Raw genomic sequence first — 116,249 nt, 5'->3', positions numbered from 1 at the left:
TAAATACATAATTCACCTACCAGCATTGACAATATCTGCCTAGGCACTATCAATTGTTGACCATAAGTCGTTTTGTGAACTTCTCGCTTACAACAGCCAGAACAAAACCAAAGACACAGATATTTCACATCAGACCAAAATCACTGACTGTGTTCTCGAATGTGCCGATGAAATTCGAAACGATCTTGCTAAGGAACTGCAGGAATCTCCTGGCCATGTTTCACTTACTTTTGATGGGTGGACATCAAAGATAATGACATCATATCTTGCTGTAACTAGTGATATGCATGGCCTGGCCTTAAGCCGAGGGCCAGGCCAAGCTGGGCCTATATAGGCCAGGCCAAGCCAGGCCAAAGTCATGGCCTGACCAAGGCTTTGGCCTGGCCCATGATTCTGGAAAGCCGCGAACTGGCAGCTCAGGCCACGGCTTTGAGGGTATTATTCTGGTCAAACATTTAAAAATAGAATGAGTTTTGATTTGAGCGAAATTGGTTCCTGATGCTCAAGCACAACGGTCGCTTTGAGAATCCACTTCGATGTCACCATACTGTTTGTCTAATATATGTATTCACTATTCACTGAGTTGCAGGTTCACTCCATGGACACCCGGCACTGTGTTCTCTGGCTTCGATCTTCATCCAACATGTGCAATCAACTTAACATTGTCTTGCTTTTATTGCAGCTCTTTGATCAGGTGTCAAAAACTCATCAGCATCTCGAATATATCAGTACCTGATTGCAGCAACATAGTCTGTTAACTCTCTCTCTGCAATATTAGGCATCTGAATATCCGAAAATCCAGAACATCTAGCTAAATAATGATCAACAATATTTGTATTTATATGGGGTGAAGTAAGCGGTTGAACTGATCATTATCCAAATGCTACCCACTATTCTCTCAGATGGCAAGGGAGAATCTCGTATCCCTATGCATCCAGTGTGCAAAACCAAGCCTACTGCCGCACTTCTTCATTCAGCAGAACCAGCAACTCTTTCCTTCCAGAAAAAGGCTGTCAATGACTTTTGTATTGCTGAGGCCACACAAAGCGCTGAACAGGCAGAGGGCACTGAGCTAATTCAAAGGCTAACCTCCTTACCCCTGGCAGGCCCTTCTCAAGAACTAACATCTATCACATCTGAGACTTCTGCACCATCAACTTTGCATGTCCCCAACAAGACAAAACATAGGGTGAGAAGGCTGATGACTTGGACAAAGCTGAAGACGAGGGTTGGGATGGTCTATTGCTTGATGATGATGGTGACTCAGATTCAGAATCCAATAGTACTGACATCGAAACTTAGTACTTATGTTCATTGTATATCTTGCACCCATATTTCACATTTCATGTACTTGGGCCATGGCTTGAGCCTGAGCCAGGCTGAAGCCAGCTGTTGTTCATGGCTTCGGCCTGGCCTGAAGATCCTGCAGGCCAGAGCCACGCAAAGCCAGGCCAAAGCCATGGCTTTCAGGCCAAGCCGGGCCAGAACATCACTAGCTGTAACAGGGCATTGGATGACAAGAGAATGGGAGCTGCATTCCGAATTGCTATCTTTTTCAGAGGTTTCAGGTAGTCATACTGGCGAGAATCTCGGTGAGGAATTATATGATGTTTTGGATAAGTTCGACATCTCGGATAAGGTTGATTTGATTTTTATACTGTGCTGTGTGTTGCTAATCTGTGTCATGGTGTATATCAGGTACAGAACATCACAGCTGACAATGTCTCTGTGAATGACAAAAGTCTGCATGTCTTGGGCAAGAAATTGAGGGACAAGTCACATGACTTTAATGTGACAGCCCAGCGTTCACAGTTCATACCATCAAAATCTTATAATTGTTTTACTGTAACTAAATGGTTGTGATAGCTGCTTCTCGCATGCTGTGGCCCTCACTGAGGGCACATTTTTGACCAAGCTATCTCCCAGCATCAAGAAAAAGAATTCAGCAGGAATGGATGAAGACATCCCTGTGATCCCACCTCCTTCAGACAACATGTCCATGGGTGAGATCGATGCCAGTGCTGACGATGAAGACACAGAAGATGGAATCGAGGCTCTTATCTGAGAGGCTGACACTGCATGTGCAAACCTACCTGCTGGTTCGGAACAGGTAAAAGTAGTTTCAGGACTTCTACTGAAGGTTTGAGGATTCATTGCAAAGGTAGTAGTACCTGGACAACTATTGAGGGCTGCTATTCATTAGTAAATTCAGGTTCGACGGTCCCCACAAGCCAAGAACTTGAAGTACTTCAAGAAGTGCTGTGAAGATGCACTCAATCAAGAGCTCAAGCTTCTGCCATACTGTAAGACTCAATGGGGCTCGTGGAATGGTGTTATAGCTCGAATGCTATTACTCAAGAAAGTAAGTCAGACTTATTTTTGTTCAGCTGTCTGTCATATACCGGATCTGAGCACCTCCAATACCACCTGTGAACATCCCCACCCCTGGTCCAACCCCCTGTTTCCCCGTCCGCTCCATTCCTCCTTCTCCAACAATGCACAAAGTGCATCTCAGCAGGATTAGCCCTGCTACCTCCGCCTGACCCTGTTCCGCTCTTCCGACACTACCCCTATGTCCCCCAACCCCATACCCCTTCCATCCGACCCTATCTGGGGTTCCGCTCCTCTGCCCTATCGGTCTGCCTGATCCTACTCCTACTCCCTCCGCTTTTCCAACCCACAGGGGTCCTTCAGTTCCGCTCGTATTCCCCCACCCAACTGTTAGTCCGTCCGACCGCCTCACCGGTCCACTCCTAGACTAGGAACCACTCAACTGGTCCTATCCCCGTTTAGTACCATAGTTCCGCTTTTTGGATCACCAGTAATCCCTATACCCTAGTGATTCTGATCTGTCATGTACATACTGTTCCCCGAGCCGTATTCTCGTATGTCTCAGTCATCCTATTGTAATCCTGTACACTCAGCACATAGCCTTCTGCTATGCTATGCTCATCACTTAGAGTATATAAACATATGTACATTTGTCTGTAGATACTCAGTCTGAATATTACCTTTTCTAAGCCCTGCTCTTCTGTTCTTTGACTTGGGCCTGATCCTAGTCAACTCCTGTTAAGCCGGCCTAGGGGATTGACTCCCTAGGTCGGCCAGCCTCCGATCCTCTGTTCCCCCGCTCCCCCATTCCCCTGTTCCCCCGTTCCCCCGTTCCCCTGTCCCTCCATCCCTCCGCTCATCCGACTTCCCATGCATCGGAACTATACCCTGCACTCTCGCATCCGTCCCCTCCATTCCACTCTGCTTCGGACTTCATCCAAGCAGTTCCTTCCACTCCGCTTCTGCTGTTGGTTCTGACCGCAGTAGTCTCCCGCTTCCCTCCTGTTGGGCGGAACAACCCCACCCGACTTTCCTGCACTCACCTAGTAGTCCATCAGTCCTCCTTCAGAGGACCCCCGTTCCGATGTCCTGTCAGAACCCATAGAATTCGTATCGGACTACATTCCGAAATTAGGGGCATGTACTTGGGTAAGGGGCGCAGTGTACGAGCTGAAGCCAAGCCCCTCAGACTCCGCTTTACCCCTGAGCACGGTCTTAACAGTTTGTCTTTGTTTCATCATGACCAGTGACATGTATGTTACCCATTATGCGCTCTTGTTATTCTCATTTTCTTTGTACTTACAAAAGCCATTGATCTCTTGGGCCAGTGCCATATTATCTCTTGTTATAGTCTCAGATACTGATTCACTCGCACAAGAGCATGTGAGCTATTTAGTTAGCTACAAATTCAGGCTATCACCTCAGATGTTTGCCTTTGTGCTGTCATATACCTGATCCGACCACTCCGATATTAATATCCACTCCACTTTCCAACCACCTCCGCTCCATCCATCCTCCGCTCTGTCCAATCACAATCTGCATCCACCCCTATGCTTCCGCTTGACCGCCCGACCGGTCACCTTCTAGAACATCTCCACTCAACTGGAACCTCTTTCCCCTTTTAGATATATACTTTCCCCTTCGGTACATAGACCCTTACTTCCAGATCACCGGTAATTCCTCTTACTGCTTGATCACTGATCCGACATGTACATATTGATATCTGCTCTGACTTATGTCTTTGCCTGTGTAAGTACTTACAAATTATATCCTTGGTACATAGCTTTACAACATAGTTATCCTGATCACTGCCTCATACTTAGAAGTATATAAACATATCCTGTACTTAGATATTTTCCTCAGTCTTAATATTACTTGTCTTCTTGCAGTTTCTACTTGTGAGAATTCTCAGTAGGACCTTGCCTCCTCTGGACACAAGTTTCATCTTGTTGTCACCTCTGACTCTCCGCTCCGACTTAGAGCTGTGCTCTAAGTCTTCTACTTACTTCTCCGCCCCTATCAAATATTCCCCCTGCTCCTATCCACCCTCCGCACCATCCTCCGCCTTCTCCGCTCCGCTCCTAGTTGGCCTGCCACTAGTAGCACTTACCTCCGACCCTCAAAGTGGACCTAAGCAGTCTACTCGTTCCTACCATCGGACAATGTCAGACCCACTCCAAATTTGGGGCACATACTCGGCTAAGGGTGCAGTGTAAGAGCTGAAGCTAAGCCCCAACCCCTCCGCTTCTTGAGCCGGCACAGTACCTAACACAACAGCTGCTTGGCATTTAGCATGCAGAAGCCATCAGGCCATGGGGGGTGATGCAAACTGCCATCAGAGATGTCATGCAGCATGTCAATGCCTTCATTGACAACATGCAACACTACCTCATCATTGAACTACCACATGTCCCTGATGCCTGATACCTTCCTTCCAAATAGTGCTGGCAGCTTGAAGAAAAAGAAAGCGAAGTCTGATGTGTCACAGCAGGTGGAGCAGGTCAAGGACAAGATCAAGAGCATGCACTCTAATGCAATGTCATGCCATGATAGCAAACACCTGCACTTCCTTGCAAAGCTTAAAGTTAAGAGTGAGCACAATCAGGATGCCAAGAAATACAAGTGGCTTTACACCACCCACAAGCACAAAGCCTCCCAAGCCACAGTCACCCATTAGTGCCTACCAGAGGCCAAAGATGCCAAGATTTGCCTTCATGAGACAGATATTTGAGTCAACTAAGCACATTCAGAAGTGCTTGACAAGGAAGTGGAGACTCTGCAACTCAGAATTCAGTACCACCAGATGATGCAGGCCAGTAAGGCAGCATTAGACAGAGGGGGTGGGTGAGTGTTAAGGTCGTGCTCAAGGGAGAGGTCACTCAAAGGGCTTCGGCTTCAGCTCATGCGCTGCGCCCCTTACCCGAGTATGTGCCCTTAATTTCCAGGGGACAGAGGGGAAGTCCGATGGAAGTCCGGGGAATTCCGGAGGACAGAAGTTAGTGGAGTTCGGCGGAACTCTGGAAGACTTATATGGGGACAGAGTAAGGCTACTATGGAAGTCCGGAGTAGAAACAGAACAGAGGTTAGACTACCCTAAGGTAGAGCCGGAGAAGTAGTCCTAAGGTTTAACCCCTAAGACTCGGAGGTGGACAAGAGGTGAGACTCAAGTCCAGAGATTGCAGGAATGAGCAGAACTGAGATGATATTCAAACTGAGGAGTTCCGGAGTTTTACAGGAGTTTATATACTGTAGGTATCATGTAAGTAAATCAGTCAGCACAGTAAAAGCTATGTCTGAAGCATATGGAGGGTCTATTAGTAAGTGTACAACAGATCAAGGAAATGAGGTCAGAAATGAAGTGCCAATGGACGGATCAGTAAGCAAAGCAGAAAGGTGTACAACTGGTAACCAGAGAGCAGTGTTCTAAAAAGGAGATAGGTGTAAGTCCGGAGATGAAAGCGGAGCACTGGGTGGAACAGGACAGAGAACCGGACTTTCATAGGGGAGAATCCGGAATTCCGGATCCAGAGGTATGGGATATAGTGTCGGAGAAAATAGGGGTAGTGTCGGAGGAGCGGAATAGAGTCGGGCAGAGGTAGCAGGGCTAGTCCTGCTGAAATGCACTTCGTGCATTGTCAGAGATGGAGGGATGGAGTGGATGGGGAAACAGGGGGTCGGACTAGTGGTAGGGATGTTCACAGGTGGTATTGGAGGTGCTCAGATCCGGTATGTGACAGTGAGTTGTCTCATCATCTTCATCTTGTTGTTGTCATTGTCTTGTCTCTGTTTGTTATTGCTCATATGTCTGTTATCACCATGCTTCCATTTGCCATTGTTACTGTCATTGTTATGTTTTTTCTAGATGCATATGTTTTTGTTTTATTGTGTTGGTACTTTGATTAATAGTTACATACATGTTATACAGATGTATTGGTAGTAGTATATGTCCAAGCAAGCACTACTGTTGTCAACCTTTCCTACTTTCCCCTATTAATATAGCACACTTTGAAAATCACAAGTGTTTGAATGTCTGCCATATAATACCAGCCTGACCTTGAATTCTAGGTCATTGGCTGAGGTTTCTCAGACATTTTAGCTGGGAGTTCAAAGTGTTTAAGCAAATTTTTCAAGAGTTTCAAAAGTTGTTTTGAGTACCACTAATACATATCATGTCTGAATGAGAGCCCAATGTCTGAATATATCTAAGGTAGAGAACTTGCAGATTTGACCAACATCACACAACAAAGTGTTACATTGAGACAAAACACACAGTGGAGGTTGACTGTTCAACCAGCAAATGAGAACAGAATCTGCAATATCAGAGTGTAGACAACACCTTCACACAGATATTGATATTTTCCAAATGAACAGAAGTGAAGATATGAGGTAGTTAACTATGTTTCTGTAAAATTGCCCTCCTAGTGGAGACTCAAAGCCTGTCAACCTCCAAACACAAGAGGTGCCATGATGCTGAGAGTGTCACCTGCAGAGCTCATGGTTGACCAGCCACATGCACAAAAGTGTTGTGGTGCAGGCCTTTGTCATATATCTGATCCAACCGCTCCGACAATATTGATATCTGCCCCACTTGACCCTACACCCCTCCCGCTTTCCTGTCACCTCCACTCCATCCACCCTCCGCTTGATCCAGTTAGCTTCCACATCCGCTCCTGCACTTTGGCTCGACTGCCTCATTGGTTACCTTCCATATTGTCTCCAGTCCACTGGAACCTCTTTCCCAATTTAGGTATATACTTTCCCCTTTGACACATAAAACTTACTTCCCGGATCACCAGTACTTCCTATAACCACTCGATTACTGATCCGACGCATACATATTGATATCTGCTCCGACTTATGTTTCCACCTGTGTTAATACTTACAAATTGTATACTCGGTACATAGCCTCATACCATGGACTACTGGTCACTGCCTCCTACTTAGAAGTATACAAGACATATCATGTACTTAGCTACTTTCCTCAGTCTTAATATTACTTGTCTTCCCACAGTCTCTACTAGTGAGAATTCTCTGTAGGACTCTGCTCTCTCTGGACACAAGTTTACCTTGTTGTCACCTCCAATCCTCCACTCCAACTTAGAGCAGCACTCTAAAGTATTCATTCTTACCTCTCCAACCTAACCAACCAATCCTCTTACTCCCCTCTGCCCCAATGCACCTTCCCCACTCCACTTCTAGTCGGACCGCCACTAGTAGCCTTTATCTCCCAACCTGCAAAGTGGACCAAAGCATTCTGCCTGTCCTATTGTCAGACATCATCAGTCCCACTCCAAATTCGGGGCACATACTCAGCTAAGGGCACAGCACAAGAGCTGAAGCCAAGCCCCGACCCATCTGCTTCTCCATCTGAGCATGGTATCTAACAGCCTTAAAGCATGGTAGGCATTCAAGCAACAAAAAATAAGCTCAGACACCTCAGAAAATGATGAAAATGTGAGTAACTCAACTTCCAATGCTACAAAAACTCACTTGGAGGTAGGTTCACATTGCAGATGATGTCTGTAGTGCATCAAATAAAGCACTTGATGGTGCAGTGAAAGACCATCACATTGACAGCAACACTAACAGACAGGTGATAATGTGGAAGAACATATGATTGACAAGACAGTAAGAAGATAAGATGTAGATAGGATAATGGCACTGTATATATGGGGATGAGTATTAAGCAGCCAAATACTAGCCAATAAAGTGTGGTGTCCAATCAGCAGTGAGTGACACGTCTGTCATGTGGTAAGCCCAGGCTTACACCCTTCCCCACTATCTTTAAGAACAATCTTTCTCCCAGACGTCCATTGCCTCACAGTCTTCGAGTTCCCATCGTGGAAGCCATTCATCATCTTCTTTGCCAAAGCTGACCCATCACATGAGATACTGCTCCCCTCAGCCAACCTTCCTCTCATTGATAATCTTGTCTATGAAGTTCTCCAACTGGCCATCTTCCATCACCACAGGACCTGGTCACAGATGTTTATACGCAGGGAAAAGTGTAGGGTTGTTCGCATAGTACAGGCATAATTGACTTGCATGAAATGTAGGGAAGATGTTTGGTGAGTTCAGTAAGTCAAGGGTGTAAGTGGATGTTTCGGGGCGGGCATCAATGATGATATACAGTCCGTCAAATGCAGCATGAACTTGGCAACCCTCTTATCTCCTGTCACATACCGGATCCGAGTACCCCCAGTACCACCTATAAGCATCCCCACCCCTGGTCCGACCCCCTGTTTCCCCATCCACTCCATTCCTCCTTCCCCAACAATGCACGAAGTGCATCTCAGCAGGATTAGCCCTGCTACCTCCGCCCGACCCCATTCTGCTTTTCCAACACTACCCCTATGTCCTCCGACCCCATACCCCTTCCATCCGACCCTATCTGGGGTTCCACTCCTCCGCCCTATCGGTCTGCCCGATCCTATTCCTACTCCCTCTGCTTTTCCGACCCATGGGGGTCCTTCAGTTCCGCTTGTATTCCCCCACCCGACTGTTAGTCCATCCGACCGTCTCACCAGTCCACTGGTCCACTCCTAGACTAGGAACCACTCAACTGGTCCTATCCTTGTTTAGTATCATATTTCCGCTTTTCGGATCACTGGTAATCCCTATAACCTAGCGATTCTGATCCATCGCGTACATACTGTTCCCCGAGCCGTATTCTCGTATGTCTCAGTCATCCTATTGTAATCCTGTACACTCAGCACATAGCCTTCTGCTATGCTATGCTCATCACTTAGAGTATATAAACATATGTACATTTGTCTGTAGATACTCAGTCTGAATATTACCTTTTCTAAGCCCTGCTCTTCTGTTCTTTGACTTGGGCCTGATCCTAGTCAACTCCTGTTAAGCCGGCCTAGGGGATTGACTCCCTAGGTCGACCAGCCTCCGATCCTCTGTTCCCCCGCTCCCCCATTCCCCTGTTCCCCCGTTCCCCCGTTCCCCCGTTCCCCTGTTCCCCCGTTCCCCCGTTCCCCTGTCCCTCCGTCCCTCCGCTCCTCCGACTCCCTGTACATTGGAACTAGACCCCGCAGTCTTGCATCCGTCCCCTCCATTCCGCCCTGCCTTGGACTTCATCCAAGCAAGTTCCTTCCGCTCCGCTTCTACTGTTGGTTCCGACCGCAGTAGTCTCCCGCCTCCCTCCTGTCGGGCGGAACAACCCCTACCCGACTTTCCCATGCTCACCTAGTAGTCCGTCGGTCCTCCTTCAGAGGACCCCTGTTCCGACATCCTGTCGGAACTCCTAGAACTCGTGTCAGACTGCACCCTGAAATTAGGGGCACATACTTGGGTAAGGGGCACAGTGTACGAGCTGAAGCCAAGCCCCTCAGACTCCACTTTACCCCTGAGCACGGTCTTAACATCTCCCTTTTGAATGTATTCCCAATGGCAATGTTTGGTGGCAAGCAAAATGCAGTCCCCAGTTTGTAGGACAAGTGTGGGGGCACAATTCTTGTTCATGTTGGTGGCCTGTGATGCTTTCACAGTGAGCAAGTTGTCTTGAGCCTCCATGACATCATGGGCAAGTTGGGAGAGTAAGGTGTGTGTATGTTGCTGGTCTGCATCATTGTTGGGAGGGATATGGGGAAGAATTGATGGTAACATCCATGGCGAATGACCCAAGTGTAACTGGAAGAGGGAGAAGCCAGTACTTCCATTGATGGTATTCATAATATGAAAATGTACATGGGGGAGGGCTTGCACCCATCCTTTGTGATTATGATCAACATAGTAACGTAGGCATTGATTAATGGTTTTATTTATTCATTCACTGGCACCATCTGTTTCTGGGTGATACACTGATGACATCTTAAGCTTAATTCCAGTCAGTTTGTGTAGAGCACACCAGAATTTAGAAAGAAAAAGCTTATCACAAGCTGAAATGATCTCCTTGGGGAGACCATTTTCACAGTACCAATGATCAAAGAATAAGGTTGTGAAGTGCTCCACAGTGATGTTATCTTTGCATGGGACAAGTTGTATGTCTGAGTTAAGACGATCCATCATGGAGATAAGCATGTTGAATCCACTGTTGTCCAGTAGGGGCCCAATGAAATCAATAGCAACCAAATCTCCTCATTGATCTGGGATTGGAAGGGGATGAAGCAGACCAGTGGTCGCTGTCGTCTTGGATTTATTGCACATACGCTCAGTACATGAAGGAATATACGACTCAATAAGGTCTCTTCTCATATTTGGCCAGTAATAGGATGCACAACAGGGCATAAGACTTATCTGCACCAAAGTGCCCTACTGCATCATGCACTGCATAAAACAGGTCCTCATGGAGGTTGTCGATGTGTGGGACTATGAGTTGGTTTGCAACATAAAACAATCCATGGTCATCCTGAGACAAGCCCAGCAAGGAACCTAGCAGATTTTTTAGTTTTTTACACCAAGGGTCGACTTTGTACACTTTCACAATGTGCTTTCACATTTTTTCATCAGTTTGAATGGTTAGGATTGCCACACATATTTGTGAGTCAGAGACAGTGTCCTTTTGTCACAAGAGGGCATCAGCCATGCCATTCAGTTCACCCTTCAAATAGTGAATATCAAGGTTGTACTGGGACATGTACTCTGCCCAACAAGCTTGGTGTCATGATAGATTGCATTGTGTGGGGAAGTTCTGCAATGTTCTATGGTCAGTGTAAACATTGATGTGTGCACCAAGCAACTCCAATCGCCATTTCTTAAACGCTTGCATGATGGTCAACAGTTCTTTTTCATACACAGGATAGTGGAGTTCTGCTCCCTGAACCTGTGTGGAATTGAAGGCCACAGGATGAGCGGACTCCTGAGTCTCACCCCATGACAATAGCACACCAGTAGCATAGTCTGAGGCATTGCAGGTGAGAAAAATCTTGTTTGAGCCAGGATTATCATGGTCAATTGTTATAAGACATTGTGGACTTGTTACAAGGGTTTTGATAGCAGAGCATGGCTTTCAGTGCTAGCCCAGCAAGGAACTTGCTTGTGTTTGGTCTGAGTAAGGGTTGAGGCCCTTACTTGCATAGAGTCAATTGGAGATCTCAAGGATATGATCCAAGAGAATGGAATTCAACTCAAGAGTATCATCTCAAGAGAAGATGGTTCTTTGCACTAAGGGAGTTCTCTTAGATAAGAGAAGTTCAGACCCAAAGACAAGTACAAGATGAGAACCGAGTAGATTCAAGTTAGAGAATCTAGCTACACAAAAGGTGCTGTATATATATAGGTAGTGTACCAAAGCATTGGTAAGGGTTCAGGGTAAGTATGAGTCAGAACCGGTTGAACGGTAAGGGTAAAGGGTGTAGTGAGTCGTGATACAAAAAGGGGTAAGAAGTACTGGTTGAATGGTAAGGGCAAGGGTAGGGCATAGGGTTAGATAGAAGCAGTGGCTTCTATGATCTAGGGGAAGAAGCGAGAGCTTCTCATGTTTCAAGACAACACAATCAAAAAGGAAAGAGATATAAATGGAAATGTAACCATAGTCCAGGTCTAGATGAGTCTGCACAGTTTAGCCACATGTCGGTGGTTGAAAAATGAAATAATGTATAATGCTCATGTTACTGTAACAGTTGGTACACTGCAGGTGCGTTTTGTACTCCCATAGGCATTACCGTCCATTTATACTTACTGAATGGTGTATGGACAGCCAGGTATTTCATGTCATTTGGGTGTACACCCGTCTGAAAAAACATGTTAGTCATATCAATCTTTCTGAAAAACTTTCCTTTCATGCAGTCTTTCAAGATTTCATCAATCCAAGGCAATGGGTGGTTGTCCAGTACCATATTAAGGTTCAATCTGTGAAAATCATTGACCCAGCACAGTAGGACTGTTGGGTCATGTTTTGGTATGATTGAAGGATGGGGATGACCATTCACTCTCAGAGTGTTGTAGTCTGCCACTATTGATGTGCAAATCGAGTAGGGTTTTCCAAGCGGCCCAATATTTCTTAGGACAGTCGTAAGAACATAATTGCACAATCTTGTTAGTTTCTTTCAGGTTGAGGCGAAATAAAACATCATCCAGCATCGTATCATTGTGCGAGATGTCCACAGGGAAGTGATCCTCAAATTCCTTCTTGAGGTGCTTGTCAGGCATCTTCAAGTGATCTTGATAGAGCAGGCTATCAATTTTCAACTGTACTTCCCCGATAATGTCAACTCCCTTCACCAGTTTGCACTCGTCATTAACAATGCTCTTCAGTTCCGGCAGGACATGTTTAAGTTCATTTACGATGTCTTGTTTCATCCAGAACAGCTTCAGGCCTGAAGGAGAGATACAAGATGGTTTCAGCTGAGGTGCAACTGCAGGGGATTGTAACAGATCATAGTTAGCATCTTTCACAATGCAAGTACGTAGCTCATGGTCAATAACAATCCAATTATGTGCAAGGAACGGTCCTCCAAGTAACAATGGTGTACAAAGGTTTGGTGCAATGATTGCATGTACAGTCCGAGACGTATATGCTTGATCAAGAGAAGTACAGGAAAGCTTGACATAGTGCGAGAGAAGAAGACATTCTTTGTTTTGTTAGACAGTGAGAGAAATAGGAAGCGGTTTTGAGAGTTGACAACAGCGTAGTCCAAGTTGGGTGACAAGATCTTCACCAATCAGAACTAGAGAAGAACCATGGTCAATAAGTGCATTTACGGTAATAGGAGATGAAACTGTGGGTTCGTCAACAAGACAGCGCCAGAGAAGATGGGATGTTTGTAGCGGGGCCACGCACTCTTTGCCAGAGTCAGTACCCTCTCCCAATACTGCTGATGGCATGACAACAGCAATAGTGTTACTTGTTTCTTCAACATCAACCAATGCAACCATACTTCTGTCCTTCTTCGACATAATGGCTGTAATCACAGCCGCTGTGAGCATCTTGTAAATTTCACCATCAGGGAAGCCCTTTGGGCAGTTGCTAGATGTGTGCCCAGCAAATGGCTCACAACATTTGAAGTATCCATTGTTGTCACGCAGGAGTTGTTTTTCAGTGTCTGAGAGCCACAGGAGGCAAGTGAATGTTTTGTCAGAGAAGGAGGTACTGTTGGATTGACCATTAGGTGCCTTCATGCTTGAGGGTGCATTCCTGGCAGGTTTCTTTTCTGTTCCGGAATGTGCATGTTCTGCTTGCAAGACTGCATCAACAGCATATTTCTGTCAGGCAAGGTAGTGCATCCTTTTCTTGTCAAGTAGGCACACCTTCTCAATCCATTTACACAGCACCTTTTCTTTGATGTCCTCGGCGTAGTAGTCTGCAGCAAGATTGGAATTCATGTGGGATTCAAGGTGGTACAGTAGATTGACATTGACAAGGTGAGAGGTCATTCCACACAGTAGTGTATTCTGACTCTGGACTTCAATAGCCCATTCATTGAACAGACATTGGCCTTGAGCCAACATGAGCATCTTTCATCAAACCATGTTAGACCAGTCTGTTGGAAGGAAACAGCTGCGGATTTCAGCAAGGTACTCCTTGAATGTGAGTTTATCCATGTGTTCCTGGTCATTGAGGTACCAGTCCTGTATGATAGGGTCCTGCATACCCCAAGCAACCTTCTTCACCCTTTCATCGTCCTTGACCTCCTTGTGCAAGAAGAATTGCATACAGCCCATTTCCCAAGTGCATAACACTTCTGGCGTGATCTGTCCCAGCATGAGGAAAGGTGGCTTGCTTGCTGATGCTTGATCAACATGTGCGAGTTTCGTAGTTGTCGCCATTGTGGTGGTGACAATGTCTGACTGTGAGGATTCTGAGCATGAGGATATATGTGTGTGTTTGTTGGCGACAGCGGGGATAAGGAGTGTAAGGAAGTTATTTTTGATGAGAATGCAGACAGATCTGTGTTCATCACTGCCATTGTAGTGTTGGCGGTTGTCACAATAATTCTACTATGGCTGTGGGTAGTGACAGTTGTGGGAGGAACAACACAAGGTCAGTGGAGAGGCAGTTTGATATTGGTGCGGTGGTGGGTTGACTTGAGTCAAACCCAACAGCTGATGTGACAGAGCAGTAAGATATGAGAACAGCAACAGAAGGATGTAACAGTAATGGATCTGCATTCTTTTCAACATTAAAAAAAAGTGAAAGGCCATCACATCAATGGCAACACTAACAGACAGGCAATAACATGGAAGAACATATGATTGACAAGATGGTAAGAAGATAAGATGTAGATAGGATAATGGCACTGTATATATGGGGATGAGCATCAAGCAGCCAAATACTAGACAATAAAGTGCGGTGTCCAATCAGCAGTGAGTGACGCGTCTGTCATGTGGTAAGCCCAGGCTTACATGCAGCTTCAAGTTTTGCTGTCAAGGCTTTCTTGCGAATCAACGAATTAATATTCTACTATTGTGATAACTCGTTATCATGCATACAATTTACTAATCAAAGTCGTTACAGTTCTACAGTTCTACTGAACTTACTGTACTTCGGCATAGGCTCCGGCATGGCTTATGGATGCAGTGTCACACCATGTCACATTCACGTGATGTTGGTCGAATCCGCAAGTTCTCTACCTTAAGCGGCTCTCAATATCTGGCTTTGTCTGAACTATGATGACGACGTTAACCTTGCTTCACGTCGTCACTAGCGTTCCTAAGGATTGCTAGACATAGCCGGGTTGTCGCTGACACTGTTGACACGCGTGATGGCCTAGCCATTGGCAGATATAACCATGTCTGAGTTGAGCAATTCTGGTGATGAAGGTGGCGGGATCTTCAAGTCAAGTTCAACGTAAGTCCGAATCATTCTCATTATTACTTAGATGTGAATTTCTGCAGTTTCTGGTCCCAGCTCTGATTCTGACGATGACGGTCTCGACACGCTACCAGCTAGTTTGAAGGGGTTGTCCATCTCACCCCGGACTCAGACGCGCTCCACGCCAGGGTTTCATGATGCCCTCGATAAGAACAAGAAATCTTCGTAAACCTTCAGAATCCTTCGTCCGCCACGCACATACCACTCGACCACTCTTCCGGCCTCTTGTTTCAGTTGAACTTATGATATGTTGCGGGGTCACCCGGATGTTAATGATTCATTATCGCCTCCATTCCACGACTCTTGAACTACTGACTACTTCATTGGTTCTAACATTTCGCTGTCATAATCACATCGCAGCTACGACGCTATGCCTTACTATGCCCTACATTTCCTTGGTACCTCTAGTTGAAGTTCATGATTTAACTTCTCGAGTCATCCGTCGAATCCTCCTTCCTTAGCTCTAACTTCTTGCTTTAATTCTCCTTATTTCGTTGAATCCTCCTTTTAAGCTTTTGTTCAATCGAAAATCAGCTTTGATATTGTCTTATTGAGTTTTTACTAAGACCTAGTCAGTGGGTATACGAAGGGTGACTGTGTGTCGTTTCTCAGTGTGTGTATGTCAGTCGGTGTGTGGTGCGTGCTTTATGTGTGTGCGGGTGTGTTGAATAGTTTGACAGATCCAGCGCCATAATGGACAACCTAAAGTCTTTCCCCTACATTCATTCCGACGCATGGCCTCGGGGCCATGACTGGCATGCTTCTGGCCACCACATTCCATCCAAGTAAGCCCTCGGGGCTTTCTTTTATCACAGGATGGCGGAAAAGAGCACGGTCCGGAATATCGCCCAGAGAATTGGAGCTCTTGGAATGCGCAGGCGTCAACTTATCATCCGCATCGCCAACGATCGTCTAGGGATATGATATCACCTCCATGTGGATATACGAGGCCTTCCCGAATTCGACTCGAGAACAATGCTCCTGCCTAGGGACATGCCTGAGACCCGTGCGACCTACTCAGGCGGGAATATGAAGGAGCGACTATCTTCCTTCGATTGGTCTGGCTAGGGGAGACTATCAGGCGGATATGTTCTTCCTACATCACCATGAAGGATAATATTCAGTACATAAAAGCAAGGCGTCTTCCTACTGTCCCCTTCAGATTCATTTGACTCCATATCACATCGTCACAAACAATGCGTCTCTACTTTGTCTTCGCCATTATCGCTGCTTTGACAGCATCGATATCTGCCAGTGACGAGCCCACTGGGAACTGCCCCATCAATTGCAAGAAACAGAGCGACTGCGCAGGCTGCCCGCGCGTTTTACAAAATTGCGTAAGTATGAGTAGTTTGTGTCCTGGATTTTACATGACTCACTGGCGTGGTAGGTCAAACATATCTGTTCTGGGTGAATGGCATGTCGCGACAGTGAACTACAGTGAGTCGCGTTTTTGTTTTCGCATCGGTGCAGTATGGTTGATGGCATGACGCGTAAGTTACTAGTAGTTTGTTGCTGAGTTGTTTAATGTGTCTGCTTCTGAACGAACTATACTGCCGCTCGAGCAGCGGAACATTGGAGATATTGGAATAGAGGAAAATGAATACATAAATTACCGTAATATGTCATGATCATGGCGCAAATTTCCTTACTTAGCTTTATTCTGTCACTCAGAATGCACAGTACAGTTGAAATGCTCATAATGCATACTGTCGGGACCGTCAAAAGTCTATGCATTATGAGAAATATGCAACGCCAAGAATTTCACACGTTTGTGACATGTGTGACCTCCGCCAAAAGTGTGACAGCAAATTATCCATAGTTCTACACAACTACATGTATTATAAGAATTGTTCTAAAGATGTTTGTCTAGCATTAAGTAGCTCTTCTCGTCATAGGTTAGCACGAAATATATGAAGTTGTGATGATAAGTTAAGTGAAAACTGAGGATCACTAGCACAAATCAAGGAGATCTGGATATGAGATTGATGCACCCGCTTCGTCGTCAGAATCAACATGTGTGTGGTAGTAGTACCGTCGTAATCACTCCTTCTATACATATTTGAAAGGAACAATGCCGCCAAAGCAGAACAATAGATTTATGGAGTACCACTACCTCATGCACATGTCCCATTCTATCAATTCGGTACCCCATAATGCATATTGGTCATGCAAAAGTTATGCATTATGCGTCTAATTGCATGGGAACAACGATGGGATCCTCAAAAGTCCATGCATTATGAACATTTCAACTGTACTAGTGATCGAGGAAACCAGGGACCTGGTAAACCGAGCGCTGTGGTACATGTCAGATCCTATTAGAAGAGTCGAGTAGACTCGGAGTGATTTGGCAGGTGAAGCGCCCGTTCACAATATAAATGTACAGCTGCTCTTTATGAACTTCTGTCGCGCATTGCACAGCTCATTGAGGGTGCTGAGGTTGGGGTGTTGCAGCATGATTCTACACCCTTCTTCCTTTCCCTTTCCCCACTGCACCCATTCTTCCGCACAACACAAACTCACCCCCCAACAGACCGTACACGCTACCAAACACACCTGGTACGGCCGTATCCGAGTCGTCCCTTCAGATCACGACGCCGAAAAACCATCACAAAAAACCAACTACCCGTCCTGTCATGCTCTACTCTCCAATTTATAATGGTCTCTCTGCCGCATTTACTTTTAGTCAGTCTTCCCTCTTCTCATTCTGTTCTAGTTTCCATCGTTACGAGTTCTGCGAGGCTCTCTGCAAGAACTCGAAGCTTGGTATTCATGAAGATGCTCAGAACCGCGGCAAACTCACTGGGTTCCTCCGCTTCTTCTCAACTAGGGTCTATCCTCGGCCTGGGAGTCAAATGATGACATGCTCAATGCTGCTCTCAATGAGTAGTAAGTTACGGCCGGTCTTGGTGCCCTCGGCAAATTGAAGCGGAATTGCAAAGCTACTTTCCATCACCTCACCACTGGTTAAATGCTTGCCGTCGCACCACGCCTGCGGGAACTTCCTAGCCAGACCTTTGTAGACGAAGGAAGATAGTCGTTAATACTAAAGGCGCTTCCTGGAGCTTGCAGCTTTCCTGGTCCCAGCTTTTACTACAACACCAAGTTGAGTCTGGTACTATTCATAGTACATACAAACATATTTTGATCTAATGCAATGAAGATAGCCGGTTTTCATGTGACAGTTTTCAACTTTTTCGTCCCGTGGGGAATCAGGACGAACAACGGTTGCAATGTGATGTGTCAGATCATTTACTAGGATCTTGCCATCCCGATTTGCACCGGTGCCACGGTGCCGTGGCGGCAGAGCGCCGAAGTGAGCACTAAGTGTCAAGTTCAGCGCCTCATATTTTCTGAGCTTCCGCCATGCGATCCATACTCCCGAAGGGCTTGTTTACATTCAAAAGCTCTGAAGGGTTTTGAGCTCGAAATTCTAGGTTCGTCTTCAATATTGTTCATGATGTAGATTTTCTTATTCTTGAGGAAGATCGCAATAGCTTAGAACGGTAGCCGTCGGTTCTCCCGGGTATAATTTTTGAAACCCTGTATCATTTCTGTTTCACTAACCGACGGGTATCTTATGATCAATCCCAGGCGTCGGCATTCAAACGCTAAGTACTTCTTCGTCGGATGTCTAGTACTAATAAATGCCATGCGAAGATTATTCGAATGATCGACATGGGAATTGTGGATATAGGAGCTGCTAGTCTCCTCTAGTCTCCTGCAGTCAGACCTTGAAAGAAGGAACGACTGTCTTGTGATAACAGGTAGACTTTCATGCAGAACGTACTGCACAGTTCGGTCGGTCATGGCTACCTAGGCCATATATGACGAATCACGACTGGACTAGCTTGGAACGTAGTTGTCGGTTCTCCCAGGTATAATCTTTGACATCCTATGGTGCTGTTACTGTTTCCTAGCCGACGGGTATTTTGTGATCGATCCCAGGCGTCGGTATTCAAACGCTAAGTACTTCTTCGTTGGATGTCCAGCTATGACCGGTACTAATAATAAGTGTCCTGTCAAGATTATTCGAATTATCGACATGCGAATTATGGATGTTGGAACTAAGTCTCCCGCAGTTAGACCTTGAAAGAAGAAACGACTGTCTATGACACTTGAGTCTTGCTATTTGTATCATCACGAGCATGACAGGTGAATCCAAAATTCCGAGAGGGCATCGTTTTATGAATGCCGGCTTTGGAATCATGGTACGCTTTCATGCAAACGTACTGTACAGTTCGATCGGTCATGGCCACTTTGGCTAAGTGATAGATGTAGGATGGACACGACAGTAGCGAGTTGGTAGCCTTTCCCTGACCGGTGTATTCGAGAAGGCATCATTTTATCTATGTCATCTTCTGAATCACGGTACACTTTCATGTAGAACATACCGCACAGTCACTTCGACCTAGGCCATACAGGATGAATCACGACAATAGCGAGCTGGTAGCCTTTCCCTGACAGGTGCATTCAAATTTTTGAAAAGACATCATTTTAACAATGCCACCTTCTGAACCATGGTACACTTTCATGCAGAACGTACTGCATAGTTCGGTCGGTCATAACCATTTCGGCCCAGACCGTGTAGAAGGATGAATCACGACAATACATTTAGTAGCTTTCCCTGACAGGCATTTACAAGATCAGAGAACAAACATACTTAGAAATACGAGTCCTGATGTTCTCACTGTCTGTCATTTTAAAGCAAAAAAAGATACTATCAAGTCTGTAAATTTCCTCGTTGGACGTTGCCGAACAGCAATACTGCTTGTGGCTACGGCGAGACCCAGGTCTCAATTCAATATACATAGTTACCCTTTGCGGTGAAATAAATGCAGCGTCAAAGCACAATGTGGTTGGTGTCAACAGTAATGAACGGATACTCCAGAATCGTATGTATTTAGGAGAGCACCGCAAAGTCAGAGGGAAGCGAATAACGATAAGATTCCTGTCAATCACAGGTGAGCCTTTGTGGCGAACATTAATTGCCTCGGAGGCATCCCGATCTGAAGAAGCAGAAGGATTATTAGATACGTCAGACTGCCCACATATGTAAATTAACGGAAGGGAAAAATACTCCGTCGTGTCTTCTTGTCCCTACTGAATTTATCCATACATGCTGCAGCAGTGAACTGGCAGAGCCCGTCTAATCATGCAAAATCATTAGGCGAGGAAGTTGTGTCAACAGTACGGTTCGTTGCAAACATTAGATGTGACGCTCACAAAATTATTATTATTCACACGCGATAGCCATTTCACGGGAAGTGGTGTGGTCATCGAGGCCCATTACTGAAAGTCTGTGCTGATCATTTTCAAGAAACGGTTAGATGGATGAGTAAATCAGGTTAGAGGAGCTTTTGTGCCGTACCGAACGACAGGGGTGACACACTGACACTCTAGGAATCAAAAGAAAACATCGTCGAACAAGGCGCACTTGGTGGGCCTTGCTGATTGTCGACACATTTGATGAGCATCTAACATTGCACCATTCCTCGATTAGAAGTGCACTACCGAGGAGCCGAAAGGATATCGCAAGGGTCACAATTGAGCAGTTGGTTATCAGCAAAGTGTGCTTATCTAGCTCAAGAGGACTCTGATTAGCTCAACAGAGCTGAAATAAACTTCGTGGACATCACCGTTCATAGTGTTACAAGGGATTGCCAAGCGGCTCGCAAGGTTGGCTTCGACACTAAACGGATGAAACTCTCGTTGGGCCCTATCTCAATCGCACCTGGAAATAACCGAAACGCTTACATACTTATTAATGACGATATACGGTGAGACGGTATGGATATGAAAGCCATGAGTTGAGCTCACTTTCAGAACATGTCGAGGCCCTGAAATGTGTGCCGAAATTGTTGACACAGCAAGAGTTATCGAGATATGGAAAAGTAGCCAGTTTCTGAGTCGTACGACCATGGAGTTGACAGAGCAAGCACTAGCAGACATAAGTACATCGACGGCTGTGTTGAACCTGAAAAGCATGTTTTAGAGTTCTGCGAGTGAAAGCTCAATCCGGTATTGAGCTGACACTCTATTTCACGTACATAGGAGCAGGGCCCACCCAAGAGACTATGAACGATTGTGTGAATCAGTGATCCCGGGGCAAATGTTATCCCGATCAAGATCGATAACTTACAATACCGACTCTAAGAGGAAGTACACGGAATAAGCAACACACCTACTAGTCTTAGTAAACCACGTACCTGCACATGCTTGACTTTATGTTACTACTGTTGGACTGGTTAGGAAAGACTAGGCTTGAGAGACTGCACACCACTCAGCAAACAACTGATGAGCCTGTTACATCAACCCGGAGATTTGCGATATTATGCAGTGCACGTGCCGGTAGGCATCCCCGCGGTCCCCGCCTGCGACCGTTAACGTTTTACGCCTACGGTCGATAAAGTTCTAGATGAATCTAATAGTCATTCTAGTACTAGTCTGTCCGCATCAACTCAGGCAGGACTCCGCCAGGACAAACATTTGATTAGACCCGACAGCCCATATTCCGACGGCTGAATCAAGACACAACAAATTGGTTCAACTTGGTTGTACATGCAATGCCTTTCGCGGACATCGTCACATCAGGCGAAACATGCAACGTTCGTGATTTCATTGTAATTTTTTTTCCCATTGAAGACTAAATCATCTTGGTGGGGTGATACTTGTACTTAGATGAAGCCGCTCGTTTTCGACTTCGCGTCAGATGCGTGAAGTTAACGCAGAGCAGTAAACGAAAAGTATCAGGCAAACGAGTTTACCAGGAAGTTTGCGAGATTTCACTTACACCCCCATGTTTGTCATTAGGACTTCGTGACGGTCTCAGTTCGCCACCATGTCGGTGCTTGAATGCGACGTGCGCACAAACCTTGTATGTACCGGAGGGAACCTAGTCTCCCAGCTAGGCAGACCAACCGAAGAAGACTATTGTTCCTTCTTTATTACCTGTCCACGGTATCTGCTGATCCTCGGCGTGGTTCCACTCAGCCTATTGAACTCCCTTGCTTAACAAAATAGCATGGTCAACACCAGATGAGAAGGTTCAAGATGGTTCACGTTTACTAGTCTCGGATTATCTGATTCAGCCCGAGTGGGAGCCTCGTATGATGACTTAGCGGGAGACCGCCCAGTTTACGGCAAGGTCGGCGTTGGCTTAGATGCGCTCCTTCTCTACGTGAGATGCAGGACGCTATTCGGACTGCCTCTTCCAATGGAGACCGACTCCGAGGAAAGTGTAATGGACCCGTCAGAATGGCGGCTGTCGCAACGTCGGAACCCTCAGTCGTATATCTGAGGGTTCTTAGTTCTCCGCGAGGCACTGTTTGGCGATCTGAGTTCTGAGGCCCAGTCTGCAATCAGGACCATCAGTGCCAACTCTGTCTTGAATTGGAGCGAATTTCAGCAATGGGCTTGCTTTTCGTGTACCAGAAGCCACAGAAAGGGATTTCCTGCGAGGACGGCGCCAATTTGGTGTCCTCAGACTGGCGAAGTTGAAACAAGGCAAGCTGATATCGGTGCCTCAGCTAACTTTTCTACGTGGGCGTCGTGATTAGTACTGTAATTCACTCAAGTGGTCTCGTGTACGAAGTACATAAGTACTAAGAGGGAGCTCTAGTAGGCTTGTGCCTCCGCTAAACATTAGATGCTGATTTGAAGTTCGTGATTACTTACATAGTACTTATTACGCTTCAAGCAGTCCCGCGAATATCGCATGAGCATTCAAGTACTACAAAGTGCTAATAAGCGAGAGCTCTAGCGTGGTCCAGACCCTGTTAATTCCAGGGTAAACGGCTTACACAAATGCATCTACCCGAACATAAGGCCCGCGGTATGTTCAACGGTATCGGGTGTATTTCGTCAAGACCGCAATAAATCCCGTGCGGGGGCGACGTCACCCCGAGATCGAAAAAAAGTATTGCTACTGAGTTGAGCATAGCTCTGCATAGCCCAATCAAGACATCTAAGTAGCAGGGTATCAACAACATCACGCGATTTCTTGCTAACGCGTCTAGCGTGTGAGCTCATGACTATGTATGTGGTGGAAGGACTGAATTGCAATCTCACAGTGCAATCTCAGGCAATCCGTCCTACCGAACATATGGATGGCTGATAGAGCAGAACTGCATTTCGGAATGTTAATAATCCCCAACCAAGCTTGAACATTTTCATTCCAAGAGTCCGAAATGGGTGTTATGGTAACGTCGAGCACCCTGCCGCAGTTATACCCAATTCTGTCTCAACCAGGGACCAGTGAATGATTAACGCTTCAGTAAAGTTCAGCTCAAAAGACTACGATAAAGGGCTGCCCTGATATCTGCCAGCCTTACCAGCTGTCCAAGTGTCCAAGCTATGATAACACTGGATGTGCCATAAGATTCGCCTCCCTGCCGAGTTTCGGAGCCTGCTTGATCGCCAGAGCTCAGAGCTGTGCTCTCCACAATGTTACTTCATGTCCTGGCAAATTGTTGTAAAAGCACCGTAGAGCACCACATGGTTCCTACCAATGAAAACCTTGTCAGGGTAGATGATGATTGCGTTGTAGACATGCTTACTTTGACCGCCATGGCAGACGGGAATGAAAGATGGCGACCTGATCAACGATAAGAAACTTATCATAAGTTACGCTCGAGAGCAGTGCTGAGTGACTATTTCATGGCAATGATGGCACACTTCACAGTCTGAAGTATTTGTCAAAGTGGACGTTTTGCGAGTTCCAGCCGACCTTATGAAAATGTCAATTTGGGGTCTGTGATGGGCGCTTACGCCTACGGCAGCAATCTTATTCTGCTACTCCAGTAAAGCCTTCTGCATTCCACAACAGACTCTTGTTCATTATATTGCCTTTGCCAAGGAACGTACGATACTCACCGAGGACTTTTACTGGGACCGAGAGCAGGGGGTCCCCAGGGTTATCAACGAACACGACCACACAGGAGAGGTGAGATGAAGTTTTCACAGAGGACACGGTTTGTGGCGAACGCGTCAATTTAATTCGAAACACGTTCAAGCGCGACACGGCGATCATGAGATGTATTTCGCTGGTAGCACTTGTGGTGGCACCGCGGGGACTAGGGAGATAATCAATTAATGTTATAACGTATTTATTTATGTTTTCCGCTAGCACACATTCGCGGACCCGGCCGGGCATTAGACTAAGAGTCTAACAGCACTTAGAAGGCTGCTGCTGGCTTTACGCTCCTTACGTAGCTTTACACCTGAGGCCTGAGCTTTCCCTAGCTGTCATTGATGGAGAGGTACTTAATGTTTCAAGGAACAGCCAAGTCTGTGTATTGGACCCCCGCAATTGCTTGTGGGGACTGCAATTTGGGGCTCGAGCTTAAAAACTTTCGAGGTGCAAATAAGTATATCATGATGGAGACACGGTGACATGGAAGTCACCGCTGTTTGTGAGGCCGAAACCATAGCTAGTCAGGGCAGGTCAGGATAGGTCAGGGCGGTATTGATTTGCCCACTGCAGCTCGAACCAATGTGACCGCGTGTCTGATAGAAGTCAAAGAAGGTACGAAGACTTGAAGAAAGAGACTTGAGAAAGGCACAAGACCTGAATGCTGATTAGCAGGAGTGATTGTGCGCAGTTGATATCACTGATGGACTCAGTCTGATCACTCTGATGATATTGCAGTGAAACTCCGAGTGCACGCAGCAAAATAATTTCTACCGTGTAAATTGTGGTGTACACTGTTGCCACTTGACGTTGTCTACATCAATTAAATTTGTTGCTTATCGCACCCGACAGCCATACAAGCGCTTGTCGCAAGCGTGACGTTGAGATTGAATCTGGCATGTCCTCGGCAAATGAGATTCTGTCTTAGTTTGTTTTTCATGGCAGGTTCTGTCGACGGTGACATGCCCTCGACGAGGAAAGAAGTTGGATGGTCAGAGGAATGCGACACGTTGCCAATGCGTCGTGTGGGTTCCAAGTTCCTTCTAGGGCTGGTGCAGGGGCGCCTGTGGATGATCCCATGTCGCCAGACAATTGACCGGAGACAGAAATTGAATATAAATTTGGGGGGTATGCTTATGTGAGCTCCGGAACCCACGAACGGTAACGAAGACCAGTCGGAAGCTGGGATCCAGAAATGGAAGGTATAGAAAGAGACAGCAGCCGTGAAAGAATCGAAGGCCGATCTTAGCTAACTCACGTTTTTTTGGAACGAAACTTTATGTGATTTTCTTAACGAAAAGTTTGCCCTGCAATTAGCCGCACCTGGAATAAAATGGCCCGACCCGTCGTTGACTTTTTCATTTTCGTCCCCAGTCATGGCTGTCAGCATGTCTGAAGACGACGTTGCTTACACTGCCCTCCTCCGACAACTCTTGTCAGATACCTCTAGCACACGCAATGCTCGTGTGCACTCTTGGATAGAGCACCAGTATGATTTTGCTCTCTCAGAGGCAGACACCACCGTCAACAAAGATCGTGACGATGTCTCTCTCGGCTGCTCCAGGGCTCCTTCGCCTTCACCGTCTTCCTCGTTGGGAGCTCACCGTACGTTTTATTCTGACAGACCCGACTCACCCCTCCTACCGCGGTCATCGGCCGAATGTTCCTCACAAGGACCAGAGTCTTGTCCATCTTACGATGCGCTATTTTTCCCAGTTTCATCTTCTCCTCAGACTCATGCTGAGGATGAGGTGAGGGATGAGCGCGAACGTGAGCGCGCACTTCGTTTCCTCGTGCAGGAAATGTCCCACTGGAAAATGCAGTCCAGTCCTACCACTCCCCGCAAGAACGTGGATAAGGTATTGCCTTTTATGAACCGCTATTCATCGAGCTAAAATTCGATCACTTAGCCTTTACCGTGTCCTCCGCCACCTTCTCCGGCGACATCTACCACACAGTCCACTTCCTCACGTGTCATGCGTTCACGTTCATCATCGACGCGCATTTCACGGCTGCCTTCGTTCACAAGTACGTTGGAATCTGATCAGAGCCAACCACAAGATATATTCACACCGCCATTGCCCGTCTCTGTCATTGTCCACGGAGAAGCTCAACACGAACTTATTCCTGACCTAAGGTCTTCCGATTCATTCTTCCTCCGACGCATGGATTCTTTCAAGATGAACGAGCAGGATGAACAAGAGCTTTCTCTCCTTTCGCCAATCCATGATGATCGCGACTCAGGATACCCGTCACCTACGCTCTCCAACTTCTCGTACGCACCGTCTCGCGAAACTGCGCTTACCAGCCCCTACGCCAGTTTGCCTACATCACCCGCAAGCGCGACCTTTGCTCCTTGTCTACCGGAAAATATCGCACTGCCAGCATCCCCTGATGCTAATGCTGAGCGCTTCCCGGAGGAGTCTCTTTCCTCCGAGGATCGCGGTGGGGATTCATCTCCGAAATCTCCATCCGACACGGCATTTCCCGTATCGGCATCGACAACTGTCTTTCCATTGTCTTCTTCATCTACCGTATTCCCCGTATCGCCGAGTACCACTATATTTCCCGCTTCTGCGCCTGACTTTACATTATCTACGTCACCTTCTCTCACCGTTGATCCCGCCACCCCTTCATCGTCGCACTTCCCTCTTGAGTCCAAGGATTGTGTAAATGATTTTACCGCACAATCTCAGCGGTTACGTGCTTCCACTAACAGCTCGGGGGACCTCCAAAGTCGATGGTCAGTTGCAACCACAGCATCACTAACTCCGTCTCCTTCCGATCCAGCGCCATCGGGGACATTCTTGAGATCCAGGACTCCTTCGCGGGGGAAAAAGGACAAGGAGGTGTCAAAGGAGGTGAAAACTCCGAGAAAGCGTACCCGCCTCATCAGCTTCATCTCGAAGCTTTCCCCGGGTCGTTCAGAAAGTAATGCTACTTCTACCACTGGGTCGCCCTCGGCCGATTATGACTTTGCCAATGAGTCGGATACGGATGAGAGAGTCTACAAACCTTCAAAGACGCTTGGCAAGAAGTCCTCCCTAGCTAGTTTGCGAGCATCATTCTCTTTGTCTCGTGCCTCTTTCGCATCTCAGCGTCCACCAGTGTCGTCCGTGGCGGAGATACCTCCGTTGCCAATGTCACCTACGCGTACGTCATTCGGCGCGTCACGCATGTCGTTCGCAACCGATGGTGTGATGGGTAGCGGGGAGCCAGTGCCACCGGTACCGACCATCTCCTTATCGAGGATTCCTTCCCGCGCCACCCTGCTCGACGATACCTTGCCGCCCATTCCCCAGTCTGCTTCAACTGTTACATCCTTCCGAAGTGTGTCTCAGGCTTCTCTGCAAACTCATACCCCTCCTTCGGCTTCAGCATCACAGCTCTCGTTGCTTCCGTCGCCGAGTGCAAGTCACAGCGCATCAAGGTTGTCTCTTCTGTTGGCGTCCAGTTCTTCCAGGAACTCGCTGGTGTCGTCTGCCGCATTGGAACCACCCATCTCTATCCATCCCATGCCGAGTTCAACACCAAGTAGGGCCAAGTCGATCTTCAAACTGTCTTCACGACCGAAAACACCCAAGGTTCGAGCCGTTGCAACTCCTTCAAAACTTCCTCTTCCCCGGATGGGAGCTGTCTCATCTTCCAGTATCCCTAATGGGGCAAGTCTAACTGCGTCGAAGATTCCACCACCACCAACAAAGTTCACGCCCCCTTCAAAATTAGCATCAATGCTTGCTTCGCAGGCTTCATCGCGGCTTCCTCATCCGATATCTCCTAACTCACCACCAACATCCAAACTTCCACCCCCGCCATCGAAGATGATCACTCCACCCCCAAAAATCATCGTGCCGACTCGGATGCAAATTCTCCCACAAGCGAGCCCTTCGGTTATAGAACCGAAGTCGCCTATGTCAATCGACGAACCGATTGCACTGGTTTCGAAACTTCCATTGCCTTCGATCTCGTCGAAGGCGTCCCGCACTAGTACCGTGAGGGGCTTTTGGCGTAGGGCGCAATAGGCTCTCGAAACTGCCATTGAGGTATGCGAATGTAGCTCAATCATCATCTTCGATCCTAACATAGTTTCCACAGTTGGACATAGGGAACCATAGACATAGGGACTCGGAATGGATCACTTCTTTCTGCTGAATGCGCTGGCGCGCGTCTTCGCCAATCTCATACTATTATCTATTGATTATTCTGAATCTACCACACTCGTTATTGAACTGTACACTTCTCGTCATTACTCAACCGTCACGCTCGCTCACTGCTTTCCTTGCTTTTACATCGCCGATTCTCGTATGGTTCCTCTGGAATTTCGCTCGTTCGCTGGTGGATCTCATCAGTCTACGTCATCCATCTGCATTATCTGTTGTGGGATTATACATGTACACACACTCCTTACCTTTCCTGTCGCATTCAACCCGCCCTCGTGCCACTGGTCTCGCCAGTTCTCTCTCGTACGCCACCGCCCTAATACCCTCGTGCTGCATCTTGTTTATACGTCATTATTCTCGTGATTTCTTATTCTTGTTCATGCTTCAATTCCGCTCAACCCCAACATCCCAAACTTTTTTCTCGCATAAATATCAATTGTACTCAGGGCACACCGCATCTTCATAAACGTACATTTACATTTACTTGCATATTGCTTACTCAACGCTGCATTTGTAGACCGGGGACGGAAGGAAGAAGATGAAATATAACCAAATTTCTAGTTCATTTGAGTTCGAGGGATACGTGAATTGGATACTAAGTCGGGAGAGTCACGGCTTGGCAGTGTGGTCCATATGCGGGGGGAATGCTTGGGGTACTCTTGCGGCCTTCCTCCAGGGGGAAGACCGCTACAACTCCGGACAATAAGGTATGTATTTCAACATGGCTCAAATTTGAAGTTGCGTGACTGATCTCATCAACCATGAACCATAAGTAAGTTTTAATTTTCATGGCTTACCGTCCGGGCCACTAGTGGTCACTAGTATATTATCGACCAGTGACTAACAAGATGTGATGCATGCATCAACGCCAGGACTAGTCTGTCCATGATTCAAGACGCGATCGTGATTGGTCTACCGTAACTATGTATCAGGTACGAAGAATATGTTCCAGTCTGGCTTTGTGAAAGGCACGAAATTTCAATTAGCAGATTCATTTCACAACAACTCGGAACTTGGTGATATGCGGCTTATTGTCACATGATTTTTTTTCGGAGCCTAACGACTACACCTCTCGACATAGCCTGGCAAGAATGGTGAGCAACCCCTACCATCTATGACCCAAGCCTACATCCAGTTGTAGATGTGCGACGGGGACAAGCGGCGTCTGTACATGCCGGGTTCATGACGAGAGATTCTTGCTATCTTATGAATTTCCTTCCACGACCGATTCCATATCACTACTGATCAACGTCGGATCAGACTACTGGCACTTTTTTTCTATGGAGCCAGAGTAGGACAGAGAAGGACCTGATAGGATCCTCTTCGGAACAGGTATTTCATTTCTCAACCACCTCGATGGCGTCCTCCAGACTTCGCGGGTAGGCGCTTAGAGGTGCTTGATCCCTTGATAGTAAGGTGGTTTGGTTCTGGAGCTTGTAATGACCGCGGACTGCAGCATTCGAGTTGTTATCATGATCCTTGTGACCATTTTTGCGGACTCACGAGAATACCAGAACCACTTCTGATGCTCCTGCCCAAGACTTTCTTCTCCAATCACACCAAAGTTTGGGAGCCGTCTCCTTATCGCCCTCAATCCCTGCTTCAATATTTTACCTACACGCGACTAATTCCCGCCTTCGGTTTCTCGTGCCGATGCTTGCACACATACCACTGCCAATCTGGGCCAATCTGGGCTGCTCTTTTGAACCAATGAAGGAAGTGTTATACTCGATAGCCTAGGTTATCGATTATTGATGCCACTGGTGTTCAGCTACCTCGATCATGCGGGCTCGCGAACAATAGGTCATTCTTCTTATCGGTTGCCCGAGGACCGACCTCGCTGTACAACTTCAAATTCATAGGTGAATTCTACTTGCAGAATTTATTTCCGCTAGCATGATCAAGTCCTCACCCGGCTTGAGAACCTTATATTGTTGGGATCTTACAGCACCTTGCTCTGTTCTGACAAAATGGCTTTGCCAATATCCGGCATGACGTCGGTACCTCTCTTGGCTTACGGCTTGAACCACTCCAAACGGCAACGTCTCCCTCAGAAATTGCTTTCAGACGCTTTAGTTGCACGCTAGGATAACCCGAATACCATCTTTCGTCGTGATACATTCCGCAATGACGTCTGTCATCTTCTTTACACCGACGGAAGTGCGTGGGATGAGACAGCTATGCCATGTTCATCCCACTTTTATCATCGTATCGTGCCTACCTTCCCTCATTTCCGCTCAGGCTGTGAATGAAGGAGCTCACTTCCCTATCGAACCTTCTGGTCGAACTCCCGGCTTTAGAATCGAACACAGGATAAGTAGCTTCGGTCAGAAAGGTTAAGACAAAGTAACAATAACTGCGGATTGAGTTTGGCAGCGGAGTTATCAAGTTGCTCAGCTTTGAATTGGCACTCGCATCACGATGGTCCAGGGTGTGATGGATATATGTCGACCCTTTCTTCTTTGTTCTTCTGCCGGGTTGATCTGCCATCCAGGAGCTGCCGATGTATTGATCGACCTCTTGATCTCCGCAAGCCGCACTAACTACTGAGAACAAGTCCTGCCTCTTCGATGCCATCGAGTGTTTTCTTTCACAGGTTGAAAAATCTGCTCCCCATGTGTCATGCGTCTGTCTATACGCGGATTAACATGAACTTATAGCTGAAAATATCATCTGCCATACCAAATGAACACTGACACTCGTCCTTTCTCCAACGGGACTGAGGGGTTAGGCCTGATCAAGTTCTTCATTTATGAAGGACTAAATTGCTCTTCATCGTAAGTCTTGCAATGTACTCATATTTCAGTCATATTTCAGTGTCTTATCAAGCTTAGATCTAGCGGATATTACAACGCAGTGTCCATCAATATCCGTCACAGGCTTGTGAGCTAAGGAGGTCGGCATCGATGCCAGCACCGACACGATTGTCTAGCAATTGATGTAGTTAACGTTTTTAAGCTTAAGATAGAGCGACCTGTTTGTTCGATCCAGTTCTTCCATTATGAAGGACTAAATTGCTTTTCATCGCAAGTCTTGCAATCATCAATGTCAGTCATATTTCAGGGTCTTATCAAGCTTAGATCTAGCGGATATTACAACGCCCTGTCTATCAATATCCGTCACAGGCTTGTGAGCTAAGGAGGTCGGCATCGATGCTAGAACTGACACGATCTTCATTTATGAAGGACTAAATTGCTCTTCATTGTAAGTCTTGCAATGTGCTCATATTTCAGTCATATTTCAGCGTCTTATTAAGCTTAGATCTAGCGGATATTACAACACCCTGTTCATCAATATCCGTCACAGGCTTGTGAGCTAAGGAGGTCGGCATCGATGCCAGCACCGACATGATTGTCTAGCAATTGATGTAGTTAACGTTCTTAAGCTTAAGATAGAGCGACCTGTTGGCTCGATCAAGTTCTTCCATTACGAAGGACTAAATTGCTTTTCATCGTAAGTCTTGCAATCATCAATGTCGGTCATATTTCAGTATCTTATCAAGCTTAGATCTAGCGGATATTACAACACCCTGTCCATCAATATCCGTCACAGGCTTGTGAGCTAGGAGGTCGGCATCGATGCCAGCACCGACATGATTGTCTAGCAATTGATGTAGTCAACGTTCTTAAGCTTAAGATAGAGCGACCTGTTGGTTCGGGCATAGTTCTGCCAACAATAAATGAACCAAGGTACATCGCTATTTATGGATAGCCTTGTGTGCCAAAAGTCATTGTGTTCTGACTGATTGGTCTCGCTGTCTCGCGAGAGCGCAGACCGTGAGGTTTAGTTAAACCAACAGAAAGATCCTCCAGGCGTGAGTGCTGGAGGATCGGGTGAAATTCAGGGCGAGGTGACAAAAAATACCCGAAACGAGCCGAACGAAAGAGAAACCGAGACCGTATGTATCATGCATTGTACATTATGAGCATTTCTACTATATCTAACCTGTGAACTAAAGAAACAGGATAGAACCGACTCAAGTGTCCAGCAATGCGGTTCTTGGATCAGCTCCGTAAGAAGCACGAAGATTCACGACACCGCCAGCGACCGAACTGTGCGCATGAGCATAGAAGTACGCTGCACGGGCTAGCGTTGCCTGCTCGACCAGACTGAGGACGTCGGTAAGCATGAGAGGCCATCCAAAGTTTCGACGATCGTCTATCGTTAGGAGGTCCGTGATCAAAATGGCACCTTGATCACGCAGGTATGCGAGGTTTGTGGGATCGCGTTCGTCAGTGGCGATGTAGAATCTGAAGGATTATATGAATTCTTATCAAAAAGCAAGCCAGATATCTCACTTGTCATGAACTGCGGGAGGTTCTAGAAGTAGAGGCGAGCGATCAGCTTGACCAAAAGGAACCTTGTAGGCGAGGAGAGGCCCGCGATGCACAGAATGTAGGATATCACGTCCGTCGCGTAGATGGCTCTTGACCCGCGCAAGATGAGCTTCGAAGCTTTGTTCCATGACCCAATTCAACCTTGCAACTAGATTACCTGCTGTGAGCGTCACGATAGTCGAGCAAGGATATGGACTGACAATCCCCCCGTCGCATATGAGCTGCCATCCACATTCGTCCACCGGCCTTCTCGACCATGCGATTAAACAGCTGATCCGCCAGTTCGACCACATTGTCTGTGAGGCGAAAATCATACAGGACTGTCTGGGTGTATCTTTCTCGACTTTCAATAGTGGTGAACCTGAGGGCCCCCTACTCAAATGTTATTAAAGCGTCTATTGTGTAGAGGAAGAGAAAAGAAATTACCGGTTTCCGGAACAAATGAACTTCACCATTTAGGAGAAGTACATCCTGCTCTATGAACCCAAAGTCTTCGTATAATCCACGCAGTAAGCTTCGTGGGACTGCTTGTCGGATTGGAACCGTGACATCTTTCGTTGCGCCTGAGCCACAGCTGGGGAAAGGGGGTTATTCTCGGAGCCAGCCAAACAAAAGAATGGACGTACGCGCCGCCATAAGTATAAAGTACTTCCCAGCCATTTTCTGCCAAAATCCTTGCGATACCGCCACCCGACGACGACTCAACCTCGTTATCATCTCCCACAACTCTGAGGGTGGTTTCCCAATCGAGAACCGATGTTCCGGATGTCATCGCGTCATGCAACGCCAGTGATAGAGGGGTTTCTTCCGTGATAGCCGATCCAACTTGTTCATGAGTGATGTTCCATCCCCCTCTCTCCCGCATACTATGTGGCAGTTGATCAACCCGAACAACATTTCCGGCGTCATACCACTCATTCTTAATGGCGTAAAGGCTGGGTTCCACTGGACTATCGGAGAAGATGTCAACGCCGCGATGATATAAATCGGTGTCCCATTGTCCGTTGGTTGTTTCCACATCAACCGATATGTTGTGCAAGCGGAGATAGTCTGACACTGTGATGACTGCATGTCTCTCACGTAGATGGGTCAAGTTGAACATGAGAGACACAGGTATTCTCCAGGCCATTTGCTGTTCTATGGGGAGTTGACGCCACTCATTTGAGCCGGTTGCGTCACCCCTATTAACCATGGTAGCATACGCAGCGCATACGGAGCTGTGAAAGTGAAAGTCTGAAAAATAATGGGACTGATAGAAGAATAACAACGTACACGTCAAATTCACAGGCACGAGCGTACACGTATGTTGGTATAATTGTAGTACGGTTCAGAATACGTCCATGGAGGACGGCTGCCTCGATAATATATCGCATCTATTAGAAGTAAGCCATGACCCGTATAGTTGGGAAAAAAATCTGGGACGAACATTATTCCAGCCTAACCAGAGGCTATAGTCGCGTGCATAAAATCCTTTTGTTCGAGACACCATGCGGTGGAGAGCGTCGAGCTCGGGATCGACCTGTGGACCCTGTTTCGAGGTGGTATTAACGGGAGACTGCGAGTCGTCTAATGTGGGGTGCGCAAATTGAACCGGATATGAGGTAATCCTCAGCGTCTTCAGTGCCAGGCCTGCCAGGATGCTGAAAACAATTAGTGCGCCTACGAACGCCGGAACGGAAATACATGGACGGCTGCGTCGCATCATTGTACGGTGGGCTGTAGGTTTCGCGTGAATTAAGTTAATGGGAAAATATATTAGGCTGTGATGGATAGGCTGTTTAAACAAGTAAAGTTAGAGAAACAACATGGGGCGCGCCATCAAGGAGATCAAACATAGGGGGGATGTTCAAATTGCGTCACTCGCCTTGAGACGAATTTCCTTTCTAGTCATTGATATTCAGTCACGTCAACGGTACGTAGCCTCATGCTATGGCTCATCTTGAGCTTGAATCCCAAATTTGACATATCGCGTAGCCTGATGTAGCATTGACCCTGTGCATTGAGGTTTACGTCTTGTCCTTCGTTCTCACTAACTCCGTCCTGGGATCCTTTAGCGCGCCTTGTTCAGGTACGAATGTCGCAGCTCTTGATCCACAACAACCAGTGAGTGTTGCAAGTTGCACAGACTGAAGGTGAGCGATGTGTCCACAGGAACAGGAACTATGGGTTTCATGATGAAGTTCCATGGCCACTAGCCACTACTATAGCTAGTACATCCCACTGGCAGATGGCATCGGATGGCAGATTCGTGATCCAGATCCAGTGAAGGCTTTAAACCCCATTGGTGATGATGCATAGTGGTGTCAGTTTGTGCATGGACGTAGTTTGAAGTCAAGTAGAAGTTATTGCTGCCTGCCACTATCTAAAATCCGCCCGAAGCTTAATCATATGTGACAGATTACTATTTATGGCTATCTACGCTCACGTGGTTTTGTTTGGCAAGAGCTTCTGATCCTAACACCTGTAACTGCCAATGGTCCGCCATCCTTCTTGAACACACTCCACAGAAAATGATCGCCAAAGACAGAAAAGCTCTGTTCAAGTCTCCACCAACTGTATTCACAGACAAGCTTATCTCCCAGGAGACGCGTCGATCCAAGGTGAGCAAAGTGCTTGCTCTCTTCTCTGACAATCCTTGACTAAGAACGCATGCTGCAAGGCTTTGGAAGAACAGAAACGCGTGTGTGTGATGGATAGTTGCGCATGTGTTTTTGAAGATTTAACTTCTTCTGACAGAGACGAGCACAAAAGTTCGATTCCTCCAGGCAACTAGATTCTTTCGCCGATCTCAATCTTGGGAACTCTGATGATGATGGTGACCTCGAGCACGAGCCAGAGATAATACGTGAAGGTGTCTCCGGCTTTGTGCAGATGGTGTCACAACCTGTGGAGAACCCGTCCGTGTCCTCCGATGCGCACAATGGTCATGAGACAATACAGTCGGGAAGGCGACAAAGGAAAAACAAGCGTAAACGCGTCAAAGCCAAACCGTCCAAATGGGCTGACAAATGCATGTATGCTGAGCTCCTGGAGATGAATGAAGAGGCTCATTTGTGGGACAACCAATCCGGTGATGTCATCGATGGCCTTCCACGCGATCTAGAGGCAGGTTGGGTAGCAGTGGCACCAGTTCCTGCTGGGAAACGATGCCTGGCTATCACTCATCAGTCGGCCGGAGTAGTTGGAATATGTATGCAGGAGCTTCTTTGACGTGCCTTTCAACTGATTATATTCTGATAGCGCCAAATACGACTCTTAGATCTCGAGTATTGGGCAAGATGCTTCTTCCCCGATTTCCGTCCTCCCTCCCGCCTCTTACAGTGCTCGATTGTATACTCGATGTCAACTGGAGAGACAGCGGCATCATTCATGTCCTGGACGTGCTTAAATGGAAGGGTCAAGATGTCGGCGACTGCGAGACCCCTTTCAGGTGGGTATGCATTACATGCAAACGACCTATTCACCAACATTCTATACGTAGGTTTTGGTGGAGAGATACCCGCTTAGCGGAACTTTCAAAGCCACCGCTACCATCTGGAACTTTTTCATTTACACCACCTTCCGTGACAGCAGACACTTCGTCTCAAAACGCCGGATCATCGAATATGTCCACTTCTGAGCACTATCGTTTTCCATATCCAACGTCTTTTGTACCAATACCATATCACACCGACACGACATTGACTTCCCTGTCTTCGTTTGTCATCCCTATGGCGCGCCTAACGCGAGAAATCAGTGTGGATATCCCTGTGCACGTCTCACCACCAGAATTTACTTCTCATGATATGGCCATCGATGGCACTCAGGATTCTGTCCTTTCACGATCCACCACACCAGTTGTTGTGCGCGTGGACTCTGATGGGTTATTGTTGTATGTGTCTCATGCAAGCTATGAGGAGGGAACCAGTCCCCTGAGCTGTTGGATACCCAACAAGGCGATTACAGAGCGTCCGGAACATCCCAGTGGTTTAAAAGGAGACGACAGCCCCCTGGATCTGTTCCAGCGGTGCGTGATGTGTTCCTCCTTAAGGTTCTTGAATGCTGACCGTATATCAGCCTGGTCCAGCGCCGCACTGTGAGAAATATTCACGCAGGTCTCAGTGTACAAGACTCTATGGACATATAGACACATGTCCCACCACAAACTATCTGATTCACCGTCCCGTCATCCATCCGTCATTCATTACACATTTCCACTCTACTGCGAAGGTCGTCGCTATTTTATCAATTATGTTCATAAATCACACTCTTTCGAAAACGCAAATATTTCTTACTATCCTTACTATCCCTGCTGTGGAGACGCAGGTCATATGATTTTCATGGCAGAGACGGTGACGACAGTAAGTCCGACCAACAACGTCGCATGGATGTTCTGATTTCTTCCTAAACAAGGTTGACCTGCCAACAAGGTCTCATCGCAAGTTCGGCCCAACGTGTCTCTGGGAAGGCAAAATTTGCAGCACTGGATGCGTATGTGTTTGGGATAGTCACAAGGGTATCAAATGTGCAAGCTATCAATGACTATGTGGTATGGAACCCTGTAACTAATATTTGATTGAAGCCGAAGTTCAAACCAGAGAGACAGCTGTCACTACAACTCGCGGAACGATCAGCGGGATAACAGACGAAGGCCAAACAATAGTATTGAATGCATGATGATCGATATTTTGACTTCCCTGCCGAACTTGACAAACGGACGATGACCAGATGCCTAGCTATCGCGCACTTCAGCCTGTCGACAATCAAGAATGGTAGCGCTATGTACCTCTACATACCGTACACTACGTGTGCTACAAAGTGGGGGATGACGACAGAGCTACAGAAGGTATATTTGCTACAGAGTACTATACTCTCATCCGGATTTTCCCTGATGCTTGATAGAATGCAGATTTACTTATTTCTGATTCATTCCCAGCCTGTGACATCCTCGAAAATCAGCTTTTCAGCTGATGTCGTCCAACCTAGCATTGAGGGGAGTATAGTCATGTCGAATGACCTGCTAACGGCGCAACAGATACGCAGGTTTTGTTCCAAACAAACTTTAGCCTTAGTATGTGGACGTGGGGCGCGCCTTGAAGACGAGGGACGATGGACTGTCATGGACAAGGCAGCGAGAAGTAAGAGATTATGTCTGCAGAGAACTTGCTATTATCGCCCTAAGAGCAGCTATCTGGTAGCTTTCGATTTCGGACGCACCTCAGTAACTTGATTGACCTGCTGTCGAAAACTTCTGTAAGATAGATCCGCACAAATTTTGCCTTGTCGTTGCACATGAAATTTGGATAAGTATTTTACCCATCAGACGCCGATTATACTTGTCTTGTAAGTCGACTTTAAGTATGATAATTCTTGATGGGTATCAGGAGCGTGATTCTTCAGTTCCTACAACGTCGTCTGTGTTCTTGGTCTCAACAGCCAGCCTGTCCAAAACTTTCCTGACCTCTTTCTTCCAGTCGGCTGTAATACACAGATAAATGCCCCAGGCAGAGCAATAAATGAGAGCAACCGTGATTCCCACCCACAGGCCCACTAGACCCATGTCCTTCTTGAACGTCAGCCAAATACCAAAAGGAATACCAATGACGTAGTAACCACTGCAAAAAAAGTTATTGAAGTAATCATGGCTGGCACGTGTAGACCTTACCTGAGGTTGAGAAGCGCGCCAATGACCTGCAAGAAGACTAAATTAAGAGTGCGATAAAACAACCAACCTAGCAACTTACTTGTTTTCCTTGTGCTCGTAAGATACCACCAGAGACAGCGGTGATTCCATCGAAGATCTGGAATATAGCAACAAGTGGTAGAATGGATGCCACTAATGTTGCGACCTCTGAGACTAAGTAAGTATCGAAATGCACATGATAAAAATTATCCTACCGGGGTCATCATTGACGATATGCGCCCACGACCGCCTGAACGATATAAACATAGTGCTAAAAATTTCGCATGTCAGCACTGTTTGACCTGAAACGCGCGCAATATGTACCTCCATACTAGCGCAATGGCAACTGCAAGAACGATCGCGGCGTATGCGGAGACACCGGCGCGCCTCGCCTGCCTTTTACCTAGAAGATTCCCAATCCTATTGGAAATTTAGCTGAGATATCAGCTAGATTGAACGTGACATACCGTACAGACGCTGCCAAGGACAGGGCAAATGGAGCTTGGAATGTACAGGAGGCTGAGATAAGTAGAACGGATTGGGCAGCTAGGGGAGCGGTACCGAGCCTATGGATGAATGTCAGCAAGATTGGCTACCTATGCGGTTAGTGCCATACAAACTAGCGGCCACTGTCAAAACGCAGATCAGCATTTAGATCCTTAAGTTGCATACTAATACACGCACAGTTATTAAGCTCCCATGACCACCATTCAGACGCGATCTGGCCAATGCCAGCGATTCCCAGCCGCACAAGACAACCCAAGCCAGTAAAGCTCTGCCTTGAGATAGGATGCCAGGCGGTCTTCTCGACATAAAAAATGCCATATACTGCTGATGAGATCGAAATAAGATTGAGGGATACAGCAGTGGCGATTGGAGCTCCACTGAAACCAATCCTGACGGGCTCGGGACCCCACACTGGAAGAGTGTATAAGCTTCCAATTGAAAAGGAAGGATAAACAACATTATCACCCAAAATGTAATTCAAGAGGGCATTTATCGGTGCTACAACCAGAATAATCCTAGTCGGCACAGAGAAGAGTCCTGAAAAAGCAATCGACGATCAAGATGCAATCCTCCCAGTGATGTGATTCATTACCTTGAGATTGAAAGTAGCGCCTGTAATCCTCAGAAAGTCAGCATTAAATATACTTATACTGTGGACTATCGCACCGCGAAATGCAGTTGAAAGAATATGCTGGGAGCCCCAAAGAAGCCCATTTTAAGTAGACAGCAGCTAGGTGCGCAACTTCAGGATCCTGTCTGAGCAGAAGTAAAATTGATTCAGCGTTGAACCAAATCATGAAAATTGGCTGGAAGTATGTCAATAAGAGAACAGCAGGAACGGTGGCATGCATACGATAAGGGTTGCAGCTGTCACAACAACTGCAAAAAATGATTAGATGTAGGAGTTCACGAGGGAGAGAAATGGGGGTGCCCGAGTGCGCAGACATGGGGAAACTCAGCGGGATTCCGTTTCAACGAAACTGCTGCCACTTTAAAAACGCAAATGTTATTTCCTAGTCTTGCCTAGTCAGATCACACGACCAAATTGAAGTAATAGACGCCTACTTACTTGTACGAACTCAGTATGGTGTGTGCTTGTAAGCCGCTATCGGATGCGAGTACTGTCTGCAATTTGTTCTTGTCAGACCACACGATCGGACGCGAGTACTGTCTGCAATGCATTTTGCGGGCGGATCCGCTACACGGCTCCACTGACGTAGTAGTCTTCATTGTGTTGTAACGCGTCCTGCGGAAGTTCTGGAACCATTGCTCGGCGAAGGCAGTCTCGTAAGCAGTAGGCTGGACCCGAATCGCAGGCAGTACTTGTTCGAGTACGACAACCTCGCCATGATACCAGCACTCGGCAAGATACTTCTTTCTGTGGTACTTAGGACGCGTTGATAATAATGCGGGTGGGGTCTGATGCCTGATTATCTGCCAGACCCTAGGGTTGAGTTATGGAATGGAGGTTTTTCCTCTACTTAGGGGCCGGTTGCCGTTGAGGGATCGGAGTTGAAATGGAAATCGATTGTAAAAATAATTTAGAAATAATTGTCTTTCTCAAATGACGGAGGGATTGCGTCCTCCGCTGCAGCGCACTGCACACGCTCATGAGCCCAACGAAGATGATCTCGAAAAACTCAAGAAATGGCAAGAAGCTCGTCTCGAAAGAAAACTCCGTGGAGAGTATGAGTCTGCTGTGTTCAACCTTGCAGAGCTCGTGAGTCACGCCGAATTCATCCGCTAACCTCCTAACGGATCAACAACAGATCAACAAAAATCTTGAGACACCACTAACGGTCACCTCAGTCCGCGTAGATGGTGCCACAAATACGAGGGGGTCTTTCTTGGGCTGGTTGATCCAGCCATGGCTTGCGCGGCATACAGACGACCGGGCCAGCAAATCGAACAACTTGCAAGGAGCGCTGTATACCGCAAGGGGCATAAGCCACATTCTGCAAGAGACAGACCTCTTCCACTCTGTGCATGCGGAAATTCAGAGGAGTCGAGACCACCTTGCCAAAGACGGGGACGTCGACATCGTTATCAACACTCGTGAAAAAGGCCGGTTCTACTTAAAATCTGCAACAGAATTCGGTAATAATGAGGGTAGCGTTGTGAGCATCGCTTTCTTACGAGTAACGATGTGACGCCTTCATCTTGCATCACCAGAGTCTCACGGGCAGAGTGCGCAACGTGTTCGGTGGAGCTGAGTTACTCGAAGGACACTACTCGGCAGGAACAAAAACGCGTCGTTCTTTCCACGGGCTTCTCTCCCTTCCTCTTTCGCCGTCTCTGCGCACAACGGGGCAAATTTCGTTGTTCAGTCTTGAGCGTGATCTCTCTACTTTTGCAAGTTGTTCAGAGATTTCCCACGGCTTAAAGGCTGCAATAAATGTAAGTTTGATGACTTCTCCTGGAAAACGTAACATACTGAATCTGTGCTCGTGAAGAGCGACTGGGGAGCTCACGGTGTCCATGAAGTCGCATATCAGGCCGTTTTGAGGCATATCAACAATTTAGCGCCAAGTGCATCAGTAAGGTCAGTGATGAACACGTCATATAATCGCGACTGCGCTTAAGGACTATGCAGCATTCGCGAACATGCTGGTCAAACTATCAAGTCATCGATTTCTCACACATGGACAAAAGACACCAGAGATGATAAGCTCGCAGCGTCGCGTGGCTACTATGGCAAGCTTTTCCAAGAACTAGCTGGACTGTCAGGAGACGTGTCGTTTTACAAGGCCGAGATTGAAAGTCAAATTTCCCGGCGCCTTGTTCCGGGCATGGTGAGACTCGTGCTGGTATTGTCTCGGTATGGCAAAGATTCATGTTGAATACGCAGAGTCTCTCATTGGCTGTACGGTCCGGCATCCTGAAAGCTCTTTCCGGTCACAGCCATTTTTCTGATAGGTTCCAGCTTGGCGGACCGCTCAGTTTAAGGTCATTCAGGGCAAACAGTCTGGGCCCTCGGGATGGAGGTATTTCCAAAATGTTCACGTGGAAAGGGCCTTTTTTGAACTGACTGCCGCTAGTCGATTCACTTGGTGGTGACATTTACTGGTCAACAGGTGCTTCTTTGGTGTCCGATATCCCGCGGAAACCGCATTGGCCCATTAAGTCGCATATCTTCGTGAACGCCGGGAGGTTAGATGCGGTCGACGGAAGTGCGTAAACGGTTGATCATTGCCGCTCTCGAAAGATACTGATGGTACTTTTGTTCTTTGCCTATGATAGCAAAAGGATTAGGTGAGAATATAATGGGGTGCCTAAGAAGACCCTCGATTTCCGCGGGAGTTGGCCTTATATACCGCTTTGATCCCGTGAGAGTGGAAGTGAACTTTGGGGTGCCACTTTTTGCAAGCAAGAGCGATGGTGTGCGGAGGGGCTTCCAGGTTGGCATTGGCATGGAGTTTCTGTAAATTCTTCGTGTTCGGGCGTGCATGTTAGAGTCTAGATCACAATTTAAGCCTTCCTTTCGGACTTCGGAAGCCGTAAATTGACCCCCATGGATGTTACCTAATCCTCTACTTCTCGGTTTGAGTTGTTTCACTGCTTGCCAATCCCCGCTCATCCAAGGTCTAAGTGTCTCGTACGTTCAATTGCATCACACCTGTGTTCTACTGACATATTTTACGTAGTTACAATGCCTCTACCATACGACCTATGCGCTCGCGTACAAAATGCTTTTCGAGCACGACACCACAAAATAGCAGTGGACCACACAACGCAAAACCTCGGGATCCTAAGCATCCTCCTACGAACCGGCTTCATTTCCAACGTCACGCGTGGAACCATCGAGTCACCCTCTCCCACTGACTTTCTCCGCGTTGGTGAAGCCCAGCGCCGTATATGGGCTGAGCTCAAATACCGCGACGACCGGCCTGTGCTTTCGGACATGGAACTCATTAGTAGACCCAGTAGACGCATCTTTATGGACATCGGGGAGTTGCGACGGATTTGCTCCGGACGCAGGGCGCAGACAATCAAACCGCTGGGCATGGGTGAAATTGCGGTGGTGCGGACAAAAAGCAAGGAGCATGAATGGTTGGAGGCGCGAGAGGCTTTGCAGCTAAATTTGGATGGAGAGGTAATTTGTCGAGCTCGTTGATCCCATTAAAGGCCTGTTATTGGTGCGCATAGGAATTATACATCATTCCTTCATTGAAGCTCAATTTACTCTCTAGTTCTGCATATATCATAATAAACCTTTCCACCTGTCGAAATCATCTGAGGCGTGTGCATAATTTTGATACTCAATATCTTCATAATGCCGGGAAGTTGATGCCAATAGCTCTGGTGATCACGCTGTTGACAAAGGTGCGCCACGCACTTGTGTAGGCACTAGGCGCAACTGTGGTCACAATATCACGAGTCTCGGAGAGGTGTATGTTGACGCTCTTTTTGATCATAATGAAAATGAGACAGTAATAGTTCCATTGGTAAACAGGAAGGTATCATGGTACTTGTACTGATGAGTTTACAACAAGGAGCGTGGTGACACGAGAATAATGTTCATCAAATAATGGTATACTGTCCCACATAGACCAGAGCACCTCCATCTCCATCCCTGCACCAGCATCCGTTGTTCAAGCATTGACACCGATTGGAGTACAGCCAAGGCTGATGACGCCATTCTGGGGAGGGCACGTTGGTTGAATCTTAAACTCATGGATAATTTGGCACTCACGTATTTATTATCCTCGCAGCAAAGAGGCTGCTGGGTTCCCGTGCAGCCAGAAGAAGTACCGACACCGGTAATGCCAGAGCACTCGAGACCTACAACAGCGTCTACCACTGCAGCGACATCAACCAGGCCGAGCTCGTAAAAGATGGATTGTGCTCCCGAGTACTACAAATTTGCAATTAGAATATCATTGCATGCTGTTCATGATTGAGCTCACAGAGGTACTGCTCTGACAGCACTGGATGGTACCAGTATCGCACTGACTGCTCTGAGCAGCAGCAAAGAGGGCAAACGGAAGGAGAGCGAAGATGCTGGCGATCATTTTTAGAGGTGGAAGCTGATTATACCCGGTGAGTAGAGTTGGGATTATTGTTGTCTTTCTGCCTTGCTTTTATGCATTCTCGGTTTACGGAATCTTACTGGAGGTGAGAATTTCCATTGTCATATCAAAAAATTTATAGTAAACACGACAGGTCCATCAACGAGCACCCCTTCATGCGAAGTTCATTAAGCTTCGAGTACCATTCAATCTCCACATCAAAAACAAAGACTTCGACTGAAGACTCTTCTAGATTCTGATGGTGTGCATATTTCTTCCGTACAGATCTTGATGATCCGTCATTTCGAATGCTGATTGGACACTCGTTCTCGTCAGTGTCATTTTCGTCGGTTGATTTCTGTTGTCAATTTTTTATTCTGATTGTTAGATCAGCGTTTGCAGTGCTGTGGAGTCTAGGCCCCGAATAAAATTTGCTGATGACCTTACCGACGACCGCACACACCTCTCCTCGAACTTGGGATTTCTGCCGATTCGGATAGAACTACAATACTCTACACATGCCGTTCCCAAAAAAACTCCACGCCGCCGTCGTATTGTCCCTGCTTGGTCCTCGGAGTCTGCAAATGGGCTACCGGTTAGCGGTACTAATCCCGAGGAAGTGCAGCAACGCTAATGCCAGAGCACGGAGACCGACCAAAGGCATAGGCCGTGGCGTTTACAATTCCCTCTTGGTCCAAGTAGGAGGCAGATCGGTCCGCTCGCTCGGAGTCACCGCTGCTTAAAACATCAGGTTAGTGCGTCTATCAAGGGGAAAATCTGAAACTCGCAAGGGGGTTGCTGTTTCAGCAGATGAATGATCAAGAGTTGCTGCAAGGCTGCTACTTGCGCAACGGAATATTCATGTGTTCTCCAGGCTGCGGGCCTTTTGAACCTCCCATTTTTGGACACGACAATCGGTTGTGGAACTTAGAAGCATTCGGCAATGACTTGCTTTCCTGTCCAGCACCGTGACACCCGCGGCCTGACGCGACTATCACGTGACCGCGATTGTCGTATTCACTACCGAGCTTATGCCCGAGATCCTCGAGATACTATAGCCTTGTATGCCTAAATATTCAATCTTTCATCCAACTTTCATTCTAATACTTTAGGCAAGCAATGTAAAGATTACATAACTGCCCGCCTTTTGCGCCTAATTAACATCCACATCATGATTCAGATTACGTCGGTGTCACGGAACACTTGTGTTGCCTCGTTTGTCTGGGAAGCTTCTTCGCTTATAGACAAGTGACAAATTAAGTATTTTCTTGGTGAACACTGAGGATCTGTATGACATCCAATACACTCCAATGTTCAATATATTTCCATGCTTGGGCTCGAATCTGTCCATGCTGCAAACAATACTGTAGTGCGCTCTTTAATACAGCTGCGGTGTCCACCCTTTCACCCGCACTGATATACGAGATCGTTGCTTTCCAAGCCTCGCGGTGATCATACATTGACGTTAATAGGTACACAACCAAGAGAGCCCACGCCATCCTGAAAGAAGGTCAATTTGGGTACTTTGACAAGAACCACTGACTCACAGAGGTGTTCTTTTCGCAGCATACGGGCTCTTGGTTCCCACTGCAGCCTGTGGAGGTGCCCACAACGATAGCCCCCGAGCACTCGTCCTCTGCCCAGAATTTAACGATTCCCCTCTGCGCAACATATTCTGCCGCCTTGGAGGACTGTTGTGGAAAGGAAGTGAGAAATCATGTCGCCAGGCGACATTTGGTAAAATACCGTGGAATTCGGGGTACAGCACTTAATCTCTCCGGTGTTGCACTGCGAGTCGCCGGCAATGACAAATAGTGTCAAGGATAAGAGAGCTACGATATGTTTCAACATCTTGGGGGTTGACCGTTAATGTCGGTATGTACAGAGGTGGAGTTGAAGCTAACCTCCATACAGCCTGATCCTTTATACATCCCCATTGTTCGACGGTGTGTCCTGTAGCGTGTAGAAGTCCGTTGGTTCTTTGCGAATTTCAACGTTCAAATCAACTCCCGCGGACCAGCATCGTTGTAATTGCAGACAACCGACCTAGCACCGACGTGGCCACGACTAAAATGGTAGAGGTATCGCTGCATGTCCTGGATTCATGTGTTGTAAGTGTTGCTCACTTCGACTACTGCATCGTACGATTTACTGTTTCGAAGGGTAGTGCCTGTCCATGCAGAAACAGCCCGTTAACTTCCTCAAGCACCTGGTAGAATTTTCGTCAAGTGGAGCTTGAGTGCGCATTCGTAAGACCGTTGCTTCATCACCACGAAATATGGCCATGTCCGTTTATCTCGCCCGACATTCGTCCATTGTTGTGGCTCTTTTACTGGAGAATAAAGTATGCGGATTGCCTATCATTGTCGAACTGCTGAGAGTCTTTGCGGCGTCTTTTGTTAACGTTATTTCCATGTGCAGTGGAATAAATATTGTACGTGCGTACTATATGCACGCTATTACTTACAAGTTGCATGCAAATCCTCATCAACGCACGTGTCGCGGTCAGAACGCCCGTCTTCGTTATTTTCCGATCGAGACATCTTGGTGAAGTTATGCAATGGGGGTATGCACAGCGAGTTGGCGACCCAGTTGTTAGACTCCGAACGACCCGAGATAGCTGAGAGGAGAGTGACAGGTCCGAGCCCAAGCCACAATGGACATTGACGTATTGACGTCGGCTCGTGTCCTGCAATATGGTACTTTTTCGATTGATATATTTTTCGTTTCTACGCAACTTACTATAAGATCGCCAGCAGTAGCACGAGCGCATCTCAGCTTCTTTCAAGAGACTGAGATCTAAGTTAATAGTGTCGTCGTATCAGCTAGAAGAAACCGACTGAGTTCGTAGTATACTTTGTTTATTAGGTACATGGTTCGTTAGCAGAGCTTCTTTCAAGAGACTGAGATTATACTTTGTTTATTAGATCAGTCCCCGAAGGCCCGCGACTCACTATTCACCATACCAGTGCCTCGAAAGCTAGATCATTTTTGTCCGACAAAATGCAGTCGAGGCAAGAGATCGTAGACTGGCGACAGGCTTGTCTGGACTATGAGACAAGCCGTCGAAGGAGATCGAGTTGCAGACCTTCAGAATCGTGTAAGTTAGCGGAAGGGGACAATACGAGTAAGTGTGATGATCCCCGATTGGTTTACATAAAGACGACAGTTACCACCATTGTGCTTCTCAAAACCCTCAAGAAGTACGACTTGCAGTTAGGGGCACAAAGCCTTAAGTAACATTTTGTGATGGCGTCGCTTGGTGCTTGTCGCACATACTTGGTCACACCTGCGGTACATAGAATTACCTCGTGCGTAGAGTCCCCGCTTAGCGCTCAACATCAACAGCCTGCCAGTTACCCACTGACAACGTTCGCGCTCCGGTTCGAGAAATGCTGGGAAAGTTACCCCCCCGATGGACCTGAGCCAAATTGAGCAGCAGCAGCTGTCAATGCTATCTCGCACCGTGATCAACAGATCGTGGCTTCTGCGCAGGAAAAAGCAGGATAGAGACGCAAAATGTTGAATTGTCACCCTGTTCCACTCATTGCCTTGATTCTCTGCCTTCTTCGTAGTCCTCGCTTACACTGTCGCTATGATAACATGGCAGGTGATGTGGAGCACTGTCGGGTGGCCTTGCATGAGTGTCCCCCTGACCATTTTCGTAGGTCCACGTCTCTCAAGAACTTTGCGATCAGCCTTCGAGAAAGTTTGAGTAGCGGGTACCGACTTAGAGGAGGTCGTTTAAACTCGGACAGAGAGGAGGAATTCGCTGTTGAGTTAGTTCGTCACTCAGTGTGCCAATACTAAGTAGTCTTCCATAGGCAGACCATAAACAAAGGAGCAGTCGTTCCTTCTGCATTACAATGACGATAAAACAGCGATACAAAACGAGAATTATTTATACCACTTGTCTGCTGCGGCGCGAGCGGTTGACAGTGCTGGAACGCTCCAAGTGGGATTTCAGCATCCGTATGGTCTGCACAATCTCACCTGTCACCAACATCAGCTCGGTAAGATGACGACAAATACCTCGACTTACCTGCAAGCTTCGGCGTATCCGCCTCGAAGTCGTAGCGCTTGCTCCCGCTGTCCCGTTGCACGATGATCTTGAATAGCGTTGACGATTTCGCGGACTGTTGGCATTGGATGATGCTCTTGATATGAAATGACACCGTCTTTCCACTATCAAAGACCGCTTTGGCCCTGTTTGTGGATGGCATGATCTGGAGGAAGATTGTCATTAGGAAGCTTTTATGGTGACGGAGGAGCTTACATGGATATAAACACCATCGATAGCCAAAGTGCGTTCCTGACGAGCTAGCATAGGCATTTTGCGGTAAATGGTATATTTCTTTTATCAAGAATCAAAACCGAGAGGAACACAGTCAGGAAAGGGTTGCAAACCTTGTATGCCGTTGCGTAGTCAGCTGCAGCGCTTAACTGCATCTCTGGGACATCTGACATCCGTTTCGAAATAGAAGCTGGAGAAAGAAAAAACACTTAGCAGCTGTACTGAGCGTAAGATGTTCACTGGTACCATTCGGGTCCGTGGTGCGTGCTGATCTGCTTTCGGGCTCAATCCCCAGTTGAGGCAGCGTGGATCTCTTGACCAGCGTCAGCTCGCGCCTACCGCCGAGACTAGCAACTGTGCGGTCGAGGTACGCCAGCATGTTGAGTTCGTTGACGATCAGAGCGTAGTCCTTGAGGTTTGCCAGTTTGCGCTTCCGGCAAACTAATTCAAGTACCTCCTGCATATACATACCGGCTGACCTGTACTCAGTGGTGAGGGGGGAAGAGGGCAACATCGGCAAATCCAACTTACACGGGAATGGTGGTCGATATGTGGACTGCATCAGCGGTGTCTGCAACACGAATACGCAAGAATAGCTGAGGCCCATGGCTTGACGAAGGACCCAGAGAAGATGATAAAATTGGAGTTGTACCGAACATGGTACTTGCAGCGCCGGAGACGGATGGCAACGTCAACCCGCCTGGTGGTCCTGAATCCTGTTTCTTTGGTGCTGCCATAACTCTCGAAGGACGTCGCTGTATCTTGCTCTCCAGTTGTTCATTTTGTTGTACTGAGCAGGATAATTAGCTTCGGCAAACAAAGAAAAGGTGCCGTACTTTGAAGTGGAGTAGCAGCTAGCATAGCGAACGCTTCAAATCCGAACTTTGAGATTTTGCCTGTGCGGTCGGGTGCTGTACAAATAAGTATGAATTTTCTTTTATGCCAAGCAAAGAACTGGGACATACGCGGGAAATCCTCATCGACCTCACCATCATCCTCCGCAATGCGCATGATCCAACCTATCGCAGAGAGCTTCGGGTCATCGTCCTTCACACCGTCATTCAGCTCAGGCATCCATCGCTCTTCCCAGTACGTCCATAACGCGAAACCAATGACTTCCTCGATGGTTGCGTCTTTTCGCACGTGCAGAGTCATATGATCACCACGAGGTTCTTTTGCATGCGGAAAGAAAACCTTGACGTCCATCGAGGCCGTCTCTCCCCGTCCAGATATGGCACCATAGAGTTCACTGAATGGGTTAGCGGGACCGCCGGACGAAGCAAGGATAGCGGTCAGAGCAGATGCATGCGGGCGCGCTGGTACGACAAGCTTGCGTGTGAATGTCATGTCGGACGGAGTGTCGATAACAGGTAGTGAGATTGAGACGCCTCTTCTTCGCGTCTCTTGCTTGGGTGGTAGCGGATCAGATCGCTGAACAGGTTTTGGCGCTGGGCTAATCATCTCGAAATAAGTCTCGATAGGCTTGGAATGAAGGGTTGGAGGAGACCCCTCGTGAGCTTCATCCACAGCACGATGTTCAGATACGGGGCTGAGTCGTGAGCGTGCCCGAGGGTGGGTAACAACAAACGGCGACGTTTCTAGCGTGGAAAGATTGGACCCAGACAGCGCTGAGGCAGTCCCTGAGAGAATGGAGGCCTCATCAGATGCGCTGTCCGAGTTGATGCCTCGGGTCGCAGCAAAAACTCTATATATAAGGCAGTGAGCTTTCCATTCATGCGGCAGATACAGCGCCGTACGGATCAAATTCGTCAGCTTCATCCATATTGTCATCTCCTGGAGCGACCAAATCAAAGTCGTCATCGTTATCATCCTCCAACATGCCATCCTCGTCGTCGGATGAAGAGAGGTCGGGATTGAGGCTACGTGTCGTCACAGAGGGTGCCTTTGGCATGGAAGCTGGGACACCGCGGCGCGCCATCATTCGCAATCTTCGCCTTGCTTCCATTTCGGCCGCACCTTTGAATTTCGGCACAAATGGAACGTCCTTCGGAGGCAGCTCAGGAGGGACATCATCTTTCCTTAGTGCGGGTTGATGTTGTACAGGTATAGGTTGCGTAATATCACCATGCTCTGAAGTGATTGGACGCGTATCAGCATCACTAGCAGCAATGAAGTTGACGCGTGGCGGAGCGGCAAGTGCGGTCGCATCTGCTCCCTCGTTACGCATATTAGCTCTATTTGCGATGAGAGAGGCTCTCTTCGACGTAGAAGCGCGTCGACCGGACACTCTCAAACCAAACGCTCCCGATCTGTTGCCCATGATAGTTTGGTGGTGTTTAAGACCAGTTGCTCCAGGGAAACCAGAGGAGGGCTTATCAGGAGCCTCCGATTCATCATCTGATATAGGTGGACTAGAGGGATATTCGAGTTCTGGCCAACGATGAACATCGGCAAGTGAGGCTGCGAGAATATAAGGGTTTGAGGTGTAGGATGGGCTCAGGGAGATTATACGTCCGCCATATGGATCATCGACATTACGCAGGTAGGACAATCTTAGACTGTGGACTAAGTATCTGTAAATCAAAGGCATGAGTGCACTATTGGAGTCATCCAGACCTTACCAGGCGTACCCTGGGTCACTAATGAGAGACATGGCATCCACCAGCTCGGTCGTGCCCTGACCTTGCCAGCAGGACAAAAACTGACAACTTCAACCTTCAGGTATTTCAGAGCAGTGAAGATAATAGAGCCTGAGCTAAGCCTGGGCCTGAGTAGACAAAGCTCGTTATTTGGAAATTCGAGGTGTTGGTTAGACAACTGACATACAGAGTTAGTGATAGACAGGCACGCCGTTACCAATCCAACTTGTTGACCGGGTAAATACAAAGTATGCATATAACCGGTAACCGGTAAGTGTACAGCAACCTCGCATACCAGACAAAGAGCAGCGAAATAAACTATTGATTAAATTATTACCAGTGGTGTCGGTACTTAATGTAACAAAACAAAAATCGAGGAGGAGAAGACATCGTCACGATTTCACAACATCGGTTGTTATGAACTGTTTCTTCACTCTCGAGTCTCTGCGAGACATACTACATATTGTTTCGTGGTCTTGAAATCCTGCATTGATAGGTTTCATGTGATCCCTCTTGGCATTGAGGGGCACTCTGTGGCAGTAGGCCTCGTCTAGCAAGTCGTTGTAGTGCATCTTGTCTGTAAAAACCATCCACTGCATCTCACGTTCTCTAGCTCTTTCTTGGTAGGAATGGGTTATGGAGACAATACGAGTCCATCTCGACAACTTACGCCTATCCGCATCAGCGCATCAACAGCTTCGCGACATGGATAAATTCACTTGTTATATACGGAGCTTTCAAAGGAAGGAGGAGGTTCGGCCCATCTCCGACTTTGGCACTGACAGCCAACTCAATTAATCTGCGCTTTGGAAGCCACACCCTCTGATATATATGGGACGCGTACAGAGTTACAATTAGCCAGCGACCATTTCTGCTGCGCGTTCGGAAACAATCAAACAATCAAATCGTAGAGTTTGGGCGCTGTCATGGTCGACGATAATGATACAACATACTTAGCTTTCTTTTTTTTCTGACTGCTGTGATTGTAAGCACCCAAGTTTGCATTTTACTGTCTTTTGCGAGGCATACTAACAAGTTGTTTGCCTCCTGTCGAAGTCACGCTGCACAGCCACACATTTAGATTCAGATTGTGGTCTGGAATGTATACTACTCCTTCACAAATGCAAATTAGAAGAAGTACTACGGAACGGTACATAATATGACCTGCGACATTTTTCAATATGTCAGCCTCAATCTTGGATCAATTTAGTAAGGGCTCGTGCCAGCCTGGCGTATACTATACTACGGACAAGTCGAGTGGCATAGCCATCAACCTCAAAGACGTAGTCCAGACTGGTTACGAGTCTAAGTTCACAATGACATTGATATCGATGACGCAGTTTAAAACTTCGCTGTTCTTGAGAGGTTTCCTTTTCTCCATCTCATTAACTAATCTCTGACCACCCCGCCACGAGTTTCGTCATTGTCAACAGGCCTCTACATTTCTCAGCCTTTCTCTTCTGAACACTGCAGTTCTTCGCCATCCTACTCCGATGGACCGTCAAGATATAATATACAGCTCCAGTGCGATTTCAATGTATGTCATCAGTTTAGTTACTAGTATCTGCATGCACGATACACTGACCTTGTGTGTAGCACTGGTCTTTGGGGTCACGCCCGCTCAGTTCGAATCCCAAATTCTCATAGATCCCAACAAAATGACAAGCAGTGGAGGAATTCAGCCTTGTTGGCCTGATTGCTGATGGCTGCCGCCTGATATCCGTTGTACTCATCACACAGCCACCAGTCTCTTCCGTGGCCAATTGGCTGAAGCCAGTACCACACGACGTCCTCTTTTGCGCCGTGGTTCGGGCACTTGTCAATCTCTTATTTGTGCTGAATATCTATTTCAGCCTGTTGGACATCCAGGCTGCTGGGATACGGGCAAGTACTACAGCTTTCCACATCGCTAAATCTGACAGAACCCATCTTTCAGAATCTATCCTACAGGCCCTACCTGTTCTTCGTCGCCTATGTTTACTTCTCCTTACCAATGTTTCTTTCGGAAATGACTGGGGTGACGAGCATGGTAGCATTGGTAAGTGCAGTCTGAGTGGGGGACAATGTTACAGCTGAATGCTGCACAGCAGTCACGTGGTGGGACTCATCACTCATTATGATACATAGGATTCACGGACAGTTTTTGTGGGTCGCTCGGAGATATCTTCAACATTGTCCTTAGCGCTAGTGGATGCATTTGACAACCACTGTCACTCCTTCGCAAGACTGGCCCCCTCGTTACTTCTCTCAGTCTCTATGATATCCGTGGCGCACCCGGTGTTGCAGCACATGTAAACCATGTTGGCACTCACAATGGGGGACGGCGTTACTCGCTACATAGTATGTTAACCATTCGTTTGTTCAATCAGGTTTCAAGGTCGATGGTTACCCTGCTGACAAACTCGATGAGGCCCTTGATGGTGTCGAAGGCATCATTATCCCTGCTGGTGTCCCAAGAAAGGTGTGTTTCTGCTCCATATCCTAACACTTTCTTGCACAATAGTGACTGCCTTTCAGCCCAGTGTAAGTCATACAACTCATTAGTTCATCTGCTCTAATACCTTCGGTAGATGACGTGTGACGATCTATTCAATGTAAGTGGAACAAGCGCTCCATAGTTGCCTCCACCCTCAAGAAGGCTGGCGTTTATGACCTTGTATGCTTGTTCGGTAACAAACCTTGATGTTGTCCCTGCCACTCGCTTTGCCAGTGGTATTGCAGGCATTGAGTCCTTGACACACCCATAAAAGCTATCGCAGACGACCTTTACAAGGCTCATTCCACCGCATCCAGTTCGGTGGTGATGAGGGCGTGAAGGCTAAAGATGGTGTGGTAGCGCCACCCTCTCGATGGCATATGTTGGTGTCAAACTCACTGTTACGGCTGTGCTTATCTTGCTTCTTTTTCCCTTGATACACGCTTACTACGCATGTCTCTTATCATGTTATATTTAGTTCGGTATTACTCAGACGCCTCATTGCTTACGCATGTGCTTACTGATACATACCTATTATTACGTCATACCCTGTACCCAGTATACTATATAAACCCTGGCTAGGTGATGCTGATTCTTCAGCTTAACCTACACTGGTTTTCCTCTGAACATCTGACTTGATTCTAAGTTACCTCTTCGGTACTTAGCCTAGACTTGACTTTGGACGTTCTCAAGACTGTTGTCTTGAACGTATCAACAGACCTTTGGTCTTATTGATTATTGTTTGCCTGCGTTATACTTCGGCATAACAAAAGGTTAAGCTCTATCACAAGATGACGCTACCCTAGTAGTCGTCACGATACATTGTGGCTTATCGCGACCAACGACAGTACTCCTCGGAGTCTGAACACGACGAAGAAGAACATTTCTCTGAACCAGGTTCTCCTATCCAACAGGATAACAACGAATACATAGAAGGATACGGACCTGATCAACCAGGACCATCGAACCCACCACCACCACCTAGATCCCCGACTCCGCCTCCCCCATCCGTACCTAGATCACCATCTAAGAAAATGGGTGAACTCAACTTGAACAGACCACCAAACTTTGACGGATCACAGAAACAGGCCAAGGCCTGGTGGGCAACTGTTTCCACATATATCACCGTGAACAAGACTGTCTACGACAATCATGAAAAATGCATTGCATTCGCAACGTCATTCATGACTAAAGGACACGCTCAGCAATGGGCCACAGGATGTATTAATAGGAAACATGATACCGCGACCCCTATGGGGAAGTGGGACGAATTCATCGACGAATTCCAAGCGGTGTTCTATCCTAAGAATGACACACTCACTGCCGTCAATATAATGATGAGAGCAAAACAGACTTCCACTATCTCGGCATACATTGCCTACTTTAAACAAATCTCAGCAGAAGCATGATGCATAGATGCAGACGTCGAAACAACGTGTTTCAGACAAGGACTCAGGAAAGAAGTCCAAGAAGCCATCCTCATGAGAGAAAAGATGCCCGCCACTATCAAAGAATGGATCGAAGCCGCTAGAGAATATGAATCTAGAAGGCTACTCATGAGCTCTGGAGGAGGCTTCTCAAAGAAGAACGACCCGTATGCAATGGATATAGACAAGGTCGACATCGACAAAGAAGAAGAAACAACTACAGTTCGCAATGCGCGACTTTCTCGTTCTGAACAAGACAGACGTCGCAAATTAGGACTCTGCTTCAAGTGTGGAAAGAAAGGGCTTATGAAGGACTGCCCCAACCACAGAGAATCTGCCCCTGGTTGGCAGATACCAGCCAGACGACCGGTCCGTGAAACCAAGATCGAACAAGACGATCAAGACGCAGAATATCAGGAATTCCTCGCTTGGAAAGCTTGGAAAGCGTTGAAAGTACCTTCTTCTTCTAAGAAGGATTTCTAAATGGGGAGACCGGACCGGCATCGGAAACCCCTAGTACATCTATCGGACTCATTGTATCTTCTGTAGGCGATTCGAATTCTACGCGCATTCCTATTTCGATCGAATCCTGCAAGTCTGATAAAACCGCTGAAGCAGCCGCCTTAATTGACTCGGGCGCCACTGGAACATTCATTGACTGGAAATACGTACGAAAGAACAATTTCTCAACTCACAATCTCTCTTCACAAATCAAAGTCTGGAATGTGGATGGAACGAAGAACAAAGCAGGGACCATTAGTAAAGCCTGCAATCTATTCTTCTCAGCAGGTGGCCGAACCATGTTCGCTACCTTCCTCATTACCTCTCTAGGAGGCGAAGACATCATCCTCGGACTTCCCTGGCTCAAAAACGAAAATCCAACAATAGACTGGGCCAAAAGCGAAATCTCGCTAGAAGAAGACCCAATCATGATTCAAACCCTCGTCTCAGATAGAAACAAACATGCTTCTATGCAACCAAAAATAGAAGAAGTCGAAGACAAAGAAGCATACATATCCTCGGAAGAAAACCCCGAGAATCAACCAGAACTTCTACCCGAAGAAGAAGAAGAAGACCATGAAGAGATAATAGAAGAACTGCAAGATGACGAAGTTCTTATCGCTGATGTTAAAGGAGAAGCATTTGTGGGAATGTATGAGAAAATCAATTTCGACTCACCACTCACACAAGAACACATCCCCACGACCTTCTCTTTCCTGTCCCGAACAAACAGAATCTCTAAAGTTCCTAACTCCGCTCGATTCATGTTCTCTCCTCTCCCCGTATGAAAGGCTGCAAATGTTGCTCAACAACTGGCACAAGAAGCATATGCAAAGGAAAAGCCAAAGACGTTCAAAGAACTTGTGCCCGAAGTTTTCCACATGTACAAGGACATCTTCGACAAAGCAGCCATGGACACTCTACCACCGTCTCGACCTTTCGACCACAAGATAAAACTGAAACCCGATTTCGAACCACGCTCTTGCAAAATCTATCCATTGTCTGCACCAGAAGAAAAGGCGATGAATGAATTCGTAGATGAACATCTGGCAAAAGGAACCATTGTACCATCTCAATCTCCACAAGCATCTCCTTTCTTCTTTGTAGGAAAGAAAGACGGATCCCTTCGCCCATGCCAAGACTATAGAAGACTCAACGATGCAACCGTAAAGGACGCATATCCACTTCCTCGCATTCCCAACCTTATCGACAAGTTAAAGGGCGCAACCATCTTCACTAAAATGGACGTTCATGCTGGATATAACAATGTCAGAATTCATGGTCCAGATAGATGGAAAGCAGCATTCAAGACATCGAGAGGTCTCTTTGAACCAACGGTCATGTTCTTCGGTCTGTGCAATGCCCCTGCAACATTCCAGGCAATGATGAACGACATCTTCTCCGACATGATAGACGAAGGTTGGATGGTCATCTATATGGACGATATCTTAATCTTTTCCAAAGACCTCGAATCCCATCATCAACGAACAATGAGAGTATTACAACAACTTCGTGATCACCAGCTCTCCCTCAAACCCGAAAAATGTGTCTTTGACACCACTGAAGTTGAATACCTTGGTCTCCTCATCCGTCCCGGACAAATTTGCATGGACAAAGTCAAACTAGACGGAGTAGTCAAATGGGAACAACCCACGACTGTCAAACATGTACGATCATTTTTGGGATTCGCCAACTTCTATCGCCGATTCATTGCCGACTATTCCACTATCGCGTGACCACTCATTGATCTTACGAAGAAAGATGCTATCTTTGATTGGTCATCAGCTTGCGATAAGGTGTTTACCGACTTGAAGAACCGATTCCTCTCTGCTCCTGTACTTTCCATCCCTGACAAAGACGCACCGTTCGCAATCGCCATTGATGCATCCCTCTATGCTATCGGTGGCGTTCTTCTTCAAAAAGACTCTAATGGTGACTGGCACCCTTGCTCTTACCTCTCGCAAACCTTCTCACCGGCAGAACGGAACTATCAAATCTTTGACCGGGAACTGTTAGCTATCATATGAGCATTGGAAGCTTGGCGTCACTACCTGGAAGGATCCCCTTTCCCAGTCCTTGTCATGACCGACCACAAAAATTTGACTTACTTCCGCCAAGCCCAACAACTTAATTGTCGACAAGCTCGTTGGCTCCTATTCCTCTCTCGATTTGACCTTCAACTTCAGCACGTACCCGGCAAAGACCTTTCTGTCCCAGATTCCCTATCCCGCAGACCTGATCATATCCCCATTGACGCTAAGGACAATTCCGATGTCACTGTCCTCCCCAATGGACTGTTCATTAACCTCATCAATAGCTCCATGCAGGAGAAACTTCGCATTTCTTCCTCAGTAGATCCTGTAGTTCAGCAAACCATTGATGCCCTCTCTAATCCCTCCCTACCCCTCCCTATGAAATCGGCACTCTCTGATTGGACCTTTTCCGATGCTATTCTTACCTTCAAGGGTCGTAACTACGTCCCTCCAGGTCCTCTACGGAAAGAACTGATCTCTTTGCATCACGATTCCCCTACTGCCAGTCACCCTGGTCGTTTTAAGACTCAAGAAATCCTCTCTCGTAACTACTGGTGGCCAGGCCTTCCCACCTTCATTCGCAAATATGTTGAAGGTTGTGCTGTTTGCCAACAGAATAAGGTCAACACTCACCCTACGGCGCCGCCACTTTGTCCTATTCCCGCCCCCCACTTCATCCCGCCCCTTTGCTCAATGCTCCGTTGACCTCATCGTGGACCTTCCTCCATCAAATGGTTACGATTCTATCATGGTCGTGGTAGACCATGGGCTTATGAAGGGGGTGGTGCTCACGCCTTGCAACAAGACAATTGATGCAGAAGGAGTCGCCGACGTATTCTTCAACCGCGTCTATACACACTTCGGACTCTATGACAAGATCATCTCCGACAGAGGACCTCAGTTTGCAGCTAAGTTTGCGCAAGAGTTAGGACGACTTCTCGGATATAAAATAGCACTCTCTACCGCCTTCCACCCACAAACAGATGGAGAAACCGAACGAGTAAACCAAGAATTAGAAGTGTACCTTCGTGTTATGACCAACGTCCCTTAACCTAACTAGTAGGTGTCTGGAGTTTGGATCACACCACAGGACTCGTCTGAAGAGGATAAAGCAAGGATGGATTTTGAGAGGGAACATCTAGGCCTACGATAACGTAAGAACGAAGAGGTTAAGTCTAAGGAGTACTACTGACTACGACCTAAACTATATACTACTATTGGGGCGGAGCTATCTGAGTATGAAAGGTTGTGATATATCTATATACGGTCATAACATTGCACCTAGGGTATAGGGCGTCTTATCAACCAATCAACTACAAGAAGGGGAAAAGGGTTCATAGGGGTATCGGTGATTAAGCAGGGTTCTCAGGGACTGCTTCTATTCAGGGTAAGCGGATATTAAGAAGGGTGTGAGAGAGTTCTGTGACAAGAAGTCTCGAGCGGTGATTAAGGATCTCGATAAGAGATGGGATCTGGAGATGTATCGGGTGCGATCAGATCTAAGGGTTTCTCCAGGGTCTTCGGTAATGAGCATGCTTCTCTATGAGTGGCGCTTCTGTGATAGGGGTTCAGGGTTTAGCTGTGACTGTGCAACAGGTTCTTATGTAAGGGATTCGGTGAATGACAGAGGTAACTCTTAACATGTCATGTGTGGGAAGTGAAGGTGTGCGATGTGAAGGGATGATGACTCTTCGAGAGTTGGCTCGTAAAGGACTCTCGGTTATGGTTCGATCATAGAGGCGTGTAGATGCTTATGATGTAACCCGTTGCCTAATCGTAGGACTTCTAAAGAGATGATGATCTAGGGTTACGGATATAGATGAATGACGTCAATGTAGTATAGATGTGAATTCAAGATAGTGATCGTTAATCGGTTATCCATCTTATCTTATCAGGGATCTATCTAATCTAATCTTATCGGATAAGGTGACTTAGGGTTTGATAATCGAAATTTAGATGCAGTTGGTAACATTCATGACACTTCGCATCTTCTGTGCGAATGATCAGACCTCATGGTCAGAGAAACTTCCCATGGCAGAGTTCATACATAACTCCCGACATCACTCCGCACGAAACGCTTCTCCCTTCTATCTCATGATGGGATATCACCCTCAAGCATTACCATTGGCTACCGAGAAATCAGATCTCCCAGCCGTCGAAGCAAGAATATCAGAACTCCAGAAGGCTCGAGAAGAAGCCTTATCTTCACATGAACTCGCTAGACAAACCATGAGGCAAAGAATCACCCGATCATTCACACCCTTTAAGAAAGGCGACAAGGTTTGGCTAGAAGCAAAGAACCTTCATCTCAATTACCCCAATAGGAAATTAGCACCCAAAAGAGAAGGACCCTTCCTTATCTCGGAAGTCCTCGGACCAGTCACATACCGTTTAAAACTCCCGAGCCAATGGCGTGTTCATCCAGTATTCCACGCAGCACTTCCTACCCCTTATCGTGAGAATGAAGAACACGGTCCTAATTTCCCGTCGCCACCTCCTGACCTAATTGACGGAGAAGAAGAACATGAGGTAGAAGCCATCCTCGGACATAAAGGAACTCTCTCACGACAACGCTTCCTTGTCAAATGGAAAGGTTATCCATCGGCCGATAATGAATGGTTGTCAGAGTCTGATTTAACCAACTCCACTGAAATCTTGAACAGATATAAGCAGGCACATCGACTCATTCCCCTCTCAACTCGAACCATCATCACTCAACCATTCAGACCATGCCCTCTACCAGTGGACGCAACTACATCTCTTCCAGCGACGAAGACATAAATCTCGTCATCACACACAATAGTGCCCCGAATGTCCCCATTCCCAACCTCAGATTTCCTGTCTTCTCCCCACGTCCTCACTATATGACTATCAGTCAAAGGAACTCTCCTGAACCCCCTCGTCCGACTTCTCCCTTACCACCATCGGGACAATCGTCCCCATATCAAATATTTAACGAACCAGTTATTCCCACGTTTATCGATACCCCTGCTAACCCCATCACTATCCATAACCGTGAGCGCATTGCAGCTCGTCGACGAGCAGCTCCTTGGAGAGTAGTGACTGACCCCTACTTGTCCGATCTTGAAGATCATAGACTTCGCCGTAGGATTATGTTGTCGTCCAAACTCTTCAAAAACCCCATCAAATATGCTATTGACACTGACCCCGCTCTTAATGCCCTCTACGACCTCTATCGACTAGGAGATCGTCTCAAGAACACCTTGGAAAGGCACAATGCCGAGTACAGAGAAGACAAGCTCTTCTCTCTTGACTATAGCATCCGAGACATCAAAGAGAAGCTTCAACAATTGACGTTGATTCTCATGGAGGAAAGAGGTTTCTTCGAAGCCCTAGATGGACTTGGAGGAACTGAGGACGATCGGCGTCATGGTCTTGAGTGAAAGTCTGGGACTTTCCACATAAGAAGGGGGTGATGTTACGGCTGTGCTTATCTTGCTTCTTTTTCCCTTGATACACGCTTACTACACATGTGCTTACTGATACATACCTATTATTACGTCATACCCTGTACCCAGTATACTATATAAACCCTGGCTAGGTGACTCTGATTCTTCAGCTTAACCTACGCTGGTTTTCCTCTGAACATCTGACTTGATTCTAAGTTACCTCTTCGGTACTTAGCCTAGACTTGACTTTGGACGTTCTTAAGACTGTTGTCTTGAACGTATCAACAGACCTTTGGTCTTATTGATTATTGTTTGCCTGCGTTATACTTCGGCGTAACACTCACCAACTCTCTGTTACGGGGCTTGAACAGCGAGAAAGGTGTCATCATGCCTACCTTTGTCGAGAGCCCTCTGTACAAGGACCAGGGCATTGACTTCTTCTGGTCTAATGTGGAGCTTGGCATAAGTGAAGGAAGCAAGACGTCCAGTTGATTCATAGTCAAGTATTCTATAGTCCAGTGCTGTCGAGAAAATTACCCACTTGGGTCTCTCCGCTGAGGAAGAGAAACTAATGAAGGCCTGCTTGCCTGAACTAAAGAAAACATCGAGAAAGACAAGGTGTTTGTTGAGAGCTCGTATATTGGTTAGTTTTAGATTTGCCATCACTCAAAGTACTTTTGCATTATGCACGACTAGTTTACAGCTCGCGCATAAACGAACGTGTCTTGGCAGGTTCAAACCTTGCCTGTCAGCTATCGAGGGTGTCTTGCAAGTTGCGGCAAATTGCAGGCACAGGCCACTTAGCGTTTACTCCAAGGATGTGAAATATTGGGTATTAAAAGGAGACGTGAGCTGACAGCCCTGAGTACAAGGGTCAGCGGTGTGTACTTTTGATACCCGGTGCGTTCTATCGTGATGCAAAAAACCCTTGCTTGGCTGGCACGCCGCACATGTGATCCTCAATCTGACGAGTCGTGGCAAAAGAGCTCTAACGTGATGCCCCTGGTTGGAATCGCTGGTTCGTATATATCCAACCTAACTATGATATACCGGCTCTCCCTTCAAGTATGAATTTACAAACCTCCACCGACCTCCAGTTCCAGTTCCGGGATGTGAGTAATTAACATTTGTTAACATTTGCGTATCACTAACCTATAAGTATTACACTGACAGTACGGTTTCGGTGCTATCATTTCGCTCATGGTATTCTGTCACATAGCTAATAAGGCTCTTGCTAGTATCACTGATGTCTTTTTGGGTGCGTAGTCATCCCCTTTTTTCGGCCGCCATAAATAATTGGTCACAGGTCTACGACTGTTTCCTGACCTTGGCCCAGGAGGTGATTTCATCTTCACAAGATGTAGCCTGTCAATCGACAAGCTAATTGGCGTGTTAGGTATCTCTGATTCACGGGCCACCGTGGTACAAAGGAAGCGTTCTTTATGTCATGGCAAGATACTTCCCAGCCTTCTTGCTCTGTGTATGCATATACAGTGAGTCCAAATAGCATGCTTTACCATCAAATCCCAGCTAATCATATGGAAGTGAATTATCTCCAGAATGAACTTTTTGTGGTAAGAACTTATTGCAAATAGACGTTGCCCGCAACTCTGAGGATTCGCTGATGTAGACTTGTAACTCTCTACATTCGGTGTGGTATGGTAAGTATTGTGGTGCAATTAGTCCCGCTCTAAGTTCGTCCTTCAGGTGCCGCTGCGCTCTGCATCTCTAGTGCGGAAGGTATTACGAATTTTCCAGTGTATCCACGCAGATTACTCATGAGATCTCCACTGGCAGGTATCTTCGTCCTTCGTACTTATGCATTATGGGGAAACAAAAAATCCATTATGGGCCTGATGTTGTCAACGGTACTCGTGCGCATACAGTTACTTTCTCGTATTCCGAACTTTGACACATCTTCCTATTTAACCCCCAGTGCCTGGCAATCTTGGATGTGGTAATTATGACGCAAATATCGAGTCAGTTGGATCGTGAGTATGTCCAAGAAGAGCCACATTCAAATCACTCATCGTGGTCGACAACAGTCCAACTATGGGTAGCGGGTTGGGGTTGTTACTCACCGTCACAAAGCAAGATAACTGCAGCTCCTTGGTCACTTCTGATAGCATTCGAGCTTGGTGAGATCCCTAAACATAAATAGTCGAATGCTTATTTTTTGCCTCAGAGATCATAGTACTCACCATGATTCGTGTATATTGGGCATACCGTGAAAGAAGGTGTCGGCTGCTTGATTTCTTCTGCAACACAACATTTTTTACTTCGGAACTGGGTTAAGCAAGTATTACACTCATGGCTGTCAAAAACAAATTAACCATTGCATCTCAGCACTATCGGTGCTCAATATTCTAGCCCTGCCGGTGCGCGCACAGATATGAATGCACGACATGGACCGAGTTGTACTGATATTTTTTTCGCAGTACAACTCCACAGATGTGTTTGCAACGTTTCAAATCATCATGCACTCAATTGTCGTTACTCGTATGCACCTACAACTTTGCGGCACCACTCAGGTTGGCGGTCTGTCTGAGCCTGGGATAATACCACACTCTCAGTGGACACACGTTGAACTTGAGACGTGTTCGCACTCGAATGCATGATATTGTCAGTGGACCATTTCACATACTAGATTTTTCCCGTCATCTGGCAAATATTTGTGAAGGCCAATGAGGCGAGAAAATTTACCCACTCGGGCCTCTCTCCGCTAAAGAAGAAAAGCTAATGGAGGCCTTCTTGCCTAAACTCAAGAAGAACATCGAGAAAGGCAAGGTGTTTGTGGAGAGCTCATAGATCGGTTAGTGTTAGATTTGCTGTCACTCAAGATATTTTTGCATTATGCCTGACTAGTTTAGAGCTAAATGAACGTGTTTTAGCAGGTTCAAACCCTTCCTGTCGTTAGGGTGTCATGTTATTGCGGTAAATTGCAGGCACAGGCTGCTCAGCGGGTATTTAAAGGAGACGTGCTGACAGCCTTGAGTCGTAAAGGGTCAGTGGCGTGTATGCTACCCGGTGCGTTCTGTCGTGATACAAAAGTGAGGCGCCTTGAACCAGCCTTGATAAGTTACATATTGCTTAGCTTGATGACACATAGGATCCTGATAGAGACCAACATAATGGGTCCGCTTTACGCGATGGGCCCCTGGTTGGAAACTTGGAATTGCTGGTTGCCTTATATCCCACCTAACCATGCCCGGCGACACTAGCACCTCATCCATACTGACTCACTCATAAGAATATGAATTTACAAACCTCCAACGACCTAACCCTCCAGTTCCGGGATGTGAGTAATTAATATTTGGCGACATTTGCGTATCACTGACATATAAGTGCTATGGTACTGGCAGTATGTTTTCGGTGCTACCATTTTCACCGTGATATTCTGTGACATAGTTGACGGGGCTCTTGCTAGTATCACTAGCAGTTTTTTGGGTGCGCACTCTTGCCATCTGTCCAGCCTTCACAAAATAATTGGTTACTACAGGTCTACGATTGTTTCCTGACCTTGGACCAGGAGGTGATTTCATCTTCGTGAGATGTACTGGCCTGTCGATCCACAGACTGACTGGCGTGTATAGATATATTTGATTTATGGGCTACCGTGGAAGAAAGGGAACATTCTTTATGTCACGACAAGATATTTCCCAGGCTTGTTGCTCTGTTTATCCATAGGCAGTGAGTCCAAATAACATACTCTATCGTCAACTCCCAGCTAAGCAGGATATGGAAGTGAATCATCTCCAGAATGAACATTTTGTGGTAAGCACTTGAAGAAAATAGATGTTGCCCGCCACCCTGAGAATTCGCTGATGTAGACTTGTAAATCTCTACATTCAGTGTGGTATGGTAAGTGTTGTAATGCGATTGGTTCCGCTCTAAGTTCGTCCTTCAGGTGCTGCTTCGCTCTCCATGGCTTGTGCAGAAGGTATTACGAATTTTCTAGTGTATAGATGTCGATTGCTCACGGGATTTCCAGGTATCTTCACCCTTCGCACCTATGTATTATGGGGACGGAAGAAATTCATTATGGGCCTTATATTGTCGACGATACTTGTGCGCATACAATTGCTTTCCAGTACTTATTCCGAACATTCCTGTTTGGACCTCCAGTGCCTGGTGATGTTGGATGTGGTAATGACCACAGCAATCTCGAATCGGTTGGAACGTGAGTGTGTCCGAGAAGAGCCACGTTCAAATCACTCATTAGACGTCGACAACAGTCCTACTATGGGGCGCGGGTTGGGGTTGCTACTCACCGTCACGCAACAAAATGGCTGCAGCTCCTTGGTCACTTCTGGTAGCATTCGAGCTGGGTGAGATCCCGTAACTACAGATGTCGTCGAGTGTTTATTTTTTCCGCAGAGATCATAATACTCACCATGATTCGTGTATATTCAGCGTACCGTGAAAGAGGATGTCTGCTGCTTGATATCCTTCTGCAACACAACATTTTTTACTTCGGAACTGGGTTAAGCAAGTATTACGTTCATGGCTGTCAAAACAAAACTAACCATTCCATCCCAGCACTATCGGTGCTCAATATTCTAACCATCGTATACCTACCGGTATGCACTGATCTAAATGCACTGAGTATCCTGATCTTTTTTTGTCGCAGTATATTTCAGATCTTTTTGGGACGTTTCAAATCATCATGCATTCAATCGTCGTTACTCGTATGCACCTACAGTTTTGCGGCACTACTCAGCTTGATGGTCTGTCTGAGCCTGGGATAATACTACACTCTCAGTGGACACACGTTGAACTTGAGACGTGTTCGCACTCGAATGCATGATATTGTCAGTGGACCATTTCACATACTAGATTTTTCCCGTCATCTTACAAATATTTGTGAAGGTTAATGCGGCAAGGACTGCCCTACGGGGTTCACTTCCCCGAGTGGAAGCTATTATTGTGAAACAGTCGTAATATAGAAAGCAAGACATTCGCACTTTCATATGATGAATCGAATTTGCATGTTCAAGTTGCGCTCAGGTTTTCACCGGACTGAGATTAACTTATTGCACAACCCATAAAGTGATCCTACAGAGGTGACCAGAACTCAATCATAGTGCTTCTATAATCTGCCGGACTTCTCTTGCCCTCCCTGCGAATAATGAGATTTGCCTCTTCCCGTCCTGCATGAGTTGCTCATAACTAATTTCGATCTCCCGTCTTATCCATTGCTCGACCGTGAGGCTTCGCTCTTCAGTAGTCAGCGTTTCTGGCTGGAGAGTAGGAATGGCTGCGAGTTCTGGAGATTGTGTCGGTGGAGGTGGCGATGGAGGGTAGGGTGGACTGGAAACGGGAGGACTGCATACTTTTGACGTCTCATCAACCATAGGTACGTCATCGTCATCTGGTGTTTCGGGTCGCGGGGGAGGACGAGGTGTGTCTTTAGGGTCGTCCACGCCTACATTGCTGGGCTGTTGGGTGCTATGAAGGTCGTCCTGAATGCGTACTCGTCTCACAGGAGTGTTGTCCAATCCTGCAGGCATATCGACGATTGCTTCTGACGTAACACTTTCCGTTTCCGATACGATCGTGTCGGTCTCAGCTTCTGAGGCTACCAACTCAGCCTCGGACAGTGTTGCCAGTGCCGAATTAGACGATCTCACTGGGGGCTTCTTGCTAGTCTTCGTAGTCGATCTAGGCTTGGCCGGTGGCTTAGACGTGGAGACAGCGCGTCCCTTTCGTCTTGTCTTGGGTGCTTGCACCTCCTCGACAACTTCTGCCTGCGCAAGTTCATCACCGGAGTCGGAATGTTCAGGCTTGGGATCGGGCGGAATATCAACAGCGCCTTTCTTCAGCCGTGTTCGTGAAACAGTGCGAGTTTTGCTGCCTGATGCACTGAAGAATGGGCACTTGGTACCGGATTTGGTGTCGCGTTTCTGGTGTTCGCGTCTGTCGTAGATGAGCCATCTTATGTCTCAAGGGCAGAATTCATGAACGTACATTGGATCGTCGTCCGTGTCCCAGCCGCCCAGTGAAAGATTACAATACAAGCAAGTCACGGTATCATCGCCCTTTGTTTGAGGGGTGTATACAAACCCTCCGTGAGCCATCTAAATGACGAATGTGACTTAAATTACGCGCAAATAAGCGTGAGACGCACCTTCTTGGAGCTAGCGCCATGGTCATCTTGCGTGTCATGAGGCCACAAGTTTTCGCCAAATGTCTGAAGACGCGCCTTCTCCATCGCCTTACTCGTTGGCAAGCGCTTCTTGTTCAAGAATGAAAAGCTAGTGTTCTTGTGAACGTGTCATATGCTCATAAGACGCATGAACGCACCTTCCATCTTCTGCAATATCCTCGCTGAGTCCGCACCGAACTATTGCCCATGCACAAGTACTGCCACACTTCTTCCAATGGATCTGGAACGGATCATCCTCCTCATCCCAGTCGCTCAGCTCTTTGTGACAGAGAAAGCAAGCGACGCTGTCCCTGTCCTCCCAGCTTGGTACCCAGAAGAAGCCTGCTTCGGCGAGGGTATTCGGGTTGGCGTTGAAAGAGGTGGGATGGGGCCATTTGACAGTGGTTGAAGTGGAGTTTGACTTTGAATTCTTTTTGACGCGCTTGGATTTGAGGAAGGAGTCGATGCGTGCTTGAAGGCTTTCCATTGAGAGGTGGTCTTGGAAAGAGATCAAGGTTTGAGAGGGTCACGTGCATGCGCGCGCCGACATACCCGGCCGAATTCCGACAGCTATCAGACACAAGACCCCTACATCTGAGAATGACTTACATGCACATTCGAATGTTTTGTAGAATTATATAAATTACACGTTCGACCATTCGTATATAGGAGATTTGTGTGAGCACACATACACATACATCAATGCATCACTCTGTGGTAGACACCTGTTTTAATTCATATTAAGTACCTCGTCACCATCGATTGCGACACGGAGCGTGGTCCCGTTTCCCGTCGACGCTGACGGGATTCCAACTTGACACACGATTTTATCTCCACCCTTGCATGGAGGGTGCCATCGCAGTCCACATATTTGGTATTGCTAAAGCAACAGTGAGTGCGAGTCGTCAAAGAAGAGCCACAAAATATGTTTGTGACCGCTCTAAACATCCTGTAACTTGAATCGAGATGAGAAGACCTACTCATCCATCACCTAATCGTCCAACTCTACGACAAATCTAGATATATTAACATCAGGTTCCTGATTTTCGTTTGTTCCTTTAGCTCTGCATAGCCAATGATGGAGCAGACAAGGGTTGCTTAAATCATCTTGGCTTCGAGTTAATTCAAACATACTCAGACCAGGCCCTCAGATCTTGACGTAGGGTTGCACATCTAGATTTCCTTTCGTGAGTTTCCACCACAAAATCAAAGTGTAGTTGTGCCGGAGAGCTTTACTGCGAAAGACCGAGCACGAGATGCCACCTTCTTTGATGCCCCATACGAGTGCGGAACCACCATATACGTCCTGCAGGGATTTCCGTCATCATATCAGCGTGATGAACACGAGAGATTGAACCATATACCCCACGCGACAGATTCTACACCCACATTCTGTGTAATACGCAGGCGTTTCTGAAACTCTCTGATGTGAATGCAAGCAACAGACTTGGTGTTGTACCGTTCATATCGTTCATGCACCCAAATCTCATCTGGCAGACAACCCAAAGAGCGTCTCAAAATCTCGTCCTTGGGTGCTGAGGGCGTAATAACTTAATCAGTGCGCTCAGGTAGGCATTACAAACACTTACAATTGATACTATTTCCCAAATTCAACCGCATGAACAATGTCTGGCGTTCATCGCCATGCACGCGAAACGCAAGTCAGAAGTGCAAACAGACGAAAATTGGGAAATGAATCCAGCAAGAGCCGACAAGGCGTCTGGCCGTCTATTCACAATTGCCCAATACAGCGCTGTGTGACCCTCAATATTGCGTGTTTGCAAGAGGTTGGAGAACTCTGCAGCTGCGAGAGCAGCAGCGCAGAAGTTCACATCCTGTGCAACACAGGAAGAGCGGAAACCGGGAGTGAAGACAATATCGTGGATGCGAGATAGAACATCTTTCCGTTTCTGCCGGAAGGAAAATACAGATGGTGGTCTGCATTGGATGGAATCTGCTGATGGCGCAGACTTAGAAATTGTGTCGTACGAGGAAGGTACGATAGTTATGGAATTGCTATCAGCCATCATTAAGGAAAAAGAGACGAGCAAAATAGGGGCCTGTCGGCAATGACACAGCACTGAGCATTGTACAAAACGGGATGGCTCACATCATTGTGTTGAGTGTCATTCCGAGTTCATTCCACAGGACTGAGTCGTTGGTGCTTGTATGACGAGTGTCTGACGAACTGGGAGCGTTGACCACAGTGGGGTTCTGTTACACAAAAACAAAGTAGGGAATCGAACCAAGAACGAAAAACCGAACAACAACAACCATATCGTGTGTTTCTCCAACCTAGGGTACCTCTAACCCTACAACTTAAGGAGCCTCAACTTCATCCAGTGGGCTTTCTCCGTTGTCGTTTGGCCAGTCAGCACTAGCGAGCCTCGCACGACACATAGATGTCCCACCATTTGTTACGACATTTTCGCCATGCATTATATAGATGCATGACGCGATGCATTAGCTAGTTAGTCACCCCTTGACAGACCAAACAAAACGATGACAGCGTTCCTTCTTTAGTATGCTAGTGTCTGAATGGTCCTAGGGTGTCCTGTCTGGCATCAAGGATGCGTTATTCTATCGCACAATGCAAGATTTAAAATCTCATGAAGCTGTTGTCTGTTATTAGTTTTCTGTGTACAGTACGAACTAGAATGTCATGAGGAATGCGAGCTCTGGAAAGTACGGTGTACAGTTGGCTATCGGCGAAGGGTCCTTTAATAAGAGTACTAGTGATGGTGGCGTATGCGGGTCGCAAATAGCTTGTTGTCACAGTTGTGCGGTGATGATCGCGATCAAGGTTTGAGATGGTCACGTGCATAGGCGCGCCGACACACCCGGCCGAATTCCGACAAGAGCAGCTCGCTGTCTACTACGATCCCCAACCACATTTTAACGACGACGACAACGATGAAAAGGACCTACGGACGCAAGAACTCACGGCGTGCGCGACCTGACATACAAGACGTGGAGGTTGTTTCACCGCCGCGGAAACGACCAAGAATCGAGGTTGAGATCGTGCCGCCGCCATTCTCAGTCCCCAATGCACATTTATTACCACTCAAAGCAACTAGTCCTATCCGAAGAAGTATAACTCTGCCTGACGTGGGCTCAATTTCGAGCACGCCGTCGAACATACGCACGCCGACCAAACCAGCACGGGATCTGAGCACGCTGTTCTCTACTTCATCGCATCTGACGCCGAACTCACCGGGAACGTCACTCGGAGTGGTGAAGCGGATGCTGTCACGCTCACGCACAGAGTCGTCCATTGATCGAAATGTCGGACACAATCTCTGCTCGTTCACCCGTGCGTCCCAGTCAGCCTACTAATTGTAGTAACGCCAACACATCTTCTAGCATCATCTAACACACTTCCTGTACATCCTTCTCCACCGAAGATAACCCCCTCGCGTTCACCCACCCCGACACCGAACAAACCCATACCGATAAAGCACACACGGACGTACGCTGGCGCATCACGCTCGTACCTTATTGCGCTTCCCGCAGCTGATCTCGCAGAACCAGACGACACGCGCGAATCTTACGCTGACCTCCGGTCTCGGTGGGGTGTCGACAACTCCGAGGACGATCCACGTCCTTTCGACGATGATACTCGAACACTCAAGAGGACCTCCAGCGTGGCTTCGCGGCCGCTTGCGAATGGGATGATGAATGATCTCAAGAGCATTACGGAATTGCGGAGCAAGGGCGAGAGCAGGCGCTTTCTTGATGAGGTAGGATATTTGTTTGAAGGCATAGAGACTGGTTGCGCCATTGCGCTCCGCAGAGCCAGGTGCGTACCAGTACCGAAGCAACTCACAAGCTCACTTTACCATGGTCAGCGTCTTGGAAATTGTCACCAAACTATGCGACTCCGACTTCAACCGTCGTGCGAAAACGTCTGATTTTTATGCTCGCACTTGGGATGTATTCGTCAAAGCCCGTGAAGAGGGTTCGGACAAGGTGCGCTCTTCCGACACTTCTTTTATCTCGTCCCTACACGTGCCCGCCAATATTTACCCATCGACCCTTCTTCGCTTCTTCGTACCCCTTCCTACAACCCGAACTCAACCATCCACAGATCATTGATGCCACCCTCTCCTTCTTTGCTTTGCTTTCCACCCGCGACCCGCAAACCCTTTCCGAACTTGCTCATAAACCTGACCTCGTCCCCACTCTCCTCGAAATCCTGCGCTCCCTCACTCCCACTTCCAACATGAAGAACGATGGGCTGAATCAAGGTATGTCCTTTGCACTAACTTCATGAACCTCTCCGAAAGAACCCGACGATCCCATAACGTGACCACCCACTGACATCTACCCAGGTCTAAAAAAAGACATCCTCGCCCTCGCCCTGTGGGGGGTAGATGCAGCGGGGCTCAGATCATTAGGCATCATCCGCACAGACGTGACGCCGGTGAGTAAGTTTCGCGGCGGCTATTGGGGATAGTGTGATAATTGGTCTTGTTCATTCACTTTGACATCATATGTATATTCATGTTGTATGCGTGTCACGATGACATCGGCGGCAGCTCAAAGCCCTTGCGGACGTCATTGCAAAATCAGGGGTAGTGAAGGATGTACGTGGGGTACGTCACGCTCTTGTTTCTTTCATGTTTTCTGATGTCCTCGTTAATTGCTCTTCATTGCGTGCATACCCGACCCTTCATGTGTCTCTGTTGCTACGGACGTTCTATCTCTCTTCTGAACTGGTCGTGATCACATAGCTCTGCACCCGCACTCTGCTCAGCATCACACTCTCGTCCGTTCCCCCTTGCCTCCTTCCGCCTGCACTTCAGACCCTTCCGTCGATCCTCAACTCTCTGCGTGCAGAGCTCCTGCTCGTGCCCCCACGCATAACTGCTTGGGAGAGGGGGCTGGAGCTGTTCCCTGGTTTTACAGGCTCAGATGTAGGACTGGGGGAAAATGGGAATGCAGCGAGAAAAGGAAAAGGAAAAGAAACACGTAAACCATCAGATCCCCCGATAGACATCGCTACTCCCTCTCTTGCTCACATCCATGCTTGTCTTCGCCTCTTAGACACTTATCCTCTTGGAAGAGTGGACGGGTCACTTTCCGTCCCGCTCTGGTGGCACCCATGGGTCCAGAGAAGAAGAATCAGACATCCAGCATGCGCTGGCGGACCCGGCGTTTATAGACACACTCGTGGAGTTGTGCGTGGCTTCTGAGATTCTTGTGCGCGACTGTGCACAGGATTTGGGTGCAATGAAGAAAGAAGGGGATGATGGTGTAGACCAGGTTGCGGTGGAAGGTCAGAGTGAGCTTGGTATGTGTTTACTTCTCTTCTTTATTTCCCCGCGTCATTCCTGAAATTTCCCCAAATCATCATACCAAATATTGCCCCATAAAAATCTCAACTCAGACGAACAGGAAACTAACGCTCCTTTCCAAACAGCACGCAAAACCCTCTTCTCGACCCTCCGTGTCCTTACGCTTCTCCCGGCTTCCACATCCTCTAAATCCCGTCCTTCATCCTCGTACTCCCACCCTTCACCAACATATTCTCATACCCTGCATCCTTCCTGGACACCAAGCGACACAGCCCTATCACTGGTCACACGGGTTGTGTTACGTGCACAAGCTGGATGGGTTGGGAGTCTTGGCGGTGATGGGGTCAAAGGGGAACAAGATGATGACGAACCGATGCAGGGGAACGAAGAGCATGAGAGGAAATCGGAACATCTAACGGACGCAGATACGTCCTCCTCACCCGCGCCCTCCCAACGTGAATCTACACGTTCGCCTCGAAAACGGGCGCCGTTTCCTGTTCCTTCACCGTCCAAATCTGTGCATAAACCGTTGTCTTCGAGCAGGATGAATACATCGAGTAACACCCGTAGACAAAGTACGTTGAATGGAAGCGGTACTCCAAGTAAAGGTACCAGCACACCGAGCCAAGTAATTGGCATGGGTAAAGGGAAAAGCAAGGCCACATTAGTCCCGACGTATTCCCTCACGCGTGTTGAATCCTTCGACTTGCTTTGTCTCGCGCTTGGGTTGCTTCTGAACTGGGCCTCTGGGGGTATTGAAGGAGAAGAAGTCAGTGAGGGGATGGGACGCATTCGTGAGTGTCTATTTGTTATTTCTCTCTCTTCCTGCTGCGTTTTTACCCCCTGTCCATCGATGACGCTCATTACTAGCATTTTCCACAGTTCTCAATCCCGCCTGCTCTGCCACTCGCGGCTGCGCACACATCTGTTCATGCCCTACTTCCTCCCAGGTACCGCTCCTTTCGTGTTTGGTATCTGTGTACCAGGCATGCCGCGGCTCTCTATTCGCACCTGACTGATTCCTCGTTGTGGAAAGGAAATAATTTACCTGACCATGAACGTAAACTCCCCTCGGATGTCGATCAAAAGTCATCGTCTACGAGTCAGAAGCAAAAGTCTTCCTCTGGGAGTCGTAGCTGCCCCCCTACCTCTCCTAGGTGCAAACTCCCTTTCTCCCAGCCCAAATTGAACACATTTAGCATGCATCAATTACAATCTCCCGAACTCATCTTCCTGGCAGGGTATACTGCTGTCCTGCTCGGCCTCCTCTGCACATCCGCACCCCCGCGAGGAATCCGAGTGCTACCCACTAATCGATCACTCATATTTGGCGACGTTCCCCTAGAGTCACTCATTGGAGACGTGCAAGACTTTTTGGCGTTGTATGACGATCTCGAGGGAGAGTTCAATAGCGAGGGTGATATTGTGGATGTAGATGTGAATATGGGTTCAGATGGGGACAGGCTGTGTAGTATGGGACGGGGACAAGGTGGAGGAAGGGGGCGGGGCAAAGCACTGGAGAAGAGGAGCGAAGATATAGCGCGTGGGGTGTTGAGGTCGTTAGAGGCACTGCGAGGCGATGGAATATGAGATAGTCGATCCTTGCTTCCGATTGAAAGGTCTGAAGATGCTTTGCTAATGATAAACTCATTCGCATCCTGATCACGGAAGGTTAATTAGTCGTCGGTGTCAGAGACGAACAGTGAAGCGATAAAGCGCATGGTTTGACATTGAGATAATGTCACACTGTTAGGGTTGGGGAACCACCTACGTTACTTTAGGCGCGGAATTCACGTTGATTTGTGACCGAAGTTGAAAGACTCGTATCATAACTGCCAAGGATGACCCCAATGGACAATAAATTTGATTATTTCTTTTTTTAAAAAAAAAAGAAGAAAAAAACTGCCAAGGACCTGAGGCCTGAGGTCAAACGTTGCCTGAGTAGCTACGCGAATCCCTGCTGGGTAAACTGCGTTAGCTATTACTGTTTAATCATGATCTAGCTCAAAATCAGTTCCAACTTGAGGGCTACTGACAACCATTGTACTATCATAGTCAGTAAGTAAAAACGCAAGCAGAGTCCTAGACTGACCCGTTGATTATAATTAGTGGGTGAACTTGCGTCCGAGCCGCTCCGAGCTCGGCATCTCGCGGGGTTTCCGCATAAATTTGAACCCGTTAATCCTGTTTGCTGAAAAAGTGATTTTACTGCTCGACGACCACGACATCCATCATGCTCGCCCGCTCTGCAGTCCGTGTTCTTGCCACCAACTCCCGTACCTTCTCTTCGTCTGCTGCAAGGCTGACGAAAGTTGCCGTCCTCGGCGCTGGCGGAGGCATTGGACAACCACTATCACTCCTTCTTAAGACTGACCCCCTCGTCACTTCTCTCAGTCTCTATGATATCCGTGGCGCACCCGGTGTCGCAGCAGATGTAAGCCATGTTGACGCTCATAGCGAGGTACGTCATTACTCGCTACATATGTCAACCACGAGTTTGTTCAATCAAGTGGCAAGGTCAAAGGTTACCCTGCTGACAAGCTCGACGAGGCCCTTGATGGCGTCCAAGTCGTTGTTATCCCTGCTGGTGTTCCAAGAAAGGTGCGTTTCTGCTTCATATCCTATCGCTTTCTCGCACAATCCTGACCCTGCCTTTCAGCCTGGTGTAAGTCCTACAACTCATTAGTTCCTCCGCTCTAATACCTTCCCTAGATGACCCGTGACGATCTATTTAATGTAAGTTATACATACCCTCCATGAAATTATCTTATGCTAATCATATCCTGAAAGACCAACGCTTCCATTGTCCGCGACCTCGCAGCGGCGATTGGCCGTGTCGCCCCTACTGCCCACATTCTCGTCATTTCCAATCCGGTCAACTCCACTGTCCCGATCGTTGCCTCCACTCTCAAGAAGGCTGGCGTTTACAACCCTGCACGCTTGTTCGGTGTAACGACCCTTGATGTCGTCCGTGCTGCTCGCTTCACCGCTGGTATTGCAGGCGTTAAGCCCGCGGACACACCCATAACTGTTGTCGGTGGCCACAGTGGCGCGACGATCGTGCCTCTACTCTCGCAGAACGCACACGGAAAGGCTATTGCAGGCGACATTTACAAGGCTCTTGTCCACCGCATCCAGTTCGGTGGTGACGAGGTCGTGAAAGCTAAAGATGGAGCTGGTAGCGCCACCCTCTCGATGGCATATGCTGGTGCCAAATTCACCAACTCTCTGTTACGGGGCTTGAACGGTGAGAAAGGTGTCATCACGCCTACCTTTGTCGAGAGCCCTCTGTACAAGGACCAGGGTATCGACTTCTTCTCGTCCAATGTGGAGCTTGGCGTAAGTGAAGCAAGCAAGTCATCCAGTTGATTTGTACTCAAGTACCTTATAGGTCAATGGTGTCGAGAAAATTTACCCACTCGGGCCTCTCTCCACTGAAGAAGAGAAGCTAATGGAGGCCTGCTTGCCTGAACTCAAGAAGAACATTGAGAAAGGCAAGGCATTTGTTGAGAGCCCGTAGATTGGTTGGTTTTAGATTTACCGTCACTCAATACTTTTGCATTATGCATGACTAATTTAGAGCTCGCGCATAAACGAACGTGTTGTACAATGCCTCCCTGTCAGCTACTTACCGAGGGTGTCATTAGTGTGCACAAGTTGCGGCAAACTGCAGGCACATTGCTGACAGCCCTGAGTATAAGGGTCAGTGGCGTGTATATAATAGCCGCTGCGTTCTGTCGTGATGCAAAAGTGAGGCGCCTTGAATCAATGTTGGATCAACAGTTAAAGGTCTTTGACCCTTGCTTGGCTTGATGGCACGTTTGATCCTGATAGTGACCGACTTGATGAATTGTGTCAACAGCGCTTTACGTGATGGGGCCCCTGGTTGGAACTGCTGGTTCCTACTTATATATCCAACCTAATTATGCTCGGCGACACTAGCGCCTCCTACATACTGGCTCTCTCTCAAGAATATGGATTTACAAACCTCCAACAACTTCTCAACCCTCCAGCTCCGGGATGTGAGTGATTAATATTCGGTGACATTTTGCGCATCACTGACTGTGGTACTGGCAGTATGTTTTCGGTGCTATCATTTCCACCATGATATTCTGTCTCACAGCTAACGGGGCTCTTGCTAGTATCACTAGCGGTTTTTTGGGTACGCGCTCTTGCCATTTGTCTAGCCTTCAAAAAACAACTGGTTACAGGTCTACGATTGTTTCCTGACCTTGGACCAGGAGGTGATTCCATGTTTGCGAGATGTAGCCTGTTGATTGACGGACTAACTGGCGTGTATAGATATATTTGATTCATGGGCTACCGTGGAAGAAAGGGAGCATTCTTTATGTCATGACAAGATACTCCCCAGCCTTCTTGCTCTGTGTGCATTTATACAGTGAGTCCAAATAACATGCTCCATCGTCAACTCGCAGCTAACCAGGATATGGAAGTGAATCATGTCCAGAATGAACATTTTATGGTAAGCACTTGTTGGAAATAGATGTTGCCCACCACACTGAGCATTTGCCGATGTAGACGTGTACATCCCTACATTCGGTGTGGTATGGTAAGTGTTGTAATACAATTAGTTCCGCTCTAAGTTCATCCTTCAGGTACTGCTGCCCTCTGCATCGCTTGTGCAGAAGGTATTACGAGTTTTCTAGTATATACACGCAGATCACTCACGGGATCTCTAGGTATCTTCGTCCTTCGCACCTATGTATTATGGGGACGGAAGAAATCCATTATGGGCCTTATATTGGCAACGTTACTCGTGCGCATACAATCACTTTCCCGCATTCCAAACCTTGACGCACCTTCCTGTTTGGACCCCAGTGCCTGGTGATCTTGGACGTAGTAATGACCACAACAATCTCGAATCAGTTAGAACGTGAGTGTGTCCAAGGAGAGCCACGTTCAAATCACTCATCATGGATCGACAACAGTCCAACCATCAGACATGGGCTGGGGTTGTTATTCACCGACAGACACCAAAATGACTGCAGCTCCTTGGACACTTCTGGTAGCATTCGAGCTTGGTGAGATCCCGGAATTATAAATGTAGTTCAATGCTCATTTTTTGCCTCAGAGATCATAGCACTCACCATGATTCGTGTATATCGGGCATACCGCGAAAGAGGATGTCTGCTGCTTGATGTCCTTCTGCAACACAGCATTTTTTATTTCGGAACTGGGTTAAGCAAGTATTACTTCCATTGCTGTCAAAACAACATTAATATTTTCATCCTAGCACTATCGGTGGTTAATATTCTATCCATCGTATGCCTGCCGGTGCGCGCAGATCCAAATACGTGATATTCGCTGAGTGTCCTGATATTTTTTACGCAGTACGACTCCTCAAATATAGTTGCAACGTTTCAAATCATCATGCATTCAATCGTTGTTACTCGTATGCACCTACAGTTTTGTGGCACCCCTCAGGTTGGCGGTTCGTCTGAGTCTGGGATAACACCACACTCTCAGTTGACACACATTGAACTTGAAACGTCTTTGCACTCGAATGCATGATGTATCCAGCGCCTTTCATTTAGATATACTAGATTTTTCCCGTCATCTTGCAAAGATTGTCGGAGTCAGGAATCAGACACTCTGGTGATCAGAGGTACGAGCGGACGCGGAAAGAAGACAATCTATATCTCAGTCGTGGTAACAGACTCAAAACCGAGTAATCTACCTAGAAGGCAATATATCTGCGAACATGTTAGACAACTCTTAAGCGGAGAGGAGAAGATAGTGTTCACATTTCAGTGACCCCAGTAATATCCCACTATGAAACTGGAAAGAGGTTCGAAGCACCAGTTTGAGTGGTGAATTGTACACAACACCCACAGAACTGATGGCGAGCAGGCCGGGTGAAGTGGTGAATTTGAATCACCAATGCACTCGGTGTTTAGTAGTATGTATAGTTGAAATGCTCATAATGCATACTGTCAGGACCGTCAAAAGTCTGCGTTGTGAGAAATATGCAACGCCAAAAATTTTACACCTGACCTTCCCAATAAGCTTAGTAAGCCTTTGCGACGTTAGTCGAAGTTTTAAGGACTTGATGTAACGGCACAGGAAGCAAACACTAGAGTCTTTCACGCAATGTTAACCAGATACCAGTCCGGGTCGATTGGAAAAGAACTAAGGGGACTTTGCTACAACGAGAGGTTTTAAATACTCGGTGAGTTAAGTGCCCGTGAAAAAATAAAGAATTGAACGTGATAAAAGAAATCAAATACTTCTACATCAGGAAAAAGGGAAAAATTCTTAGCTATCTTACCTCACTTACACAGACTTAATTCGACGCTAAGTTCACCAAGTTGTCAAAGCAAATCATTTCGACTTAATTTCTGCTTGGAGGATTGTTCACAAAGGAAACACAATAATATTAAGTAAAAAATGGCCAAAATTCAGCACAGAGGCTGCAGAAAAGCATGTTCAAGTAAGAATGTTATTTATAAGTAACCAACACCATGCTGCGATGTAACTAAGTTAATAGGCACTATGCAAAGTACTTCCTAAGCTGACCAAGTATATAATATACAGTCCTAATGGTAGCATTATCCAGCCAATAAGAATAAGTTAGTATCAAGTCACCAGGCAATCTCAAATGCCTGATGGTCAATATATTTATTTACATAGTAAGTGTGGAAAGCATCAAGGGTCTGTGTGTAAGAGAGATAAGTAGGTACAAATTCATGCCCAAATACAGGCATAAGGTGTGCCGCACGAAAAATGCAGTCAAGGTGAATGACAGAGGCAAATCGTGTCCCATCCTCGAGGACTTCAGGCTCTACTACCCACATTCCTGTGTTCTCATCTCGTGAGTCGTGCACATGTTTGAACCAATGCACAAGTGCACAAGGGTAATGTACACCATTGTGTTTAAATGAAAAGAAAAGCCTTACTTGAGCGATATCGAAGCCACACATGCCCTCGACAGTGGGATCAGTACTAATGAAAACACAGTCATATCAACCAGGGCCGCTCCTCCAGGTATCCACGGCACAAATTTGCTCGTAGCACATACCACCAATGCCTGAGACATCACTTGGAGCAAAGAAGGTGGCAATGGCAGATGTATACAGAGTCATTTTTTTATATAGTTCGGGAAGGGCACTGGATGAGCCAGTGGACTCGGAGGCTTCTGAGTTGGAGTCAGAACGATGGAGCTGGTCACGTAAAAATTTCTGAATATGAGTTGTGAGTTCCGGTTCACCAATTTGATCTGTGAGGAGGTCTGGGTAGATCCGTTTTGCTACATTAAAGTTTGTTGTAAGCGAAAGCACACCAGGTGAATGTACTACTCCACTCACCAAATTTCTTTGCCAAGTCTACATGAGCTATCACTGTCGGTCCAGCAACAGTGTCGCCCTCAAGCTCAGTGTCTTGGTCTGCATCAGTCTCCGAGTCGGCATTCACGTGATTGTTGTATCCGAGATGGGGAATGACAATAGGCTTGTCCTCGAGTTGGACTTGAATGTCTTCCGCGTTGTACACTGGAGTGTTTAGCCCTGTGGATTATGAGTGTGTGATTTGTGTTAGTAATAGTAATGGACAAATATTAGTAGACGTACCAAGTTTGTCAAGGATATATGATAGACATGTTCCTCTTAGCATCCCACGGTTAGCAAAGTCGATATGAGATGCCGCTAACTTATCTAGACGTTGATTTGTCAGTAACATCTGATTGAGGGCTTCGAACCGACTGGACTGTCGCCATGGCTCCTTGACAGCCTTGATATGTTTAGATTCCGTGATGGAAGAACAGAGTCTGTTTGGTGTGCCAAATGATCGGATCATTTTGTGGTAATGGATAAGCGAGTGTTGTTGAGGGAGGTTGAATCCATTAGGGTGAACACCAGATGTTTCAAATATTTTGCGGTGCCTGTGGAAACGCTCGAGTGCATCGTCCAACACATTGAGGCTGTTGGAGTCAATGATATTGTGCCGCGCAATGTATATAAAATCAATTAAGGCTTGCAAAGTCAGCACCATCTCCAGAGGTACGTGGCCTTTGATCGCAGGTATATACACCTATAGTAGTAAGAATACACGTTAGTCAACACTACTCATGATGATAGAACACCCGTTCATTGATGTACCTTCATGAGTGCTTTGGAATCGTCTCCCATCCATTGTTTGAAGCCCCTTCCCTCTGGGAATCGTCGAAGGCCCGCAAATGAGGGAGCAAGAGCAATACTAGTTGTAGAGTGCATCAATACCAGTCATTGTAACCCAGCATGTTCAAAATTAGACTCACCGGTGATCAATATCATCTAATATCATATTCACCTCATTTTCCGAGTATTGAGCCTTAATGTATTGGTGTACCCAGGTGACAATATGGTCCTTGAACGCACCCTTTATCAACTGATGTAAAATGTCAGGGGAGAGGAGTTCGTGTATGTCAGCTCGCGGAAAATAGTTGGTGAATGGCTGTAGAACACGTATATTGTAAGTTGTCAGCTTACACGATGACTACAATAATCAAGGTACAAACCATGATGTCTCCTACAAGTCCATATTCATCCCATAGCACACCTAACTCGAATTCCTCCACTAAGACTTCAGTATGGTCGCGGGAATGCTGACCATAGGTACCATTGTCGAGACTGTCTGCCGGAGCGGTACATCTGGATGGATGTGTAGTAAGTAGACACTCCTAGCATAACATGAAGGACAAAAAAAATACATACTTTGGGCACCAGTTTTGAACAATGCAAGTGAGCAATGCTTGCTCGGGATAATCGGTGATATACGGTCCAAGACCATACACCACACGTCGAAAATGACCATCGGGGGAATGTACAACCTCGGGTGTTGTCATACCTGGTTTAAGGGATTCCAGCATCTTCACCAGTGATGAGTGGAGAAGCTGACGGTGGAATTTTCGAAAGTGTGCATCTTTGGCGGACTCCTTGTCAGCTAAATATATGCGTCTAATTAGTGCCAGCAACAGACAACATCAGATTGAAACACATACTTGTCGGGATGGCTAGGAAGCCCAGCAATACAACGCCGTTGCGGTGTGCACGTTGCACATTGTTGCCGATGTTGCCGATCGACATATAAACTGGCCAGTATTGGTGGTGTCCAGTAGCGATGGAGACTGTAGTCTTATCACTGCCGAGGATTATTGGAATGAACATAGATCCAATTGTATCGGGATCCTCGGCAATCAAATCCTGTGAATTGTGAGAGATGAGAAAATTGGAAAAAAAGAATGAAAAACGGCTTACAGCCTGCTTCCAACACCAATCACCGGACATAAAGTCCTGAAAGCGATGTGCTCCATTGCTGGTATCATACTCCTGTAGCGGAGTGTAGTCAAATTCGCCTTTGAAGTCTGGGTTGGAGAGAATGTTGTGCACGAGGATCCGAGGATCTCAGAACCACACATCATACTCCGATGTCATCCACGGCAGAACATCACCTTCAGGTAGAGTGCCATTATATTCTGAAGTAAAACTCTGCCAGGCGACATCACCTAGAGGCGTCGAATCAATGACATTGTACATTTCAACGTGGTTTGTGAAGGGCGGTGTTTCACCATGAGCTGCTAATGAGGCGGCCCACAGATTGAATATAAAGTCGATATCGCCCCCTGACATCTGGTTGCGACGGTAGAGGAAGTCTGCGACTTCGAAATCAACTCAATTAGCATATGGTGTCCAGTTGTCTGGTCCACGATTTGATGGACATGGAGGTGGCGGAGTATTTGGGGGTATGTCATCTCTGTGTTCGTCACAAATTCTCCCTTCATGGAGAAGAGTATATGAGCACAAGTTTGGATGAGCGTCAAGTGAAATTAACACGCACCATTAATATTAGGATGATATGTTCTGGTAATGCCAGGAACTTGAAGAGGAACACTACCATCTCGACTCGCCTGGCCAATGGAACTAGTGCCACTTGAAGGACATTGATCTGAGCCAGTCATATCTGCCTCATTGGCAGCATCATCATGAAAGCCATACCCACGTCCGTCCGACTCTGGCAAGTCAAACTCCATTTCATCGTCACGACTCCCAGGTGCTTCAAGTTGTTCGTAGCCTGTGCTAGTCTGAGTTGGGCGGCATGAATGCACATGTGCTGAGCTTGTTGCAGCATGTCCGGTGCCAGTCGGGATGACTGTGAATGCTGTGAACTCGAGGAGGAATGGTGTGATGGTGGGACTTCGGATTCTTCAGATGGATGCTGGGATTGCATATGAGTGGTGCGCCCCGACCTGTTGTAAAAACAGCGGATACAGCCCGTCACTAGGCATGGTAGTGTAGGTTGAGGGCGGCCAATATTGTGCACACAAAGGTTGCCATTGGCCCGCATCATAAGATAGTGCCGATGGTATTGTAGACTTGAATGGGGCCCATGAGTCTGGCTTTGGAGGTGTAAATTAGAGTTGACTTTATACAAGGCCTGGTAAAGGCGCAGGAGCACATCATGCATGCAAGTACATACAAGTAGCCAATGGTAACATGATCTGCCCAGGGTTGATGCGAGGTGCGCCCATGAATAACTTCCAGCCACATAACATGATGCGTTCAGGGTTGATGCGAGGTGCACCCATGAATAACTTCCAGCCACATAACATGATGTGTTCAGGGTTGATGCAAGGTGTGCCCATGAATAACTTCCAGCCACATGGTGTTCCAACAAACACGGAAATACAATTTAGATAAAGACTTACTATACTAACCAGACATAAACCGGAAACCTCACCATTCAAGTTGAACATATCACGATCGCCTATCTTAATGAGAGGAAGGCCAAGAGCATGACAGAATGCATTTGACATGCGAAGTCGCATTCAGGGACACGTCGCAGAAGTGATACTTGCTCCTGACTTTGGCCGAGGGCAATTCATGTCGATCGAGGACTATCTGAGCCTTTTCGCAGTGGGCAATGTGCTTGATATTCAACTAAAATGAGTGTTAGATTTTGATACTAGTAGGCTACTAGTGGACACACTGCACAATGATCAATAAGGGTCATCTCCTTCAAGCCCTGGCAAGTTTGGAAAGAATTTGATATTGATAAGTTGAAATATGTAGTCGAAGGCTTGGAGATATGATGGAACAGAACCTGGGCGCTCAGCCCAAAGAGCGTGCTGTTGAGGCGTGGCAAATTAGCAAGTCAAATTTCATTGAAGTCCTGATTCAAACATCTCACTTGTAAACACGTCTACACTTGCAATTTCTTGATAAAGACTTTGTGCCCTCTAAGCTCGCCTCCTTCTACTCACTGCTATGTCTACCCGACGTGTCACCCGTGCAAAAAATGCAACTCAGCATCCGGGTATCCCAGACATAACCCCGAAGAAGAAACACCGTACTGCAGCAGAGGTAGCTGCTGAGCGTCAGTCTCAGTTAGATGCTAAAGAAGAAAAAGAACGCACCAAGAGAGCTAGCATCAAACACATTGCTAAATATGAGAAGAAGCAGGCAGACCAGGATGTGGTGACCGATGCTACACCACAGGCTGTGCCGTCGAAGCCAAAGCCAAAGCCAATCCCAAGCAAGAGGAAGGCTGTTGTGGCGCCTCCTGCTGTCGAAGACATGTCTCCTTCAGATGCCGAGATGAGGGATGGATGAGTTGCACCTTCGGTACCAAGGCCAAGGCCAATTCCTCGCAAGAAGAAGGTCATCGTACATACTTCCGCTGTGGAGGACAACGGGTTTCTGTTGGATGCTGAGATGGATGATGTGGTTGCTGATAGTAGCACCTTCAACCCAGATCCAACCCAACCTTCAGACACGATGGCCTCGGACTTAGACACAGATGGGTCTGACAGTGCAATGCCATCATCACCGCCCAGGAAAAAGATGAAAGTTAGTGGGAAGAAGGCAGGGAAGGTGACGAAGTCTTCTGTACGTGATGCTATCAAAGCAGTCCAGCAGACTCATATGTCAGAGAAGAGTAAGGCTGCAGATAGGAAGAAAACTGCACCTCACAGCACAATCAGCCTCCATACCAATGACTCAAATGACCCGGACGACTCAGACGTCCTTGTTGTCGACCCAATGCCGAAGAAAGCTTCCAGCCAGCAGCCATTCAGCCGGATGATGATGCTATGGTCGTTGATCAACCTTCAATGAAGGCATCTAAGAAGGCCACCAGTAAAAAATCAGCACGGTCAGTTCCGGCTGCTCGCTTGAACAATGATCCAGATGAACCTATCACCAATCCCCCTCTGGAAAGGCAGCCATCTCAGTGGGCCATGCCTGTTTTGAGTGACGATGAATGCAATGCTACTCCTATGGCCAGGGCTCCAGGACTTGACGAAGAAAGAGGGGAAAAGAAGAGAAGGAGAAGGCAATGTAAGGAAAGATAAGAGAAGGAGAAGGAGAAGAGAAGGAAGAGAAGGAGAAGGAGAAGAAAGGAGGGAGAAGGAAGGAGAAGGAGAAAGAGGAGAAGGAGAAAGGAGAAGGAGAAGGAGAAGAGAGAAGGAAAGAGAAGGAGAAGGAGAAGGAGAAAGAGGAGGAAGGAGAAGGGAAGAAGGAGAAGGAAGGTAGCAAGTAGATCTGGCAGATGCAGATAAGAAGATCAGCCCATGAGGCGCGTTCTGATCAGAAACAGATTCCGACCAGAGTTCAAAAAGGTAAGTACTTTTTCTAATCTTAACTGATTAAGACCGTGCTCAGGGTAGGATGGCAGTCTGAGGGGGCTTGGCCTTCAGCTCCATACACTGTTGCCCCATTACCCGAGTATGTTGCCCCTAATTTCGGATTGAGTCCGACTCGATGTTCTATGAGCTCTGACAGTCCGTGTGGAGCGGAGTCCTCTGAGGGGGACCGACGGACTACTAGATAAGCCGGGAATGTTGGGCGGAGATGGTCCGCCCTACAGGGGAGAGTTCGGAGGGCCACTGCAGTCAGGAGCTAACAGTAGGAGCAGAGTGGAGGAGACTTGCTCGGACAAAGTCTGAAGCAGAATGGGAACACAGAGGACAGAGGTACAAGAGTACTATTCACAAGTCCGACGCACGGGAAAGGCGGCGGAGGCGTGGGAAGTTGGATGAGCAGAGGAAGCGGCCGACCTAGGGAGTCAGTCCCCTAGGCCAGCAAACAGGAGTTGTTAAGGGATTTGCCCAAGAACAAGGACAAGAGAGCAGGGCTTAGAAAAGGTAATATTCAGACTAAGTATCTACAGACAATTGTACATATGTTTATATACTCTAAGTGGGTAGCATAGCATAGCAAAAGGCTATGTGCTGAGTGTACAGAATTATTAGAAAGATGACTGAGACATACGAGAAAAGGGGCTCGGAGAATAGTATGTACACGACGGATCAATAATCACTCAGGTATAGAGATTACCGGTGATCCGAAAGGAGGACTATGATACTAAAAGGAGATAGGACCAGTTGAATGGTTCCTAGTCTAGGGGTGGACCGGTGAGGTGGTCGGGCGGACCAATCGTCGGATGGAACAACACGAGAGGAACTGAAGGAACTGAGTGGATCGGAAAAGCGGAGATGGTGGAGGGAGTAGGATTGGTCGGACCAATGGAGTGGAGCTCCAGATAGGGTCGGAGGTTAGGGATATGGTGTCGGAGGAAATAGGGGTAGTGTCGGAGAAGCGGAGCGGAGTTGGGCGGAGGCAGCTGGGCTAGTCCTGCTGAGATGCACTTTGTGCATTGTCGGAGAAGGAGGGATGGAGCGGACAGGGAAACAGGGGGTCGGACCAATGGTAGGGATGTCTATGAATGGTGTTGGAAGTGGCTGAATCGGGTATATGACACTTACCCTTTATCATGCTTGAGCTCACTCTCGACAAAACAATTTTATATTACTTTTTCCTTAGTGACTTGACTCCCAATGGCAAGGACTTTTCCACTGGCATTAACGATTGGGCAGCAAGCATCCCAAAAAATGCAAAGCCCAGCACTAAGGCCACCACCAGCCAGCCCAGCATATTCAAAAATAGCACAAGTTCACGCCGCCTTCCCCCCCTGACCAATGCCAGCACTTGCTCATCCACTAATTCGGTTCTGACAGAAAACATGTTGATTTCTCACACTGTCCCCATCATGTGGGAACCGAAAGAGGGAGATACTCTCCAACTCCTCAATGGAGGACTCTCAGATGAAGATGAGACACAAGGTCTTGAACGAGAGGCCGCAGTTGCTAGCCCTCCCAAAGGGAAAAAATGAGTTTCAAGTTCAGTAAGTGTCGTCTTATTTTTTTAACATTCAAGTCAGTTATTGACCTAATACTAATACAACCACATTATATCATGCAGGCTCTCATCAAGGATTTGCCTGGCAAGCCCCCAGCTCATCAAGCCGAGCGCACGAAGAAACCTGGCAACAATGATCTCCCAGATGGTGTTGAACACAGGCTGTGGCGCCGTGTCTTTGTTTCTACTTAGATGCAATATGTTGCAACTCTGGCTAATCCCTGGGAGGTTCCCCCGAAGTTAGCCTGCCAGAAATTGCAGGTGATCTGGGACGCAATTTTTCCCAGTATCTCGTGCACAGTCACAAGCACAAGTACTGTGTATATCATAGTAAGTGTGTTCATATGTGTCAACGGCAATACTAACTTCAACCTGGTACTATAGGCTGTCCAGCGTGTTTCTGACTCCTATCGAAGCTTCATTGGCTCAGCAGCTATTGCAATCATCATCACATACCTCAAGTCCCAGGACACACTCAAGGACTCGGACGATAATCATGTCAAATTCGCTACTTACGTGCTGGACAAGCTTCGGTTCTTGTACAAGAAGGCAAACAGTGACAATAAATCTGTACGTGCTTCTCACTATCTCTATTCATTGCCTCTATTATTGTCGCTGTGCCACTAGTACTAACATGTGATGCAGAAGTTCCATGGCCTTTATCAAGGTGCCTTCATAGTGCAAACATTTGGCGCCCACTTCACTGCTATCAACAGCGCTCGCAAGATACATAGACTAGACAAGCTGGGAGACAACTTGAATCCTGCTGGGGGTCTAGTGCTGTCATGTGCTGCAGTAATATATTTTTATTTTATTTTCTAATCACACCTCGCTGATCACTCATTGCTACTAGGTTGAACGAGCATTGACACTTATTGCTACTCGTACTATAACCATCAAAATGGTTCTCGCTGCCAAGGGCAAATCTATACCCTTGCTGAAAACACTCAATCACTCAACCGGCAAAGTCTCCAATCGCCAAATGGGCTTCAATGACGTCATCTGGGGTTCTTCCACACACTCATATGTGAAGTTGATAGTGAAAAGCTTCTGAGACGAGAAGTTCCAAACCATCATCGCTTCTGCCAAGGAATTTTCCAAGAAGAGCCATCATTCTGGCAACAATAGAGCCATCAATGATGCTGTGGTTGATGATGAAGATCTGGACGAACACGCTCAACTCATGGACATATCGGAGTCCGAGTCTGGGTCTGAAGATCATAGTAATGGCTCTGACATGGACTTAGAGATGGAATGATGCATGGGACTCAGAGCCTGAGGACAGTGAGTGTTTAATTATCATTTTATCTGATCACTGATGTTCAACTTGAATCTGCCACCATCTTGACCAGTGTTCAAGTTGTCCCACTTCCCTCGCCGTCGCCTGCTAATGCTAGTGGTAGTGACTCATCTCGTACTACAGCTGTCACTGCTACTACTAGCTGCTGTAATAGTAATATTCGTTCTTGTCATCTTCTGCCAGTGGTTTGCTTGCCAGCACTGTGTTCACACTTACTGACCTGATTCAACTCTGGCAGTTCTTATGATCACACTTATTTCCTTTGCTTGACCGTCTTAATTTGCATTTTGTCTTAGTCACCACTTGAATTGATGCTTTCCCTGACCACTTTGTCTTGATCATGATCTTAATGGTATACATCCGACTTGAACGGTTTTAGGAGTGCTTGAATTATTCACTTACCTATCAACTGTGTGGAACTTGGGAGCCTTAAAGATATGCTTGGATGTCTTGGTGGCATGGTATGAATATACATGATTCTCACTGCTTTATTGTCTGAATTCTACACTTACTATTGACTTTGTAACCTTGGGAGCCTTAAAGACACAATATATACTTGGACCTGTGTGGCTCCTTAGAGCTGAATCCCTCTACTACTGGTCTGCTTATTTTGACTTAGCTTACAATGCGTCTTGAGAGAATCTGACATGACGAGTCATACTTGAAGTCACTGCTTAACTGTGTACTTATGTCAAGTCGCTGATAAGTGTAACAATAAGTCAAATTCATCGGAAGACCCTACTTTTTTCAAGCAACGGCATACTTAGCAGAATTCTACTGAATCTTACTTAGAATCACCTTCAAGTCACCATAAGTGTTGTTAAGAAAATTTCCTTTTTTCCTGATGTAAGAGATAACTCAGACAGTGGTCTAGACTCAGTTCTAGCCTGCGGCCAGTTGTTATCCTCATCGATCACAACAACCGCCACATACTCCCCTCCAAGGGTCGTCCACACCCTTCACTTCTTCTTGGGAACTCTCTTCGAGGCAGATTCGTCCTCCTGCTCTCCAACCTTGGAACTTCCAATGTCCTTTGCACGGGGCCTGTCTTCATCGTCAACCTCCATGCATGCAGGTGCATTAGCTGAGGGAGAGGCAGTACCAGCACCAGTGCTAGTTCCTTTGCCCTGATCCCCTTGGTGCGTATTGCGTCTTGTTCCATGGATGCTTGTGTCTCCCTTGGCCTTTTTTGCAGCCTTCTGTTCTGTGATGGACCAATCACGCCACTCGCGCTTCTTTTTGGTGGTTTCTAGGTTCATCCACAACACCTCCTCAAGTAGCTCTGCCCACTGAGGATTAAGGTAACGACCTCCATCAGGAATGCGCACCTGATTGGACAGGGTAGGCACAGCTGCCTCCTCTCCGATGAGGTCAACAAGGGTGGGGGCTGGGCCAGTGATCTGAGGCTCGTCGGGGCCTCCTTGCACCATTTGGTTTGAGCACCCAGCCTCCGTCTCCATAAGGTTAAACGCCAACATGAAGTCACCGTACCCGCTCTGAGATAAGTGTCGTATTCTAGGTAAGCACAAAGGATGTTGGTTGTGATGAGCATCTCTCTGTCTTCTCCTAGCGCGTTTGGTAGAGTGAAGCGATGAGCGCTGATGTGGTTGAGCCAGGTTATAGTGTCAGATTTAAGCATAAAAGTGTCTAATTAGACACACCTTTATGCTTAAAATGTCTAGTTGCCTGATGTCTGTATCTTGATGCTTAAAGGCTTCTTGGTTTATGCTTCTTGTTTCTCGTGTCTAGGATGATGCTTAATGCTTCTCATGACACATAAAATCCTTTTTTGGTAGGCTAAAACAGTCTTTCCCCCTTTCCCCCTTTCCCCCTTTCCCCCTTTCCCCCTTTCCCCCTTTCCCCTTTCCAGCTTCTTCCTTCCCTTCGCAGCTTCTTCCTTCCCTTCACAGCTTCTTCCTGCTCTTTCACAGCTTCTTCCTTCTCTTTCACAGCTTCTTCCTTCTCTTTCACAGCTTCTCTCCCCTGGTGTATTGCAATGATGGCTTTATTGGTGTAATACTTGTACCCTAGGACTAAAACAAATTCGTTTTTTTGCTCCTTTAGCAGGGGAGCGATTCTGATGATATGTAGCATATGTTAGAGCATCAATGAATATGTTTCACCACTTGTTTGACCCTCTAGAGCGCCCTACATCAGTAAATAGCTTGCATACCACTGAAAACATAAAACAGTTCGCATTTTTTTCGCATTTTGACATATAGCCTTGTAAATATGCTCAAAACAACGGTTATTTATGTATGTACAACATACTAAAAGCTCAGGACCTCAGGGTGAGCACTTGTTATGTTACAGCCTTGTCTTTCTCTATATTATGTACCATATGAATTTTTTTTATTGCAATCCTGCCATCAGGGCAGCATAGGTACATGTAGCTATGATAATTCTAAGCTTATTTTACACCTACATGAAATGGAGGCATGTAATTACTGGTAAGCTACTGTCTTGTTGTTAGTGTATGTATTGACTTGAGCCATCATACTAGTAGTACCCTATCTTACTATACACAGTAGTAGTAAGCAAAGTTCAGCAACACTTTGGGACAAATAACATATTTTGCATGCTGCATTCACATTTCCCAATGAATCCTTCTATAATTTAAGTACTAGTCTAAGGAGTATCATAGCTGTATTGTACATACCCTGCCCTGACAGTATTACTGCAATGAAAATTTTCATATGGTATATAATGTGAAGAAAGACAAGGCTGTAGCATCACAAGCACTCACCCTTAGTGATGCATTGGGCCTGGCCTGGCCTGAAAGCCAGGGCTTGGGCCTGGCTTTAGAGGGCTTGGGCCTGGCTCGGGCCTGGGCCAGGGCTTACAAGGTAAAAAGGTGACAAAAGCTTTATTTCACTACCCTAATCAATTAGAGAACTTTCCCTGCCATCTGATTCACCTGACAGCATGATGATGTCATCACAGCCACCCTCCTCTCCATCATCCAGTTCCTCCAATGCTAATTCTAAAGCTGAAGAGGAAGGGGCCTCTCGAAAGATTAGATCACATTGATACATCATACGAAGCACTTGAATTACTTCAACAATATCACCCTTCAACCGGTTGTGATGCTTGTGACAGTCAGAGCAGCAGCAGAAAAAGCTTGCTCACTCGAAACAGAAGTGGCCATGATGGAGAAGTGATCACTAGTGAGAGAGGCCCAAACAGTGTGGTGTTCTTAGAACATGCACACAGGAATTGAGTCAACTTGTGAGAACTTAGGGTTCGAGCAGAGGTAAACTGGTCAAACCAAGCTTTATTTTGGGGAAAGGATCAACTGCCCATCCTGCACTATGTATGCTAGTTTATATAGGTAAAGGGGGATTGGGGAAAGTAGGAATAAAGAAAATAAAGGAGGGAAGAAACGGGGTGAAGCAATAAGAGTGAATCGATCAGACTTGATCGATATACTAATTGGTAACCATCAAGTCGTTAGACACCTAGGTCTTTTTAACAAATGTCACATACGCCCTCCAGCTCATCCAGGAGGAGGGGCTGCAATGTCGTGTGGGAGTTAGAGATTTTCTTTACTGAGTTATGGTGACATCGGTCATGGCAGCGCCAAACACAGCTAACAGGATGAGGAGAATGAGTACTTGGAGTACAATGAGGCTGAAGACTGCAACTCTACCCAGGAATTGATCGCTAGACAAGCTCTCAACCCTAGCTTCGCATTCTAAGTCCAATTGTTCAGCGGCTGCAACAATATCATCAACATCTGCACCTGGATCTATAACTTGAGGGATGGAGGAGGAGGAAGTAGGAGTACTCTTCAGACTTTCTGCCTGGGCGGTCGCAGCAGAGATAACCTGAGCAGCCGTTAAGGGAACAGGGGTGCCAGTGGGGAGCGATGAGTTCGAAGGGAGAGGGCGGGATCGCAAGTATTGAGGATTACCATTACAACAGTGATTGTTGATTGAGAGGTTGTTACTAGGCATGACTCGGGGTCGGGAAGCATAAGAGCGTTCACACTCGGCTCGAAGTTGTTGTTCGAACATGTGAGCTTCCTTTTTAATTGCTAATTCCTCTAATAGAGCGCTGGTTTTTAGGCGGCAAGCTCAGGGAGGGACTTTAAATCTCTCCCTAGCTTTTGCCTCGGTTCTAAAGAACTGAGTGAAGGTGTTTAGCGCTTCAGCATTGGGTTCCCTGCGAGAGGATCCATATCCTCTTCCACCTCACCCTCTGGGATAGTTATTCCTCCTGCTCGAATGAGAGACTCTAAAGGGAGCGGGGCAAGGTTCAGAGACCAGGATCTCACCTGGTTTGCGCGAGGGAGGATGGATGACGTCGGCGTTCATTGGCTTGGAGAGAGGACAGGTAGGGGCCAATTGAGTCATGGTGAGTTCGAAGGGCCCGTTGACTTGATTTGATGTCCTGAGTGGGGTCTCTCTTATATAGGTCGGGTCGGAGCCTTTAGAGGACATCTTAACTGGTAGGTCAGAGAGCATCTGAGCTATAATTTGTTTGACGCAATGCTTAGCATCGTCGACAGTGTCAACAGTAGTGTCGTGGGTTGCCTTAGAGATCTTTCTGGGCAAGTGTGTTATATTGGGTACCCCTAACACTTCAAGGTACTGCCCAACAGCTTCCAATCGCAATACTTCGTAGTATGGGAGCCAGACTTTATCTCTGGTAGTATATTCAACCTCAAATAGTGAGTCAGTTCCTTGACCGTTGTGATCGGTAACTCGGGAGACTGACCATTCCTCAAGACTTCCCAAGTCAGTGACTTGGTTGAGTTGTCTCCTGGGGAACTGTCGATCATCGTTCGGTATGTGAATTCTGAGCAAGTGAGCGTGAAAAGCAGGGTGGAGTCCACGTTGCTTGAGATTTGTGGGGAGGTCTAGTAAGTAGGAGTTATTGCGGTAATCCTCGAGAATTTTGAACAGACCGATAAACTTAGGAGTGAGTTTTCGAGCTCTGCCCTTTGGTAGTGATAAGTTTTCAGGTGGACAGGTAGACTAGGTCGCCCTTTACAAAGGGTGACTCTTTGTGTTTACAGTTAGCGACTGTGGTGTTCTTGACATGGGCTGCGATGAGGGCATCATGTGCACTCATCAGTGCATCCTTTATTCGCTGAGCAAAAACACTGAACACCAGGGTATTCGGATTAGTGCATTCCAGATCATTGACAGGGGCTGTCGCCCTGTAGATTAGTATGAAGGGAGAGTACTTTCTCGAAACTGAACTAGCTGAGTTTATTGTGAATTCGATGGCTGGGAGCTTGATTGCCCAGTCGCGCTGATCAACAGATACGATCTGACTGAAGCATCTGGGTCATCGTTTCGGTTTGCCCATTTGGTCGCACCGTCAGACTGTGGGTGGAAGGATGTGGACATCCTTAACTCAATGCCCATTAATTGGTAAAGTTGTTTCCAGAACGTACTTGTGAAGAGGGTATCGCGATCGCTGACAAGATTCGAGGGCATCCCGTGTAGCTTGTAGACTAGGTTGAACATAACCTCTGTGATGTCCTTGGCATGGTAGGTCTGCTTTGTGGGGGCTAGGTGGACCATTGAGGTCAAGTGGTCTATCGCGACTAGGATCATATCGAATGAACCGTTCAGAGTGCGTGATTCAGGTAGTGGTCCGACGAAGTCGATTCCTACTGTTTCCGAAGGGCATGAGGGTACTTCAAGAGTTCCAGCAATCCGTACAGTTGCTGGTTTGAGGGTTTGGATACCTGGCAAGTGCCGCACGAGTCGCAGAATGCCTGTATGTCTGCCACCATTTCTTTCCACCAGACATTGTCTCTGAGGTAGATTAACATCTTCGACGGGCCTAGGTGGGCAAGAAGGGAATGAATGTGCGAGATGACAATCTCTCTCACGCGTCGTTTACCGACTAGAATATCTGGGATGCAGAGTACTCTGTTTCCTTTGTCTTTCAGGAATATCCTGCCATTACTGACCTCGAAGTTTTTGTAGGAGTTGGGGTTGGCAATGATTTTGGCGAAGAACTTATCCTTGTCATATCAGTTGACTGAGGCTTTCATGGATATCGACTGTCGGGTCACCGAGGGAGATCAATTCGGTGAGTGAGGGAGGATGTTGTGATAGTAGGTCTTCTGCAATTTGTGTAGATGTGTTATGACGCAATTGTGGGTCCATGTTTGTACTTGTGCTTTCAGCGCTGTTTGTACTTACTTCCTTATTTTTCAGGATGTCTGATTGCATCCTTAAGTTATCTTCAGACGTTCCTATGGGTAGTAAACCTGTTTCCGATGGGTCTGCCCTTGTCTCTGGTGGCGTTGGTGAGTCCGTTTCTGGTGGGCTTGGCTTAGTAGCTGCTGTGCTCTTGCCCTCCAGGGATTTTGCTAGGTCTTTACCCATTTGCAGAATCACTTCACGCCGAGACGGTTTCTGTGGCGCAGTGGTTTGTGGTGAGTCTGAGATTTCCTGATCTGGCGCGGATGCTGCCGTTTGGGTTGGTGCACTTATGTGTTCATTGTCAGGGACCATGCGGGTTTCAGGTCCATGGTCGGACACATCGTCTTCACTGGTTGAGTCAACGGTCTCATCAGGGATTTGGTGAGGTCTGTGACAGATGGGGCCTGCGCTTTCAGTGAGAATCCTTGGGTACTTGTGGTTGCTTGGATTGTTGCTCCGCACACGTGTTTCACATCTTATTGCTATGCGAGTTGAGTGGCGTGCTTCTGTCGCCCCTAGGAATAGTGGGGTTCCTGTGTATATGGGTGCGGTTATGAAGTTTAGGAGCAGTGAGCGCAGGACGTCTTCTTCGCTAATGCTAACATATTCACTAGCGACTCTGACTGTTCCAGCAGGTTCATCACTGTAAATGCGGGACAGTGCATCAGCAAGGGTATTGTTGACCCCCAGTACATGAATTATCTCAAAGTTGAACTCGCTAACGAGTTCTAGCCAGCGTGCTTGGCAGGGCGAAAGTTTCTTTTGAGACCTGAGCCACTCAAGGCCCTTATGGTCTGTGAATATGTGGAATCTGAAGCTGATCAGTAGGTGTCTGAATCGTTTCAGGGACTTGACAATTGCTAATAGTTCCTGTTCATGGACAGGGTAGTTTTGTTGGGCTGCGTCGAATTTGCCGGACCAAAATGCAATTACGTCTGCACCCTTAACGTCCAGGCCCTGGGACAGGACACCATTGGTGCCAGTGAATGACGCGTCAGTACTCAGGTTCATGGGACAGGTACCATCCTGTGCAGGGATTAATCTGAGGGCCCGTCACTGAATGTCTCGGTGAGCCTACACGCACGCTTTGACAAGGTCAAAGGCACGCTGATCAGTAGGAGTCCACAACCATCGAGTAGTCTTGGAGGCCACTTTCGACAGGTGTTGCATGTCCACTCAAACTCCTTTGCATCCGGTGGCAAGGTAGCCGACGGATCCAATAAATTGCATCAAGAGTTCTTTGGAGGTGGGCGTTTTCCAATTGACAATTTTGTCGACTTTGTGAGGGTCTAATCATATACCAGCGTCATCAATAACGTGTCTGAGGATTGATAATTTGGGCATAAAGAACTGTAGCTTGTGTTTGCTCAAGTAGAACTTGTTCTTTCTTAGGGTGTCTATAATGGTTCTAACATGCTTTATGTGGTCCTTGGCCATGTCAGAGTATATGACGATGTTGTCAAGGTATATGTCCATGAAAACACCGATGAACAGTCCGAAGATGTGATTCATCAAGGATTGTTAGGTAGCCCCTGCATTGCAGTCTCCAATCTGCATTACATAGCTAATCATAGTACTGTCGGGGGTAGCGAACAGTGATTTCGGGACGTCCTCGGGGACAATACAAATCTGTTCGTATGCATCCTTACCGTCGAGTAGGGAGTGGTAAGGGTGTGTTGACATGTTTCTTAGGATGGTCTCAATATCAGGCAGTGGCGACATGAGTTTCCTGGTGTTCTTGTTCTGCTGACGAGTGTCCAGGACGGTTTGAAGACGAAGCAAATTGTCTTTAGTAACTCTCTTCATCATTATCGGGTACAGCGTTGGTACCACTGAAGAACTCCCATCTCCCAGTACGGATGTAATCATCGCGTTTCTCCTGCCAGAGAGGCCTTAGTGCCTCGGGGCAGTGAGATTAGCGCCAAGAATATACTTGATGCTCGTCTATCAACAGAATAATGTGGTTGATTTCTTGGATGGGATGAAGTGAGGTCTCATTGGCTTCTTTGCAGATATCCCGGGCATAAGCTCGCAATTCTTTGCGATATCTGTCAATAAGACTAGTCTCAGGTCCGGATTGTTACAGTTCAAGTACTTGGGTCTGTGATCCACATATAGGCAATGGGTCAATACTTCTAATCTTAATTTCAGGGGGATTAAAACCCAATAGGACCTGATGTTGAAACAGAAAAGGCATTCCGAGGATCATGTCATAGGATTCGAGGTTAGCAATGTCGAAGGTACGTTTGCAGTTGATTTCTTGGTAAGATAATTCAACGGTGGTGTTGGCTTTGACGACACTCTGCGACCCTGAGACGGCTAGTTGCAAGGGTATCGGTTTCTCTAAGATGGAATATCGGAGCTTAAGCTGATCAATGATGGTGGTTGAAAGGAAGTCCGTCAGTGAGCCTGAGTCTAAGAGGGCTCTACAGGGCTTGCCATTCACAAGGACGATGACTACGATGGACCGAGGAAGAATCCTTGAGGTAGACTTCAGTCTAGCATATTGTCGTTGGAGGGTTCTCAAGTCCGGAAGATCGGTACGCTTACTGCTGCTCATGCAGTATAGAGAACTAATGCTAGTGTGTTCTTCGTTGTCTGATGTCTCACATTCTAACAGAGGGGGTAAATCATTGTCTTCAATTTGAGGCGAGGGGGATAAGCATCCTTGATCATCATGCTCGCTCAGGCTCAGCAGTAAGTCAGCTGCAATGTCAACGGATGGGTGGTCAGTTGACGACATGGTCATTACTAGTGATGAGCAGGGAGAGTTATTCCAGGACAGTTTGAAAGACAATTTGGTGAGAATGACGTCATTGAAGTTCCAAAGTTTCAAATCGACCAGCCAAGTGACTGCATCGAGCTCAGGGTTGCATAGTTGACTAAAGTATATTATGTAGTCGTCATAATTGTGGTGATCTGATAGAAGGTAGGTGTCTGGGCCGCCATGGTTAGAAAGGCAGAATATATCTAATGCAAAAGGGTCATATAGGGGGTCTACCAGTTCGTCAGTTGGGAGAGGAACAGCGAGTAGGAGGGTAGCAAGAGTCTGCTGCTCGACAATACAGCGTTTTTCTGCGTTTAATTCAGATAGTTCGTCCAATCCTACTGCCATCCCATACAGCCCAAAGGTGATACCTTCTTCAATCGCTGTGGATCTGATGTCAGCATTTGAGATGGTCACTGTGTTGGCTCGGATGGCGGGGGTGTTGCACCCAGGGGGCTTGTACGTCAGACAATGGCATTTTGGACAGTCTTTAGCTAAGTGTCCCAGGATCAACTGCCCATCCTGCACTATGTACACTAGTTTATATAGGTAAAGGAGGATTGGGGAAAGTAGGAATGAAGAAAATAAAGGAGGGAAGAAACGGGGTGAAGCAATAAGAGTGAATTGATCAGACTTGATCAATATACTAATTGGTAACCATCAAGTCGTTAGACACCTAGGTCTTTTTAACGAACATCACAAACAGGGTACTGCTGACCATTCACCTACAATATTAAGCTACATCAGTAATGATCCAGTTCACATGAAATGATACTTACCCCCCACCATTGGATGATAGACATGTTATCGGGAACTGAAGTGGGTGAATTAAGATAGAGGTGGAACTCCCTCAACCATGGCAACTGGGGATCCACCTCCGACTCTTCCGGCTCATCATCACCACTCTCATCATCACTGGAAAGCTCTCGGAGAAGTCCATATACCTTACCAGACTTCTTCAGTGATGACAGAACACCATGCTCACCATACAACTTAATATGCTCTTCCTTGAACTAGTCTAGATGTAAGTGTATACTTTCTTTCAAAAAAAAGAAGACCCACAATTTGTTCTGCTTCCTTGAGAGCCTCAGCATGCATGACCTTACACCAAAAGTGTTTGATGTGGGAGTCCTTCTGTGATGGATCAAGCACTAGATACAACAGGCCTGGGAGTTAATATTAATATTACTACAATCCACATCACCTACACATTGCAATGATGTAAGCATCACACTCCAAACTTTGATTGTAATACTCATGGATCTTTGTAACACCTTGTTGTAAGGCTTCCCAAAATGGCTCATACTTGGGATTCTCTGAATGTGTCAACCATGCCTTGTGTAGGGCCTCGAGAGCTGGCAAAGCAAGGTGAAGGGATGCTCCTTTGTCAGATGAAAAGCTTTGCTGAGCTTTGTCAGCATGCTAAAGTGATAATCAGTTTTGATAATGACAACAAAACAACCTAATACTTGCAGCAAGAAGAGACATAAATAATGTAATGCGAGCCCATTCATCTTCACATAACTTCAACTGATCAATTTTGGCACATTTTGTAAGGTTAGTCTCACGAAGGCCGAGCTCATAGACAAAAGTATCAACATACTAAAGAACAGTTAGTTTCAACTTGTCAGTTATATTATCATACTCACGGCTCTCTTCTTCTCAGCACAGTCAAGCATAACATAAGTTGAGGACCACCGGATGGGCATGTCGAGTAGTAGTTGTGAGACAACAGGGCTTGGGTTAGGCTGACAGGTCTGGATATCCTTCCAAAGTTGTTTTCATTGGGCAGAGGACTGTGCCTTGTATCATTAGTCAAATGACATTGGAATGTTTTGAAAATGACATACCTTGACTGCAATTGCTCGCACAAGGCCGATTTTGTCACGGCACCCATGTGCCTGAGGGATAGACAAATCTGGAAGCTCAGGGTTATAGTATGGGGCACTGCTATACAAGGAAATGATAGCTCATGTCACAAGATGAATGACATGAGCTAAACACCTGCAAGGTTTACATTAGTACAAGCGTGAAACAAATAGTTAGTTAACTATACCTAATGTGTCACTTTTTGGGGATCCACATCATCCCTGTCCCTTGCTTTATTTGAAGTGCCAGTTCATCGAGCATCATATCGTTATTTGAAGCATTGTCACACGTAATATGGCCAATCTAATCTCACTTGAGTACAACACAACAAGGCATTTGAAAGTACCTTACCTTATGAGTAATACCCACTCTGTCCACAATCTTAAACAGTGCCTGACCGAGGCGTTTTCCGTTGTGCAAGTTGTCGAGTTGTGTGAACCCCAGGACAGCACGTTCAAGCTGCCAGACACTGGGTGATGCTTCCTCAATCCAGTGGCCAGTGGTAGCAAAATAACCATCTGCATTACTTGCCTGCCATGCATCACATGTTAAGTGGACAATGCCGGATACAAGCTTGCTCTATTTGCAATATCAGTTGATGATAATCAGACGAAACAAAAACTTACATTGAGCCGGTCCTTTAACTTCGTCATCTGTGTCTTGAACAAGTCCATGATGTCGTGGCATGTAGCATTACGATTTGGTAGGACCACACCATTCGTAGCACAGGCTGCTATGTTGATCATGTTCTTGAAGCTCAGATGATCTACAGCTTGGATTGGCTGTAAAATCATGTTAAAAATCATATTAAATACAAGTAATGAATACTTACCTGGCTAGTAGATATCAGCCATTCGATGGTGGCCTCATGGAAGAGCATATTGGTATAAGGTACAACTACCTTGCTGGGGGGAATCTCTTGGAGGTGTCCATTGAGACTTGTTTGCCGCACGTTCGCCACTGCAGCTGCCATTTTGCATTCCTTGACATCTTGAGGTAGCATCAACTTGAAGGTGTTAGTCTTGCACCATTGTCGATAGGCATCCTATAAACAGTTAATACACGAATGAAGCGTCAAGATTCAAATGCTAAACTTACCAGATGCCGAAAGGCAATATGGTGTTGACACAGTTGACAGTGTTGCTAACAATCTGGCATGGGTAATGTTTTTTTCTGTTAAGGTCATGCTCAAGGGAGAGGTTACTCAAAGGGCTTCGGCTTCAGCTCGTGTGCTGTGCCCCTTACCTGAGTACGTGCCCTTTAATTTCCTGGGGGACAGAGGGGAAGTCCGACAGAAGTCCGGGGAGTTCTGGAGGACAGAAGTCAGTGGAGTTTGGCAGAACTCCAGAAGACTTATATGGGGACAGAGTAAGGCTACTATGGAAGTCTGGAGTAGAAACAGAACAGAGTTTAGACTACCCTAAGGTAGAGCCGGAGAAGTAGTCCTAAGGTTTAACCCCTAAGACTCGGAGGTGAACAAGAGGTGAGACTCAAGTCCGGAGATTGCAGGAATGAGCAGAACTAAGATGGAGAGTCGGAGGTATAGTCAAAGGAATCAATCCTAAGACTCGGAGATTGACAAGAGACAAGCTCAAGTCCGGAGGTACAGGAATGAGCAGGAACTAAGGTGATATTCGAACTGAGGAGTTCCGGAGTATTACAGGGGTTTATATACTGTAGGTATCATGTAAGTAAATCAGTCAGCAAAGGTAAGGGCTATGTACAAAGCATATGGAAAGTCTATTACTAAGTATAACGGATCAAAGCAGTGAAGTCGGAAATGAAGTAAGAATGGACGGATCAGTAAGCATAGCGGAATAGGACATAACTGGTAACCGGAGCAATAGCTAATCTAAAAGGAGTTAGGGGTGAGTGCAGAGATGAAGGTGGAGCGCCAGGCGGAATAGTAAGATGGAGGACCGGACTTTAATGAAGTAGCTCTGGAATTCCGGATCCAGAGGTACAGGATATGACATTTTCTATGAATTCATCAGTTGGGAGGTAGCAAATCAAAGACATTACTTACTTGCATGGCTCACAGTCTCAGACCATACAAGTCTTTCCATCCTTGGCCTTGTGTGCGTATGGCTTGCCGAAAAATGTGCTAACGTCGTGGCTCTTTTCCTTGCGTTGAACAGTCAGGGTTGTGGATATATCTTGTACATCAATGTCAGATAAAAAATCTTCGGTGTCCATAGGTGTTGCATTGTGTGTGCTCAGAGTCTCGTCTGTTGATCAGAAGCATTGACAAGTAGCTATAGAATCAGACAATGTAAATACATACCTGCAGTATCCATTACAGATGGGCTGGAGGCACCATCTGTGAACAACGCCTCACAATCAGTGTTTGCCTGCAACGTTCGAACACAGTGGTCCTGAGATGAGATGTACAAAAGAACTTACTGTTATGAGGTCCATTTTCCATTGCACCCTCGTCAGATGCACATTTGTCTACCACATCCTCTGCTCCTTGCTTGCTGCTGGTTGGTACTGGCACTGGGGTGCTGATGGCAGGCATGGGAGGTTTGTTCCTATGGGCTGAGAGCTCCGGAGTCACATCGTTGTTGGCGTTGGTGAGTCGTGATGAAAGTGTCACAGTTTGTTGTGGTTGAGACACGACATGTGCTGACATGGACTCGTCATCAGATATGATGATGGACATTATGAAAGAGATGAACGATTATCAAGATGAACGACTATCAACCAATATGACTAACTTACGGTGCATACTTGCCTTTTCGAGAAAATTTAAAACTATATAGTTTTAATGTTTAACATCGGCCACGGACTTTTTACAAAGGGAAAAGCCAGGGCTCAGGCCCAGTCAAACTACAGGCCAGGCCCTAGGCCCTTGTAAGCCCGGCTTGTGGGCCTGGCCTGGCCTGGCCTGGCCTACATAGGGCCTGGCCTCAGGGCTCGAGGGCCTGAGGCCTGGCCCTGCACATCACTACTCACCCTGAGGTCCTGAGCTTTTAGTATGTTGTACATAAATAAATAGCCATTGTTTTGAGCATATTTACAAGGCTATATGTCAAAATGCGAAAAAATGTGAACTGTTTTATGTTTTCAGGGGTGTTCAAGCTATTTACTGATGTAGGGCGCTCTAGAGGATTAAACAAGTGGTGGAATATGTTTATTTATGCTCTAATATATGCTACATATCATCAGAATTGCTCCCCTACTAAAGGAGTAAAAAATTGAGTTTGTTTTAGTCCTAGGTAGCGATGGAAAAGTTTGGTTCAGTCCAGTTCACCAGGAAGTTTGGTGAACCTTGAACCAGATGTCATGTTCAGTTCAGTGATTTTGCTGAATGCTGGACCAAATGTGCTCAAACACATTCAGTGTGTTTGGTTCACGTTTGGTTTGGCATTTGAACACTGAATGTCTGAAATTTGTGCACAAGGTTAAAAACACTGTGTGGCATCATGCGAGGGGCTTAGTGATGTTCTGGCCCAGCTTGGGCTTAAAGCCCCAGCTTAGGCTCAGCCTGGAGGGGGCTTGGGCTCACTAGATTTTAAGCCTGAGCCATGAGCCTAAGCTAGCCAAAAGCCGGGGCTTGGGCCCAAGCAAGCTGTGGGTAAGCAGCTCAAAAGATGAGATCACGCACTTCCTGAGAGTGGGACATCGCTGTGGGACCAAATTCTCGAGACCAGCTTGCAATGCATCAGCAATACTCTGAGTAGCATTGGCAGGCTTCTGTAAGAATCAGTAAGATGATGTCAATATTGGTAAGTAAAAAGAAAACAAGGAAGGAAAATGATGCACCTGAAGGCATTTGGCACCTTGAAGACCACTACAGTGTGTCCCAACTTCCAAACACAACCCATCAATCTCTTCACCTGGGGAATCAACTTGGAACGAAGTACACACATGATGTGACACAAAAGTCACTCGGTGTGAAAGGAATCTAACCCCCACAACATCACACAATTCTAGGACTTGTTATGCTGATGGTAATCAAAGGAGGTTTCAAGTTTAATCAATCTACTAGAGGTGGCACTCTAGAGAAGTCAAAGGAATCAAGGTGGATTCACTAGTGTCTAACTAGTAGTCTGAGGATGTATCTGGGTAATTCCAGCATAGGTCAAGATGAGGAATCATCGAGACCACAACCTGCTTATATACAATAGTAAGTCAGGGTCCAGGGTCTAGGGTAAGTAAGTAATATGTCCATATAAGTATAGATAAGTGTCCATGGGAATACACATGGTGTATGCATGTTAAGGGTCTATGAGAATACACTAGGTATCAGCATGTAAGTAATATCCAAGGACTTGCCAAGGATAGATTGAGATTGATCTCAGATCAATGAATAGGGGTGTGCACCTGTGATAAGGTGAAGTCAGAGAGTAACCCTAGATAGGGTGATATCAGGAAATGGTGACACTGTGACATAGTGTCAATGTGAAGAGGTGAAGATGTGAAAGGGTGAAGAGGAAAATGAAAGGTGTCACAGACAACCGTAACAGGACTAGGTAGTGTTCACGTTTGGCATTTGGACACGTTTGAACATGTTTAAAAAGGTTTGGAGGAAGCTGAATGTAGAACCAGACTGGGTTCAGTTCAGCCTATACCCCAAACCTTGAACTGGACTTCAGTTTGGTTTGGGAAAAGTCTGGTTTAAACCGTGGTTCAGGACTGAACTTTTCCATCACTAGTCCTAGGGTACTGTGATACATATATTAGCCCTGTGGAGGCTACACAAGCTTCTACACCATGAAAAAAGTGCTGTATTAAGTCATTATATGTACATACATGTTAATCTACTATATATTTACAAGAAAACAACAAAAGGAGAGCTGTGGTGCAGCAGGAGAGGGCCAGGAGGAGGGTGGGAATGTCTGGTATACTAGAAGAAGCCCCAACATGATCAAACGAAGCCAGGAACTAGGTCCAGAGAACTGTGGATGGGTGCCAGTAACAAGATCAGAAACACAGATCCAGAACACTGCTTGAGATCTGGGCAAGATTGGGTGTTGCAAGGCCTTATGTCAGCGTGGTCTGTATGGTGATGCTTGATGCTTGAACACTATCACACTGTAGTACAGGTACCTCAGGGGTGATGCTTAATATTGAGGGTTAGACACATTTATGCTTAAGGATGTGTGTTTAATTAGACAGTTTTATGCTTAAGCCCTACAAGTACAGGTGGTTGAGCAGAGGGGGTGTCATACCAGATTGCTGCTGGACAAAGTGGGTAACTGATGGGCTGTGGTTAAAGGAGAATCTGGAAAAGGCGAGAGTAGTGGAGGAAACAGGAGATGGGGACTTTATAGGCGAGCCCGTCACAGGTTAGGTGCCCTAAAAACACCTGGGGATCGTCTTTCAGAGGATCCCCACTGCCATCCATCAAATCCAAGACATTCTCAATCCTGAGCAAACTAAAATACTCAGTAAGTGCACCAAGTTTTTCCACCTGCTCATAAGATAACTATGTTTGGTCTCTGGATTTCCAGAGAATTTCAAACATTGTGTCTGTTCATCACCCACTCAGTTTTGGAATCCTCAAAGTCCGCCACCTGCATCTCGAGCTGTCCAGGGAATAGTTTATCATCATTGGGAACATGAATCCATAGACACAATGAATGGAAGACGAGGTGGATTCCCCATTGCTTAAGCCTATCAGGCAGTTCTAACTTGAATGAGTTGTTTTTATAGTCCTCAATAATCTTATAAGGTTTAATGAATTTTGGCATGACCTTTCATGTGTGCCCCTTGGGTAGCAATATATTTTTAGTGGATACATATACCAAGTCTCCCTTGACCATGGGGCATGCTCGTCTACACTTATTAGTCTTGTAAGTCTGCTTTACTCTAGCAGATAACATGGCATCATGAGCTGACATTATAGTGTCCTTCATTCTTTGGGAAAACACCCAAACTCCTGGGTACTCTGAAGATCTGGGAGTGTCCTAGATCATCGCTTGTGAGGTCTGTCCAGATCCAATAAAAAAAGGTGAGAGTAGTGTGGATTCCAATTGTGCAAGGTTGATTGCAAATTCTATTCCAGGAAGTTTAGCCACCCAGTCCCGCTGATTAGGGGCTATGCAGGCTCTTAGCATTTGAGTAATGGTTTGGTTTGCCTGTTCAGTAGACCCGTCAGTCTCGGGGTGATATGTGCTCAACATTTTAAGCTGTATGCCTATAAGTTTATTCAGTCAAGTCCAGAAATTACTAGTAAACAGAACATCTCAGTCACTGATTATGGCTCTAGGTAGCTCATGGTGTTTATATACCTCAGAGAAGACCAATTCAGCAATATCCTTAGCCATATAGTTCATTTGGCTCAGTACCAGATGAACCATTCCCGATAACAGGTCAATTATAACTGTTACAGAATCATATTCCCCATCCTGGTCTTTCAACAGTGGGAGTGGGCCAACAAAATCAATTACAATGGCTTTCCAAGGTTGAGATGCCACAGGTAAGGGGTTTAGAAGGCTGTATGGCTTTCAGTGAGGCAGCTTACTGTACTGACATATTTTACAGGAAGTACAGAACAATCACACATTGTGAGCCATGGATTTCCACCATACATGCTCTCGGAGATAGGATAGTATCTTATCTGTGCCCTGGTGCACCAGAATTGAATGCGCCTGGTCAATGACCGCTTCTATCAGTCATCTTTCCCTGACCTTGATGTCAGGTATGCATAGTGATACTCTATCTTTCAATTTGATTCTCACTAATCTGTCCTTAACCTCAAAGTTTCGGAATTCCTTTGGTGACTCCAGGATTTTTCTAAAGAGTGGGTCTTCACTGTATTGGTGTCACAACTGATCCAACAGTTCTGTCTCATGTGGGTAAGTAACTGGTATTACTTCTGGCATGGTAACTTCTCCCTGTTGTTCCTTATCCAGGTTCTCCTGGTCCCTCACCTCCATTCATTCAGAAGGGGTGTTTGGGCCATGTAGGACAAATATTCCTGCCATCTGGTGGGTGAACTCACTGCTCGTTTCAGGCCACCCAGTTTCTGCAGGCGCCACAGGCTGCCGTCCATGGCCCTTCCCTAAAGTGCCACCTAGTGATGGGGAACCTGTTTCTATTGAAGGTACAGTCCCTGAAGGGACTGGTGGAATGGCCAGCCATTTGTTTGCAGGAGTATGACCACCTGTCGAAGAAAATGTTGCCCCTCAGCCCTATCCAGTGTGTTGAGGAGGGTCATGTCCATCCCAGGGGATCAGGTCAGCATGCCCCTCCCCATATGCCCTTTTCTCTGTAGGCCGAGTAACCCTACCACTTCGGTGTGGGGTCATTTCCTCAGCTTTAGTGCCCACCAGGACTGGCATACTCACCAGCCCCGATACTTCAGCTGTAGGTGCACCCTCATCGTGTGTCACATACTCACTAACAGCCCACACAGTTCTGGGTGCATCAAAATTACACATTTTGGATAGAGTGTCTGGTAGAACATTGTGTGCCCCCAGCAAGTACTCTATGGTGAAGTCGAACTTACCCAATTTCTCCATCCAGCAGGCTTGTCTTGGCCCCAGCCTTTCAACCAGGACCCAAACTCTGCGTGTGAGCACTAGATAGTAGATTAATGATTAACTGTCCAAAGCTGTCTCTCACTAATTTATTTTTTTCACTTGCAGGGGTAGAAACTGAACTGGCTCTAGTGTGAGTGAAGATTTTATGTCATGGTGGATTCTGTTTTTGTCATTGTCACAGTTTGGGGACATGGTGGGCCAGACCAGTCAGTGGTAGTAACAAAGGAGTGGGAAAGAGTTCATTATGAACAAGTCAAGATAAGAGTGGGGAAGGTTAAAAAATATGTGACATTAGTCGAAGTTTTAAGGACTTGATGTAACAGCACAGGAAGCAAACACTAGAGTCTTTCATGCAATGTTAACCAGATACCAGTTCTGGGTTGATTGGAAAAGAACTAAGGGGATTTTGCTACAATGAGAGGTTTTAAATACTCGGTGAGTAAAGTGCCCATGATAAAATAAAGATTTGGACATGATAAAAGAAATCAAATACTTCTAAGAGATAACTCGGACAGCAGTCTAGACTCAGTTCTAGCCTGTGGCCAGTTGCTGTCATATACCGGATCTGAGCACCTCCAATACCCCCTGTTTCCCCATCCGCTCCATCCCTCCTTCTCTGACAATGCATGAAGTGCATCTCAGAAGGACTAGCCCTGTTACCTCCACCCAAGTCCACTCCGTTCCTCCAACACTGCCCCTATTTTCTCTGATACCATATCCCTACCATCTGACTCTATCTGGAGCTCCGCTCCTCTACTCTATTAGTCCACCTGATCCTACTCCTACTCCCTCCACCATCTCTGCTTTTCCGACCCACTCAGCTCCTTCAGTTCCTCTCGTGTTACTTCATCCGACTATTGGTCCACCCGACCACCTCACCAGTCCACTCCTAGACTAGGAACCACTCAACTGGTCCTATCTCCCTTTAGTATCATAGTTCCTCCTTTTGGATTGCTGGTAATCCCTATACCTGAGTGATGATTGATCTGTCACATACAGTGGCTCAAAAAACTGTCCACATGTTTTCACATTTTCACTATCTATGATATTGTGTGAGAAAATACAAACACCTCAAGGACATGCTGGTACCATATTGTAGTATGACTTCAGGGCTTTCAATTGAGCACTATGGCGTGGGAGCCGGTGGAGATATGGTGGAGATATGAGGCTTACAAAATGATGACTCATGTGGACAGTTTTTGACTCAAGTATTTTACAGTAATAATCAGGTATTCTAGTACTTTGTGTGATCTCCCCTGGCTTTGATTACTACCTCTATCCTTCTGGGCATACTCTTGAAACTATATCTAACTATATAAACCAGAATGTCTCATGCATCATAGTCATAATCACTGTCATATCCCATACCTCCAGATCCGGAATTCTGGATCTACTCCATTAAAGTCCGGTCCTCCGTCTTACTATTCCACCCGGCACTCCGCCTTCATCTCCGCACTCCCCCCCTAACTCCTTTTAGATTAGCTATTGCTCTGGTTACCGGTTATGTTCTTTCCGCTATGCTTATTGATCCGTCCATTCCTACTTCATTTCCAACTTCACTGCTTTGATCCGCTACACTTAGTAATAGACTTTCCACATGCTTCGTACATAGCCCTTACCTTTGCTGACTGATTTACTTACATGTTACCTACAGTATATAAACCCCTGCAATACTCCGGAACTCCTCAGTTCGAATATCATCTTAGTTCTGCTCATTCCTGCAATCTCCAGACTTGAGTCTCATCTCTTGTCCACCTCCGAGTCTTAGGGGTTAAACCTTAGGACTACTTCTCTGGCTCTACCTGAGGGTAGCCTAACCTCTGTTCAGTTTCTACTCCGGACTTCCATAGTAGCCTTACTCCGTCCCAGTATAAACCTTCTGGAGTTCTGCCGAACTCCACCAACACTAAGTCCTCCGGAACTCCCCGGACTTCCGTCGGACTTCCCCTCTGTCCCCTGGAAATTAAAGGGCACGTACTCAGGTAAGGGGCACAGCACACGAGCTGAAGCTGAAGCCCTTTGAGTAACCTCTCCCTTGAGCACGACCTTAATAATTATTATGAAAGTTATCTCCTCTGCTCAAAGGGATGATATCCTCTCTCTATCCTATGCTGGCCTCTCTGCTCATCAAATTTCCTCTAGAACTGGAGTATGAAAGTATACTGTGGCCAAGTGTATCAAAGAAAGCCACATGGACAAGGAAAACCCTTGTGGAGGACGTCCACCTCTACTAATAAGAGGGCTATCATCCAACATATCACTACAGGAAAGGCTTATAATGTTGTCCAAGCCACCCATTATATCAATTCCACAATCACCACCACATTTTCCAACAGGATAATGATCCCAAGCACACATCTAGGAGAGCCAGACAATGGTTTGAAGAACATAATATCAATGTTCTTGACTGGCCAGCACAGTCCCCTGATGTCAATGTCATTGAACATCTCTGGGGAATACTCAAGAAGAAGCTTCAAGCCTATGAAACCCCCCCTAAAGGAGTATGGGAGCTATGGGAGAAAGTAGCAGTGGAATGGGGAAAGATTATAGCAGAATATTGCCAGAAATTGATTGAGAGTATGCCTAGAAGGATAGAGGCAGTAATTAGAGCCAGGGGAGATCACACAAAGTACTAGAATACCTGATTATCACTGTAAAATACTTAAGTCAAAAACTGTCCACATGAGTCATCATTTTGTAAGCCTCATATCTCCACCATATCTCCACCGATTCCCACGCCATAGTGCTCAATTGAAAGCCCTGAAGTCATACTACAATGTGGTACCAGCATGTCCTTGAGGTGTTTGTATATTCTCACACAATATCATAGATAGTGAAAAATGTGAAAACATGTGGACAGTTTTTTGAGCCACTGTACATACTGTTCTCTGAGCCCCCTTTCTCATATGTCTCAGTCACCTTGCTAGTAATTCTGTACACTCAGCACATAGCCTTCTGCTATGCTATGCTACTTACTTAGAGTATATAAACATATGTACATCTATCTGTAGATCTTTAGTCTGAATATTACCTTTTCTAAGCCCTGCTCTCTTGTTCCTGTTCTTGGGCAAAACCCTTGACAACTCCTGTCTACCAGCCTAGGAGATTGACTCCCTAGGTCAGCCGCCTCCTCCGCTTGTCTGACTTCCCATGCCTTGGCTGCCTTTCCCATGTGTTGGACTTATGGCCAATACTCTTGTACATCTGTCCTCCGTGTTTCCATTCTGCTTCAGACTTCATCTGAGCAGTCTCCTCCACTCTGCTCTTACTGTTAGCTCTGACTGCAGTAGCCCTCTGACTCTCTCCTGTTGGGCGGACCAACCTCCACCCGATGTTCCCACACTTATCTAGTAGTCTGTTGGTCCTCCTTCGGAGGACCTCCGCTCCAACATCCTGTCGGAGCTTGTAGAACTTGAGTTGGACTACAATCCAAAATTAGGGGCGTGTACTCGGGTAAGGGGCACAGTGTATGAGCTAAAGCCAAGCCCCTCAGACTCAGCCTTACCCCTGAGCATGGTCTTAACAGTTGCTATCCTTATTAATCATGACAACCGCCACAGCCTTACTATGCTGAGCAATCATGTGTATGGCTTAGTATTATTAGGCTTCAGTTATTGTAATCCTCAACACTAGTGTTAAATCATATCCTAAATCTTCTTATACCTAGTGATGTGCCAGGCCTAGCTTAGTCTGAAAGCCCTGGCTTTTGAGGGCTTGGGCCTGCCAAAACTTGAGCCAGGCCATATCAGAGTGCCTGGGCCTAGGCCAGGGCTTAGGGCTCAGGCCAGGGCCTATATCTTAAAAATACAAAACAACCATATAGTTTAGTAGGATACTATTTTTCCAACTCTGAGTCAGATACAGTGTCAGATACATCAGAAATCTCTAAGGCCCAGTCAGAAACCCTTTGAATACCAGCATCTATCTCCTCATCTCCATCATCAAGTTCCTCTAGTGCTGACTCTAAAGCTGAGGAAGGAGGAGGCTCACTGTTATGACTAGTGTTCACCAAATGGCAAAGGCTAAACAACCACACTAGGACTCAGTTGTAGTTAAGAGCAAGAGATAGGGTTGAGAGTGTGAACGTCTAGGCTACTACAAGTGTAGAATAAAGAGGTCAAGTCTAAGGAGTACTGACTATGACTACCCTGACTATATACATAAAATTGAGTTGGAGATATCTGAGTATGAAACAAATCAGCCAATGAGAAAAGAGTTGTACAATAACTGTGGATGATGTCAGAGATGGAGATTAAGTGATAAGAAGAGATATGGTTCTAGCCTGTGGAGTAGGGGAGCCAATTGGAGATGTGATAGGTGAAATGTGAAGAGGTGAAGAAGTGACATGGTGAAGGTGTGATAATGTGAAAGGAGTCTGTCATATACCTGATCCAACCGCTCCCCCGATATTAATATCCGCTCTGCCTGACCTCATACTTCCCCCACTTTCCTACCACCCCTGCTCCATCCGCCCTCTGCCCTCCACTCGTCCCAGTCGGCTCCCGCATCTGCTCCTACAGCTCCACTTGACTGCCTCATTGGTTGCCTTCCGCATCATCCATTATACTGTAAACTCCTTTCCTCATTTAGGTATATACTTTCCCCATTTGCACATAGTACTTACTCCCTGGATCACCAGTACTTCCAATAACCACTTGACTAACTGATCCAACATGTACATATTGATATCTGCCCCAACTTATGTTTTTCACCTGTGTCTACTTACAAATTATGTTCAGTACATAGCCTCCTACATACAGTGGCTCAAAAAACTGTCTGCATGTTTTCACATTTTCACTATCTATGATATTGTGTGAGAATATACAAACACCTCAAGAAAATGCTGGTACCATATTGTAGTACTATGTCAGGGCTTTTAATTGAGCACTATGGCGTGGGAATTTGTTGAGATATGGTGAGATATGAGGCTTACAAAATGATGACTCATGCTGACAGTTTTTTGACTCAAGTACTTTACAGTGATAATCAGGTATTCTAGTACTTTGTGTGACCTCCCTTGGCTTTAATTACTGCCTCTATCCTTCTAGGCATACTCTTGAAACTATATTTAACTATATAAACCAGAATGTGTCATGTGTCATGGTCATAATTACCATGAAAGCCATCTCCTCTGCTCAAAGGGAAAATATACTCTCTTTGTCCTATTCTGGCCTCTCTGCTCATCAAATTCCCTCTAAAACTGGAGTATGCAAGTCTACTATGGCCAAGTTTATCAAAGAAAGCCACCTGGACAAGAAAAACTCTTGTGGAGGACGTCCACCTCTACTAATAAGAGGGCTATCATCCAACATATCACTACAGGCAAGGCTGATAATGCTGTCCAAGCCACCCATTATATCAATTCCACCATCACTACCACTATCTCTTCACAAACTGTGAGGGATGTTCTCAAGGCAGTTCATCTCAAGGCAGTAACAAAGAATAAATGTCTCTTCTCTCTATCAAACATAGGCAGAGAAGACTACCTTTGGCTTGGCCCATCAAAACTGCACTGTAGAGGGCTGGAAGCATGTTATATGGTCAGATAGGAAGGTATATGTATGGAAACAGAAGGAGGGTTCTCTAACAGACAGAGAGGTTGGTGAGACTGTCAAATTTGGAGGAGGTTCTGTAATGGTACTGGGCTGTATGGGATGGAATGGTGTGGGTATGCTTGCTGAAGTTGAGGGGAAGATGGATGCTGAGCAGTATGTGGTGACAAAACCAGATAATATCCCACATCCATCCGACCCATCCTAAACCCCTCTGTGGGTATCCGTCTCCCATCCAATGCTCGCCTATGCACGCATGGATAATCTGTCACCCGCATGCGCGGCCGGATGCAAGTGCATGCGCTCGGATATGTAATAAGGTGCATCAGATTGTTTTGGAATGTTTCGGGTGTACATGTAATAGTGAGTGCGTTCGATACAAGTCATGGACTTATAGGCGATATGCATGATCGGTTAGCAAGCAGGTTTTTGCCCATATATCAGAGGTGCTTTGGTACATACTTTCCCTCAGTTGTTTCTATCGCCTCCTTTGGCAGCGGCTGAGTGCAGATCCTACCCGCTTTACTTAGGTGTATCCGCAGACCCGATCCGCATTGCTTAGCGTACTGACAGATCGCATCCACTTCACTCAAAGTTTGTCATGTGGACATTCTAAATGACCACTTACTGCCTAGCATAGCTGAATCAGGGATTGATAAAGAAGACATCATTTTCTAACAGGATAATGATCCCAAGCACACATCTAGGAGAGCCAGACAATGGTTTGAAGAATATAATATCAATGTTCTTGACTGACCAGCACAGTCCCCTGATGTCAATGTCATTGAACATCTCTGGGGAACACTCAAGAAGAAGCTTCAAGCCTCTGAAACCCCCCTAAAGGAGTATGGGAGCTATGGGAGAGAGTAGCAGTGGAATTTGGAAGGATTACAGCAGAATATTGCCAGAAATTGATTGAGAGTATGCCTAGAAGGATAGAGGCAGTAATTAAAGCCAAGGGAGGTCACACAAAGTACTAGAATACCTGATTATCACTGTAAAGTACTTGAGTCAAAAAACTGTCAGCATGAGTCATCATTTTGTAAGCCTCATATCTCAACCATATCTCAACAAATTCCCACGCCATAGTGCTCAATTAAAAGCCCTGACATAGTACTACAATATGGTACCAGCATTTTCTTGAGGTGTTTGTATATTCTCACACAATATCATAGATAGTGAAAAATGTGAAAACATGCGGACAGTTTTTTGAGCCACTGTAGAAGTATATAAAACATATCCTGTACTTAACTACTCCCCAGTCTTAATATTACTTGTCTTCCCGCTGTCTCTACTGGTGGGAATTCTCCATAGGACTTTGCTCCCTCTCTGGATACAAGTTTACCTTGTCGTCACCTCCAACCCTCCGCTCCGACTTAGAGCCGTGCTCTAAGTATTTACTCTTACCTCTCCGACTCCACCAATCAATCCCCTTACTCCCCTCCATCCCAGTAAACTTCCTCCGCCTTCTCCACTCCGCTCCTAGTCAGATTACTGCTAGCAGCACTTACCTCCTGACCCACCAAGCAGACCACAGCAGTCCACCCATCCTATTGTCCTATCGTCGGACATCGTCGGATCTGCTCCAAATTTGGGGCACGTACTTGGCTAAGGGTGCAGCGCAAGAGCTGAAGCCAAGCTCTGACCCCTCTGCTTCTCCATCCGAGCATGGTCTCTAACAACATGCCAAACATGTCATCATTGATGAATTGACCAAGACTGGCTGTCGACAAAAATTAGGGGAGAGGTGGATTGAGATAGCAGGAGGAGTTGATGATGTGAGCTCAGGGAGAAGTGGATTAGGGATAGTGGGAGGAGTGGATGATGTGAGCTTGGGGAGAAGTGGATTTGGAATAGCGGGAGGAGTGGATGATGTGAGCTCAAGGGTTATTGTTGTATTGCCAGAAGGGGTATTAATAGGAGGTGTTGGCTCACAGGGATTGTCAGGGGCATCTGAATCATCATTACTTATGACAGTTGCAGTGCCCTTATATGCCTTCCTGTGGTGACCAGAATTGTCTGAAGGCTGTTCACATTTCTTTCTTTTGTCTGAGTGAGTCCAGCAGCATTTTTTGACAACATCACTGCTACTGACCTTCTTACGATGTTCTTGATGAAGTTTCTCATACTCATCTTCTTCCAGGTGCTGTCATATACCTGATCCGACCGCTCCAATATCAATATCCACCCGCTTTCCGACAACCTCCGCTCCATCTATTCCTCCGCTCTATCCAATCATCGACCACATCCGCCCCTATGCTTCCGCTCGACCGCCCAACCAGTCCCCTTCCATAATGCCTCCATTCAACTGGATCTGCTTTCCCCCTTTAGATATATACTTCCCCCTTTGGTACATAGACCCTTACTTCCGGATCACCAGTAATTCCTATTACCGCTCAATCACTGATCCAATGCGTACATATCGATATCTGCTCCGACTAATGTCTTCGCCTGTGTAAATACTTACAAACTATATCCTTGGTACATAGCTTTACTACATAGTTATCCTGATCACTGCCTCATACCTAGAAGTATATAACATATCCTGTACTTAGATATTTTCCTCAGTCTTAATATTACTAGTCTTCTCACAGTTACCTCTTGTGAGAATTCTCAGTGGGACCTTGCCTCCTCTGGACACAAGTTTCATATTGTTGTCACCTCCGATCCTCCGCTCCGACTTGAAGCCGTGCTCTAAGTCTTCTCCTTACTTCCCCACCCCTATCAAGTATTCCCCCTGCTCCTTTCCACCTTCCGCATTATCCTCCGCCTCCTCCGCTCTGCTCCTAGTTAGCCTGCCACTGGTAGCACTTACCTCCCGACCCTCAAATCGGACCTAAGCGGTCTACTCATCCTATCATCGGACAACGTCGGATCCACTCCAAATTTGGGGCACGTACTCGGCTAAGGGCGCAGCACAAGAGCTGAAGCCAAGCCTCAACCCCTCCACTTCTTGAGCCGGCACTGGTACCTAACACAAACCCTATTCCTGTTCTGTTAGAGACTGTGCTCAGACGGAGAAGTGGAGGGGTCGGGGCTTGGCTTCAGCTCTTGCGCTGCACCCTTAGCCGAGTATGTGCCCTGAATTTGGAGCAGGTCCGATGATGTCTGACTGATAGAACGGGCAGACCGCTTTGGTCCACTTTGTGGGTCGGGAGGTAAATGCTACTAGTGGTGATCTGACTAGAAGTGGAGCGGGGGAGGCGGAGGAAGTGTGTTGGGATGGAGGGGAGTAAGGGGATTGATTGATGGGGTTGGAGAGGTAAGAGTGAATACTTAGAGTGCAGCTCTAGGTCAGAGTGGAAGGTTAGATGTGAGGACAAGGTAAACTTGTGTCTGGAGAGGGAGCAAAGTCCTACAGGAGAATTCCCACTAGTAGAGACTGCAGGAAGACAAGTAATATTAAGACTGGGGAGTAGCTAAGTACATGGTATGTTTTTATATACTTCTATGTAGGAGGCAGTGACTAGTTGTCCTTGGTATGAGGCTATGTACTGAGTATACAATTTGTAAGTGAACACAGGTGAAAAACATAAGTTGTAGCGCATATCAATATGTACACATCGAATCAGTTAGTCGAGCGGTTATGGGAAGTACCAGGTGATCTGGGAAGTAAGTACTATGTGTCAATGGAGAAAGTATATACTTAAATGGGGAAAGGGGCTCCAGCGGAGTGGAAATGATGCAGAAGGTAACCAACAAGGCAGTCAAGTGGAACTGTAGGAGCATATATGGGAGCCAACTGGGTCGAGCGGAGGGTGGACAGAGCGGAGGTGGTAAGAAAGCAGGGAAAGTATGAGGTCAGGCAGAGCAGATATTAATATTGTTGGAGCAGTCAGATCAGGTATATGACATGTTCCCCCCACCATTTCTGCTCTTCCAACCCTCTCTGGTCCTTCAGTTCCCCTCATGTTGGCCTGCCCAACTGTCAGTCTGTCTGACTGGTCCACTTCTAGACTAGGAACCACTCAACTGGTCCTATCTCCTTTTGGTACTATAGTTTCTCCATTTGGATCACTGCTATTTCCTATACCTGAGTGATTATTGATCTGTCACATACATATTGTTCTCCAAGCCTCCTACTCATATGTCTCAGTCATCCTTCTTGTAATACTGTACACTCAGCACATAGCCTCCTGCTATGTCTACTGATCACTGTCTCATTACTTAGAGTATATAAACATATGTACTGTGTCTGTAGATACTCAGTCTAAACATTATCTTTTCTAAGCCCTGCTTTTTTATTCTTGTTCTTGGGCTTGCTCCTTGTCAACTCCTGTTTGTTGGCCTGTGTCATATCCCGTACCTCCGGATCCGGAATTCCGGATCTACTTCATTAAAGTCCGGTCCTCCGTCTTGCTATTCCGCCCGGTGCTCCGCCTTCATCTCCGCACTCACCCCTAACTCCTTTTAGATTAGCTATTGCTCCGGTTACCGGTTATGTCCTATTCCACTATGCTTACTGATCTGTCCATTCTTACTTCATTTCCGACTTCACTGCTTTGATCTGTTACACTTACTAATAGACTTTCCACATGCTTCGTACATAGCCCTTACCTTTGCTGACTGATTTACTTACATGATACCTACAGTATATAAACCCCTGTAATACTCTGGAACTCCTCATTTCGAATATCATCTTAGTTCTGCTCATTCCTGCAATCTCTGGACTTAAGTCTCACCTCTTGTCCACCTCTGAGTCTTAGGGGTTAAACCTTAGGACTAATCCTCCAGCTCTACCTTAGGGTAGTCCAACCTCTGTTCTGTTTCTACTCTGGATTTCTGTAGTAGCCTTACTCCATCCCCACATAGTCTTCCAGAGTTCTGCTGAACTCCACCGACTTCTGTCCTTCGGAATTCCCCAGACTTCTGTCGGACTTCCCCTCTGTCCCCCGGAAATTAAGGGCACGTACTCGAGTAAGGGGTGCAGTGCATGAGCTGAAGCTGAAGCCCTTTGAGTAACCTTCCCCTTGAGCACAACCTTAACAGCCTGGGGGATTGACTCCCTAGGTCAGCCACCTTTTCTGCTTGTCAAACTTCCTGCACGTTGGC

General features: G+C 46.7%; 25 protein-coding genes across 25 annotated transcripts; 15 read left to right on the top strand and 10 right to left on the bottom strand.

Annotated features, from left to right (window-relative positions):
• The first annotated feature begins 17,421 nt into the window (after window positions 1-17,421).
• Window positions 17,422-18,531, top strand: EDB91DRAFT_1144184 (uncharacterized protein). Its single transcript, XM_041319136.1, has 4 exons — window positions 17,422-17,983; window positions 18,037-18,199; window positions 18,258-18,410; window positions 18,482-18,531. Exons 1-2 carry the CDS (start codon window positions 17,731-17,733, stop codon window positions 18,063-18,065), a joined length of 282 nt encoding a protein of 93 aa, XP_041175217.1. The 5' UTR covers window positions 17,422-17,730; the 3' UTR covers window positions 18,066-18,199; window positions 18,258-18,410; window positions 18,482-18,531.
• Window positions 18,532-25,381: 6,850 nt separating this feature from the next.
• On the top strand, window positions 25,382-28,027 carry EDB91DRAFT_1250425 (uncharacterized protein; the record flags this gene model as incomplete). The annotated part of the gene is made up of 2 exons (XM_041323221.1): window positions 25,382-25,864; window positions 25,916-28,027. The coding sequence occupies 2 exons, from the start codon at window positions 25,382-25,384 to the stop codon at window positions 28,025-28,027; spliced, it is 2,595 nt and encodes an 864-aa protein (XP_041175216.1).
• A 4,114-nt stretch (window positions 28,028-32,141) lies between these two features.
• EDB91DRAFT_1056235 (uncharacterized protein) lies at window positions 32,142-33,991 on the bottom strand (the record flags this gene model as incomplete). The annotated part of the gene is made up of 7 exons (XM_041313990.1): window positions 32,142-32,415; window positions 32,464-32,650; window positions 32,703-32,874; window positions 32,929-33,076; window positions 33,129-33,719; window positions 33,775-33,875; window positions 33,929-33,991. The coding sequence occupies 7 exons, from the start codon at window positions 33,989-33,991 to the stop codon at window positions 32,142-32,144; spliced, it is 1,536 nt and encodes a 511-aa protein (XP_041175215.1).
• Window positions 33,992-34,944: 953 nt separating this feature from the next.
• On the top strand, window positions 34,945-37,030 carry EDB91DRAFT_1144148 (uncharacterized protein). The gene is made up of 7 exons (XM_041319135.1): window positions 34,945-35,102; window positions 35,162-35,182; window positions 35,239-35,692; window positions 35,743-35,932; window positions 35,984-36,508; window positions 36,559-36,842; window positions 36,912-37,030. The coding sequence occupies exons 1-6, from the start codon at window positions 35,013-35,015 to the stop codon at window positions 36,626-36,628; spliced, it is 1,350 nt and encodes a 449-aa protein (XP_041175214.1). The 5' UTR covers window positions 34,945-35,012; the 3' UTR covers window positions 36,629-36,842; window positions 36,912-37,030.
• Window positions 37,031-37,608: 578 nt separating this feature from the next.
• Window positions 37,609-39,547, bottom strand: EDB91DRAFT_1144135 (mate-domain-containing protein). Its single transcript, XM_041319134.1, has 12 exons — window positions 39,338-39,547; window positions 39,264-39,283; window positions 39,137-39,208; window positions 38,849-39,082; window positions 38,781-38,793; window positions 38,632-38,730; window positions 38,489-38,584; window positions 38,380-38,435; window positions 38,226-38,332; window positions 38,147-38,172; window positions 37,699-38,096; window positions 37,609-37,633 (listed from the first exon to the last, which is right to left on the bottom strand). Exons 1-11 carry the CDS (start codon window positions 39,520-39,522, stop codon window positions 37,862-37,864), a joined length of 1,143 nt encoding a protein of 380 aa, XP_041175213.1. The 5' UTR covers window positions 39,523-39,547; the 3' UTR covers window positions 37,609-37,633; window positions 37,699-37,861.
• Window positions 39,548-40,223: 676 nt separating this feature from the next.
• Window positions 40,224-42,201, top strand: EDB91DRAFT_1144132 (surface antigen-domain-containing protein). The gene is made up of 8 exons (XM_041319133.1): window positions 40,224-40,391; window positions 40,441-40,788; window positions 40,844-41,068; window positions 41,125-41,213; window positions 41,265-41,463; window positions 41,520-41,655; window positions 41,710-41,841; window positions 41,912-42,201. The coding sequence occupies exons 1-8, from the start codon at window positions 40,236-40,238 to the stop codon at window positions 42,094-42,096; spliced, it is 1,470 nt and encodes a 489-aa protein (XP_041175212.1). The 5' UTR covers window positions 40,224-40,235; the 3' UTR covers window positions 42,097-42,201.
• A 15-nt stretch (window positions 42,202-42,216) lies between these two features.
• On the top strand, window positions 42,217-43,112 carry EDB91DRAFT_1144127 (ribosomal protein S8). The gene is made up of 2 exons (XM_041319132.1): window positions 42,217-42,266; window positions 42,316-43,112. Exon 2 carries the CDS (start codon window positions 42,321-42,323, stop codon window positions 42,783-42,785), a length of 465 nt encoding a protein of 154 aa, XP_041175211.1. The 5' UTR covers window positions 42,217-42,266; window positions 42,316-42,320; the 3' UTR covers window positions 42,786-43,112.
• On the bottom strand, window positions 43,089-43,713 carry EDB91DRAFT_1144126 (fungal hydrophobin). Its single transcript, XM_041319131.1, has 3 exons — window positions 43,579-43,713; window positions 43,365-43,526; window positions 43,089-43,311 (listed from the first exon to the last, which is right to left on the bottom strand). The coding sequence occupies exons 1-3, from the start codon at window positions 43,681-43,683 to the stop codon at window positions 43,264-43,266; spliced, it is 315 nt and encodes a 104-aa protein (XP_041175210.1). The 5' UTR covers window positions 43,684-43,713; the 3' UTR covers window positions 43,089-43,263.
• A 119-nt stretch (window positions 43,714-43,832) lies between these two features.
• EDB91DRAFT_1144125 (uncharacterized protein) lies at window positions 43,833-44,801 on the top strand. Its single transcript, XM_041319130.1, has 2 exons — window positions 43,833-44,011; window positions 44,069-44,801. The coding sequence occupies exon 2, from the start codon at window positions 44,199-44,201 to the stop codon at window positions 44,421-44,423; it is 225 nt and encodes a 74-aa protein (XP_041175209.1). The 5' UTR covers window positions 43,833-44,011; window positions 44,069-44,198; the 3' UTR covers window positions 44,424-44,801.
• A 126-nt stretch (window positions 44,802-44,927) lies between these two features.
• On the bottom strand, window positions 44,928-45,829 carry EDB91DRAFT_1144122 (uncharacterized protein). Its single transcript, XM_041319129.1, has 5 exons — window positions 45,727-45,829; window positions 45,585-45,659; window positions 45,427-45,531; window positions 45,228-45,371; window positions 44,928-45,180 (listed from the first exon to the last, which is right to left on the bottom strand). The coding sequence occupies exons 2-5, from the start codon at window positions 45,615-45,617 to the stop codon at window positions 45,133-45,135; spliced, it is 330 nt and encodes a 109-aa protein (XP_041175208.1). The 5' UTR covers window positions 45,618-45,659; window positions 45,727-45,829; the 3' UTR covers window positions 44,928-45,132.
• A 1,664-nt stretch (window positions 45,830-47,493) lies between these two features.
• Window positions 47,494-50,778, bottom strand: EDB91DRAFT_1144107 (stress-activated map kinase interacting protein 1-domain-containing protein). The gene is given in 11 exon segments (XM_041319128.1): window positions 47,494-47,673; window positions 47,723-47,906; window positions 47,957-48,034; window positions 48,088-48,164; window positions 48,221-48,449; window positions 48,489-48,490; window positions 48,504-48,764; window positions 48,811-48,885; window positions 48,940-49,679; window positions 49,732-50,508; window positions 50,566-50,778. The coding sequence occupies 11 exon segments, from the start codon at window positions 50,586-50,588 to the stop codon at window positions 47,582-47,584; spliced, it is 2,538 nt and encodes an 845-aa protein (XP_041175207.1). The 5' UTR covers window positions 50,589-50,778; the 3' UTR covers window positions 47,494-47,581.
• A 1,997-nt stretch (window positions 50,779-52,775) lies between these two features.
• EDB91DRAFT_1034600 (uncharacterized protein) lies at window positions 52,776-53,035 on the top strand (the record flags this gene model as incomplete). Its single annotated transcript, XM_041312776.1, has 2 exons — window positions 52,776-52,874; window positions 52,916-53,035. Coding segments are annotated over 2 exons (219 nt in total), but the record flags the coding sequence as incomplete, so codon positions are not given.
• An 8,348-nt stretch (window positions 53,036-61,383) lies between these two features.
• On the top strand, window positions 61,384-62,927 carry EDB91DRAFT_554006 (uncharacterized protein). Its single transcript, XM_041327696.1, has 14 exons — window positions 61,384-61,533; window positions 61,595-61,604; window positions 61,660-61,679; window positions 61,728-61,760; window positions 61,818-61,914; window positions 61,967-61,995; window positions 62,052-62,082; window positions 62,129-62,161; window positions 62,219-62,295; window positions 62,358-62,412; window positions 62,467-62,559; window positions 62,607-62,716; window positions 62,768-62,799; window positions 62,860-62,927. Exons 1-12 carry the CDS (start codon window positions 61,489-61,491, stop codon window positions 62,714-62,716), a joined length of 633 nt encoding a protein of 210 aa, XP_041175205.1. The 5' UTR covers window positions 61,384-61,488; the 3' UTR covers window positions 62,768-62,799; window positions 62,860-62,927.
• A 1,086-nt stretch (window positions 62,928-64,013) lies between these two features.
• On the top strand, window positions 64,014-65,434 carry EDB91DRAFT_553972 (uncharacterized protein). The gene is made up of 11 exons (XM_041327695.1): window positions 64,014-64,195; window positions 64,252-64,282; window positions 64,329-64,361; window positions 64,413-64,489; window positions 64,547-64,601; window positions 64,657-64,749; window positions 64,799-64,909; window positions 64,961-65,001; window positions 65,052-65,109; window positions 65,160-65,232; window positions 65,291-65,434. Exons 1-10 carry the CDS (start codon window positions 64,160-64,162, stop codon window positions 65,195-65,197), a joined length of 573 nt encoding a protein of 190 aa, XP_041175204.1. The 5' UTR covers window positions 64,014-64,159; the 3' UTR covers window positions 65,198-65,232; window positions 65,291-65,434.
• A 929-nt stretch (window positions 65,435-66,363) lies between these two features.
• On the bottom strand, window positions 66,364-67,053 carry EDB91DRAFT_1056206 (uncharacterized protein; the record flags this gene model as incomplete). The annotated part of the gene is made up of 3 exons (XM_041313987.1): window positions 66,364-66,498; window positions 66,549-66,675; window positions 66,725-67,053. The coding sequence occupies 3 exons, from the start codon at window positions 67,051-67,053 to the stop codon at window positions 66,364-66,366; spliced, it is 591 nt and encodes a 196-aa protein (XP_041175203.1).
• Window positions 67,054-67,334: 281 nt separating this feature from the next.
• On the bottom strand, window positions 67,335-68,640 carry EDB91DRAFT_1348254 (uncharacterized protein). The gene is made up of 5 exons (XM_041325957.1): window positions 68,217-68,640; window positions 68,156-68,163; window positions 67,956-68,101; window positions 67,629-67,872; window positions 67,335-67,457 (listed from the first exon to the last, which is right to left on the bottom strand). The coding sequence occupies exons 1-4, from the start codon at window positions 68,594-68,596 to the stop codon at window positions 67,714-67,716; spliced, it is 693 nt and encodes a 230-aa protein (XP_041175202.1). The 5' UTR covers window positions 68,597-68,640; the 3' UTR covers window positions 67,335-67,457; window positions 67,629-67,713.
• A 796-nt stretch (window positions 68,641-69,436) lies between these two features.
• On the top strand, window positions 69,437-70,815 carry EDB91DRAFT_1144094 (uncharacterized protein). The gene is made up of 3 exons (XM_041319127.1): window positions 69,437-69,879; window positions 69,930-70,365; window positions 70,415-70,815. The coding sequence occupies exons 1-3, from the start codon at window positions 69,480-69,482 to the stop codon at window positions 70,659-70,661; spliced, it is 1,083 nt and encodes a 360-aa protein (XP_041175201.1). The 5' UTR covers window positions 69,437-69,479; the 3' UTR covers window positions 70,662-70,815.
• An 867-nt stretch (window positions 70,816-71,682) lies between these two features.
• On the top strand, window positions 71,683-73,664 carry EDB91DRAFT_553922 (uncharacterized protein). The gene is made up of 5 exons (XM_041327694.1): window positions 71,683-71,859; window positions 71,956-72,657; window positions 72,734-72,813; window positions 72,900-73,020; window positions 73,104-73,664. Exons 1-5 carry the CDS (start codon window positions 71,799-71,801, stop codon window positions 73,451-73,453), a joined length of 1,314 nt encoding a protein of 437 aa, XP_041175200.1. The 5' UTR covers window positions 71,683-71,798; the 3' UTR covers window positions 73,454-73,664.
• Window positions 73,665-74,096: 432 nt separating this feature from the next.
• Window positions 74,097-75,757, top strand: EDB91DRAFT_1295159 (malate dehydrogenase; the record flags this gene model as incomplete). The annotated part of the gene is made up of 6 exons (XM_041324904.1): window positions 74,097-74,324; window positions 74,381-74,464; window positions 74,523-74,528; window positions 74,576-74,599; window positions 74,654-75,202; window positions 75,255-75,757. The coding sequence occupies 6 exons, from the start codon at window positions 74,097-74,099 to the stop codon at window positions 75,381-75,383; spliced, it is 1,020 nt and encodes a 339-aa protein (XP_041175199.1). The 3' UTR covers window positions 75,384-75,757.
• On the top strand, window positions 75,653-77,585 carry EDB91DRAFT_553709 (uncharacterized protein). The gene is made up of 15 exons (XM_041327693.1): window positions 75,653-75,885; window positions 75,941-75,950; window positions 76,006-76,025; window positions 76,075-76,107; window positions 76,166-76,262; window positions 76,318-76,346; window positions 76,403-76,433; window positions 76,510-76,512; window positions 76,564-76,640; window positions 76,703-76,757; window positions 76,813-76,905; window positions 76,956-77,066; window positions 77,118-77,158; window positions 77,216-77,489; window positions 77,541-77,585. The coding sequence occupies exons 1-14, from the start codon at window positions 75,838-75,840 to the stop codon at window positions 77,393-77,395; spliced, it is 828 nt and encodes a 275-aa protein (XP_041175198.1). The 5' UTR covers window positions 75,653-75,837; the 3' UTR covers window positions 77,396-77,489; window positions 77,541-77,585.
• Window positions 77,586-78,465: 880 nt separating this feature from the next.
• EDB91DRAFT_1238202 (uncharacterized protein) lies at window positions 78,466-81,887 on the bottom strand (the record flags this gene model as incomplete). Its single annotated transcript, XM_041321685.1, has 14 exons — window positions 78,466-78,486; window positions 78,511-78,826; window positions 78,899-79,100; window positions 79,189-79,356; window positions 79,450-79,909; window positions 79,978-80,074; window positions 80,136-80,311; window positions 80,376-80,508; window positions 80,572-80,800; window positions 80,859-81,060; window positions 81,115-81,260; window positions 81,309-81,527; window positions 81,564-81,632; window positions 81,695-81,887. 14 exons carry the CDS (start codon window positions 81,885-81,887, stop codon window positions 78,466-78,468), a joined length of 2,631 nt encoding a protein of 876 aa, XP_041175197.1.
• A 1,234-nt stretch (window positions 81,888-83,121) lies between these two features.
• EDB91DRAFT_1250406 (uncharacterized protein) lies at window positions 83,122-84,394 on the top strand (the record flags this gene model as incomplete). Its single annotated transcript, XM_041323220.1, has 4 exons — window positions 83,122-83,432; window positions 83,487-83,877; window positions 83,931-84,085; window positions 84,208-84,394. The coding sequence occupies 4 exons, from the start codon at window positions 83,122-83,124 to the stop codon at window positions 84,392-84,394; spliced, it is 1,044 nt and encodes a 347-aa protein (XP_041175196.1).
• A 1,715-nt stretch (window positions 84,395-86,109) lies between these two features.
• On the top strand, window positions 86,110-87,310 carry EDB91DRAFT_1250404 (uncharacterized protein; the record flags this gene model as incomplete). Its single annotated transcript, XM_041323219.1, has 6 exons — window positions 86,110-86,232; window positions 86,281-86,382; window positions 86,437-86,622; window positions 86,698-86,847; window positions 86,906-87,091; window positions 87,143-87,310. 6 exons carry the CDS (start codon window positions 86,110-86,112, stop codon window positions 87,308-87,310), a joined length of 915 nt encoding a protein of 304 aa, XP_041175195.1.
• A 1,001-nt stretch (window positions 87,311-88,311) lies between these two features.
• EDB91DRAFT_1250403 (uncharacterized protein) lies at window positions 88,312-88,830 on the bottom strand (the record flags this gene model as incomplete). The annotated part of the gene is made up of 1 exon (XM_041323218.1): window positions 88,312-88,830. One exon carries the CDS (start codon window positions 88,828-88,830, stop codon window positions 88,312-88,314), a length of 519 nt encoding a protein of 172 aa, XP_041175194.1.
• Window positions 88,831-100,198: 11,368 nt separating this feature from the next.
• On the bottom strand, window positions 100,199-100,817 carry EDB91DRAFT_1083659 (uncharacterized protein; the record flags this gene model as incomplete). Its single annotated transcript, XM_041315660.1, has 3 exons — window positions 100,199-100,383; window positions 100,440-100,475; window positions 100,559-100,817. The coding sequence occupies 3 exons, from the start codon at window positions 100,815-100,817 to the stop codon at window positions 100,199-100,201; spliced, it is 480 nt and encodes a 159-aa protein (XP_041175193.1).
• Between the last annotated feature and the right edge of the window lie 15,432 nt (window positions 100,818-116,249).

The sequence above is a fragment of the Suillus paluster genome (genome assembly GCF_016628075.1).
Source record: "Suillus paluster strain FC165 chromosome Unknown EDB91scaffold_43, whole genome shotgun sequence".
NCBI classification, from domain to species: domain Eukaryota; kingdom Fungi; phylum Basidiomycota; class Agaricomycetes; order Boletales; family Suillaceae; genus Suillus; species Suillus paluster.
The sequence above is the reverse complement of the archived record's forward strand: the minus strand, read 5'-3'. Positions and strand labels throughout refer to the sequence as shown.

Bases quoted from the DNA above. Each gene is read 5' to 3' on its own strand.
- EDB91DRAFT_1144184 (XM_041319136.1), top strand. From the start codon at position 17,731: ATGCTCTACTCTCCAATTTATAATGGTCTCTCTGCCGCATTTACTTTT. The intron at 17,984-18,036 runs GTAAGTTACGGC...GGAATTGCAAAG, and splicing joins AATGCTGCTCTCAATGAGTA to CTACTTTCCATCACCTCACC.
- EDB91DRAFT_1144148 (XM_041319135.1), top strand. From the start codon at position 35,013: ATGATCGCCAAAGACAGAAAAGCTCTGTTCAAGTCTCCACCAACTGTA. The intron at 35,103-35,161 runs GTGAGCAAAGTG...GCATGCTGCAAG, and splicing joins AGGAGACGCGTCGATCCAAG to GCTTTGGAAGAACAGAAACG. The intron at 35,693-35,742 runs GTATGCAGGAGC...ATATTCTGATAG, and splicing joins GGCCGGAGTAGTTGGAATAT to CGCCAAATACGACTCTTAGA.
- EDB91DRAFT_1144135 (XM_041319134.1), bottom strand. From the start codon at position 39,522: ATGCATGCCACCGTTCCTGCTGTTCTCTTATTGACATACTTCCAGCCA. The intron at 39,284-39,337 runs GTGCGATAGTCC...TGAGGATTACAG, and splicing joins TCTTTCAACTGCATTTCGCG to GCGCTACTTTCAATCTCAAG. The intron at 39,083-39,136 runs GTGATAATGTTG...ACACTCTTCCAG, and splicing joins CCTCTTGAATTACATTTTGG to TGTGGGGTCCCGAGCCCGTC.
- EDB91DRAFT_1144132 (XM_041319133.1), top strand. From the start codon at position 40,236: ATGACGGAGGGATTGCGTCCTCCGCTGCAGCGCACTGCACACGCTCAT. The intron at 41,214-41,264 runs GTCAGTGATGAA...AGGACTATGCAG, and splicing joins GCGCCAAGTGCATCAGTAAG to CATTCGCGAACATGCTGGTC. The intron at 41,464-41,519 runs GTGAGACTCGTG...TTGAATACGCAG, and splicing joins GGCGCCTTGTTCCGGGCATG to AGTCTCTCATTGGCTGTACG.
- EDB91DRAFT_1144127 (XM_041319132.1), top strand. From the start codon at position 42,321: ATGCCTCTACCATACGACCTATGCGCTCGCGTACAAAATGCTTTTCGA.
- EDB91DRAFT_1144126 (XM_041319131.1), bottom strand. From the start codon at position 43,683: ATGATCGCCAGCATCTTCGCTCTCCTTCCGTTTGCCCTCTTTGCTGCT. The intron at 43,527-43,578 runs GTGAGCTCAATC...GCAAATTTGTAG, and splicing joins GCTGTCAGAGCAGTACCTCT to TACTCGGGAGCACAATCCAT. The intron at 43,312-43,364 runs GTGAGTGCCAAA...TGCCCTCCCCAG, and splicing joins GCTGCGAGGATAATAAATAC to AATGGCGTCATCAGCCTTGG.
- EDB91DRAFT_1144125 (XM_041319130.1), top strand. From the start codon at position 44,199: ATGCCGTTCCCAAAAAAACTCCACGCCGCCGTCGTATTGTCCCTGCTT.
- EDB91DRAFT_1144122 (XM_041319129.1), bottom strand. From the start codon at position 45,617: ATGGGGATGTATAAAGGATCAGGCTGTATGGAG. The intron at 45,532-45,584 runs GTTAGCTTCAAC...TCAACCCCCAAG, and splicing joins AAGGATCAGGCTGTATGGAG to ATGTTGAAACATATCGTAGC. The intron at 45,372-45,426 runs GTATTTTACCAA...TTTCCACAACAG, and splicing joins GCTGTACCCCGAATTCCACG to TCCTCCAAGGCGGCAGAATA.
- EDB91DRAFT_1144107 (XM_041319128.1), bottom strand. From the start codon at position 50,588: ATGTCTCTCATTAGTGACCCAGG. The intron at 47,907-47,956 runs GTAAGCTCCTCC...ATCTTCCTCCAG, and splicing joins TCGATGGTGTTTATATCCAT to ATCATGCCATCCACAAACAG. The intron at 47,674-47,722 runs GTAAGTCGAGGT...TGTTGGTGACAG, and splicing joins GGATACGCCGAAGCTTGCAG to GTGAGATTGTGCAGACCATA.
- EDB91DRAFT_554006 (XM_041327696.1), top strand. From the start codon at position 61,489: ATGAATTTACAAACCTCCACCGACCTCCAGTTCCAGTTCCGGGAT. The intron at 61,761-61,817 runs GTGATTTCATCT...TTGGCGTGTTAG, and splicing joins TCCTGACCTTGGCCCAGGAG to GTATCTCTGATTCACGGGCC. The intron at 62,162-62,218 runs GTATTACGAATT...CTCCACTGGCAG, and splicing joins CTGCATCTCTAGTGCGGAAG to GTATCTTCGTCCTTCGTACT.
- EDB91DRAFT_553972 (XM_041327695.1), top strand. From the start codon at position 64,160: ATGGAAGTGAATCATCTCCAGAATGAACATTTTGTG. The intron at 64,283-64,328 runs GTAAGTGTTGTA...TTCGTCCTTCAG, and splicing joins TCTACATTCAGTGTGGTATG to GTGCTGCTTCGCTCTCCATG. The intron at 64,602-64,656 runs GTGAGTGTGTCC...CGTCGACAACAG, and splicing joins AATCTCGAATCGGTTGGAAC to TCCTACTATGGGGCGCGGGT.
- EDB91DRAFT_1348254 (XM_041325957.1), bottom strand. From the start codon at position 68,596: ATGATGGCTGATAGCAATTCCATAACTATCGTACCTTCCTCGTACGAC. The intron at 67,873-67,955 runs GTGGGTGTAGAA...AAATCCCTGCAG, and splicing joins GCCTGCGTATTACACAGAAT to GACGTATATGGTGGTTCCGC.
- EDB91DRAFT_1144094 (XM_041319127.1), top strand. From the start codon at position 69,480: ATGAAAAGGACCTACGGACGCAAGAACTCACGGCGTGCGCGACCTGAC. The intron at 69,880-69,929 runs GTGCGTCCCAGT...CACATCTTCTAG, and splicing joins CAATCTCTGCTCGTTCACCC to CATCATCTAACACACTTCCT. The intron at 70,366-70,414 runs GTGCGTACCAGT...TACCATGGTCAG, and splicing joins ATTGCGCTCCGCAGAGCCAG to CGTCTTGGAAATTGTCACCA.
- EDB91DRAFT_553922 (XM_041327694.1), top strand. From the start codon at position 71,799: ATGAAGAAAGAAGGGGATGATGGTGTAGACCAGGTTGCGGTGGAAGGT. The intron at 72,814-72,899 runs GTACCGCTCCTT...CGTTGTGGAAAG, and splicing joins CATGCCCTACTTCCTCCCAG to GAAATAATTTACCTGACCAT. The intron at 73,021-73,103 runs GTGCAAACTCCC...TCTTCCTGGCAG, and splicing joins TGCCCCCCTACCTCTCCTAG to GGTATACTGCTGTCCTGCTC.
- EDB91DRAFT_553709 (XM_041327693.1), top strand. From the start codon at position 75,838: ATGGATTTACAAACCTCCAACAACTTCTCAACCCTCCAGCTCCGGGAT. The intron at 76,641-76,702 runs GTGCGCATACAA...TTTGGACCCCAG, and splicing joins TTATATTGGCAACGTTACTC to TGCCTGGTGATCTTGGACGT. The intron at 77,067-77,117 runs GCAAGTATTACT...TTTTCATCCTAG, and splicing joins TTATTTCGGAACTGGGTTAA to CACTATCGGTGGTTAATATT.